This window comes from Mustelus asterias, chromosome 16 (genome assembly GCF_964213995.1).
Source record: "Mustelus asterias chromosome 16, sMusAst1.hap1.1, whole genome shotgun sequence".
NCBI classification, from domain to species: domain Eukaryota; kingdom Metazoa; phylum Chordata; class Chondrichthyes; order Carcharhiniformes; family Triakidae; genus Mustelus; species Mustelus asterias.
In genome coordinates, this window is record NC_135816.1 from 31,198,258 (window position 1) to 31,342,436 (window position 144,179).

Sequence of the window (144,179 nt, forward strand, 5' to 3'; positions counted from 1 at the left end):
TGGTTCATTGAGATTTTTGGGTACAAAATCTAAATGTTTACAAAAGATAAGGCCGCGATTTTCCCATAAAATGACCAAGTAAAACATTTAATAATTTTTGGGAGAGTGGCAAGTTGTGCACTGGTTCTGAGGGGGTGAAGCCTAAACATGGTGGTGAGCCTGGCTGCAAGGACACCCTGATCTCAGTGCACTGGGAGACTCCATCTCTCGCCCCACGGACATTGCGACACCTCCCTCATTGGCTGCATGTTTCCTCACCCTACCCCTGACACAGATCACCGGCACCAGGACATTGGAGCCCTCACAATGAGTCCCCTTCCTTGCCCCCTCCCCCCTCTCCGTCATAGCCCTTGCTCAGGTCCCACCCTCTTGGCACTGCACTGGCAGTCAATGCCCATCTGGGGCTATCAGGGTGCCAGGTGAGCACTGCCCAGGCATGTCCCCAACCACCCGGGAGCTTCAATGCACTTAAAACCCTAACACCCCCCCCTCCCCCAACTGGCATAGCTATCATGCTTGGTTTCTGCTAGTAGTGATTCTCCCTGGGCTCACTGCACGCCTGAGGGTGGGAAGATCCCAGGAGCTGGGAGAATCCAGCATTGAACAGGCTAAGCATATTTAAATGACTTAAATATCTGGTTTGAGTCAGTAGAAAGGGACCGGGACGATCACAAACCATGTGGGGCTGGACACGGAGCCTGTTTTAAGGCCCACACACTATTTGCCAGGATTGACGCGATCCGCTCCAGCCGCGGCGTGGCTGGAAAATTACCCCCTTAGTTTCAAGAAATGAAACCAGGCAAATGGAAGTGGTATCTGTGGAAGAGCATTCTGCTGGCAGAGATCATATCTCATTTACATTTAGCGTAGTTATGGAAAAGGGCAAAGACAAATCAAGTAGAAGTTCTCAGTTAGGAAAAAGCCAGACTTATTAAGCTGAGATGTGGTTTAGCAAGAGTGGACAGGAAGCATTACTTGAAGCTCCATCAATGTGAGAGCAGTGGGAGGCATTCAAGCAGGAGATGGTGAGAGTTCAGAACAAAGGGAAAAGATGGACCTTCCAAACTTAGAGCCCCCTGATTGTCAAAGACCATAGAGGGTGGGATAAGGTAAGGAAAAGGGTCAGATAAATTTCAATGCTGTGAAAAGCCTGGAGGAGCATTGAAAGTACAGAGGACATGAAAAAATATTGGCAAATAAAATGAACAAAAATACAAAGTTATTTTATGAATGCACAAAAAGAGCACGGAATGAAGGCAGCACAGTGGTTAGCACTGCTGCCTCACAGCTGAAGGCAGCACAGTGGTTAGCACTGCTGCCTCACAGCTACAGGGACCCAGGTTCAATTCTGGTCTCGGCTCACTGTTTGTGTGGAGTTTGCCCATTCTCCTTGTGTGTGGGTTTTCTCTGGGTGCTCTGGTTTCCTCCCACACTCCAAAGTTGTGCAGGTGAGGTGGATTTGATATGCTAAGTTGCCCCTTAGTGTCCCTAAGATGCATAAATTAGATGGGATTAACCATGGTAAATGTGTGGGGTTACAGGGATAAGGTGGGGGAGAGGACCTGGTTAAGATACTCTGTCAGAGAGTTGGTGCATACTTGATGGGTCGAATGGTCTCTTCTGCGCTGTAGGCATTCTATTCTAGTCTATTCTATGAAAGAATGGTACCTATTAAAGACCAATATGTAGTGGCGGAAGACATGGGCCTAGTTCTTATTGAATACTTTGCATCTGTCCTCACAAAAGACGGGGACAAGGCAGAAATTGTAGTAAAGGAGGAGGTCTGTAAAGTATTGGATGGAATAATAAGATAAATATTAAGGAGTTTAGCATCTTTGAAAGTAGATAAATTGCTAGGCACAGATGAAATGTATCCCAAGCTGTTAAGGGAAACAAGGGAGGAAGTAGTACCATGGTTAGTGAGTGTTCAGGATTGCAGATGGGAAGAGATAGGAAGTGCATGAGTCTTTGGGATGTTTACCAATACTCAGCATTGGAGACTGCTGGGAATGGCGACACAATGAAGTAATGCAAAGCAAGCTATTGACAAAGGGCTGCACATGAGGGAACTGCAAAAAGAGAAGCACAATTGTTACAGGAAATTCCATAGTTAATGAAAAGACAGGCTTTTTGCACCATCACCACAAGTTCTCCATGGCACGTTGCCTTCCTGGTGCAAGGGTAAAGGACATCACAGAGACGGTGCAGAATATTCTACAGGAGACATGAGCCAGATGTTGTGGTGCACATTGGTACCAACAACAGAGAAGGCTGATACTGATATTCCATGGTCAGATTTCCAGGCGCTAGGGAGGACAGCAACTATGGGCAGACTTGGATAACCTAGAGAGCTGGCATGGACTTGATGGGCCAAACGGCCTCTTTGTGATTATTAATAATAATGACTTTATGGTTCTACCCAACAAAGAAAGTATCTGATGGCAGTGTCTCGGCTTCCATTGCAGCTCAAGGAGAAGTCATCCAATATGAGTGCTGCAGTGAAAGCTCAGATATAGGTCAGGCAAATTCAGTTTGCTGCCATGTAGACATAGATAGTTGCCATCATGGCTGCATATACCACAGCTCTAATAGTTTTGCAGGCTCTCAGCAGTCCAGCCTCCTTAGAATTGCTGGGGCATCGCCTCAGGGAGTGACAGTTGCAGTTACTTGATGGAGCATGAACCTACTTGTCCTCTCGCATTCTACCAGCACTGCCACATCCTTTGCTGTAACCTGTCAGCCAGCCAGCCTAGACTTCTGACTCTCATATCAAGGTGGTGCAGTGCAAAGCCAAGCCTTCCAGGGCCAAAGCTGCTTGAGGACATCCTGTTAGGCCATCTATCAAATCCCAAATATTAGACAAGTAAAACTTCAGCAATTCTATTTGTTTATATCCATAATTTAAAACATGTATTTATTTTTATGTTTTGTGCCAAAGTCAGTTAGATCTTCCAGAGCATCTTTAAAGAACAAGATTACTGTGGATGAAGAAAGGCATACATTTACCATCATAAGTCTCCATCGAGAAATAACCTTCCATTGATTCACAATTCACTCTTTGTCTCAGGGTTTGCTTTACTGTTCAATTCAGGAGCCCATTCTAAGCATTACATAGAAAGATAGAAGCAGGAGGCCATTTGGCCCTTCGAGCCTACCCCGCCATTCATCACAATCATGGCTGATCGTCCAACTCAACAACCTAATCCTGATTTCTCCCCATAATCTTTGATCCCATTCGCCCCAAATGCTATATCTAGCCACGTTGATCAATCTGACCTCCGGGGGCAGTCATTCTATTTTCAATTTATTTGAAAGCGATTTTCCAGGTTGATCTTTTCCATACCATATACCATGTTGGGCTTTTTCAAAGTGAGGGGCCGCAACCCGCAGGTGGGTCACGGGGTGTTATAAATGGGTCACCAGGTAAATTCTCGCTGTCCTATAAACTGATCCTTTTCAAAAAACACAGGATGTTCTGTGATCCTGTTTTTAAAAAATCACAGGATTTCTGTGATCCTGTTCAAAAAAAGTGATTTAGAATAGATTCCCTACAGTGTAGACCATTCAGCCCATCGAGTCTGCACCAACCACAATCCCATCCAGGCCCTATTCCCGAAACCTCTCATATTTACCCTGCTAATCCCCCTGACACTAGGGTCAATTTAGCAAGGTGAATCAATCCAACTTGCACATCCTTTGGACTGTGGGAGGAAACCGGAGCACCCGGAGGAAACTCACACCGACACGGGGAGAATGTGCAAACTCCGCAGTGACCCAAAGCCGGAATTGGACCTGGCTCCCTGGCGCTGTGAGGCAGAAGTGCTAACCACTGTGCCGCCGTTCATTGTGCATATTTCATAGAAGGCGGTATGACTATGAGGACCTCTCAGACAATGACACTGCCAGCATGATGACTTCTGATGTGGAGGCAAAGCTTAGTTTTGCCTGATAACAATTCAAGTTACATCGACTTTATGAAAAGAAAAAGTAAAATTTAGGAGAGAGGTGTCCTTCTTTGATTTACCATTTAAATTGCAACTGCGGCAGCATTACTGCAGCTTGCCTGCTCAGTGGACTCCGAGTCTCAAATTTCCTGCCGTGAAGGCAGGCTATAACTTCAGAGTTTGACAAGTGTCATCGTTATCTCACAATCCAAATGATAAAAATATTTTGCAGTTGAATTTCTAAATGAGAAGAGTCACACAGAAAACCATTGAGATGTGTTTTTTCTCAAAATTACAACCATCTGTGAGAAAGAATAAATCGACACATTAAACACAGACTTCAATGGATGCTGCAAAATGTAGTTATTCATGTGACATATCTCACCTACCAGGGAAGTTTAATTGCTGGGATGGTAACAGAATGAGATAATCGGCGATTGCCTTATTCAGTTTCCACTGAAAAATAGCACTTTGATCTGGTGAGCTTTGCATTCCAAATCTGTCACAAATAAATGGCAGTCAATTATCTGCGAGAGCTGATGCACAGTAAATGTGTGTTGTCCGATTTTGGATATTTGGTTTGAATATATACGTTGAACGAGGGGAGTTTGCAAAATACTGACACCAATTTCATTGTGCCGGAATATGGCTCTAATAAATTGGAAAATGGATCTGAAACTGACCCCCCCAGATGTTTACTATATTATTTACTATATTATGCAAAGATTGTATCTCATTACACATCCCACGTGACGTGGGTCTCCAGATACGGCCATTTGGTAAAAGTGTACCGTTGGAAAAAGGTTTGAAAAGCACTGTACTGTCATGTATGCCAAAAAGATCACTCCTCATTACCTTCCCATCTCGGCTAAAAATCCCAAGTTGTTTTTGTTTCCTCAAAAATGTGGGAGAGAGAGAGAGGCAGGAAGAGAATGAATCCAAACCGCTAGCTTATAGAAGTTCTACATCAACTGTTTTATAGGATAAGAAGGGAAGTGTGAAAGTCAAATGGTACATCAGAGTAACCCAAAACCTTCAACGTCAGCAGTACAGGAAGTACCATTTGGTCAAATGTGGCTGTGCTGGATGTTTGGTAGTGCAATCCAAAACCATCGACGTGTTCAACAAATGGCTAGTAAGCAGTGTTGGACATCCCCATCCAAAGTCCCTGGCCCTGTCCCCAGATCTAGGACCTAATTTTTTGATGGGAGACTGAATTACTTCTTAAATAATTAAGTATTAAAGTACCAAAAGTCACAGCATTACTTCAGAAACTTTATTAAACCATACAGAAGTTAGGTACAAAAACGCCACCATATTTCAACAATTTATGATTCACTGTGCTTCTTGTCGCAATGCTTCTCACAAACGCCAAAGACCAAATGTGCATGTAAACACTGATCAAAGCAGACTAATCACTTCAGCAACCTTCAGCTCCCATTCACCCACTGAAATCACGTTAAACCAACCAAATTTGACTGCTTTGATGATTTTACATTAAGAATTTGACAATTTCTCGAACACACATTTAGTTAACTGAATCATTTATTTTTTTTTCCAAAATGAAAACCTGCAGGTAACTCAGGTAACAGTAGCCTGTTCCAAAAACCATTTTCAGTCAAAAGATTTTCTGAACCAAACAGATAATGTACTGACACTTAACCGTTTCATACTTCTTGGGTTGAAACACGTATCTACACAAGAAAAAAATCTTTGTAACCTAAAACAAAAGGACACAATTTAAGAGAACGTACTGAATATTGCAAAATAAAGTACCATGCTGCTAATAATATATTCTAAAAAGCTAATAAAATGTTTTTCACATTTCCGTAGATAGGTACTTTGGAATGATGGGGAGGGGCATTAATTTTTAAATTGAAGCATTTTGCTAAGGCTACAGGTATATATATATTACCCTGGTTTTGGCTGGTGTACCATTTAACACTCCAGGTAATATTTTAATAGCAAGAGGGTATTAAGACAAATAGTGATATGACACCCAAAGAATTCTTCATTTTTGTCATCGCTTTTCATAACTATGGACCAATTTTAGTTAGAACCCTTTAAGTTTACTAAACAATCAATAGCCCATTACTAGACATACGTAACTTTTGTCCAATGAACCATTTTTTGAGGAAACTGAACCAGATGTGAATATCAATCATGTGTAAAACTCTATTAAGCTAGCTGGTGACAGTCAGCTGTCCAGTTTTCAGACACTAGAATTTACAAAGTGTTAAGTCTTAAAAGGCAAAAAAACACAGCATTTGATTTAAAATATTGTTCAGATATGATTCATTTGTCAGCAATCTAAGGTAGACTGCTTTTCCTGACCATTCTGATTTCAGCAGCCAGCATCCAAAGCAATTTTTGATGTAGTGAAAATAGGGATAATGGTTCAGAGAACCATTTCAGAAACTATTCTCTCAGAAGATGCCTTTCCAAAGATTAGCAATGCAGTTATTTTTAGATTTGGCTTCTTTCTGAAGGTGTGAAGATTCTTTTAATGCTAAACAGAGGGGAGCAGACACAATCTACATTTTAGTTTAGATATGCATCGTTTCCATCAGCAAAATTATTATTATTTTTTTTAAATTGAAACAAATGCAACTGCATTGACATTTTTATACAAAATCGGAAGTAATGCATTCAGAAAATGTAGTCCTTTGTGATCTTAAGTGATGGCATAGCATCATGTATGTTTTGGTCCAATCGTTGGTATTCAATTGTCCTTGAGCACAGACTATCCTTCCATCGCCTGCTTTGAACTAAGAGAATGTAAATCTAAAAGGGAAAAGAATATTCAATTATCAAAAGGTTTTCAAACAAGTCCTCATCTTCATTACAGTAAGACAGCAAGTTATAGGGGATCTATAAATATTGATTCACAGCACCCCTTTCACTAGTGGGTTAAAGGATTGGTAAAAAATAGTTATAAACATAGGAACTCTTAAATACATATTTTCTGCATATTAGAGATAACAGAAAAAAGGCAGCTATAGCCTAAGCTATTACACACCAAAGAAAAAGCTCTTCACTGGGCTTCAGCAATCTCCCAGAGTGGTTTGGATTCAAGTAGGAATGCAATTGAGGGCAAGATTGAGTTCAGCTATAATATTCCCACAGTGGAATAGCCATCTTGCAGTCACTGAACTCAGATCAATAACATTTAGATAGAGATAGGTTAAACTAACCCATACATAGTGTACTTTACTCAAGGATAAGTCACCGCCTTCCAGAGGAAGGGAGAAAACTTGGAGATGTGGGGCAAAAGGAGGAGATTTGTAGGAATCAATACTCACAAATTCACAGGACAAAGTAATTTACTTCTAAAGATTCTATTTTTTCGTACAGAATATTCGCCAACAGTGCTCCAACTTAAGAGGCCATGGGACAAGAGTTTTAAAATGGGATTAGGCTGAATAACTATTTTTCGGCCAGGATAAGCACAATGGGCCAAAAGGCTTCCTCATGTGCTCTAAATTTGAGATAAGTCAAGCTGAAGTTTAACCTTGAACAACAAGCCTCCCCCAAAAACTTACCTGTGTCGCAAACCCCATTTTTTACTTTCAGCAATTTGTCAGTGAGTATTCCATTTAGTGATGTTAAAATATCTTGTCAACTGAATTAGAGTTCAGTTATGAATATTGTAAATAGAAAAGTTTTAATATCCAAATGCATACAATATTACCATCGACAGCAGCTCTTGCATAAGGGGTATGCCATTGTAAAGGAAATTACAGTCTGGCCATTAGAAGCAGTCAGTCCATTCATGCCGTCAAAGGCCTTCACTATTCCAAAGCAGCTTACCAAAGGCACTCATTATTTAAACTACCAGTGGGATGAGTGAATGAGCCACTTCATGACTACCCAATGCAGACCAGCAAGTGGTTTTGGAACTCATGTCTGCCAAGAAGGTCACCTCCTGTGACTGCAAAATTACCGCTCATGTAGTTTCTTTTAAATAGATCAGTCCATCACAGATTTTCCACAGCAGAAAAATCTTTTGGAACAGCAATAGGATTTGTCCTTCCAGTGACACACACAACATCATGCTGAATGTCTGTGCATGAAGTCTTTTCACCTCACGGAAAAAAGTAATCAGTTCTGGTTAAATTATTGCAGTCAGGGACTCCCATTAGAAATCAGCCTCAAATATATAATTTAGCAAGTAAAAGAGAAAATGCTGGAAAATCTCAGCAGGTCTGGCAGCATTTGTAAGGAGAGAAAAGAGCTGACGTTTCGAGTCCTGATGATCCTTTGGCAAGGCTTTGACAAAGGGTCATCTGGACTCGAAACTTCAGCTCTTTTCTCTCCTTACAGATGCTGCCAGACCTGCTGAGATTTTCCAGCATTTTCTCTTTTGGTTTCAGATTCCGGCATCCGCAGTAATTTGCTTTTATTTATGTAATTTAGCAGTTTGCCATGGGCTATGTTAAATTTCTAGATTATTCTCATTTTGGAAATGTAGGTAATACAGATCTGAAAAGAATACAAATGTTTTCAGGGTAAAAGGTAAAGTCACCATAGTCCCAGGTGACCATACGCTGCTCTCCCCTTTACTGGCTGATGGTGACTTAACTTGAGGATCACAACACCTCAGGCGAGGGACAAGGCTGAGAAGGCGGGGCCCTGATGAATAACCTCACCCGGTACGGGAATTGAACCCCCGCTGTTGCATTGTTCAAACCAGGGATTAAAAGGAGCTTTATTTTACATCAAACAATGTTTTAACTGTAACAAAAAATACGAGAAACGCCCAGAAGATAAAACAGCCTCTGTGGAAAGAACAGAAGAGTCTTCTAAATTAAAGCAATTCACAAACCAGCTGTCCAGCCAACTGAGCCAACTCCCCAGGTGTCAGCGTAGGTAGCAGTCAAAAGGCGAGACTACTAGGTAGTGCAGTGGGTTAGACACTGGCTGTTTAATCTGATACCTAGATTGAAATCTAATTCAAAATGACAAATGAAATCTTCACATGCTCCTGGCTATGAGTGTTAAGTTCACAGAAAAGTCTGGCTATGCTGCTCCAAATTGAGAGAGAGCAGGGCCCTGCAGCATTAAACTAGCCCTAATTCCCAAACAGAAAGCCAGGGGGTGGCTGGTATGGGAACGCGAGTGTTCTTGTGGCATTGGAACGAAAACACAATGGCTTTATTTTATCACAAGCTATGTTAGAACTGTAACAAAAAGATACAAGAAACACCCAGAAGATAAAACAGCCTTGGTGGAAAGAACAGAAGAGTCTTCGGAATTGAAGCTGATAGTTTTACCCTGTATAGTTTTAGCACTCACTCACCTTTCTTTTGTTGTGATATGTAATGTAAACAATGGCAATCAGGAAAGCAGCAGCAACCAGATAGAAAAAGAAGTGACTATCTTCTTCTTCAGGTACGGAGAAGTATAATGGTTGGTCAGGAAGCTCAGGAGGTTCATCCAGGTCATCACTTTCCAGATCATTCTCATCCGCTTGGTTCATATCAAAATACTCTTGAGCTCCTTTTTCTTCATCGGGTTCATAGTAGGATGGAGAATTACTGTGTTCAACAAGCAACAATTGGTTATCTGTCATTTCATCCATCTTTCCTGCATCTGTATTAGACATTATAACTTCACCTTCTTCAATATCTGTGTCAATTACCATTACATCTGTATCTTGTCCATCTTCAACGATGTTATCTTTCACCATAGATGCATCTTTTAAAGAGGGTGTCATTTGGTCAGGACTTTGGTCAGCAGTGCCAGGAAAAAGTGCAGTACTCTTGACTTGAATTCCCACTGCTTTTGTTGGAGCTGATTTTGAAATGATTGCAGATGTAGTGGCGGTGGTGGGAGTTGTAGTAGTCAGGTTTGAATTTGTCTCTTTATTTTCAGATCTGTCTGTATCACCTGCCTGAGTTCCCTGTGATGTCTTGATGCTGAGAATATTGACTGTTTGCTGATTTGCAGTAGTTTCTGTTAAATTTTCTGTAGTTATGTTACCATTGGTCACTGAAAAGAAAAATCGCAAAATGCATCATAAGTAAATTAGACAGATCTCCACAGTAATGATAACAAAGCAGTTCCGCATTACTTTAATAATACATATAATCTAGCTAAACCAATACGACGAGAGAAATGGGAGAGCACATTTAGCAGCTATAATATATAATAGGCATGCTAAATCTTTTTAGCAAATTGTTCAAATTACGGTACCATTTTCCAAACTTGCTATGCATCACTATCCATTTTAAAACTCAGGCTGCAAAAGGGGGTTCAGAGAACACACCTTTTCCCAAAGATTCATCTATACATATTTAGCTGGAATATATAAATAACACAAACTTCGGGTAAAGGTGGCTAGTAAACTACTTGAATTTGCATTTCAGGATGTTGCTGTAACCTCTTGCAAAACATTCTACTTTACAACATCTAATTTAACACACAGAAATCAATTTCATCATCAAACTGAGTCGCACAGAGACATCGGGAAAGAGCACAATGTTAACAGAGTGCTAAAGTTGGGAATTTGGTGCAAGTGGAAATGTTCTAGTAAGAATATGCAACCTGCAAAGGTAAGGATAAAGTCTGTCAGAAGGGCAGTCAGAGTGCACATCCATGGTGCTTTGGCGCAGGAGAAGGAGAAACCCAAGGTGGTAAAAGTAAGGGATTCAATAATTAGGGTGACAGCATCCTTTGTAAACAGGATCTGGCATCCCACATGGTTGTGCCCTACCTGACCCTGGGGGAGGGGCATTTTGAACAGGGTAAAAAAGAAAATTGGACAGGGAGGGACAGGATCCAGTTGTTGCAGCCCAACAACTTAGGCTACTATCTGATGGTACTAAAACATGGAATTCAATAGAAAGACAGGAGCTTGAAGGTTATAATCTCTGGACTATTACACAAGCCAGATGCAAGCTGGCACAGAGGTATGCAATAAACAAAGTGCCTGAAGGACAGTGTAAAGTAAAGTTTATTTATTAGTCACAAGTAAGGCTTACATTAACACTGCAATGAAGTTACTGTGAAATTCCCCGAGTCGCCACACTCCGGTGCCTATTCGGGTCAATCCACCACAGCACATTTTTCAGAATGTGGGAGGAAACCGGAGCACCCGGAGGAAGCACACACAGACGCGGGGAGAAAATGCAAACTCCACACAGACAGTGACCCAAGCTGGGAATCAAACCCAGGTCCCTGGCGCTGTGAAACAGCAGTGCTAACCACTGTGCTAACGTCCCGCCCTGGTGTGTTAAAGAGAGATTCCGTTTCATGGGATACTGACACAGTACTGGATCAAAAATGAACTGCACTGTTGTAACAAGCTCTACCTGAACTAGGCTGGGGCCAAATCTTATTGAAAATGATAAATAGGACTGTCATGTGGACTTTGAACTAATAAGTGCCAGGGAGAGTACAAATGGAAAAGTTAGCATAAATAATTGCTCCAAACCAAAGGAGACGAGCACAACAGTCAGGTTAAGGGAAAATGAAAAGATGAAAGGTATTTAAACCCAGAAAGAGAAAGAAGAAGTGTGTGAATAGAACAGCAGAGTAGGAGAAAGGGTTAGGGCATGTGACCCAAATCAGCATTGCTGCATTTCCAGCTTTTATTCGTGTGACAAACTCTTCCCCTATCCCAAGGGATCAGATCTGGAAGGAGGGAAACCCTTTCAATTAAACAACAACTACTTTCTTACAGCAACTTTTACTTAGCAACCTTCACAGGGGTGTTAACAAACAAAATCTGACACAGTGTCACGTGAGGTCTTGGTCAGAATATTGAATACAGGAGTTGGGACATATTGTTGAAGTTGTACAAGCCATTGGTACGGCCACACTTGGAATACTGTGTACAGTTCTGGTCACCCTATTGTAGAAAGGATATTATTAAACTAGAAAGAGTGCAGAAATGATTTATTAGGATGCTACCGGAATTTGATGGTTTGAGTTATAAGGAGAGATTGGAAAGACTGGGACTTTTTTCTCTGGAGCATAGAAGGCTGAGGGGTGATCTTATAGAGGTCTATAAAATAATGAGGGGCGTAGATCAGCTAGATAGTCAATATCTTTTCCCAAAGGTAGGGGAGTCTAAAACTAGAGGGCACAGGTTTGAGCTGAGAGGGGAGAGATACAAAAGTGTCCAGAGGGGCAATGTTTTCACACAGAGGATGGTGAGTGTCTGGAACAAGCTGCCAGAGGTAGTAGTAGAGGCGGGTACAATTTTGTCTTTTAAAAAGCATTTAGACAGTTACATGGCTAAGATGATTATAGAGGGATATGGGCCAAATGTGGGCAATTGGGACTAAGCTTAGGGATTTTAAAAAAAAGACGGCATGGACAAGTTGGGCCGAAGGGCCTGTTCCCATGCTGTAAACCACTATGACTATGTATTAGTATACAGTGAAAAGTATTGTTTCTTGCAAGCAATACTGACAAACGCATACCGTTCATAGAGAAGGAAAGGAGAGAGTGCAGAATGCAGTGTTGCAGTCATAGCTGGGGTGTAGAGAAAAATCAACTTAATGCAAGGTAGGTCCATTCAAAAGTCCAATGGCAACAGGGAAGAAGCTGTTCTTGAGTCGGTTGGTACATGACCTCAGACTTTTGTATCTTTTTCCCAATGGAAGAAGGTGGAAAAGAGTATGTCTGGAGTGTGTGGGATCCTTAATTATGTTGGCTGCTTTGCCAAGGCAGCGGGAAGTGTAGACAGAGTCAATGGATGGGAGGCTGGTTTGCGCGATGGATTGGGCTACATTTACGACCTTTTGTAGTTACGTGCAGTCTTGGGCAGAGCAGGAGCCATACCAAGCTGTGATACAACCAGAAAGAATGCTTTCTACGGTGCATCTGTAAAGGTTGATGAGAATCATAGCTGACATGCCAAATTTCCTTAGTCTTCTGAGAAAGTAGAGGCATCGGTGGACTTTCTTAACTATAGTGTCGGCATGGGGGGACCAGGACAGGTTAGAGAGATTATTATTATTACAGGTTGTTGGTGATCTGGACACTGAGAAACTTGAAGCTTTCAACCATTTTCACTTCATCCCCACTGATGTAGACAGGGGCATGTCCTCCACTACACTTCCTGAAGTCGATGACAAACCCCTTCATTTTGCTGATTATTGTCGCCACACCGGTTCACCAGATACCCTGGGGGCGATTTTACCATTTTTTTCCCTAAGTGCTGGGCGGAGTTGAAACTGGGAGTTTCAGATCCATCTTTTGGGTGTGTTTTCAGGCCCCCCCCCCCCCATATGCACTCTGGCTGCAAAATTCTGAGCAAGCCTGTTGCTCGGTGCAGAAGCCTGTGGGTGGGTCTTTATGCGCCCGAAACCCTGTCGAGGGAGGTAGTGTGCATATGCAGGCCTCTGATGCTGCACATATCAGTAGCAGGGGTCTGACAGAAAAGAGAGGTCCAGGCCCCTGCTGGTGCAGGCTACCAGAAGCAATTCTCCCCCTGCAATTGCAGAGGCCCGCGGCTGGAGATACAACCCTACCAGAAGGATGTGGAGGCTTTGGAGAGAGTACAGAAAAGATTTATCAGGATGTTGCCTGGTATGAAGGGCATTAACTATGAGGAGAGGTTGGAGAAACTTGGTTTGCTCTCACTGGAACGACGGAGGTTGAGGGGCGACCTGTTGGAAGTCTACAAGATTATATGGGGCAGGGACAGAGTGGACAGTCACAAGCTTTTTCCCAGGGTAGAAGAGTCAATTACTAGGGGGCACAGGTTTAAGGTGCGAGGGGCAAGGTTTAAAGGAGATGTACGAGGCAAGTTTCTTACGCAGAGGGTGGTGGGTGCCTGGAAGTCGCTGCCGGGGGAGGTAGTGGAAGCGGATACGGTAGTCACTTTTAAGGGGTGTCTTGACAAGCACATGAATAGGATGGGAATAGAGGGATACGGTCCCCGGAAAGGTAGGGGGTTTTAGTTAAGTTGGGCAGTATGGTCGGTGCAGGCTTGGAGGGCCGAAGGGCCTGTTCCAGTGCTGTAGTTTTCTTTGTTCTTTGAGGTGATATTAGGACAGAGGACCAAAAGCTTTGTCAGACGATCCTTGGCACGCTTTATTACTGTATCAATGCCTGCTTGTTAAATAACTTTCTCAGCTTACAAAAGTAGATCAACAAGGCACTACCTGAGACATTTCTGTTGCAAAGCATTCCTTTTTGCCCAGGTAGTCAGCAAATGAAAGAAATGACTGACTTGTAATGGAATCAGTCTAATCCATTGTGTGAGTTCAGCACATTCAGTTTTCTTTAAAATTGTTGTAAAGTGAGGAGTTTGAGTTCAATAAGCATACACTACTTGCGCAATTCATTTCCATAATGCTTGATTCAGGACTATGTATGTCAGGGTCAAAGTTTTTTCCTTGCATTACCTCAGCTTTTACAGTAGACCAAATGTTCAGACACTGACAAGTAAGGCTTGCTGGCGCCTTTTAGCACTACACAGGATTATTCCCCAGTGCAGTAGAAAATTGGCATTACACAGCTATTCACACATGGCACAGTATATTACTGCTGGAGCTGAATAAACTCATTCATGCATTGCCAATAGGTTTTAGGCCTCCGTATAGACCACAACTATTTACCTCATGCCTCTTATGAAAACATCCCTATTTATGTAACAGTATGGTCTGAGACACACTACAAGATATTCAAACCTATTTCAACAGCACTAATAGGTGAACTTATCGGGTGACAGACGACCATTTCAATACAGAAAGTAGAGTGTCAAGGCTACCAAAATCTAATGTCCTAACCTTTCCTCACAAAATTAGCAAAGATGTACTTGTTAAAAAACAAATATACAAATTAGCAAGAGTACGCCATTCAACCCCTGGAGCCTGCTCTGCTGTTCAATAAGATCATGGCTAATCTGATTGTGGCCCCCAACCCATACCCACCACCACCCCCACCCCCTCCACGCAACAACCCCCCACCCCCTCCCCGATAACCTTTGACTCCATGGTTAGTCAAGAATTTATCTACCTCTGCCTTTAAAATATTCAATGAACCTGTCTCCACCATTCTCCAGGGATAGAGTTCCAAAGATTCACACCTTTTGGAGAAATAATTTAATTTCATCTCCATCTTAAATGGCAGACCCGTTATTGTTAAAGCTTTGTCACCTAGTTGTACTCTTTCCCACAAGGGGAAACATCATTTCAGCTCCCTGTCAAGTACTCTCAGGATCTTGTTTCAACAAGATCACCTCTCAATCTTCTAAATTCTAATGAATATTGGCCCAGCCTTTAATCATAAGATAACCCCCCAATCCCAGGTATCAGACAAGTGAACCTTCTCTGAAAAGCTTCAAACACATTTTTATTCTTCCTTAAATAAGGAGACCAAACCTGTACACGGTCCAACATTCTTTTATTCCAGCATTTATAAAATCATCACAATCCATACAGCTGCATTACACACTTTCAAACTGTCATGTACATAAGACATGAAAAAGATTATCGACTGTATAAATCAAACCTTACTTTCTGCTCATTTCAAAATAAAACTTTTCTGGACCTAAAACGGGCTGCTACAGGTCACATGATTGGCTACAGTTCTGGAAACTTCCAACATTAATGACAGGACAAAGTTCAACCCTCATCCTTATGGAATCGCACACCTATCATTATGTGGACCCATTATAATCAACAAAACAAGGGAGCAGCAGTCTGTCTCCCCCGCCTAGACTTATAACAAAGAGACAGCCATTGAAACTCATTATACCTGCAGAGGTGTTAATAGCCACCATCTATCTCCAATGGCGAACACTGAATTTTGACCAGAGACATAGAAACTGATTGTTCACCTGAAATTAACTCATCAGTGAGCAACACACCACATGACCCAAGCTCTCCTGGCCTTTGGAAATTCTCACGTTACACTGCTGGACTCCCAGAGCAGTAAGCTGTTAACTACCAGCCTATCAGCTCCAAAGCAGAATACCAGGCTGACAACAAAGCCTGCCTCAAGTCTAAACCTCCCTGAAGTTTCGTCCTCTGGAAGGTTCCTGCTATCGCCAGCAGCATAGACTAAGTCTCTATGTACCAACCTCACTTTGCTATACCAACTTTAAAGGGAGCTGACAACTCCAGCTTTCAGCTAGCTAAACCCACTTGAACCTTAACTCTTATGTGAAGAACCCTCACTAAGCTCTGATATTCTAGACTCCTTGACATTCACGTGAATTAATATGCAAATTGTTATTCCTAGTTGTAAAACTCATTTCTTTCCTATTTCCTTCTCGTGTGTATATAAGTAGTTGCGACGGTCATCTTCCGGGTTTAAATGTATGAATAACCAGTACCTCAGATTTAACCCCAATAGAGTTTGTTGTGAATCACTTTAAAATTGACTTCACCAAGGATTTGGGGAAACATGACACAGCCTGTTTCAAAAATTAAAATACCTCTGCCTATGGACAGACAGCAAGAGAAATAAAGGAGCTCATTTTGTCTCTCTCCCCCCCGTCCATAACAAAACAAACACCATCAAAATTAGCAGGAAATATGCAACTCTATATTTTCACTCTGCATCACCTGTGCTTGTGTTAACTCAATCATCAGGTTTCTATCTTCTACAATAGTGGCCTTGTATTCCACAGTAAGAAGTCTTACAACACCTGGTTAAAGTCCAACAGATTTATTTGGAATCACGAGCTTTCGGAGCACTGCTCCTTCATCAGGTGAAGGAGCAGTGCTCCGAAAGCTCGTGATTCCAAGTAAATCTGTTGGTCTTTAACCAGGTGTTGAGACACTTCTTACTGTGCCCACCCCAGTCCAACGCCAGCATCTCCACACCTTGTATTCCAGAAGCATGCAGAGTGGCCCACAATCACATTAAACAACTCACTTCCAAAAAAGAAACACTTTTGTGGAATGATTGATTGCAAGAAGACGGATTACAAAACAACTGGCCTGCATTTTAATAAATTAAGGTGTTAACAAGGTTGAAAGAGCAATTCAGCTTACTTCATAGACTTAGTGTTACCGTGGAGTTACTTATTGTGAAATCTTGCCAACAGCCAATTGATATATCGCAAGAATATACAAGAAGATGGCAATATCTGATATGGATAGCTGACCTCAGCTGATAAAATATGAATAACTTTAATAACTACTCAGCCCCTCCTACTTTGTATGTTGATCAAAGAAACCTATATTTTGTTCTAGCTTTTTGTGTGAATGCAGCTCAACTGTTCAAGTGCTAATGAGCTCTACACTGCACAAAAAACATCCTCTGGATTCTTCATAATTCAAAACACAAACAGCTAGAAATGCTGGCAGGTCAGTCAGTAACCGAATTGAGCGATTGAAATAAAAAATGGCGGGTTGAGGCAGACTGACGCTTCGGAAAACAAGAACAACTTGTACTTGTATTGTGCTTTTAATGTAATAAAATGCCCCAACACATTTCACAGGAGTCTTATAAAGCAAAATTTGACAATGGTCCACATCAAGGGATATTACAGAAGAGGGCCAAAAGCTTAGTCACAGAGCTAGATTTTAAGAAGCGTCTTAAAGAAGAGATGTAGAGTGGCCCAGAGGTTTGGGGAGCGAATTTCAGACTTAGCCCGTGACAAAGATTGGGCATGCTGAAGAGGGCAAAATTAGGAGCACAGTATCCCTGAGGATTGTACAGCTGGAGGAAATTAAAAAGATGAGCAAAGACAAGGTTGAGAAGGGATTTGAAAACAAGGATGAGAATTTTAAAATTGAGGCATTGCAGAGGGTGGGTCATGAGAGGCTGGCCAGGAATGTATTGGAACAGTCCAATCGAGGAAGCAACAAATACAAAAGTTTCAGTAAATAAGTTGAGGCAGGGATGTATTGGAGAAAGGTGGTCTGCGTGATAATGTAAGCATATGGCTGGTAGCTCATTGTGGGGTCAAATATGCCATCAAGTTTGGGGGCAGCCTCAGACAGTTGCCAGGGAGAGAGATGGAGTTGGCGGCTTGAAGGGCGGCACGGTAGCACAGTGGTTAGCACTGCTGCTTCACAGCTCCAGGGTCCTGGGTTCGATTCCCGGCTTGGGTCACTGTCTGTGTGGAGTTTGCACATTCTCCTCGTGTCTGCGTGGGTTTCCTCCGGGTGCTCCGGTTTCCTCCCACAGTCCAAAGATGTGCGGGTTAGGTTGATTGGCCATGCTAAAATTGCCCCTTAGTGTCCGGAGATGCGTAGGTTAGAGGGATTAGCGGGTAATATGTGTAGGGATATGGAAGTAGTGCCTGGGTGGGATTGTGGTCGGTGCAGACTTGATGGGCCGAATGGCCTGTTTCTGCACTGTAGGGTTTCTATGATTTCTATGAAGATGGACTTTACAGGAGGGATTGATGACAATGGTTTCACACTTCCCAACATTTAATTGGAAGTAATTTATGAACATCCAGTACTGGATGTTGGACAAGCAGTCTGATAGTGTGTGGAAGAGTCAAGGAAGGTGGTGTCAAGGTAGAGTTGGCAGTCATCAGCAATGCTGTGTTTTCAGATGATAAGAAGTCTCACAACACCAGGTTAAAGTCCAACAGGTTTATTTGGTAGCAAATACCATAAGCTTTCGGAGCACAGCTCCTTCGTCAGATGGAGTGGTCTCTGTTCTCAAACAGTGCAAACAGACACAGAAATCAAATTACAGAATACTGATTAGAATGCAAATCTCTACAGCCAGCCAGGTCTTAAATGAACAGACAATGTGGGTGGAGGGAGCATTCAACACAGGTTAAAGAGATGTGTATTGTCTCCAGACAGAACAGCTAGTGAAATTCTGCAAGTCCAGGAGGCAAGCTGTGGGGGTTACTGATAATGTGACATAAATCCAACATCCCGGTTTAGGCCGTCCTCATGTGTGCGGAACTTGGCTATCAGTTTCTGCTCAGCGACTCTGCGCTGTCGTGTGTCGTGAAGGCCGCCTTGGAGAACGCTTACCTGAAGATCCAAGGCTGAATGCCCGTGACTGCTGAAGTGCTCCCCCACAGGAAGAGAACAGTCTTGCCTGGTGATTGTCGAGCGGTGTTCATTCATCCGTTGTCGTAGCGTCTGCATGGTTTCCCCAATGTACCATGCCTCGGGACATCCTTTCTTGCAGCGTATCAGGTAGACAACGTTGGCCGAGTTGCAAGAGTAGGTACCGTGTACCTGGTAGATGGTGTTCTCACGTGAGATGATGGCATCCGTGTCGATGATCCGGCACGTCTTGCAGAGGTTGCTGTGGCAGGGTTGTGTGGTGTCATGGTCACTGTTCTCCTGAAGGCTGGGTAGGTTGCTGCGAACAATGGTCTGTTTAAGGTTGCGTGGTTATTTGAAGGCAAGAAGTGGGGGTGTGGGGATGGCCTTGGCGAGATGTTCGTCTTCATCAATGACATGTTGAAGGCTCCGGAGGAGATGCCGTAGCTTCTCCGCTCCGGGGAAGTACTGGACGACGAAGGGTACTCTGTCCACCGTGTCCCGTGTTTGTCTTCTGAGGAGGTCGGTGCGGTTTTTCGCTGTGGCGCGTCGGAACTGTTGATCGATGAGTCGAGCACCATATCCTGTTCTTATGAGGGCATCTTTCAGCGCCTGGAGGTGTCTGTTGCGATCCTCCTCATCCAAGCAGATCCTGTGTATTCGGAGGGCTTGTCCGTAGGGGATGGCTTCTTTAACGTGTTTAGGGTGGAAGCTGGAGAAGTGGAGCATCATGAGGTTATCCGTGGGCTTGCGGTACAGTGAGGTGCTGAGGTGACCGTCCTTAATGGAGATGCGTGTCCAAGAATGCAACCGATTCCGGAGAGTAGTCCATGGTGAGTCTGATGGTGGGATGGAACTTGTTGATGTCATCATATAGTTGTTTCAGTGATTGCTCACCATGACTCCAAAGGAAGACAATGTCATCGATGTATCTAGTGTATAGCATCGGTTGAAGGTCCTGTGCGGTGAAGAAATCTTGTTCGAACCTGTGCATGAAGATGTTGGCATATTGAGGTGCGAATTTTGTCCCCATGGCTGTTCCGTGTGTCTGGATGAAGAACTGGTTGTTGAAGGTGAAGATATTGTGGTCCAGGATGAAGCGGATGAGTTGTAAAATTGCATCTGGAAACTGGCAGTTGACGGCATTGAGTACTGAGGCCGTTGCAGCAATGCCATCATCGTGGGGGATGCTGGTGTAGAGTGCCGAGACATCCATTGTGACGAGGAGTGCTCCTGGTTCAACTGCTCCATGTGTGTTGAGTTTCTGTAGGAAGTCCGTAGTGTCACGACAAAAGCTAGGGGTTCTTTGTACAATGGGTTTCAAGATGCCCTCGACATAGCCGGAGAGGTTCTCGCACAGGGTTCCGTTTCCTGAAACGATGGGACGGCCGGGTGTGTTTGCCTTGTGTATTTTTGGGAGGCAGAAGAGATCTCCAACGCGTGGAGTACGTGGGATGAGAGCACGGAGGGTGCTCTGAAGGTCCGGATCAAAGGTTTTGATCAGAGTGTTTTCAGATGATATCAAGCTAATCAATTTGAAAAAAAATATTTCATGGGATGTGTGTGTCGTGGCTGGGTCTGCACTTATTACCCAGCCCTAATTGCTCTTCAACTGAGTGGCTTGTTAGGTCATTTCAAGGGCAGTTAAGAGTCATTGCTGTGGGTCTGGAGTCACATGTAGGCCAGATAAGGACATCAGTGAATCAGATGGGTTTTTATAACAATTGACCATGGTTTCATGGTCATCATTAGACTTTATTTCCAGATTTTTACTGAATTCAAATTTCACCATCTATCATAATGGGATTTGAACCCAGGTCCCCAGAGCATTACCCTGGATCTCTGGATTACTAGTCCAGTAACCAGACCACAATGCCAGAAACAGAAGGGGGTTAAGGACAGATTCCTTTGTCAGAGCACAATGCTGGAACAGGATGTCTAATATTCCATGAATCACAAGCCCAGATAAAAACGTATAGGAATTAAAATATCTTACAATGTTCACTGTGCTTTGACAACTGCAGTAAAAACAACATTTAATGAAGCTTTAAAGCCTTCACTCTGATAAAAGTTGTTTCTGCGTCTAATTTTGTACTATGGCATGACTAGCCCAAGGATTGTCTTGAATTTTAAACAACTTTATTTAAAAAGACTGTCTAGAATATCTTTATCAAATCAAGCAGCACAAAAGAGACCAATCAGCCTGAGCCAACTCTTTGAAAGCATTAACATCTTACATCCACATGCTTCCCTCATAGCCTGTGAAAGTTTCCTTTTCAAATATATTAACACGCTAGTCATACTTAAGTCACTCCAGATCTCTGTGTTTGCTGATGTTCACCGACTCCTATCAATTTTAAAACTCTGATCCTTGCTTTTAAGTCCCTCAATAACCTTGTCCCTCCGTATGTGTAGCCTTCTCCAACACTACAAGCCTTCACAATAACTGTGCTCCTCCAATTCTGATATTTTGTGGATCTATGATTTTAATCACGCCACCATCATAACTTACTGAGTAAAGCAATTCTCATTCGCACTCACCCCTTTGGTTCTTTTGCCAAGTATCTTAAATCTGTGTCCTCGGGTTACTAACTTACCTATTGTGCAGTTCATCCTTATTTACTCTCATCAAAACCTCGGAATTTTGAACACCTTGATTAGATTTCACCTTCTTTGGGCTGCTAGAGATCACACAACCCACTGTGCCTTCAACTCGAGACACAAAATAATGTACAATGTCAAGTCATGGTTTCGATCAATGTTTCCTAAAGTACAACAGTGACTGCACAACAGAAGTACATCAGTGGCTGTAAAGCACTATGGGATGCTCTGAAGCCACGAAAGGCACTATATAAATAAAAGTCTTTCTTTTTTCTCTAACTTTAACAGCACACAAAATATTTGTGTTACAAGACTTTTAAGCACGGGAATAACTAACTCCAGTAATTAACTCAGTTGCAACAATAATTCTACATTCTGCACTGTCGTATTTCTTAATTAATAACAAACAAGGTACACAAAAGGTTTGATTATGAACCTGTCAGACGAAGAAGTCTTTTGAAAGAATTTTCAACTTGGCATCCAAAGAGGCGGCCTTGGGGGTTGAGGAAATGCTGATGAAGAACATGCCATGGAACTATTTCAAAGTACAGAGGAGTTTTCCTCTGTGCGTTAGATAATATTCATCCCAGTTTTTTAAAAAAAATTAAACTTGCTGAACTTACCAAATTGATAGACTCAAAACAAATGCCATCAGGGAAACAAAAGAGATAATATAGGCCAGCCAGTGACACCAATGCTTTAGCTGATGATGTCTCAACCTTGAATTGAGATAAAATGAAGCATGTATATGCCAGCAAACACAAACATCTTTAACTGGAAAATTGGCTGGAAAATAAGGTGTTGCACAACTGGGAAATAAGCTGTTGCACATAATGGAAAAGTACCCAAGGAAGTGAAAGAAACATGGACAACTTTCTGGACAGATTAAAATTATGTTTTAAACAAAGCTGTAAAAATAATTAGATGCCATGTTTCAGTCAGTAGTTTCATTGAGCAGTATGACTCGTCAATATAGTAAACTAACACCATCCCATGAAAAAGGATATAATAGGTTGAACACATTTGGTGCAGTCGAATTTTCCACTAATTGTCGGAAGGAGATCTCCAAAAGGGAGAGCTTGGATAATCACTGGAAGAGGAGTCTACATCCAGAGAAGCTGACCAATTTGGGGGATTGTAGTTAACAGCATATCGGATTAGATACTGACCTGCTACAAGTACAGTAACATTTGAACTTTCTATTGATGGATATCAGAATGCTCCAAGTAACAAAGCAGTTGCTGTGTTTGTTTTTATCTTTTCTCAAACTGTTAAACTTGTATCGATTTTTTAAAAGCATTTTAACTTTGTCATCATTTGAAATCTGTGCCCTTTTAAAATCAGTAATTGAGGGTACAAATAAACTAACCTAATTTCCATGCTGTAAGCCTCTATGACTCTATAGACAGTTACATGGGTAAGATGGGTATAGACGGATATGGGTCAAATCCAGGCGATTGGGACTAGCTTAGGGGTTTAAAAAAAGGGCGGCATGGACAAGTTGGGCCGAAGGGCCTGTTTTTCCATGCTGTAAGCCTCTATGACTCTAAGCATAACAACCTTTTGACCGAGTCATCAATCCTCTAAATTTGCAGGTCAAAAGAACTATAAGTAGGGTGCTTTAGGAAAGATAAGAACTCCTACAACCTCATCCCCAATGTGTACATTCTGTCATTTGGTATTTTCAAAACATCACAACGGTCTAGATTATGCTGGAGTGCAGCATCTTGCACTGTACTACTTTTTTCCCCTCTGTACAGCTTGAAAACCATTCAAATGACTGGAAATGAGAGCTGAGAACCCTGCTGGGACCATGGTGAATCATGGGACCAATAGTCTACCTCATAAACAAGGAGATTTAAGGATAGAGAAAGAAACAGAGAAGGAAATGGAGTGAATGAATCAAATTAGATGAAGAAACCGAACTCCTGTCCGATCTCATGGATAGATGTAAAAAGTTCCACGGCACCATTTCAAAGTACAGGAGTTCTCTTCTGTGCATTAGCTAATTAATATTCATCCTTCAAAAAAATATCATTTTTAAAAATTGCTCATTGTCACATTGCTGTTTACAGGATCTTGTTGCCCATAAATTGGCTGCCACATTTCTAACATTGCAACACTTCAAAATTTCACGATCATCCTCAACACCGGTGCCCCACAAGGCTGTGTCCACAGCCTCTTTATACATCTGTGACTGTGTAGCCAAATTCCCTTCAATTTTCAAGTTTGCTGATGACACCACCATAGTGGGTCAGATCTCAAACAATGACGAGACAGAGTACAGGAAAAAGATCGAGAATCTGGTGAACTGGTGTGACGACAATAATCTCTCCCTTAATGTCAACAAAACAAAGGGGATAATCATCGACTTCAGGAAGCGCAGTGGAGGTAGAAATGCTTGAGAGCTTCAAGTTTTTAGAAGTCCCGGTCACCAACAATCTGTCCTGGTTCCCCCCATGCCGACACTATAGTTAAGAAAGCCCGCCAACGCCTCTAGTTTCTCAGAAGACTAAGGAAATTTGATATGTCTGCTACGACTCTCACCAACTTTTACAGATGCTCCATAGAAAGCTTACTTTCTGATTGTATCACAGCTTGGTACGGCTCCTACTCTGTCCAAGACCGCAGGAAACTAAATAGGGTCGTGAACGAAGCTCAATCCATCACTCAAACAAGCCTCCCACCCATTGACTCTGTCTACACTTCCCATTGCCTCGGCAAAGCAGCCAGCATAATTAAGGACCCCAAGCACCCCAGACATTCTCTCTTCCACCTTCTTCTGTCAGGAAAAAGATACAAAAGTCTGAGGACATGCACCAACCGACTCAAGAACAGCTTCTTCCCTGCTGCCAGACTTTTGAATGGACCTTCCGCGCATTAAGTTGATCTTTCTCTACACCCTAGCTATGATTGTAATACTACATTCTGCACTCCTTTCCTTTTCTATGTATGGTATGCTTTGTCTGTATAGCACGCAAGAGACAATGCTTTTCACTCTATACTAATACATGTGACAATAATAAATCAAATCAACTTCATTGGTTGTAAAGCACTTTGGAATGGCATGAAAGGTGCTACAGAAATGAAAGTCTTTATTTTTTCTCTCCCTTACCATAAATTGCTGAACAATTTACGCATTACACTTCTGAGAAAGTAGAGGCATTGGTGGGCTTTCTTAACTATAGTGACGGCATGGAAGGACCAGGACACGTTGTTGGTGATCCGGACACCTAAAAACTTGAAGCTCTCAACTATTTCTGCTTCATCTCCATTGATGTAGACAGGGGCATGTCCTCCATACGCTCCCTGAAGTCGATGACTATCTCCTTTGTTTTGACATTGAGGGAGAGACTATTGTCGTGAATAACAGTTTGGGCTTTAAACCATCTGGTCCACACCATTGAGAAGGGAAGGGTGATTTCATGAACCATGTTAGAAGTCTTTTTTTGTTTACTGAGTATCCTTTATCAGTTTGATTTAACAAGAACACAGTGTAATAGGAGAGAGAGCCAATCACTCATTAAACCATCAATGAAACTCAGTGTATCTAGTGCTGCTCTGCACAGAAATCCTCAGCTGCATGTCCCTTTAAGAAAATCTAGATTTGAAAGTAGGTGTGGTGGAGGGGGATACTTTTGTTAGTGAAATGACGTTTTTAGTCTTTCTGCTCTAAAGACAATAATCTCCCAGTAGTTAAAATGTTAGAATGTTATTACTGGATCAACATTGGAGCAGACATTGGTTATTGTTGTGGCACTCCCACTACACTATGTACTTGTTAAATCAAACAAATACAGGATACTCAGGAAACAAAAAAAAATGCTAAGATGGTTTAAACAACTCTTCCCTTCTCAATGCTGTGGACCAGATACATTATTCTAATTGCTGTCCACCTAACTTTCCCTCTGGTCCACATAATATCTGATGTTGTAATGACTCCCTCACCTCAGATACCAAATCTCCTCCCCTAGAAATAATGACCATCTTGGCTCTGCAAACATTCCATTTCTAAGTTCCATCTCCACAAAGTCCTTGAACATGTTGTTCCCTTTCAAATGCATGCCCACCTTTCCATGTTTGAATATTCCCAATTATTTCCACAAGAAACTACAAAAAGTCGTGAATGTAACCCAATCCATCACGCAAACCAGTCTCCCATCCATTGATTCTGTCTACACTTCCCACTGCCACAGCAAAGCTCTATGAATGGTATGCTTTGTCTATATTGCGTGCAAGAAATAACTTTTCACTGCATACTAATACATGTGACAATAATAAACCTAATCAATTAGCTTTCTGCCCTCTGACACCATAGGATAGGCGCTTTAGCGCATGTACCAGTTGACAAAGTCTCAATGTGTAGAATTTGAGCCATTTTTCCCATCATTGTGGAGGTGAGTTTTCACCCCATTGTTTTTGTCGTTAAGTCTCATTTCTTTACCTAGTCAGTGAGTATGATCCACTCTGACAAGATTGATTGTGACACCGTCACAGTAGAGGTGCCCATAAACAACAACATGCTGTCAACTATTGCCAAAACAAACTGATTTTTCACCCTGTAATAAAAAAAAACAGAACATACTCAGCAGGGGGACAGGGCTAATGTTCCAGCTCGATGATCTTATCATTAGAACATGCCCAGGAAGATAAAACTCTCGTTTCTCTCTGCCCCTCAGATGCTGCGTGACCTGCTGAATATTTCCAGCGTCTGTTTTAGATTTGCAAGATCTGGCTCTCACCCTTCATTTCACCCAGAGATGAGTGCCACAAAACCGAATGGGTGCATCAAAAGCACCCTGAATACCAGACTTAACGTGTGGACAACCCCCCCCCCCCCCCCAAGACACAATAAAGGGAGAAAAGGCACAGCAGGTCCAGCAGCATTGGGGGGGGACGGGGGACAAACAGGGTCTCTTCATGTTTCCAACATCCGCAGTTTGTTTTCACCCCCCATGCCCACAGCAAACCGCTCTGGAAAAAAAAAGTTAAGAAAATGCTTCCTTTGAAGCTTCGACATCGGGGATTTCAGGCTGTGGAAGTGAGTGCCCCCACTTTCCCCATCAACTCAAGCCCTTCAAATCAACCGGGACCGACCCTCGCCCCCGCCCCGGGGGGGTGAAGCTGGCAGCAGCGCCGCCACCGCCATCCCTCCCCTCCCCCACTCTGACCGTTATCACTCTCACCGTTCACGGGCATGACAACAACAACCTCGGCGGTGACGATGAAGAGCAGCGCGAGGGCGCGCGCCGTCGCCCCGAGCCCAAAGCCAGCTCGCGCCTCCATCTTCCACAATGCGTGTAGTCAGGTCCCTTACGTCACCGACCAGCCCTCTCTCTGCTCGCGCCGCACCCACTCGCAGTCTTACCGTACCCCTCCCCCCTCTCTCTCTCTCTCTTCCACGACTCCTCCCCCCTTCTGCCCCACCCATTCGCTGCTCCACCCCCCCTATTCCCTCTGCTCCGCCCAGTCGCCGCCTTGCTCCGCCCATTTCCCCATCGCCCAGCGCTATCTCTACCTAGCACCGCCCACTCCCCGCCCCTTCCATTCTCTGCCCCGCGGACCAGCCACCAGGCCCCGCCCACTTCATCTCCACCCGCCCTCCCTCCGCAACTTGGCCCCCCTCCAACCTCTCTCCACCCCGCCCACTCTCCACCTTGCTCCGCCCTCTCCACCGTCTCCGCCCCGCCCCTTCTCTCTCCGCCCCGCGCGCTCCAATCTTGCTTCGCCCTCCCTTCACTCCGCCCCGCCCACTCGCTGTTTTGCCCCACCCGCGCCTCCTCCCTTGCCCCGCCCCCTCCCCCAATCCGCCCGCCACTCCCTCTACTTGGCCCCTCCCCCTGTTTCTCCGCCCCTTCGCTACATCGCCTCGCCCCGCCCATTCCTCCATCTCCGCCCCGCCCACCCTTACCTTTCCCCTCCCCCTCTCTCTCTCCGCCCCGCCCCCTCGCTGCCTCGCCCCGCCCCTCTGTGCCCTGTGGGGTGAATCTGTATTGGGATCCGGGAGTTCCAGCTCTGCTCCCCCGGCTGCTTCTCTTTCTTTGAGTGGGTCTGATTGAAGGCTGTTTACTGTTTAAATATTTGAGCAATAAATCGCCCTGTGTCAGTATTTACAAACCATTCTGCACTCAGCTTACATTCCCACCAGCTTTGTATCATCTGAAAGCTTAGATACATCACTCCGAATCACTTCACCCAAGTCATTAATACAAATTGTAAGTAGCTAACACCCCAGCACCAATCCTTGTAGCACTCCAGCAGTCACAGCCTGACAACTTGAAGATGTCCCATTTACCCAGAGTCTTTGGAGGGGAGGTTAGCGATAGGCCTGTGGGCTACTGGTGGTCACGTGCCACCGGGGCAATGCAGTGGCACAGTGGTTAGCGCTGCTGCCTCACAGCATTAAAGACCCAGGTTCAATTCCTGGCTTGGGTCACTGGAGTCTGCACGTTCTCCCCGTGTCGACGTGGGTTTCCTCCGGGTGCTCCCGTTTCCTCTCACAGTCTGAAAGACATGCCGGTCAGGTACATTGGCTGTTCTAAGTTCTCCCTCAGTGTACCCGAACAGGCGCCGGAGTGTGGCGACTTGGAGATTTTCACAGTAACTTCATTGCAGTGTGAATGTAAGCCTACTTGTGACACTAATAAATATAAATAAACTTAAATAAATGAAACCTCCAGTATTGCTTTCAAGGAGAAATTGAATTTACAACTAAAGATAGATTGTGCTAAATTTGAAAAGCAGTCAGTTCAGCATGGTAATGAGTATTTACAGACATTCTAGCAAATTCTGTCAAGGAATAACAAAAACAATAGGAAAACAATGGTGTGTAATTGCTAAGATATACTGGAGAGCCATCTAGTGTTCAGTAAACAATATGGAAGTGTCAAACAAATCAAATTGTTGAAACAGAGAATTGTATTTAGCAAGTAGATTTCTTTTGTCATAATTTATAATGAAAAATAAATAAATAGTTGATATAGATTCATAGAAACCAGAAGCAGGAGTAGGCCATTCGGCCCTTCAATGTCCAATGTCAGTATTCACTCAACATTGACAAATGAACATTCGAACAGAGTAGTGATATATAAATGGCCTGATCTCAAATTGAAATTTTGCATGGCAAAGAACAAAGAACAACACAGCACAGGAACAGGCCCTTCGGCCCTCCAAGCCTGCGCCGTGCATGTGCCCAACTAGACCATTCGTTTGTATCCCTCTATTCCCAGTCTGTTCATGTGGCTATCTAGATAAGTCTTAAATGATCCCAGCGTGTCCGCCTCAATCACCTTGCTTGGCAGTGCATTCCAAGCCCCCACCACCCTCTGTGTAAAATACGTCCCCCTGACATCTGTGTTGAACCTTGCCCCCCTCACCTTGAACCTGTGACCCCTTGAGTTCGTCACCTCTGACCTGGGAAAAAGCTTCCCACTGTTCACCCTATCTATACCCTTCATAATTTTATACACCTCTATTAAGTCGCCCCTCATCCTCTGTCTTTCCAGGGAGAACATCCCCAGTTTACCCAATCTCTCCTCATAGCTAAGACAATACCAGGCAATACCAGGCAACATCCTGGTAAACCTTTTCTGTACTCTCTCCAAAGCCTCCACGTCCTTCTGGTAGTGTGGCGACCAGAACTGGACGCAGTATTCCAAATGTGGCCTAACCAACGTTCTATACAGCTGCAACATCATATGCCAACTTTTATATTCTATGCCCCGTCCAATAAAGGCAAGCATGCCATATGCCTTCTTGACCACCCTCTCCACCTGTGCTGCCACCTTTAAGGATCTGTGGACTTGTACACCCAGGTCCCTCTGTGTGTCTATATTCCTGATGGTTCTGCCATTTATTGTATCGCTCCCCCTTACATTAGATCTACCAAAATGCATCACTTCGCATTTATTTGCAAGTAAGCAATGAAAAGGATTCACATTTTGCTAAAACTAAATTAGGTCAATTAACCTTTTAAATTGTAACAATTCTATATTTTGCAAAATTAATTTGATTTGATTTATTATTGTCCTATGTATTAGTATACAGTGAAAAGTATTGTTTCTTGCATGCTATACAGACAAAGCATATATAGGGAAGGAAAGGAGAAATTTCAAAATGTAGTGTTACAGCCATGGCTAGGGTGTAGAGAAAGACCAACTTAATACAAGGTAGATCCATTCAAAAGTCTGATGGCACCAGAGAAGAAGCTGTTCTTGAGTTGGTTGGTATGTGTCATCAGACTTTTGTATCTTTTTCCTGATGGAAGAAGGTGAAAGAGAGAATGTCCGGGGTCTGTGGGGTCCTTGATTATGCTGGCTGATTTTCCGAGACAGCGGGAAGTGTGGACAGTGTCAATGGATGGGCAGCTGGTTCGTGTGATGGACTGGGCTTCATTCACAACCAGTTGTAGTTTTTGGCAGTCTTGGATATAGCAGGAGCCATACCAAGCTGTGATACAACCAGAAAGAACGCTTTCTATGGTGCATCTGTAAAATTTAGTGAGAGTCATAGTGGACATGCCAAATTTCCTTAGCCTTCTGAGAAAGTAGAGGCATTGGCAGCGGGCTTTCTTAGCTATAGTGTCAGCATGGAGGGACCAGGACACGTTGTGGGTGATCTGGACACCTAGAAACCTGAAGCTCTCCATCATTTCCACTTTATCTCCAATGATGTAGACAGGGGCGTGTCCTCCATTATGCTTCCTGAAGTTGAAGACCATCTCCTTCATTTTGCTAACATTGAGGGAAAAATTATTGTTGTCGCACCAGTTCACCAGATTCTCGATCTCTTTCCTATACTCTGTCTCGTCATTGTTTGAGATCCAACCCACTACAGTGATGTCATCAGCAAACTTGAAAATCGAGTTGGAGGGGAATTTGGCCACACAGTCATAAGGTGTATAAGGAATATAGTAAGGGGCTGAGGACACAGCCTTGGGAGGCACTCATGTTGAGGATGATTGTGGAGGAGGTGTTGTTGCCTATCCTTACTGATTGCAGCCTGTGGGTTAGGAATTCTGGGATCTAGTGGCAGAGGGAGGAGCCGAGGCCCAGGCCACGGTGATTGAAGATGAGTTTTGTAGGAATAATAGTGTTGAAGGCTGAGATGTAGTCAATAAATAGGAGTCTGACATAAATGTCTTTGTTATCCCAGTGTTGCAGGGTTGAGTGTAGGGCCAGGGAGACAGCATCTGCTGTGGACCTGTTGCGGCGATAGACGAACTGTAGTGGATCCAGGCAATCTGAGAGGCTGGAATTGATGTGTGCCATGACTAACCTTTCAAAGTACTTCATAATGATGGATGTCAAAGCCACCAGACGATAGTCATTAAGGCACGCTGCCTGGCTTTTCTTTGGTACCGTCATGATGGTCGTCCTCTTGAAGAAGATAGGGACTTCAGATTATTATAAAGAGAGGTTAAAGATGTCAGCGAATACCCCTGCCAGCTGGTCCGTGTAGGATCTGAGTGCTCATCCGGGTACTTCATCCGGGTCAGTCGCTTTCCATGGGTTTAATTTCAAGAGGGCTGCTCTGACGTCTGTGATGGTGACCTCAGATATGGGTTCAGCCGAGGCTTCCTGGGTGGAGGGCATGCTCTCGTTGACCTCTTGCTCAAAACAGGCATAGAATGCATTATGCTCATTGGGGAGGGGTGCATTGATGCTATTTTACATGCCTTCATCTTCTAGCCTGTTATGTCTTGCAGACTTTGCCATAGTCAGGAGCAGTCCATGTCATAGAGTCATAGAGGTTTACAGCATGGAAACAGGCCCTTCGGCCCAACTTGTCCATGCCGTTCTTTTATTTTAAACCCGAAGCTAGTCCCAATTGCTCGCATTTGGCCCAAATCCCTCTAAACCATCTTATCCATGTAACTGTCTGAATGCTTTTTAAAAGTCAAAATTGTACCCGCCTCTACGACTACCTCTGGCAGCTTGTTCCAGACACTCACCGCCCTCTGTGTGAAAAAATTGCCCCTCTGGACAATATTTGTGGCTAACCTGGGACTCTAGCTTGGTCCGGTACTGTCTTTTGGCATCTTTGATGGATCTCCGTAGATCATGGCTGGCTTTTTTGTATAGGCCAGTGTCACCTGATTTGAACGCCTCAGACCTGGGCTTCAGCGAGCAGTGGATATTATTGTTCATCCATGCTTCTGGTTGGAAAGCTCACGGATTTGCTTCTTTGGCACACAGTCTTCTACACACTCACTAATGAAGTCAGTTACTATAGTGGCATACTCATTCATGTTGGTCACTGAGTTTTTAAATATGGACCAGTCCACTGACTCCAAGCAGTTCCGTAAGAAATCATCCGATTCCTCACACCAACATTGCACGACTTTCTTTGATGGATTCTCCCGTTTCAGTTTGTGCTTGTAAACCGGGAGCAGGAGCACAGCCTTGTGGTCCAAAGTGTGGGCAGGCGATGGAGCGGTAGGCGTGTTTGATATTTGTGTAGCAGTGGTCTAGAATGTTTGGGCCTCTGATGGAACAGGAGACGTGTTGGGGGTATCTTGGTAGGACACGCTTGATTGAAGTCCCCGGCCACAATGAACAAGGATGTTTTGTCTCAAGGCTATTTGTGGTAGGGTATATTTCATCCAGCGTGGTCTTCACCTCCACATGGGGTGGGATGTAAACTGCTGTCAGGATAACAGAGCTGAACTCCCACGGAAGGTAGTAGAGGTGGCACTTTAGTGTCAGGTATTCTAGATTCGGGGAGCAGAAACTCGCCAGTATTGCTACGTCTAGGCACCAAGAGGTGTTGATTAGAAGGCAGACCCCACCTCACCTAGCCTTGCCTGAGGCCGCTGTATGGTCCATTCGGTAGATTACGATGCCCTCTGGTTGTAGGGCACAGCCCGATGAAGCAGGAGTGAGCCACGTCTCCGCGAAACAGAGCACACAGCAGTCCCTCAGCTCCCTTTGAAAAGTGGCTTTAAGTTCATCTAGCTTGTTTTCCAGAGATTGGACATTTGCTAGGAGAAAACAGGGGAGGGGGGGCCTGCAGGCCTGCAGGTTTTCCACACTTCCTGGAGCGACTGCTTCTTTTCGTGCCTGGGAGATGGTGAAAGCAGTATGCGGTATTAATGGTGTAGGTGTGTCCAGTAAGGTTCTTCGCTATGGTTGGTATGTGTATCAGGGATTTATTGCCTTGTTTGCAGTAGCTGCGTGAGTACTTGGATCTGCGCAGTCGGGCATCGCAGCTTGTTTTGATGCAACAGATAGGTGTGATCCTTATTGGCAGCTAATGATAACCAGTTCTACCTCACCACCACCTCCGAACTCCTCCACTGTCTCCAAATTATCAGACTGCTTCTCTGACACCTATTATTGGATAAACAGTAATTGTGTCCAATTAAGTATTGGGAACACCAAAGCTATTTGGCGGAATTTTCTGACCCAGCCGTGCGGGCACCCCAGGGCAGATTCGTTGAGCCATTCAAATCTCTGCTGATTTTGATTTGATTTATTATTGTTACATGCATTGGAATGCAGTGAAAAGTATTGTTTCTTGCGCACTATGCGGACAAAACATACCATTCATAGAATACATAGGGGAGAAGGAAAGGAGAGGGTGCAGGACATAATGTTATAGTTACAGTAGGCTATAGACAAAGATCAACTTAATATATAATATTTTGGCGGAACTGAAGATTGCAGCAGCAGAAGGAGCCAGAAAATCCTGCCCGTTATCTTCAGTCCCCTTGGTAACCTCTGTTCCCTACCGACTGACTTCATCTCAGTACCTCAAGACTCTCTGAAGTTGAACTGTTCTGTTTGCAATCCTGATATCACACTGAACCCAAGCTGAAATTTCCAGATCATCCCGAAGTCTGCCCATCTCCACCTCAATAACAGCAGCTAATTCCACCCCAGCCCCTGCACCTGAGCTGCTGAAACCCTCATCCATGCGTTGGTTACATCAAAACATGACAATTTCAAAGCTCTTCAAGCTGATCTCTCGCATTCTACTTGTTGATTTTAGACCATTCAAAACTCTATTGCCTGTGCCGTTATGCTCAACAAGTCCCATCTCACCATCATTCCTATGCTTTCTGACCTATACTGACTCCCAGGTAAGCAATGCCATGATTTTAATATCTATAGCCTTTTTATATGGCTCCATGAACTTGCCCATCCCTGTCGCTAATCTCCTCCAGCCCAACAACCCTCGGAGATATCTGTGCTTCTCCAATTCTGACCTATTAAGCATCCTCAATTTTAATCGCTGCAACAGCTGCCAAGGACCCGAGCTGTAGAATTCTCTCCCTAAACTTCCCTGTTTCTTCCCTCCTTTAAGATGCTCTTTAAAACCTACCTGTCCCATCTGCCCTGTTATCTCCTTATGTAACATTGTCAGATTTTGCTGCATGATGTAGCTATGAAATGCCTTGTGACATTTTATTATGTTAACACCACTATATATAATCTTTGTTGTTCAAGTTCCCCTCCAAACACTTAGCATATAATCTAATATTTCAATACAGTATTGAGGGAGTGTTAAATTATCACAGATGCTGTGTTTCCAATTCCCTGTCAGTCTTTTCGAATGGACCAACAAGATGACTTGGCACTATTTGATGCCCTGATGAATATTTATCCCTCAATCACTTAAACAGTGTTTTCGATCATTATCTCAATGCTGTTTGTGGGTCTTTCTGTAAACACTTTTCAGCTGCTGTGTTTCCTACATTCCGAAGTGCTTACATTTCAAAGGTACTTTATTGGATGTGATACACTGACAATTCTAAGGTTGTGAAAGGCACAATATAAATTCAAGTTCTTTCTAGAATATTATGTAACGATTAGAAGGGAACCACGGTTGATTTGATTTGACTTGATTTATTGTTGTCACATGTATCGGGTACAGTGAGAAGTATTGTTTCTTGCGCGTTGTACAGACAAAACATTCCTTCTCTGTGTACACAATGAAAGGTAACTGTTGCAGTTACAGATAGGGTGAAGAGAAAGATCAACCTAATATAGGATAGAACCATTCAAGTCAGATGGCAGCAGGGAAGAAGCTGTTCTTGAGTCGGTTGTACATGTTTTCAGACTTTTGCGTATTTTTCCCGATGGAAGAAGGTGGAAAAAGAGAATGTCCAGGGTGCGTGGGGTCCTTGATTATGCTGGCTGCTTTTCCGAGGCAGCGGGAAGTGTACACAGAATCTTTGGATGGGAGGCTGGTTTGCGTGTTGGATTGGGCTACGTTCACAACCCTTTGTTGTTTCTTGCAGTCTTGGGCAGAGCAGGAGCTATACCAAGCTGTGATACATCGAGAAAGGACGCTTTCTATGGTGCATCTGTAAAAATTGGTGAGAGTCGTAGTGCACATGCTGAATTTCCTTAGTCTTCTAAGAAAGTAAAGGCATTGGTGGGCTTTCATGGTTGCTCCATGAACTACACAAGCAAATGTAACATGCCACATTTTCAGTTCATTTGAAATATTTTTTAAGGCCTGGTTATTGTTTAGAGGTCAGTTTTTGTATTCAGAAAAAAAAAAATCAGGATCTTTTCCATTTTCCACACTCAGTGGCAGCACTGAGCACTCCCAAGTCATCTATGTATAGTGGACCAATCAAAACTTAGCATTTGACATGCACTCATCCTTTGTTTACTTTGCAATATATTCTAACTAAATGGGGCGGCTGTGTTTTATGCATCTGCAACTGTGATCGCTAAAATAAACACAAAATCAGAGAAATAAATTATCTTCAATGAGGAAAATCCTGGGAGAACTCATTATTTCAACCTGGGAGAGCAAGTTCTGAATATAAGTCCTGCATTTAAACATGAGTTTGCAGCTGACAGTGTTAAGAAGCACAATACATTATGGAAATTGGAGTAGCAAATTACCAAGCCACATTGTGAATGGGCAAAAGTCCATAAAAAATGTATATGATGAGATAATGTTGACAATATTAAGAATCGTTTCCCACCTGAGGATAACAGAACATGGTTATCAGGCAAAAAGTACTCTTAACTGAATTATAAACAGACAAATAGAATACTTCTTACAGTCACAACACTACTATAAAATCCAGCGAAATTCCCATGTGTTGAAGTGTCATGGCGTCAATCTGTGTATCACATTCATGCTCTACCTCATACTTCAATACTTTAACTCCTTTCTAAGCTGTATATATTTAAGGTCTTGCAATGATTTATAAAATATTTACAAGATACATATGCAAACATCCAAAATAGAAACAGTAGGAGGCCATTTGGCCCCTCGAGCCTGGTTTTCCATTCAATGGCTGATCTGCTTGAATTCTGAATTCTGCGTTCCCATTTATCCCCAATAAGCTTTGACTCCTGAGCCGAACAATAATCTATCTACCTGCACCTTTAAAATGTCCAAAGACCCTGCCTCCACCACCTTCTGAGGCAGGGAGTTCCAAAGTCACACAACACTTAAGAGAAAAAAATTCTCATCTCTGTCCTGAAAGGGCAACTCCTAATTTTAAAACTGTGCCTCCTCTTGAGTGAAGCCAGAATTAGGAAACATCTTTTCCAGGGTGGCATGGTGGCATAGTGGTTAGCACTGCTGCCTCACAGCACCAGGGACCCGGGTCCAATTTCCGGTCACTGTCTGTGTGGAGTTTGCACGTTCTCCCCGTGTCTGCATGGGTTTCCTCCAGGTGCTCCTGTTTCCTTCCACAGTCTGAAAGATGTGCTGGTTAGGTGCACTGACCCGAACAGGCGCCGTAGTGTAACGACTAAGGGAATTTCACAGTAACTTCATTGCAGTGTTAATGTAAGCCTTACTTGTGACTAATAAATAAACTTTAACATCCACCTTGTCAAAATCGATCTTATTAAACAATATACAATATTTTTAAAAAACTTACATCACACTGGTGAGAAAATAAAACTACAATCAAGTCTTTCTTAGAAAGACAATCCAGCCAACAAATTTAAAATGTCTGGTATTGTACAGGGACTAAACATTTAGGAGGGAATTTCAAACTGCTAAATTTCGATTTCAGCATTTTAAGATAAAATATGCAGTATTTAATTTATTTTTATTAAATGTTCTTTATAAAGAAATGTATTGCATTTAACTGATAAAACTTCCACACGCTTCAATGAGAAAGTATTTTTAAACAATGAGTTTGGAAACATACAAGGCGATGGCATAAACTGCATAGTCATATCACTAGAGTGTAATTAATCTGATGGACAGTGTTCACTGACCCCTTCAAGAGAGATTTGCCAAATATTCTGAAGACTCCCAATATTTTTCCTTCAAGATAAGGCTGTCAAGCACATCCAAAATAATAATTAGACAGTCTGTTTTTAAGTGGGAGATTGTCAACAATGCCAAATTGTGGTCATTTTGTGTTGCATATGGAATGTTTAATAGAATTGGCTAGCACAAATACAAATACAAAATACTGCAGCTGCTGGAAATCCTCAGGATGCCTGGGAGCACCTGTAGAAAGAATGGTAGAGATGGGAACCCTCGCAGCATTTCAGAAATATTTAGAAATGTCGTAGCATACAAGGCTATGGACCAAATGCTGGAAAATGGGATTAGAATAGATAGGTGCTTGATGGTCAGTGCGGACACATTGGGCCGAAGGTCCTCTTTCCATGTTGTAAAACTCAATGACTCTATTAGCATTGAATATATATCACCACTGCTTGTCTTACCAAAACATTATCACCACCATCTCACTTATCATGCTGCACACATTCTATCCTCAACCCTTTCTGGGGACAGTTCACCATACGTGGGGCATGCAGGTTTCCCAACCTCTGTTCCATCCCTTCTCATCACTTCCCTTTCTTTTGTCTTCAGGCAGTCGAGGCTGGCCCACAGCGGGAGGAAAATATCCCAGACTGGAAGAGGGACAATCAACAATGTACCCCTCATCAGATTTGAGGAGCTGCTGAAATGTCTGGGGAGGACAGAGTTCACTCCTGTGGAGAAGAGGGGACTGGCTTGTCCCAGCAAGCTAGTATGAATGACACCTCCACAATTTACTACATCTTGACATTCACAGTGAGTGACATGCAATCTTGTGTAATGCCTGTTTATGAACAAAAACTATCTTCTCTCTTTTATAGGCACCAGCAGATTAGACACAGGAAGAGGGCCAACGTAAGTCCCAGCCCCAGACCACCTCAAAGGAGGAACCTGTAGCCTGATGTGTATTCATAAATGCACCAATAAAGTGAAGACATCAGCAAAGCCTGATGGTTAAAAGGGCTAACTCTGTATCAGGCTAAGGACTGTGGGAACAGCAAAGGACAGCATGGTAGCATAGTTGTTAGCACTAGTGCCTCACAACGCCAGGGACCCAGGTTCAATTCCGGCCTTGATCAGTGTGTGTGTGGAATTTGCATGTTCTCCCCGTGTCTGCATGGGTTTCCTCCCACAGTCCAAAGATGTGCAGGTTAGGTGGATTGGCATGCTGTATTACCCCTAGTGTCAAGGGGATTAGCAGGGTAAGTATGTGGGGTTATGGCCGTAGGGCTTGTGTGGGATTGTGGGAGTTACAGATTTGATAGGCTGAATGGACTCCTTCTGCACTGTAAGGGTTCTATGATTGAAAAAAACAAGATGTGCAGCTATGGAATAAACATGGGAATTGATTGGACAGTGACTGTTGCTATGCCTTGAACAGATAGTGATTGAACACTGGCTAGGATTTTACTGGCTTGCCCCACCCATCGATAGGCAGAGTGAACCGGTAAAATCGCACGAGAGCTGAGAAATCAGGATCACAACTGATTGTGATCTTACGAGAATCGGATTTCCGGTGAGGTCAACCTCTCGCCGGAAATGGGTGAGAGGCTGAATAAATTATTTAAATTTATGTTGATTTACATAACATTCGTGAGCCCGGCACTCAATCATCCAGTCTTACTTGTGTTTATGGCCTTGCCAGGAGGGGTTCTCTCCGACAAGGAAAACACTTGCTCCCCATGAACAGGGAACAGTTGTGTTGGCCTTGCCAGTAGAACTGGAGGCCATTGAGGCCCCCCAGGAAGGCCGAGGGAAAGGGGGAGTGCCCCTCGGGCAGTGCCAGCCTGGCACCTTGGTAATGCCCACTGGGCAGTGCCAGGGGGCAAGCCTACAGGGATGGAGTTTATGGGGGCAAAGCCTGAAGGGGCAGCCTGATCGGACCGGATTGGAGAGGAAAGGGGCTGCTGCGCACTCTGCCTGCAATCAGATCGTTTGGGGGGGGGGGGGGGGGGGAGGGGAGACGAGCACAATCAATCTGTGAGACTGTGGCTGCATTTCGGGCTAAGAAGATTCGTATGTACATAAATCACACCTTCCATTGACCAAACCATTCACATAAATATCAAATGTATTAACGAAAGTGCAATATTTATCTTGTGTTGTACACCCTTGACCCAAAAGTGATTTCGATATTTCTTAATTTTCCTAACCCTATCAGATGGGTTTATACAACAATCGACAATGGTTTCACGGTCATCATTAGGCTTTTTAATTCCAGATTTTTATGGAATTCAAATGTCACCATCTGCCATGGTGGGATTCAATCCCAGATCTCCAGGGCTCTTGCTTCTTCGATTGCAAGCTAACCCTCATCACCTCTTCAGATTCCTGGCCTTCCTGCATCTCATCCTCTGCCACCTTTTCATCTGGTAAGCGATCTCCCCTTTGCAATGTCACATTGTGAAGGGTGCAACAAAGAGGCGGGAGACCCTATTTGGAGTTTACTGTGGTACCCCAAAGCAATCCAAATATCGGAAGCGGGTCTTCAGAATGCCAATGGTCTGCTTGTTTAAGCATTTAAAGGCCGATTCAAAGGTGTCATTTCAGTGGGTTCCCTTATCCGCAAGTAGCCATCCCAATTGATGCTCAGGCCCTTCAAATATCCAAGACACCTGGGAGTGACACCAGGATGTATGAGTATTGGGAATTCCCAAGGTATGTGCCACAAATATGCATTATGTCTTTCCAATGGTCGCACACCAGTTGATGGAATGAAACCTCTTACGGTTGATAAACATTAGGGGCTACTGCCACGAAGGCTGCAAAGTCACAAGATGCAGTTGATTGCACCCAGTACTTCTGCGAAGCTTGAGGATATTGAATCAAGTTAAAGTGCACAGGATTGGGGGGTAGTGCCTTGAGATGGATAAAAGCTGGTTAGCAGACAGGAGTTTGATGTCTGTGTCGATATGCGAGATCTTCTTGGAGATCCTCTCCACTTGGAGCCGGCACTGGGTTTACCCCAGTCCAATGCCAGCATCTCCACATCATAGCAGACAGGAAGCAAGGAGTTGGAATAGGCAGGCAGTGACTAGTGGGGACTGCAAGGATTTGTGCTAGGACTCCAACTGTTTACATTATATAAATGATTTGGATGAGAACTAAATGTATTATCTCCAAATTTATAGATGATAAAGTTGGATGCAGAGAAGCTTCACTGTGATTTAGACAGGCTGAGTGAGTGAAAATGCATGGCAGATGCAATATAATGTGGACAAATGTGAGATTATCCACTTCGGAGTCAAAAATAGGAAGGCAGATTATTATTTAAGAACATAAGAACTAGGAGCAGGATAGGCCATCTGGCCCCTCAAGCCTGCTCTGCCATTCAATAAGATCATAGAAATCATAGAAACCCTACAGTGCAGAAAGAGGCCGTTCGGCCCATCGAGTCTGCACCGACCACAATCCCACCCAGGCCCTACCCCCACATATTTTACCTGCTAATCCCTCTAACCTACGCATCCCAGGACTCTTAAGGGGCAATTTTTTTAACCTGGCCCATCAACCTAACCTGCACATCTTTGGACTGTGGGAGGAAACCGGAGCACCCGGAGGAAACCCACGCAGACACGAGGAGAATGTGCAAACTCCACACAGACAGTGACCCGAGCCGGGAATCGAACCCAGGACCCTGGAGCTGTGAAGCAGCAGTGCTAACCACTGTGCTACCGTGCCGCCGATCATGGCTGATCTTTTCGTGGACCCAGCTCCACTTACCCGCCCGCTCACCATAACCCTCAATTCCTTTACTGTTCAAAAATTTATCTTTCCTTGCCTTAAAAACATTCAATGAGGTAGCCTCAACTGCTTCACTGGGCAGGGAATTCCACAGATTCACAACCCTTTGTGTGAAGAAGTTCCTCCTCCACTCAGTCCTAAATCTGCTTCCCCTTATTTTGAAGCTATGCCCCCTAGTTCTAGTTTCACCTGCCAGTGGAAATAACTTCCCTGCTTCTATCTTATCTATTCCCTTCATAATCCTATATGTTTCTATAAGATCTTCCCTCATTCTTCTGAATTCCAATGAGTATAGAATATTTGTTTGGATTTAAATGGAGAGAGGTGGTTACTCAGCAAGATCTTGGTATCCTTGTTACTTAGTTGCTGAAAGTGCGCAGGTACAGCAGGCAGTAGATAAGGCAAATGGTATGTTGGTCTTTGACGCGAGAAGATTTGAGTATAGGCATAGGGATTTTTGCTGCAATTGCAGAGGCCTTGGTGAGACCACACCTGGAGTATTGTGTGCAGTTTTGGTATTCTTATCTGAGGAAGGATGTCCTTGCTATAGAGGGAATACAGCAAAGGTTTACTAGGCTGATTCCTGGGATGGCAGGACTGTCATATGAGGAGAGACTAAATCAGTTAGAATTATATTCACTGGAGTTAAGAGTGAGAAGCAATCTCAGAAACTTTAACAGAATTAGACTGGGAACATTCTTTCTGAATCTACCCTATGGTGGGGAGAATCCAGAACCAGGGGTCATAGTTTGAGTTTGAGACCTTTTAGGACTGAGGCGAGGAGACATTTCTTCACCCAGAGAGTGGTGAATCTGTGGAATTCACTACCACAGAAAGTAGTTGAGGCCAAAACATTGTGTGATTTTAAAAATCAATCAGATATAGCTCTTAGGGATCAAGGGGTGGCGGGCGGCTGGGGGGGGGATATGGAAACCCTCCAGTGCAGGAGGAGGCCATTCGGCCCATTGAGCCTGCACCGACTACAATTCCACCCAGGCCCTATCCCCATAGCCCCTCATATTTACCCTGCTAATCCCTTTGACACTAGGGTTAATTTAGCATGGCCAATCAACCTAACACACACATCTTTGGACTGTGGAGGAAAGCCACGCAGACAGGGGAGAACGTGCAGTCTCCACACAGACAGTGACCCGAGGCCGGAATTGAACCCGGGGTCCCTGGCGCTGTGAGGCAGCAGTGCTAACCACTGCGCCACCTTGCCGCCCCTTGATTTTGATGATCAGCCATGATCAAAATGAATGGCAGAGCGAGAGGGTTCAAAGGGCCGAATGGCCTATTCCTGCCTCTATTTTCTACGTTTCTATCTCTACAGCCAGGCAGATGAGGGTGGTTGTAGATGAAGACTGGTTGGGCCCCATTGAAGGACAAAGCAGGGGGGCTCTCAAACGGTCCCTAGCAGGGTAGTAATGATTTTTGTCTCCTGACCTCAAAAATGTTTTCTAAAAGAATGCTAAGACCTTTCCATTTTCACAATTCAGTTACCTGTGTACATTGTTGGAATGCTTGTTGAACTAGCTCCATTGTAATTCTAAGAACATAATACATTAAAGTCAAATAAGCAGGATGAAAAAAGGTGTAAGGGTAAAATTAGACACCTGTTCAACAATTACTTCAAAAATTTGAAATCCCAAATGGCAATTAAACCACAAAATTTCTCATTCCAGTTAGGGCAGAACAGGACAGAAACATTTACTTTGCCAAACAAATGACCTTTTACAACTCCAGCCAAAATGCTAGAACGAAGCAAAATAAAACTGCATTAAAGAGAGAATCTCTTCAAGGTTCATCCCCATAATAGAATGTAGTTACTGCATTAAAAACGTCACTCGCAGGAGAAACCTTGCATGCGCCGGCAAATGCAGTTGAAGCCGAGTGGGTATGCTCGCTGGCACCTTCCCATTGGTGACGGGAGTTCCAGTGAACTGATTATCCAGTGTTTCTCTGCGTGTTTGGGATGTCCTCTGCATTAAAATGGCCTGCTGACGTTGATTTTCGCAAAAATAATGGCACTTGGGCCAGGTACTTGAGAGCAATCTCCAATATGGAACTTTATCTTTACAAGTAATTAACATTAAAAGAGAAGAGAAAAATAAATTGCAAAACTGCTTTCTCTTTTAATCCTTCACTAAAAGCAGTGTCCCCTCCACAGAAATAAAAAAATACCCTTCAATTTTCTCAAAATCATTGCATTTCATAGCAGGTTGCTAGTTTCAAGACCATATTCCTTTGTGGTTTGAAGCTTGTGCTCAAATTTCTTTCACGATTAACAAAACATTAGATTAACAATCTAATGTTTCGATTACCATATCAATATTTCAGATTATGATTTGAACCTGCATCTTCTAAACCTTTGAAGAGACGTCATCTTCATGAAAAACTGACCAGTAAATCCTTTTTCTCCGTCAGCATCAAGAAGTGTATAACAATTGGTAGCATGGTATATTTGCAAGTGAGGGGGCAATGTTTCAGCACTATTTATAAAATAGCTCAAGTCTCTCTGTCACAAGTTGTGTCCAAATAACAACTTGCATTTATGTAACATGTTAAAAGTTGTAAAACTTCTGAAGGCAGTTCACAGGAACATTAACAAAACAGCACAGCACTACACTACATCATGGGACAAGTGGCCAAAATCTTGGTTGAACAGTTAGCTGTTAAGAAACATTTCAGAGAGGGGGAATTTGTGTGTTTAGGGCAGAGGCAATATACCTCATAGCAGTCATTCAGAAATGAAAAGTTAAGGACATACAAGATGTCAGATTTAGTGAATTACGGAGATCTAGGCAAGCTGCAAGAGATTACAAAGATGGGGAGGAACAAGGCCATCAAGGAATTTGAAAACAAGCAGTGAAATAATGATTTTTAAAACTAGCAAAAGGAATAACAATAACAGCATGGCTTTGTCAGGAGGTCATGCCAAACAAATTTGATAGAATTTTTCGAAAAAGTGAGTGTGCGGATGAGGGAAATGCAGTTAATGTAGTTTATAAGGATTTTTGCAAAGCCTTTAACAAGATCCCACATGGGAGACTGAGAAGGTAGACGCACATGAAACTCGGGGAAACATGGATAGATGGATCTGAAACTACCTTCGCAATAGGACAAAGGGTGGTGGTAGAAGGCTGGAGGCCAGTGTCCAGAAGGTGTACCACAAGGATCAGTGCTGGGTTCCTTATTGTATTCTCATCAATATCATTTAATATATAACATAAATGATATAGATGCGAATCTGGGAGGAATGTTAATTTTGCAGATGACACCAAAACTGCTAGGATGGATAATAGCGTAGAAGATGGTCGTAGGTTACAGAAAGAAGAATTAGTCAGATGGGCAGAACAGTGGCAGATGGTATTTAGCCCTGATAAGTGTGAGGTGAACTTTGGGAGTATTTAAATGAATAGCAGTACACTAGGAAGCTCAGAGGAACAGATGGATCTTAAGGTACTTATTCATAGATCCATGAAGGCAGCAGAGCAGGTGAATAGGTTAGTTAAGGCGGCATTTTGGACACTTGCCTTTATCAGTTGTAGTATTGAGTATATCAGAGCATGGAGGCTATGTTGGAGCTGTACAGAGTGTTGGTGAGGCCACACCTGGAGTACTATGTGCAGTTCTGGTCACCTCGCTATAGGAATGATGTGATTGCACCAAAGGAAGTAGAGAGGGGATTCACTAGGGTCTTACCTGGGATGGAGCATTTGGGCTACAAGGAGAGACTGGATAGGCTTGGATTGTTTTTTTTAAGAGCAGCAAAGGCCTAGGGGAGGCATGGTTGAGGTGTATAAGATTGAGGTGTTTGGACAGGATGAACAGGAAGCAGCTTTTCCCCTTGGTTGACAGGTCAATCACAAGGTGGCATTGTCTTAGAGTGCAGGGCAGGAGATTCAGAGGGGATTTGGGAAAAAGAAAATTCACTTAGGTGATGAGAATCTGGAATGCACTGCCTGGGAAGGTAGTGGAGGCCTTACAACCGTAAAAAGGTATTTGGATGAGTACTTGAAATATCATAACAGTGGTTAGCGCTGTAGCTGCACAGCTCCAGGGACCTGGGTTCGATTCCCAGCTTGGGTCACTGTCTGTGTGGAGTTTGCACATTCTCCTCGTGTCTGCGTGGGTTTCCTCCGGGTGCTCCGGTTTCCTCCCACAGTCCAAAGATGTGTGGGTTAGGTTGATTGGCCATGCTAAAAATTGCCCCTTAGTGTCCTCGGTAGGTTAGAGGGATTAGCGGGTAAATATGTTGGGATATGGAGGCAGGGCCTGGGTGGGATTGTGGTCGGTGCAGACTCGATGGGCCGAATGGCCTCTTTCTGCACTGTAGGGATTCTATGATTAATAACATTCAAGGATGTGTGTCAAGAGCTGGAAAATGGGATTTGTGCGATTTTACTGGTAGTTATTGTTGGTGCAGACTTGATGGGTCGAAGAGCCCTTTCTGCACTGTATGACTATGACTTTTCATTTAAAAATAATTATTGGCTTTGATAGAGAGACAATGCAGCTCCTGAATGTGATACTAAGTCATACAGACAGCTGATCTTGACCCTGTTGAAGTAGGGGCAGAACCATTTGTCCAAGGACCAAAAACTGAATTTCTTGCTCCAAATCACTACCTAGATTCCTTGTGAAAAAAATAACTTGTTGAAGCCCATTCTCTAGGTTAACACATACACACAGGCAAATCAATGAGTTCATTGGAGGTAAAGGAAAAAGATTTTTGGGGAGAAGGAATCAGTTCAATTGCACACAAAAGAAAATTTATTGTATTTTCAATATGTTAGCAGTTGTGCATCAGGAATTGTAACAAAGATAACACTCCCATTACAACTTTTGAGTTGTATTTTTGCATTAGAATTAAAACTTTTCCTCAAATCCTGCAATTGCCAACTGTGATGAAATACATACAATACAGAAGCTGACAATTCAGCCAAATCTTGTAATGTATGGCTCATGGCTTTTACACAATTGATTGTGTGACAAGGGCAGATATCCGAGTGGTCTGCAACTGGTATTGACCGAGGAGCCAATATTTATGCAGAGGTTTCCAGAGGTACCATAGTCAAACACTGCATAACTCCCACAGAAAGTAAACACATAGCAGTGTTGGGTATAACACTGTACTGTAATATACAATTCACCATAAAAATAGGTTTTGTTGCAAGATTGAAGTGAAATCAACTAAACAAATCAGAACAAGGTAAATAGAGAACCTCACCTACTTGCGGATCAAATCAGGTTTGGACCTGTCACAGTGAAGTGCAACTACACTCTGACTCATTAGATAGACTTTAAGGAACAAGAATTAAGATGCACAGGTAAAGTACCGAAACAACAACAAAAGGTGTGCCAAGTACAATGCTGTACGACTTCACTTGGAGATCTGGGAAGGCAGGGACAGAAGACCAATAAAATATGAGAGGTTCTCTTACATTACACTGTAGATTGACTTTTTTTAAACTGAATTTCAGGTATAAAATTGCTGAAATGAGCTATGAGCAACCGTGTTTTTCAGGAACAAAAATAAATAATATATTTTGAGAGAAAATGTTGGATTTAGTTAGGAAGTTACAAGGGAAAAAAAATATCTGCCCAATACAACTATGGGCAATGAACTGGAACTGTAATCTTGCAAAAGGGAGGCGCATGTACCACATGCCATGAATCATGGCAAGCAAGAGACGGGAAGAAAACAATTTAGGTTTAGGAATTTGTATTTAAGGATTTGTGAGAAAAAGCATAAAAAGTCACCTTTTGGGGCAATTACTGAATTTCTTTAGGTCAAGCCATAAAATCGAACAGCCTAATTGTGGAAAAGAATAAACGTGGACATTATGATCTCCTGAACGCTAACCAAAAATATTCAAAACTGACATTATCTTTCCAATTTATAAAATTCTACATTTACACCCATGTTATCTTAAATAGGATTATGATAACATTGTTATTTTGAATTAAAGAAAATGCTGAAAACACTTAACAGGGCAGGCAGCATCTGAACAGGCTTTGTCAAACGATCATATATCTCAAGCATGAACGCGATCGTCCTCCTTTCCCAGACTATTTAAACTGGTGAGTGTTTGCAGCATTTTCTATTTTATTTCAGATTTATTGTAACGGCATCACTTTACTTTTTTTTAAAAAACATTATTTGGAATTCTTAACAACAGTACAGTGGGAAAGCATCACTAAGAGCCTGTACACAGACGATTCTGAAAGTAAAGTATGGTTAAAGGTCATTAATTTACTCATGGAAAAATAAAGTATGCAATAAGCTAAATATGCAAATCAATTGAAATATTTAATCTATCATCAGGTACCTTATGGAGAATTGCCTTTACTTACTGGGGAGAAAGGATGTTCAGTATCACATCATTTGCACTTCAAGGTGCCAAGCTAAACAAAACATTTTGGTTTTACACCACGGCAGAACTGCAAAGCAAATTATCACAATCATACCAATAGAAAATGAAAAGATAAGACTTTAGGCAAAGAATCAGAGTTATTCAAGTTCTCAACATTATACATTATAATGGGAATGGTGCAGTAACTGAAAATATTTTTCCATACAAAGACTGCATGTTTTTTTAAATGGTTTCACTTTGTGAATTCTAAGAGCTTTTTTTCAAAAACAAAATGCTGAATGAAAGAAATTAAGTTGATGTACATCAAAGCAAACTTAAAATTTAACCTGCCCATTCCAAAGAAAATTACTTTTGAACTATCCATGACACCTTAATTTGAAAAACATTTGAAATGTTTCTCAATAGTTTCGGTCAGCCATGTGCAAAAACTATTTTGGCATATCTAATAGCTTCTTGCAGACCCCAAATAATGAATTCAAAGATATCAACACTTAAGCGCATGAAGATGTCACAGAAGAAAATGTAGTAAATTGTAAAAGTGTACACCTTTGTGAGGAGTGGGGAGAGATGTAGCATATTGGAGTGACCAGCGCAAATGTTGCATTAATGACATAGGCAACAAAAGTAAGACTTTGTTTTAAAAAGTACCCCTTTTTAAAAGAATTGCTTCTGCTAAAATGCAACGCAGATGCACATGAATGTGAATTCAATTGTTCCACATTTTCATGTCTGTTAAAAAATTATTTGCATATCGTAAATATTTTAACTACAAATAAAGCATCAGATAATTTCTAATGATAACACCAGATTACAATGACCTGTGTTTCTTTGGAGCAAGAAAGTCTATTTAACCAAAAGATATACAGGGACCAAAATCACTATTCTGTGATGCACATTATATAGAGCTGAAACTGCTTACAGGGACTCCTCGTGCATCAAACTGAGTATGTCACCCCAAACATGACATCGGAAATCAGATGGGGCAAGGCCAGGAGTCTCCATATTGGGAATTTCCACAGTCTTTGCCTTTAAATACTTGACACAAGTCCTTTGAACGGTCAGAAATATTCCCCTCAATACAGAGATAATCAATATTGGCCCTTGTAAAAGAGGTTGATTAGCACAGTAATAAGTTGATGTGCCAGTGTCTCTGGCTTATCACTGACTGGCTTATCTGTGTTGTTATTCCTGCTCCACCTTCTGCCCTACCCTGGTAAGTGCCCAAGATGGCACCTACATTGGCTTTGCTCTGACACTGTTTTCTTAGAGTAGATTGGGGAGTGAAGGTCAGTGCTGCCCACTCTACTTTACAGGAGTGAGGAAATTTTAGACCGCTTAAAAGAGCCAGGAAATTAAAAGGCATATTCAAGCTAAATTAATATGGCTGATACCTGTAGATGGACCTCCCACCATTTCCTTGCATACTGAACGTCAACTGTCGTAGTGCTTTTTTTTTGGCGACTTCAGCAAGATAACCACAAAGTAATGTTAAATATGTCTCGATTCAAGGGCTGATAAAACCGGTCAAATTAGGCTACATAATTTCCTTTAACTTCAGGCCCAGAACATGGAAGACAATATTTATTTCAAGCTAAGAACTGCACAACAGGCAAATTTTCAAAAAGACTGTACACTAAATTTCTTTTGTGTGTGTGTGTCTGTTTTTTTAAAACTTTCTATTTAGCCTAACCATCACAAATACCAGCTGGAAACATACAAATCTCTCCGTATGGCTGTGTCGCATCAACCTTTTCAGCTGTTGCATGGGTCAGGGAACCACTATTTCAACCAACAGTAATAAAGTGTGTCATTTGTTTTTACGCCACATACAACCAGTTTTCACCGGGGGGGGGGGGGGAGAAAAGACATGTACAGGTGAATTTTAAGTGTCTAAGGGATACAATAAATAGTCATAGTGACATGTTTTGATAATGCATTCTGTTCTTCAAAGGATCATATCTGGAGAACACAATTTGATTTTACAACATTGTTTGGACACATGGCTCAACAAAAAATTGAACAGCAGATTCTTCGGGTCGCTACACTGGAAAATATTTGGGATATACTGATTGTAGGTTTTTCCCTATTTCCGGGATTATGCTTCAAATTCGAATCCAAGACCGAGTTTATGTCCACCAGCATTAATATTCTTGCCATCCAGCAGTGCTGAAAGGGTTAACTTAATACCTAGGGAGAAAAACGGTAAGCCATGTAATATTGGTCACATATCACTCTCATCAAAGAAAGGACACTATGAATAGCAAGTTTTATCCAAATGGGCACATTCACAAAATGATCAATACAAAATATATAGAAAGATAATAATAGTGTCGATATCGATTGATTTTACTGCTGTAATTGAGAACAAGTGCACTCTCAATATCATTGCTGTACCTTTACAACTTATTACCAATAACATCTCAGCTACACTATTCATGACTATACTATATGAAGATTGTAACCGCCACCCACCTCCAAAGTAAAACATTTTTGCTGTTTGCATTGAATAATCGTGGATTGGACAAAACATGTTGGGTAAAAGTACTTTTGTGCAACGTTACATTTCTGCCCAGGACTACGTATTCTTGAAAAGAACAGGCAAATTTTTATGAGGGGTGGGTGTTATTTGTCCCTTGTCTTTATTATGTCCTTAGAGTTTAGCTCCTCCCCATTATTAAACTGAACTTGGCACTCTAAATAAAGTTATCACTGAGGAGCTGTTAAAAACGTCAAGGAGAATTCAGGTGAAATTGGTCTCAACTAACAGACAATCGCACTCAGGAGACATTCTGAGTCGATCAAAAGTAAAAAGTGACCAGTACCCCTTCTAAAAATTAAATTTAAATGTTCTTATCAGCAGAGTGAGAGGGATGAGCACTATCAATGAAAATTTACACAGTTAAACCTGTGACTATTCTAATCAAGGCTGAGTAAAAAGAGTCAAAGGGAGGACTTAAAAGTTTGAAGTACGGCTGTAGACAAGACCACTTGCAATAGAAAAAGGCTACCTAGCTCATCAACCCCACACTTTCAATCGGTCATGTACAATTTGCACCATCAAGGGAACCCAGAAGAGCAAACTCTGGAATTTCTCTCAAACACTGAAGCTGATGCAAATAAATAACTTCAGGATTCAAATAGACATTACAATCCATATCATTAGAACTCTCAATAGTTATATTTTATAGATGGTTCAATGGCCCGAGGATCAAAATGATGGTATTCCAGGGCACTTGATCATACTTACGTTCAATGATATCCGATACTATTCTGAACTGCACGTTCATCCAGCTTCTTTTAAAATTAATCTACATAATATTCTCACTTCAGTTCTCCCATTTGCCCTCTCTTCTGAAGGCACTGATTTCTGAATTTGACCACCAATACTTCATCAAAACAGGCAATTTTTTATCAGGAAGTATCAGTGCATTATTTGGCAGTCCACACATCATTGAACTCACCGGCTATCAATTAAACATGGGAGTGCTAACTGATATTTTCCCTTCCTTGGACCAGGGGCACTGAAGCCTATTACAGGATTCCAGCTGCTTCTCTATTTAACTCTATTAATAATCAAATCCAGGATCTTCTCGTTTTGATTACTTCATTCTGATCCAAGTGTTATCTTGTTCGGCCATGAAGATCATAACTTTTTAAAAATGCAATCAGCTTCCCCTAATGGCTAAGCGGATGTAACTGCATTGCTTGGTGGGATATGGAGCTAAATAGAGCAGTGAAAGCTCAGATCCACCCCAAGTTTGCAACACTGGCTCAGTTGAGTGGCAATAAGGACAAAGTGGCATCAGTGTCACTGGCCATAAATGTTTCATAGGCATGGCTATTAATACAAAGTGTTGATGAATGCCAACTAAACACAGGGTTGGGTAAGTTTTCCAAGATAACACGCAAGGTGCAAGCTCACACATGAAGGATCAGGAGCAGCAAAGGGATGCCAAGACTTGTGGAATGCCCTACGAGTGCAATATCCCCCATGACAAGAAGGGAGGAGGGAGAAGGACATTTAAAGAATAAACCTGGAATAGAAAGCACTTTCTGGTAAGAGGAAAATATATTGGAAAGTCCTATTTCTCACCCTCAAGATTGCTTTAGAATACATGCAAAATTATTCTTGAACAAGACTGCATTTGTTTAAGATCAAATGTTGCTCACCTGGTTTCAGCATTTGAGAGTATCCAAGACCAATCAGACTTGAATTGTTCACTTTAATCTGTTAACGATAAAAAGAACAAACTCCTTATAACATTCTCCAAACATTAATGTAAATGTCAACTTTGTATTATATCAGCATGAATACGCACTCTGGAATGTAAATACCTGTGTCCTGGAACACCTAGATAACAAAGACATTTATGCCAGACTCGTATTTATTGACTATAGTTCAGCCTTCAACACCATTAATCCTACGATTCTCTAAACTCCGTGGCCTGGGCCTCAGCCCCTCCCTCTGCAACTGGATCATGAACTTTCTAACCTACAAACCGCAGTCAATAAGGCAACAACACCTCCTCCATGATCATCCTCAACACTGGTGCTCCACAAGGCTGTGTCCTCAGCTCTCTACTATGCTCCATACATACCTATGACTGTGTGGCCAAATTCCTCCAACTCGATTTCTGAGTTTGCTGGTGACACCACCATAGTGGGTCAGATCTCAAACAATGACGAGACAGAGTATAGAAATGAGATAGAGAATCCGGTGAACAGGTGCGATGACGATAATCTCTCCCTCAATGTCAACAAAGTGAAGGAGATAGTTATCATTGCACCATAGAAAGCATTCTTTCTGGTTGTGTCACAACTTGGTATGGCTCCTGCTCTGCCCAAGACCGCAAGGAAGTACAAAGGCTGTGAATGAAGCCCAGCCTGTCAGGAAAACCAGCCTCCCACCCATTGACTCTGTCTACACTTCCCACTGCCTCGGAAAAGCAGCCAGCATAATTAAAGACCACACACACTCCAGACATTCTCTCTTCCACTTTCTTCTGTCGGGAAAAAGATACAAAAGTCTGAGGTCACATACCAACCAACTCAAGAACAGTTTCTTCCCTGCTGCCATCAGACTTTTGAATGAACCAACCTCGCACTAAGTTGATCTTTCTCTACACCCAAGCTATGACTGTAACACTATATTTCTGCACTCTCTCCTTTCCTTCCCTATGAACGGTATGCTTTGTCTGTATAGCGCGCAAGAAACAATACTTTTCACTGTATACTAACACACGTGACGATAACAAATCAAATCAAAGAGTTAGTTAACTATGTACACACCAGAAAAATAGTTATTCGGTAGATACTCACCGAGCATGTTGCGTCAGCATCAATCATGTATTTTGCTGCAATACCAAATCGGGTATTGCTATTCCCAGCTGTCCAAGCTAAATTGATGCCAGTTTCGAGATTTTCACTGACCTTTTGATAAATGGAGCCACCAAATTCTGTACCATCATTGCTGTAATGAGGAACATGCACGTCATTCAGGAGAAAGACACTAATATCACCGTTACGACAAAAATACGAAAGAATGAATGGATTAATAACCTAGGCAAATGTAAATTTTCTTCTCCAATATCCCACTTTAGGTCACTCAGAATCATACGCTATGACAACCACTGCAATTACTTACTGGCCTCTACTGCTGTCATTCTGTAACCCAGCCCCTAGAAAATATCGAAGAGCCTGGGGCCCTACTCGCCCTCTTTCTCCCCCTGAATACAGTCCTCACTAGAGAAAAACATAAATATAATACTCATAAGCCAAGATTAAATAAAATAACAGAAAAAATACTGCATTATCAGATACCCAGTTTCTTAGCAATTTTTGGGGGATGCTTCACGGAAGCTCAAAATATTTAATCTATTGATTAGTTTACAGGTACTGGACTCATGGGCTGAAAACTTCCTACAACAACCATCACTTATCAAACTCACTCACATTTGTAGAACAATTCAACTGTTGCTATCAGTTACTGATCATGACTGCGCCTCATGGCTTATTTTATTCAGTACCACCCACGTACATCCCCACCCCCAGTTCTTAGACCATCTTGTACACAGTTTTGACCTTTAATTAATCAAGCCGAGTTAATATATCTAATTGTATAGAACTACTTTCTAGCCTGAGGAAAATAGCATTCTTCAGAACGCTCAACAGTTGCAAGTTGGTTCAGCATACAGGTCTTTCCAGATATAGCAAAAGAACAGTAAAATGAACTACAATGAATTTTAAGTGTTTCAATTCAAAATGTTATGGATACCCATAGGTTTATAAAAGGGGTTGAAACTAGCAGGAGAGTGAGAGAAATAGTGTTACGTTGGGGTAAGGATTAGATGGGCAAAATATCCAGGAGTGAAAAGTAAAAGACAGCATGACTAGATGACAGAGAGGGGAGAATTCAGAAGGGAATGGTCAAGAGTGGAAATTTAAAAAAAGGTAGAAATAGTGGGCTCTGGTCTGAAGTGATAATCAAAATGTGCTTGCAAATTGATAGGTGTTTTGTTGTCATTATATTGATGTGAATTTTGTCTATAAACATACTGGACCAATGACTGTGAAGTGGACGAACCCTTCAATAGCACAGGTTGATGTGATAAAGATGATTTTGGAGGTGCTTTCTGCATTGCTCAGCGTGCAAAAGCTGAATCTACATTCACTGCTTAACAAAAAATTTAAAACATATGACCACAGATTACATGCAGCATCTTCTTGGTCAGTATGGTGAAGATCCCACATGAGATAGTGAGCTTACCAACCTGGCCATTAGGTGAGTGTGTGATTGTTTTACAGGAGAAACAACGCGACGTACTTCTTGGCAACTATTTGAAAAAAAAATGGCTCGAGCCAAGCACACATCCATAGTGAAGGAAAACAATCTGCCTTTCTCAACCGAGATAGCCGAGTGCTTTACAGCAATAAAGGAATGTAGTCACTGTTGTAAAATGGCACGACCATCAGTGGTACTTCTTCATGTTGACTGACCAAGTCAAATCTTGTGTTTATTAAATTGAATTCATTATTTCAGGGACAGATCTGGGATTCCGTTCTTTTTCCCATGAAAATCGCAAAGAAGCAATCTTAGTCATTATCCTTAGTAAATAGTTTTGAATGATTAAAGGTAAAATTCCCTCTGAGGATTATGTTTCACTATTTTTATATATAGTCTTTCAGTTTTTTTAATTAAAATTTCTCACACTATTTATCCTGTTACTTAAACTAAAGACAATAAAACAACATCGATGTATCGGTTATGGTTCCAGGGTATACTAGTAATTCAGAGGCCTGGATTAGTGATCCAGAGATATGCGCTCAAATCTCGTAACTGCAGCAGGAGGAATTTAAATTTAATTAATAATGTTCGTGAAACTACCAGAGTGTTGTAAAAACCCACCTGATTCACTAATGTCCTTAATCCAGACGAAATCTGCAATTTTTATTTGGTCTGAACTACATGTGACTCCATTCCCACACCAATGTGGGGTTGGCTCTCGATTGTCCACTGAAGTGGAGGTAAGCCACTCATTGCAGGTGAGAAAATAGGGATCAGCAATAAATTCTGACCTTGCCAGCAATATTCACATCCCAAGAACAAGTAAAAAAGGGAACTCGTGTTCCTGATCAAGGCTGACATTGAAGTGCAGTAACTATGAGCTGCTAAGCTTTGCAATGAGATCAAATCAAGGCCCTATTGGAACCGGGGAGTTTTGTCTGATGCACTGACGAAAATGTATTTTTCAATAAACATTAATTAGATTAACGTAGAAAATCCTCAGTAGGTCTGGCAGAACAGAGGTCACCGACCTGAAAAAATAATTCTGTATCCCTTTCCAGATGCTGCCTGAGCTGAGAGCATTTCCAGCATTCTTTGTTTTTAATTCATATTTCCAGCATCCATAGTATTTACCTTTTGCATCACTAATTTAATTATCTGGTCATTATCCCAAGGTTATTGAGAGAACCATGCTGTGTGCAAACTGGCTACTGCATTGCATACAACATATTCAGCACAGAAACAGACCATTCAGCCCAACCTATCCATGCTGGTATTTATACACTACTCAAGTTTCCTCCCATCTTTCCTTATCGAAATTGATCATTGTATTCCTGTATTCATTAGACTATTATGGGGCACCTGATCAGAAGCCTTATGAAAATCCAGATACATTACATCAATATTAACCAGTGACTACTCTTCAAAGCTACCTCATTGGATGTAAAGCACTTTGGAACACCCGAGATCGTAAAAGGTGACGTGTAAATGCAAGTTCTTTCTTCATCCACCCAATTATTTGCTACAAAAAAGCTGTAACTTGAAAGAGACATTTGTAATTTTGCTCCCCCTTTTCATGGCGATTGACATAAATCTGGAGATCGACATAAATCTGGAGGTGGGCAATTTAATAGAGATGGATACCAAAGCTGCTCCCCATTTACCAATTCAACATTGTATTGAAGCATTTTAACATATCAAAAGATGCATCAACCAGTAGAACTGATGTGACTTTGGAAACTTACCATAAGATGCATTTTCTCCAAATCAACTCATTATAACAGGGTTCTAACATATAGCTCCTATCTTTAAGAATGTACTAGGTGTATACCTACACATTTGTATGGAGCTGGAATTCCTCTGTCTTGTAACCAACAGCAAAGTTACTTTGGGACACCCTTGATTTTGCAGTTTCATAGGTCATTTGATATCCTGCTAACCATCCATCAAAACCAAACACAAAGGCACCACGCAGCGCAGCCCCTGCAATGTCAAAGTCGACATCAAGTCCCAAGTTGATGTGTTCCCTCTTGTAACCAGTCTTGATTTTTCCACTTTTCTTTCTGTGTTGGTAAAATAATAAAAAAAAGCAAAAACAATTAAAACTTAACCCATTATTACATTCCAAAGTACTACTTAATCAATTATTTTCGGCTTTCTAAAGTACACAATTTAAAAAGTTGCCACTAATTTTTTCCTCATTTTTTTTAAAGAAAGGTTAATTTTGTTTTTGTTTCTATTGAGCTAATAATTTTAAATGCATGGAATACTAAAGAGTATTTGAAACTCACGACACTGTATTACAAAGTTACAGGATGTAGAACTCATTCTAGTATGCTGTTGTGGAAAGGTGCACCACTCAGGCTAGGTGCTTCCTCACAAAAGAGGAAATCGAAGAATTATCTTGAATTGCTTATGTGCCTCTGATTTGCTAGTCATAAAGCATCATTGGCATAGTCATTGGCGGCATGGTAGCTAGCACTGCTGTCTCACAGCACCAGGGACCCAGGTTCGATTCCCAGCTTGGGTCACTATCTGTGTGGAGTTTGCACATTCTCCCCGTGTCTGCGCGGGTTTCCTCCGGGTGCCCCTGTTTCCTCCCACAGTCCAAAAGATGTGCAGGCTAGGTGAATTGGCCCTACTAAATTCCCCCTCAGTGTACCCGAACAGACGGCGGAATTTGGCGAATAGGGTATTTTCGCAGTATCTTCATTGCAGTGGGAATGTAAGCCTACTTGTGACGAATAAATAACCCTTAACTTTAGTCGGTTAAAATACTATCCAACCATCTTTTCTGCCAGAAACAATGGGTGGTTAGAAAAGTAGGAAGAGAATATTTATAAGAAGAGCTGAATGCACTAGATTCATGAATGTTATATTATGCTGAAAGAAGTAAAGCTATTACAAGTTTAAAAAAGGTACTTGTCAATTTTTTTGGCTTTTTCTTTTTTGACTCACCCAGTATTTGGTGAAAATGAAGAGTCAAATCCAATCTTCAAACCTTTCAGAAGCTAAACAGAAAAGAAGCCCAGTTTGTAATTTGGCTTGAAAAGGCAAAACAAAATTAATATTTACCATTTTTGCTCAGTTACCTGATCTTCAATGGTAATTTCAGTTCCCAAAGTATTATCGGTATTCCATTTTTCTGTGAATGTTAGTCCATAATCCACCCACTTGAACCTTGTTTCCAGACTGCCGGTGACTTTTCCTGTATCCATGTTGGCAGAACCAGCACTTGTGAATTCCTACAACAGGAAACAATTATTTAAAAGGCAGAAAGGAGCTCTATTTACAGAATTGACACGAGTGGTTCATTATCTTAACATAAGAATTGCCAATTGTGCCATGTGGGAGATCTTTGGGAGCTATGTAGGGGAAACTAATAGAGGATTATCTCGCATTGCCTCCACTGACTTTCACACACACTCTCTGCTTTAATCTAACTCACATACTGCTCTCACTTTAACTACAGATTTGTGCACTCTGCTGCAATTCTGACATTAGGGACCAGATTTTATGGTCCCAAAAGAGGCCCAAATAGAGGCAGGGTGGCCAAAACAAAAAGTGGCCGAGTGGGATAGCCAGAAAACCAGCCACCATTTCCACCCAGCACCATTTTGTAAAGCATGGGAAAGGGCGCGGCCAGAACCAGACCCACGCCTATTAATGATGCACTTCATTAACATCATTAAGAACTTTGCCCCAGGTAAGTTTGTTTAATTTTCAGGGAGGTGGCTGCACTTTAACAGCTGTCGGGTTTTATACCAGCTGCTCAGAGGCTTGATTCATCGATTGGAGGCGGGAAGAATTTAAGATAAAATGGTTTTGTTTCCTTTACAATTCACCATCAAATGCTGCACCATGAGCTGTACCTGTTTTTATCAGGGTGGGTCACAAAGGTATTGTGTTTGGAAGATGTAATTAGCCATTAAATAACATGCTTACCAGATTGTTACTTTTACCAATTACAATCTGTCAAGTAAAAGATCAACATTGTAAATATGGAAAGGTTTTCAGATTAATTTAAAATGTTAATGAAATGGATAAACTGGTAGAGTATATTTTACAGTATAAAAAAGTGTAGCCTATATAACGTCTACTTGTTTAAGCTTTTCCTGGTGTTTTTATGTATTCAGTTAAGACTGCAAAAGCAGGGAAGTCATGTTGGAGTTGTATAGAACTTGGTAAGGCCACAGCTAGAGTACTGTGTGCAGATCTGCTCACCACATTATCAAAAAGATGTAATTGCACTGGAGGGGGTGCAGAGGAGATTCACCAGGATGCTGCCTGGGATGGAACATTTAAGTTATGAAGAGAGGTTGGATAGGCTTCTGTTGTTTTTGTTGGAGCAGAGAAGACCAAGGGCAACCTGATCGATGTGTACAAGATTAAGAGGGGAATGTACAGAGTGGATAAGGAGCAGCTGTTTCCCTTAGTTGAAGGGTCAGTCATGAGGGGTCACAAGTTCAAGGCGAGGGGCTGGAGGTTTAGGGGGGGAACGTGAGGAAAAACCTTTTTAGCCAGAGGGTGGTGGTGATCTGGAATGCTTTGCCTGGGAGGGTGGTATAGGCGAGTTGCCTCACATCCTTTAAAAAATACTTGGATGAGCACCTGGCATGTCATAACATTCAAGGCTATGAGCCAAGTGCTGGTAAATGGGATTAGGTGGGAGGTCAGGTGTTTTTCATGTGTCGGTGCAGACCCGAGATGGGCCAAAGGGCCTCTTTTGCATTGTATGATTCTATGATCTGTTGAGATACCAGTTCTGAATTCTGTTTGTTCACTCAAGAGTTTTATCAGTCTTCAGCTGCAATCCAACTGCCTAATCATTGTTGACATGGCTGGTTTGAAGAGTCAATTTGCTTACTTGGGAAGACTTGTAGGCTGTTCAACAGCTTCCATGTCATATTAGGGCTCATGAGTTCTGTTCATCAAGTGGATTATAGGATAAGGAAGCTGACAAGTTGGGGGGGGCTTAAAGTTGATCATAAGGTTTAAATTTCTATAGATTGTAAGATCTTCCAAATGAATCTCAATCTTTGCCACTGATTCCAATGAAAGAACTAGGTCAATGTTTTTGGAAACAAAAGCGGGCCTTTTAACCTGTCCATTCAGGCCTGCTACTTTCTGCAAGCCAATTAAGGATTTGTTTTATAATACGCTCATGAAAGGCCTTGGGACACTGCAATGTGTTAAAGGTACTATGTACAAGTTGTTGTTAAATCAAGTGCCTGTGGTAATTTTGAAACAATTTACTGCTCAAAATATCATGCTAAGCATCATAAGCATAGGTTGAAACAACCTCATTCATCATATTAATGCCATGTACAACTATTATGACATTTTGTACAAAATATACAAATTATATTACAGAAACAATGTTTGTATAGTTAAAGGGATTAAAATATTCCAACAGCATTCTGGTCTGCAGACAACTGTTCGATCTCGAAAGGATAAATAAAGTTTGGGAACTTCTGCTCAAGGGAATATAAACTGAGTGTGTGCAACCTGAACTCATAATTTAACCCTCAGAGCCCCAGTATTATTCGGCTGAGTCTGCACTGCTCCTCCTCCAAGTATAATGTTCCCCCCCTGAGCTGTAGTGTCCAGAACTAAAAATTGTAGTCCAGATTCAATCTAATCAGTTTCACACAAACTCAGCATAAGTTCCACCTCTTTGCAATTGGCTTTTAATCACAATTGAATAAATAAGTATTAATGCATAGGTGGCTCTGCCACGGTGGAAAATGTTCTTCTTATTCACCTCAATCAGCCAGTAAGTCCAGCAACCAGATGCATTGTATTACATAAATCAAAACAACAATGCACAATAGAAGGATACAATATTCTACTGACAGACTTTGCACAGATCTGAAAGATTAATGGCTCCCAGAATGAAGCTATGAAACAAGAAGATTTGATAGAATTGGATGAAATGAAATAAGGTTACTGGTTACTTTTCTTGCTGTGGTACTTACCAGTCCATTTTCTGACTTAGTTTTCAGGTCAAGCTTTATTAAACCAAATCCTACCAAAGAGATCAAAGATAGATTTAAGATGCTGAGTTTTCACGAACGAAACATTTTTAATTGTGTATTATTTTACATTACCTACAGTACATTTACCAAGTAAGCAAAACCAATTTCAATATGTAATTAAGCATAATGTGATAACATGATAATTAAGCATGACATGGTCATTAAACAATGGCTCATTACAGAAAAATTTCACCATCCGTTTTCAGTGCAGTCATATCAAACTTTACACATGTGTATTTGACTCAATTAAGGAAACTAGATTTCAGTGCACAAAGCTGTTTCATACAATGAAAGTGATCCTCTCTAACCATTCCCTTCTCCCCTTTCAGGGATGATGCCAAAAATCAATTACAGTACCCAGTGTCTCATTATGCAACTGAATTTAGCGATGGCACATTGCAAAGCGCACTGGACAACACCACACTTTTCATAGTGTAATGATCCCCACACAAACTTTGGAAACAAACAGTTGCTGCTGCCAGCTTCTGCCAAAAACCGCACCACACTTATACATATTGAATTCCTTACCGTAGCCTTTGGTAAAAACATCCCTGGCTGCTTTTCCAAGATCTACATAAGTTGGTGGAATCGCCATTTTATCTGGAAAAGGAATGTAGTGACACTCAGTTTGGTGACTAATGCGCTTAACAATCAGTTTATGTCAGTTACAAAAAAACAACTTGGATACATATTTTATAACCACAATCCAAATTTTCTGTTCAGGATCTAATGATAATTAACCTGCCATTGATTATGATAAGAACATAAGAAATAGGAGCAGGAGTAGGCCATCTAGCCCCTCAAGCCTGCTCCGCCATTCAATAAGATCATGGCTGATCTGAAAGTGGGTTCAGTTCCACTTACCCGCCCGCTCCCCATAACCCTTAATTCCCTTAATGGTTAAAAATCTATCTGTAACTTAAACATATTTAACGAGGTAGCCTCTACTGCTTCATTGGGCAGAGAATTCCAAAGATTCACTACCCTCTGGGGTAGTGAATCAAGCTGCATCTTTAAGCCACAGCTCCTCCAATTGAATCCTTGTAGCAAAAATATGACATTAATCACCAAAAACAAAAGGTAGCCCCTAGATTCTGATCAACATTCCCAAAAGCATAACAGGTTTTGATTTGCAACACCGAGTGCAATTTAGTGCATTACTATGGTTAATCAGCTAACATATATAAATCTACATTGTTACTTTTTATAGACTGCAAATATTTTTCCTAAATATTTGTGACAGTACCACTTGATTTTCGTTATTCTTTCATAGGATAAGGGTGTCACTGGCAAAGCCAGCATTTATTTCCCATCCCCAACTGCCCTTTAACTGAGGCAGTTTCAGAAGGCAGTTAACAGTCAACCACATTGCTGCGGGTCTGGAGTCACATGTAGACTAGACTAGGAAAGCATGGCAGGTTTTTTTTCCCTGAAAGGCTATTAGTAAGCCCCCAGATGGGTTTTACAACAATCATAGTTGCTATGGCCACCATTATCTAGACTAGCTTTATACTGCAGGTTTATTATTTGAATTTAAGTTTCACCAGCTGCAGTGGAGAGATCGGAACCGGTCTGCAGAGCACCGGCCTCACTAGTCCAGTGACATTGCCACCATGTCACGGTTTCTGTTTACCTTGTACAGTATTGATCTCCTTATTTAAGTAAGGATGTAATTGCATTATAAGCAGTTCAGAGAAGGCTTACTAAACTAATACCAGGAATGGGCAGATTATCTTTTGAGGAAAGACTGAGTAAGAGGTGATCTTAATGAAATATACAAGATCCTGAGGGGTTTGACAGAGGCAATGTGAATAGAATGTTTCCTCTTGTGGAAATTCGAGAACTCGGGGTCACTGTTTAAAAAATAAGGGGTCACTGTTATGAGATGAGGTGGGGGGGGGGATGTTTTTCTGTGAGGGTAGTGATTCTTTGGAATTCCCTTCCTGAAAAGGCAGTGTAAGCAGAGTATTTGAAAGTTTTCAAGGCAAAGGTGGATAGATATACTATGAACATAGGGGTTAGTTGGGGTAGTCCGGAGGTTATAGTGAGATCCTCCATGATCCTGTTGAATGGTGGAGCAAGCTTGAAAGACTGAGTGGCCTACACCTGCTCTTAGTTTGTATGAAAGAGTTTTGGGGGAACAGCAATGGGAGGTGCACTCCAGGGGTGGGTGTGGGCAGCAGAGAGGGGCAATCCATGTTGGGGGAGCGGGGGCAGTGGGGCGACTGAATGAATGAGCACATGGGAATGGAATGATGGCCTTGGCGTTAACCTACTTTGAAATACTGGGTTGTATGCTGCTCAAAAATTTAGACTTGATTCTGGGGAATCCTTTTGTCTAGCCTCTGTGTCTCACTCTAATAAAAAAGGGCAGTAACTGCCTAGCTGAAATCATCTAGTTTTGTCTGTGCGTGTGATGAAAACACATCAGATGAAATCTCACCAGTCTGCAGAAGCGTTTTGTTTCTGAACATGTGTCAGTTATTTTAAAAACCTTTGTTCCCAATTTAAACGCAATGGTGTCTGGGAAATTAAAGCTATAGTTTTAAAGTTTATTTATTAGTGTCACAAATAGGCTTACATTAACATCGCAATTAAGTTACTATGAAAATCCTCTAGTCGCCGCACTCCGCCTGCCGCTTGTTCGGGTACACTGAGGGGGAATTTAGCATGGCCAGTGCACCTAACCAGCACATCTTTCGGACTGTGGGAGGAAACCGGAGCACCCGGAGGAAACCCACGCAGACACGGGGAGAACGTGCAGACTCTGCACAGACAGTGACCCAAGCCGGGAATCAAACCCAGGTCCCTGGCGCTGTGAAGCAGCAGTGCTAACCAGAAGGGAATGGAATGATGGCCACCATGCTGCCCCGTGCTTTACTTATGTTGTGGCTTTAAGTTTGATGAAGGTGCATTGATTATTGAGGATACTGATGAATTCTTCCAATTGTGCTTCTGTGCGAGTCAACATACCCCCTATGTCATCCAAATATCTGCGGTAACCCAAAGGGAGCCTGGACACTTTTTAAATGCACTCTCGTCCTACTCTGTCATGTATATATTTGCATTGGCTGGGGCTATTTTCTTGATGTGGAGATGCCGGCGTTGGACTGGGGTAAACACAGTAAGGAGTCTAACAACACCAGGTTAAAGTCCAACACATGGAACATGTTTTTAATAGATATTTCAGACATCTAAACCTCTGGCTGTTTCCACATTTGTGTACAGACTTTCAGTGTCCATGTAAAAAATATAGCACTGGGGGATTACAGTTAGTGGGTTAACTATCTCTATGAAGTGGGATGTGTCTCTGATGTAACTAGAATGCTTCTGCGTGAAGGGGTTCTAATCTATGTCTCATCAAAGCACAGGTGATCATATATGGTGGTGCATTAGCTTGGTACAAGAAAATCACTGAAATGTGAATTAAACAATTCATTATATTATGGTTAGTCTGGTGCTGCAGAATTAATGTGTGTGCATTCCCAGTGTTGCACAGTTAATCTGTTGGAAGTCAGTAATCTGATATGTTTGTCAGCATTCAGTTAGAATTTTCATTTTGGAAAAGGAGTCTGGCACATCAGCTGTGCCAGCTGCAGAAGGGAATGCCACTCACAATTCGGCCTCTATAGCCAAAATAAATGGTGTTCAATACAGAAATGACATGCAACTTGGGTGCAGTCCATTATCTCCCAAGGCAGACAGATACCATCATGTTATTTATGCTACCACATCTACTTGAAGGGGGAAACTTTAAATAAAATCAACACACATATAGAAGGTAATTTTGCTTCATTACTGCATCACCTAATAAAGGAATTAGTGCAAATGAAAAAGGAGCACCTAAAAATCAAAAAGTAGCCCTCGGGAAAATCTCCAAGAGGATCCCTCAAAAAAAATTGGTTTGAGTGGCATTCCCTTCTGCAGCTGGCACAGCGTTTGTTGGTACAAAACTAGGAGCAAAGGTACCCCTCAACCATAGCAAACCCAATCTTTATATCGTATTTGCAATAACATTGGCATATATCACTAATTCTATTTAAGAGGGAATGGGAGTGTAGTTTCTAAAATGATGAGGGGAAAAATAGGCTTGAAAATGGATGCAATAGGACCAGAGCTGACACCTATAAAATGATATGGAAACTTTAGGTTCACTCGCAAAGGTTAATAACTTTCTATAAATTGCTGAGAGATACACTGAATTGAGAGTCACTACAGCCTCCAACTTCCTGAAAGAGGAATTCCCATTACTGTGAGAAATTTGCAGCTCAGTTGTACCTGTGACAAAATGTGACGGCCACAATCTCTGAGCTTTTGTGACTGCCTCAGAATGTTGGAAAAGAAATATCAGAATTTTTTTCAGTATTGATGTTGCAAGTTTTTATAAAAATTGTTCTTTTTGCCTTTCAGGAGATAGCACTACTTGAAGATAGTGGGTGTGTGAACAGTATGTAAAGTGTGTGGGCGCGAGCGCGTGTGTGGGTGGGCGTGCCTAGGCGCGTGTGTGTAAAATTACATACACACACGATAAAAATATTTTACACCTGTACTTTTGCAGTTGGGTCGAGTTTTGGTCAACTTAAAATGGGGTCTAGAAAATTATTCCCTGTTAAGGCAGATATTATAGACTTTATCCACATTGTATCCAGTATAGAATTAACAAAATTAAGTCGCCCAAATTCCAAAATTAAAAGGAATTTCAAACAGATCTGAATTATCTGCTTTCTTTACCCTTTTCATGAAAGCAGCGAAAACTTACATGGGCACATGGACCCACTGGTGCAGCCTTCGAGTTCATCACCCAGGTTGCCTGCACACACATGCACACACACATATCAAGTTGCAAATTTTGTTTCTGCTCCTTAAGGCATTTCTTTACAGCGGAAAATAGTTAGCAGCTGTTCTTTGGCATGGCACTTGGCTCAAAACTCCCGGAAGTGCCCACTCAAGCAGGAACTGCAAGGATGTTTGAGCAATTACTCTGCACCTCGAACCATCCGATGTGACAATGCTAGAAATGCAGGTGCCGTTTTGAGTGGACAAAGTCTTGGCTTCAGAGTGAGTTGAGAGCAGGTAATGCTCACCGAAACCTGTACTCAAGAACTGGGGTTTCCCCAGTTGGGAGGCTTCTGGACAGGGAGACGATCCAGAAGGGAAGAGCAGAAACTAGTGTTTGTACTGAACTATAGTATCACAATGAAACAGTTGTGAATCAGAATGTCTTATAGAGTCAGAGTCATAGAGGTTTACAGCATGGAAACAGGCCCTTCGGCCCAACTTGTCCATGCTGCACAGTTTTTGCCATTAAGATATTCCCATTTGCCTGCATTTGGCTCCTATCCCTCTGTACCTATTTTACCCATGTAACTGTCTAAATGCTTTTTAAAAGACAAAACTGTACCCGCCTCTACTACTGCCTCTGGCAGCTCATTCCAAACACTCACCACCCTCTGAAAAAATTGCCCCTCTAGACCCTTTTGTATCTCTCCCCTCTCACCTTAAACCTATGCCCTCTAGTTGTAGACTCCCCTTACTGTTGGGAAAAGATGTTGACTATCTACCTTATTTATGCTCCCTCATTATTTTATAGACCTCTATAAAATCACCCCTCAGCCTTCTACGCTCCAGAGAAAAAAGTCCCAGTCTATCCAGCCTCTCCTTATAACTCAAACCATCAAGTCCCGATAGCATCCTAGTAAATCTTTTCTACACTCTTTCTAGTTTAGTAATATCCTTTCTATAATAGGGTGACCAGAACAGTACACAGTATTCCAAATGTGGCCTTACCAATGTCTTGTACAACTTAAATTACAGCCTTTCTGCTGCTTAGTTCAGTAAATGGATATTCATTTATAAAACATGATACTCCTTTTTAAAATCAGAGCCTTCGGATGGTTCCGACTCTATTAGCAGAGTGTTACCAAGGAAAGGTTAGAGGGGTTAAAATCATCTCTGACATCTGGAGAACTATGAAACTGAGCACCACACTTCCCTACCTCTACCTCAAGCACTCCCCCCAACCAACTTCCTGATTTACCTCCTGACTACCCACCCCCCCGACTCACCACAACCCCAAACCACACCCCCAACCCCTCACCCACTTACTTTCTCTCTGGCTTCTCAAAGGCCTGAGACCTTTAAACTTATCATCTTACGATTACTGGTACCTTAAAAAAGGGAGAGTGGCTTCATTTACCGGGTCGCTGTTGCCCTGCACTGACAGGACTCCGGAGCTGCTGTGCTTCAAATTTCTACCAAGTCTGAGACAGAAGATAGTGGAGAAATATGGAGCTCCCTACCTGGGAAAGTAAAGTGCGGAGCAGCAATCCAATGGTGATTGCCACTCCATTGAAGTTCTGAGCCCTTCTTAGGTCCTGGTATACTGACCTCAGTGCATACTGAGCACTGCATTTATCCAAACCCAAGGAGGCTCTAAACCTCTGACTTGTATCACAGCAATGGACAAACAGCTCTTGCCAAATATACACTCTGGTTTTTGGAGTCTAATCATGACCACTCAATGAAAGCATGCAGCATTGTGGAATAAGTAAAAATCCTCCACCACTGTTGGAATGCACTGGCACTTTTAATTTTACTGTGGCTTTAAAACCTACATTACAACATCAGAAGCACACTGCACAAGTGTGAATCACCGTGTAATTAAATCATCCAAATCAGCAAATCTACCAGAGCTCATTAATATCACGTTGGCCATAGATCTTTCTTCGTAGCATTCTGCCTCATAAATATTTCCACAGATAGTGTTGCCAGTAATTTGTTAGTTGAAGTGGCAGATCGACTGCTTCAGCAAAGCTGTAAGACAGCCCCACCCAGCAAAAATAGGAGAACTTCACATCTCGGAACATTGTGTTAATATCAGTTCAGCCTGGAATGCAGACAAACGCTACGTTCTCTGTGAACACTGCAGAAATCAAGCAATCTGCCGCACTTTTAGCAATTGAAGCATTTATAGGGATAATCAGAAAATACAGTGCATACCATCAATTTCCCAGATGGAAATAAAACTTCTTTTAAAAAAACAAAAAATTTGCTCTTTATTGCACAGCTCCAGATAAAGTCCACTTCTGATACTTAGTGATGAGCCAAAGGCTAAAAAATGACATTAATGAGCTTCGGGACTGTATGTTATACAGCAAAACAAAGAAATAACATATTGTAACACCACATTTACAGTTGACATTCTGGCAGATGGAGTACAATGTTGGTAAATGTGAGGTCATCCATTTTGGTAGGAATAACAGCAAAATGGATTATTATTTAAATGGTAAAAAATTGCAGCATGCTGCTGTGCAGAGGGACCTGGGTGTCCTTGTGCATGAATCATAAAAAATTGGTTTGCAGGTGCAGCAGATAATTAAGAAGGCAAATGGAATTTTGTCCTTCATTGCTAGAGGGATGGAGTTTAAAAACAAGGAGGTTATGTTGCAGCTGTATAAGATGCTGGTGAGGCCACACCTAGAGTACTGTTTTGGTCTCCTTACTTGAGGCACTGGAGGGGGTACAGAGGAGATTCACTAGGTTGATTCCAGAATTGAGAGGGTTGGCTTATGAAGAGAGACTGAGTAGACTGGGGCTATACTCATTGGAATTCAGAAGAATGAGGGGAGATCTTATAGGAACATATAAGATTATAAAGGGAATAGATAAGATAGAAGCAGGGAAATGGTTTCCACTGGCAGGTGAAAGCAGATCTAGGGGGCATGGTCTCAAAATAAGGGGAAGCAGATTTAGGACCGAGTTGAGGAGGAACTTCTTCACACAAAGAGTTGTGAATCTGTGGAATTCCCTGCCCAGTGAAGCAGTTAAGGCTGCCTCATTGAATGTTTTTAAGGCAAAGATAGATAAATTTTTGAACAGTAAAGGAACTGAGGGTTATAGTGAGCGGGCGGGTAAGTGGAGCTGAGTTCACAAAAAGATCAACCATGATCTTATTGAATGGTGGAGCAGGCTCAAGAGGCCAGATGGCCTACTCCTGCTCCTAGTTCTTATTCACATGACCTTTACACTATCATTTCAATTTGTATTTCCAGAGCCCGGTCACTGCATTAATGCTGACAGCCAACAGCAACCACATGGATCGAGTTAAAACTAGTTTTTCGTCATTCATTCACAGGAAGTGGGCATCATTTATTGCCCATCCTTAATTACCTAGAGAAGGCAGTGGTGAGCCATCTTCTTCAACCACCACGGCCCAAGTGTTGAAATGACTATTAAATTCTGTTAGGAAGAGAGTCCCAGGATTTTGACCCAGTGGAAAAAGCAGCAACATCTTTCCAATTGAGAATGGTATGCCACTTGGAGGAGCAATTGGAGGTTGTCACATGCACCTGCTGTTTCTCAGTCAGTGCTTCCTAAAAGATTCCTGCTGTGACCCCATTTTAATGCCTCAGATGACCCGGGGTAGAAATCTGGGGGGGGGTACAGCGGGCTGAAGGGAAAGTCTTCAGTTGATGAGCAGTGGATGGAAAGAAGTTGAACATGCCCCAACTCAACCTCCTCCTACCCTATCTTCCCCTGATTCACCTCCAGCTCCTCCTTCCTCACCACTTTGCCCCAACATCAATCCCTCCTTCACCCCCTTCCATTTCTCCCTACTTTGCCCCCCATTTCCTCCTCTTTTGCCCCCATCACCACTTCTTCATCTCCTCTATCACCCCCTCCTAAGCCCCATAGAGTCTCTACCTTCCTTCTCCCCCACCCCTATCTTCCCCCTCTATCTGCCTCACCACCTTGAGCATGGGGCAAGTACAGAAGGGCAGTCTGTGATGGGGTGAAAATCAGGAGGGATTGAATGACCGAAGAGTGAATCTTCCAGGGTCAAAGGGAATGATGATGGGGCAAGAAAGAAACAAAAGATGTGCCGAGAGCAGTTTAACATCAGTGATAGGTAAAGTTTTGGAGACAATAATCATGAAAAAAATTAACGGCATTTGGAGAGGCTTGAATTAATTAAGGTGAGGCAGCAGAGATTTGTAAAAGACAGGTAGTGCTGGACTAATCTAATTTTTTGGAGAGAAGATTAATGAAGGCAGTGTATGTTGTAAGAACCACATGAAAGGCTGTTTAACAAAACTGAGGTGTGTCAGCTTGGATAAAACAACGCTCAAGGACAGAAAATAGTACGATGGTAAATGGCTGTTTTTCACACAGGAGGGTGGTAGACAACAGTATTCTCTAAAGGTCAATGTTAGAACAACAGCTTTTTTGATATATAAATTACTTGGACATAAGAATTCAGAGTAAAATTTCAAATTTTATTAGCAAGCTTGGAAGTGTGACAGTGAAGATTATACTACTCAGTTGCAACAGGACATTGATAGGGTTGCAAAATGGACAGACAAGTGGCAGCTTGAATTTAATAGTGAATAGGTGATGCAGTTTGCAGAAAAGGGATAGAGAGAAAGAGAGACTATATAGACTTAAAGACCCAATTGGGAAGTCCACAAAGGTCCTCCACCATAATATAATGGAGGGCTGGAAGCAGTGTAAAACCACTGAGGCTGTATCCACCAGAGAATACTTGACTTGTAATGAAAATGTACATTTTAAATATAAACTATAAATTGCAATGAGGCTCCTCATGTATTGTAAGGGGGAAAATTGCAGCTTATGTAATGAAATATTACATGCCCACACTAGAGTTAAGAAAGGCTACCAACCCTCTACTTTCTCAGAAGACTAAGGAAATTTGGCACATCAGCTACGACTCTCACCAACGTTTACAGATGCGCCATAGAAAGAATTCTTTCTGGTTGTACCACAGCTTGGTATGGCTCCTGCTCTGCCCAAGACCTCAAGAAACTACAAAAGGTCATGAATGTAGCCCAATCCATCATGCTAACCAGTCTCCCAACTGTTGACTGTCTACACTTCCCGGTGCCTCGGTATGCTAATACATGTGACAATAATAAATCAAATTTTTAAAATGTAACGTATTTCTACAATTTGTTTTGAATGAAGTATATTTTTGCAGGGGGAATGGTACAGTTCAAAAGAATATGCAGGAACAGAGGAACCTAGTCCATGTACATAGGTCTTTGAAATTGGCAGGACATAAAATGTAGTATGTATGGAGTACAAGAGTAGGGAAATTATGCTGCACCTCTGTAATTCTGGCCAGGCCACAACTAAAGTACTATGCCTCGATCTCATTCCACACTTTAGGGAGGATGTGACATTCCTGGAGAGAGTGCAGTGAGTTACCAGAATGGTCCCAGAGATAAGGAAATTTTGGAGAAGCTGGTGGATATTTCCCTTGAGGCAGGAGTTGTTGAGGGAAACTCTGATAGAGGTGTACAAGATTATGACAGGTTTAGACAAAGTAGACAAAGAAAAACTGTTCCCATTAGTGATGGTACAAGGACAGGTGGACACAGATTTTAGCCAAGAGATAAAACAGGGAGATATGATAAATAACTTTTTTACACAATGCGTGAAAATGAACTGGATCTCATTGCCTAAAAGGGTGGTGGAAGTGAATATGACCAATGATTTCAAAAAGAAACTGGATGGACGCTTGAAGGAAATAACTTGCTGGGCAATGACCCCCTTGCTGGGGACTTCAACATGCACATTGACTGGCAGACTCAAGTCGGTAAGGGTGGAATGGAGGAAGAGTTCTTAGAATGCTGTCGGGATAGTTTCCTTGAACAGCATGTTACGGAACCGACGAGGGAACGAGCTATTTTGGATCTGGTATTGTGTAACGAGGTAGGTAGAATTAAGGATCTTATTGTGAAGGACCCTCTTGGGTCTAGTGACCACAATATGGTCGAATTTCTGATTCAGATGGAAGAGGAGAAAGTTTGGTCCCAAACCAGTGTCCTCTGTTTGAACAGAGGGAAATATGATAGGATGAGGGATGAATTGGCTAAGGTAGACTGGGAGAGCCGGCTGGCAGGTAGGATAGCTGAGGAACAGTGGAGGATTTTTAAGGAGATCCTTTTCAGTTCTCAGCAAAAATATATTCCAGCAAAAAACAAGGATTGTAAGAAAAGGGAGAACCAGCCGTGGATAACGAAGGAAATAAAGGAGAGTATTAAAATAAAAACAGCTGCGTACAGAGTGGCCAAAAATAATGGAGAAACAAGTGATTGGGAAAAATTTAAGAAACAACAAAGAGAGACTAAGAAAGCGATAAAGAAAGGAAGGATAGACTATGAAGCTAGGCTAGCAATTAATATAAAAAATGATAGTAAAAGTTTTTATAAATATATAAAAAGGAATAGAGTGGCTAGAGTGAATGTTGGACCCTTGGAGGACGAGAGGGGGGAGTTAATAGTGGGAAATGAGGATATGGCTGAGTCTTTAAATAAGTTTTTTGTGTCGGTCTTCACGGTGGAGGACACAAATAGTTTGCCAAATATTAACGATAGAGGGTTGGCAGCAGGAGAAATACTTAATACAATTAATGTTACCAGAGAGGCAGTGCTGGGTAGACTAATGGGACTGAAGGTGGACAAGTCCCCGGGTCCGGATGGAATGCATCCCAGGGTATTGAAAGAAATGTCAGAGGTAATAGTGGATGCGTTAGTGATTATTTATCAAAACTCGTTGCATTCTGGGGTAGTGCCGGTTGATTGGAAAACGGCTAATGTTACGCCGCTGTTTAAAAAAGGAAGGAGACAAAAGACGGGTAACTATAGGCCGGTCAGCTTAACGTCTGTAGTAGGGAAAATGCTGGAATCCATTATTAAAGAGGAGATAGCAGGGCATCTGGATAGAAATGGTGCGATCAATCAGACGCAGCATGGATTCATGAGGGGAAAGTCGTGCTTGACGAACATGTTGGATTTTTATGAAGATGTGACTAGGGCGGTTGATGGAGGAGAACCGGTGGGGATTTCCAAAAGGCGTTTGATAAGGTGCCCCATAAAAGGCTGCTGAAGAAGATTAGGGCACACGGAGTTGGGGGTAGTGTGTTAAAGTGGATTGGGGACTGGCTATCCGACAGGAAGCAAAGAGTCGGAATAAATGGGTGTTTTTCCGGTTGGAGGAAGGTAACTAGTGGCGTGCCGCAGGGATCGGTACTCGGGCCGCAACTATTTGCCATTTATATAGATGATCTGGAGGAGGGGACGGAGTGTAGGGTAACGAAGTTTGCAGACGACACAAAGATAAGTGGAAAAGTGAATCGTGTGGAGGACGGAGAAGATCTGCAGAGAGATTTGGACAGGCTGAGTGAGTGGGCGAGGATATGGCAAATGGAGTTGAGAAATGCGAGGTTATACACTTTGGAGGAAATAATAACAAATGGGATTACTATCTCAATGGAAACAAATTAAAACATGCTACCGTGCAAAGGGACTGGGGGTCCTTGTGCATGAGACGCAAAAGCCCAGTCTGCAGGTACAACAGGTGATCAAGAAGGCAAATGGGATGTTGGCCTATATCGCGAGGGGGATAGAATATAAAAGCAGGGATGTCTTGATGCACCTGTACAGGGCATTGGTGAGGCCGCAGCTGGAATACTGTGTGCAGTATTGGTCCCCTTATATGAGGAAGGATATATTGGCATTGGAGGGAGTGCAGAGAAGGTTCACCAGGTTGATACCGGAGATGAGGGGTTTGGATTATGAGGAGAGGCTGAGGAGATTGGGTTTGTACTCGTTGGAGTTTAGAAGGATGAGGGGGGATCTTATGGAGACTTATAAGATAATGCGGGGGCTGGATAGGGTGGAGGCGGAGAGATTCTTTCCACTTAGTAAGGAAGTTAAAACTAGAGGACACAGCCTCAAAATAAAGGGGGGGTCGGTTTAAGACAGAGTTGAGGAGGAACTTCTTCTCCCAGAGGGTGGTGAATCTCTGGAATTCTCTGCCCACTGAGGTGGTGGAGGCTACCTCGCTGAATATGTTTAAAGCGCGGATGGATGGATTCTGGATCGGTAAGGGAATTAAGGGTTATGGGGATCAGGCGGGTAAGTGGTACTGATCCACGTCAGATCAGCCATGATCTTATTGAATGGCAGGGCAGGCTCGAGGGGCTAGATGGCCTACTCCTGCTCCTATTTCTTATGTTCTTATGAAGATAGAGCATGGGAGAACGGGAGTGATTGGATTGCTTTGTAGAAAGCCAGCATTGACTCCGTGAGCCAAACTGCCACTCTTTGAGCAGTTATGACTCTATGAATCTCTTCATTACAATATTTTAATCATCTTCTGCTATGCATTATACTCTGTATGTGTCTATAACTAAATGAAAAACTTTTTATAGCACCTTTCATAATCCCTGGATATGCCAAAGTCTCTCTGTCCAAAATACTGAACGTTGCTATACTGTTTAATTCTGAACTAATCTTCCTTCTCCACATTTCATAGAATCATAGAAACCCTACAGTACAGAAAGAGGCCATTCGGCCCATCGAGTCTGCACCGACCACAATCCCATCCAGGCCCCACCCCCATAACCCATTAATCCCTCTATCCTACACATCTCAGGACACTAAGGGGCAATTTTAGCATGGCCAATCAACCTAACCGCACATCTTTGGACTGTGGGAGGAAACCAGAGCACCCGGAGGAAACCCACGCAGACATGAGGAGAATGTGCAAACTCCACACAGACAGTGACCCAAGCCCGGAATCGAACCCAGGTCCCTGGAGCTGTGAAGCAGCAGTGCTAACCACTGTGCTACCGTGCCACCCCATTTGATACATCAAAGATTCTGATTCACTTGAATCTGTCCCCACCTCTCCTCCTGGTAATTTTCTTTGTTCTTTAGAGGGATATGGTCCCTGGCAGAGTAGGGGGGATTTTAGTTCAGTCGGGCAGCATGGTAGGTGCAGGCTTGGAGGGCCAAAGGGCCTGTTCCTGTGCTGTCATTTTCTTTGTTCTTTGAGCTTAAAGCATAATTGCTCTGACAACATTTTTCCTGTCCCACTTGGCTTCAAAAACTATGATGCATCCAAAATGACAGTTCCCGTTCTCATCCACACCAAAATCTACATCACCATCTCCAGCAAGCTTCACTAGACCTCTGTGCCCCATCTAATTGACCAAGAATTTCATTTGTGTCTTCAATTCCATCCGTGGCTTTGCTCCAACCAACATCCGATATTTTTCTCTAACAGTACATTTCAAAGACTCAGCACTTACCTGACAACAAATGACTCCTTGTTCCCTACCCACTAGGTTTTTTTTATCATTAGTGACTATCTCTTTCATCACTGTGCCACCATCATTTGGATCTCTCTCTTGCAGCATTTCCATAAACCACACTGGGGTTTAGCAATTTATTCATGTGCCCTAATCTTTCTGCCCTCCAGTTTTCTATCTACACTGTCAAGCACCTTGAGACAGCTCTGAAAGAAGTTTATGGAAATGCAAACTGTTATTGTTAATATCTGGTTGGAATTGAACAACAGAACTGTGTGGCAGCACCATTAACAAAAGCTGTGAGCTTCCCAAGCTAGACTAATGAATCTTATTATATGAGATTGCCTCCACTTAAGAGCAGCATTTCTTTTTAAATGTTGAAATATTAGATAAGACTGATATAAGCATTCTGTAAAATAAACTATCCTAGTAACCAACCTCTGAAACTCACTGCTACAGGCTCAGATTAGCAAACTAGCAACAACTAGATTTATCTAATTATGACAATGTAAACTCCATTATCTAGCCTAATAACAAATATCCCAATAATAGAAACAGAAAGTGGACATTGATGCAATGGCAAGAGTTCCCTAATTTTGTTTTCACATAGATCTGTAATCAATACCCCTTAGAAACATGGATATCATAGCAAATGAATTAGAATTAATCAACCAGCTTTAATTTTTTTTACGATGTGAAATTGACTTCAGTCAGTCACAAGATTTGCATCAGTGGGTTGTGTAACAAGCCATCTACCACTTGATCCTATTGCTAAATTCTACTTTTACTATTTCTGTCCAATATGACTAATTGGTCATCTTTAACTTTGTACTCTACCACTCAAACTAGCCACTAGGTCCACCCTTGGGTGATGTCCCTTCATGGAATCCTTTTTACAATCTCATGTCTCAGATCTGCTGTGTTGCCTTGAAAGACTAAGAGAAATGTCCTGATCAATGTAACAGTTTTTCTCATCTGATCTAGCGCTGGATCCTCCTTTACCTAATCCCTCTAAATTTGCTACCTGTAATAAGACACTTTGTGTGAAGATTCACAAAGTCTGAAGAGACCAGCTGTCATAGAGGGAGTGGGTTCTTCGGATTTATTTTCCTTACATCAGTTTGATTAGTTCCTTGATCATGTCCAACATTACACTGCATCTATCAACATGTGTCAGTCACTTTTTTTGGTGATGCCGCCCACAAATTGTCAAATGACTATCTATTATCTGTTTAGCTAGAACTTGAGTGGAGTGTGAATTTCACATTTAATTTATTAGCTCGTTATCCGATCCATTCTCTTGAATTTGCATAGCAATTGAAAAAAGTACAAGTACTATATTTCCTAGCAACACCAGATTTCATAGTCAGCCAATCTCAACTCCACACAAATTAGTCAGATAATATGATGGTCTGAAGCCTTACCACATAAAACTACAGAATAATTCCACAGCTAATATTACTGGTCTTGGCATGGAGTAGCCCTTTTGCCTGAGTCAGCAGACAGAATGGTGTCCAGGGACTTGAACAAATCTGTATTGTAACCAAATTTATTGACAATAGTTAGGTAGAAAGCAAATTGTGGGGAAGAAACAGAGTCTGCAAAGGGATATAGATAGGTTAAGTGAATGGACAAAAAATTGGCAGACGGAGTATAATGTGGGACAATGTGAAGCTGACAACTTTGGCAGGAAGAGTAGAAAAGCAGAATATTATTTAAATGGAGAGGCGCTACAGAATACTCAAGCATATGGGTGTCCTTGTACATGAATCACAAAATGTCAGCATGCAGTTACAGCAAGAAGTTAGTAAGGAATATTGGCCTTTATTGCAATGGGATATAGTATAAAAGTAGGGAAGGTTTGCCACAACCTTGCAGGACGTTGGTGAGACCACACCAAGAGTACTGTGTACAGTTTTCTCACCTTAAAGGAGGGACCTACTTACATTGGAAGCAGTTGCAAAAGATTGCAAGACACATTTATGCATCACCATACAGCAGGTTATAGAATTGGTTTCAGTAAAAATGACCTTGTTACTGTTGTTTTGTGAGAAAAAACCTAACTGCCTCAGTCCTTTAAGGAAGGAAATTTTCTGTTCCTATCTGAAATCACTTATATATGTGGTTCCAATCCCACCCACACCAATATGTTTGACTCTGAACTATCTTCAACGTGGCCTTTCAGACCACTCAGCTGAATCAAATCACATGCAGTATTTCAAAGAAGCAGCCCATCACCTTCCCAGGAAAGTAGATAAAGGAAATGAATGCTGACCTAGCCAGTGACACCCTTACCAGGGAATGAAAAACAAATTAATGTTGCAACTTGGTTAGTTGAAACATGATGTACACCCAATCACCAAAGTATTATCTACCGATTTAGATCTGGCTCATAAAGTCAGCTCACAATATTACTCCCCCCTTTGTATGGAAATCAGACTTAAGGGAAGCTTGTGGAGTACCTCATACAACATTCTAATTATTTCAAGTCGCAATTCAAAGTCTTAATGAAGTTTTACATCAAGGAAGCAGACTCAATGGAGGACACAAGTACAGAAACCTCTTTGATATTCAAATTTTTAAAATTCGTTCATGGGACTTGGGTGTCACTGACTCGGCCAGCATTCATTGCCCATCCCTAGGGCAGTTAAGAATTAAACCATATTGCTGTGGATCCGGAGTCAGACCAGATAAGGACAGCAGATTTCTTTCCCCAAAGGATATCAGTGAAGCAGATGGGTTTCTACAACAAGTCAACAGTGGTTTCATAGTCATAATTAGACTTTTAATTCCAGATTTTTATTGAATTAAAAATTCACCATCTGCAGTGGCAAAATTTGAACCTGGGACCCCAGAACATTACTTCAGGTCTCTGTGATACCAGTTCAGTGACAATGCCATTATGCCACCGCTTCCCCCAACAATCGTTAAACTGAAAGGCAGACTTTATGAATGCATTCATGAATAAAGATTTTACAGTGGTTTGCTAATTCAAAGCTAAATATCACCTTCCCATCTTAAGCAATGCTTATCTCAACTTTTAGCAAAAAAATCCCAACATTGCAAATAACCAATGTAGACTACATTTCCAAATTAAAATAAATTATACTGATATGTTAAACAATCCTAAAGCATTAAATGGATATGCATATTGATACTGATGCTTGATATTTTTCTCACGTATATTCTCTATTTCAACACTGCAAACTAAGGCCGACATTTGGGGGACAGCACTCTCCATGAAGGTCATGTCCAATGATATTATGAATGCTGCACTGAGCAGCATTCCTCACATTTATACTCCCAGGAATGAAGTCCAGCTAAAATGTCTAGATGAAAGCCATTGGAAACCTTGATCACAAATTGACTTAAAAATACCAGAGGAAAAAAATATTATCTGTACTGATCAGCCTTGGGACCCATCACCCATAATAGGGCTAATGCGGGTGTGAAAATATTTGCTTTCCAAAGCGTGTTCTCGATGAGCAGCATTTTTAGTTTTTGTACAATCACCTCAAAAGAAATTCAGACATGCACAATTGCTAATGCCATTCTAACCCAACCCACACATCTGGGGAGCTACTTACAAGCTGGCAGGACTTTTCGTCTGCATGTTTCAAAAGCACATACACTAGGTATAGACGAACTGCATAATTACAAGTAGAGTTCGAAATAAAAGTAAAATAAATTGTAAATCGTTAAACTCAAAGGCAGGTTTTATAAATACAGCAGCAATGAGGTGTACTGGCAAACGCGGCACTAGTCAAAAGCAACGCTACAAAGCCTCTGGCCAAGAGATGTGCAATAGCTGTCAGCGTCCCAACCTTGCGTGCTCTTAAAGGTCACACTCCAGCCGCCATACAATAAAGCCCAGCCAGCTGAACACATTGATCCCTACTGCGGAAATATCTAATACCCTTAACCCGCTCTGCTCCTCCATGGATTCAACCTCGAGGCTGAGGGAAGGGACCCTGAGAAAGACCTGCCTGAACACGATGCCATCTACTTACTCATGGCCCCGGCCTTTCAAATAAAAATTTTGTTCTGCAACATTCCAGAGCAAGGCACTAATTTCCCTTCTCTCCCCTCCCCCGCAACATGTTATAGCCAAGGTTTCCACCTTTCGCCAGTGTTACAGGCCCACACGTACCGCTCAAGAGCACACACCGACTGGAGGGGGGAAGGGATCCAGTAGACAGCAATCTCCAACCGAACGACACAGCAGCAGAGGCACTGGCCCAGAGAGCAAACTGCACATGCGCGGGGCCCAGGCGGCGAGCGAAGAGCGCCTGCGCGGAGTGGGAGGGATGCGGCTGCGCGTGAGAGAGAGAGAGAGAATGAGGGGGCGGCCCCTGCGCGCAGAGTTGGTGGGGGGGAAGATCAGGGCGGCGCCTGCGCGTTAGAGAGAGAGCGCGAAGCGCGAGGGGGCGGTGCCTGCGCGCAGAGAGAGAGAGAGTGTGAGAGAGAGCGCGAGGGGGCGGCGCCTGCGCGCAGAGAGAGAGAGAGAGCGCGAGGGGGCGGCGCCTGCACGCAGAGAGAGCGAGGGGACGGCGCCTGCGTGCAGAGAGAGAGAGAGAGAGAGCGCGAGGGGGCGGCGCCTGCGCGTGAGAGAGAGAGAGCGCGAAGCGCGAGGGGGCGGCGTCTGCACGCAGAGTGAGAGAGCGCGAGGGGGCGGCACCTCCGCGCAGAGAGAGAGAGCGCGCGAGGGCGCGGCGCCTGTGCGCAGAGAGAGAGAGAGAGAGCGCGCGGGCGAGGGCGCGGCGCCTGCGCACAGAGAGAGAGAGAGAGAGCGCGCGGGCGAGGGCGCGGCGCCTGCGCACAGAGAGAGCGAGAGCGATGGGGCGGCGCCTGTGAAGTTTTAAAGACGCGAAGCGTCAAATGTTGGAGAGGCTTATTCGGGTAAACGGCCCAGAACTTTCTCAACCAGCTTATGTCGGCGTTTATATTCTACTGAACCTCCTCCTGTCTTGCCTCATCTAAATCTACCACTGTAATCATCCATTCCTTTGTCCCTCACGTCTGTTTAGTTTCTCCTCAAGTCCAACCACTCCCCATGGCACCGAGTTCCACATTCTCACCACTCCTTGGGTAAAAATCTTTCTGCTGAATTCCCTGTTGGATATATTGATGACTATCCTATATTGTTGGCCGCTAGTTATGAGGAAACACTCTGAATCTTTCTTTGGTGGTGGTGGTGACAGCCTTGCACCTGGTAAGATGATGGTTCGAGCCATGGTGGTCAACTCTGTGTGAAGCATCACCTGTTGTGGCACAGGAGCCCCACTCTGGCCTGGCAGTCTCTCCTACATTTACTGCACAAAGGAAGGCAGCGAATCCAGAAAGTGTAATATTCGCTGGCTTCTCTCTCAGTTCCTTCCTCTCATCCAGCTGAGTTTTTTATTTCTACTCACCTCTTCCAGTGCTCTTCCAAACAGTTAGGTCATGGCTGTCAGCAATTGTTTCCCGATTGACAGCATCCATTTCCACCATCTTCACATCTCGCTTGAAGATGTCCTTGTAGTGGAGGAATGGATGCAATTTACGGACGGTCTTTAGGTATACGGCCATCGTCCATCCAGAACATGGCAGAGTCAGCGCAGATGTCATTGGTTTAGCAATTAATGTATGCTGGTGGAATTTGCACATTGCAAGACCTTATTTGTCCTCCAAAGAGACAAGAGATGCTGAGGATATGTTTGAGACAGTTCAGTCTTTTGACTTGTTTAATATACTTTGCCCAGGTCTTACCAATGCAGAAGAGTATGCTGACATCACACGCTTGGCAGACTTACAGTTTACAGTTCTCAGTATCTCCTCTATCAAAACCTTTCATAATTTTAAGATCTCTGTTAGATAGCTTTTCCGCTTTCTTTCAAGAGAAGAGCCCCAGCTTGTCAATTTGTTCCTGATATGCATATCCATAACATTTCTGGTATCATACTTGTAAATCCTCTCTGCATCATCTCCAGAGCATCTTTATCCTTTTTAAAATATGGTGACCAGAATTCCACGCAGAACTCCTAACCAAGGTTTGATACAAGTTTAGCATAAGTTTCAATATTATCCTCTAGTAATAAAGCCTATTGCTTGGTTTGTGTCTTTATGGCCTTGCTGACCTGTGACACAACTTTTAGTGATTGGCTTATTTGAGACGTCTTTGTTCTTCTTCCCCACCTGTAGTCTCATTGTCCAAGTAATTATGGACTTCATTTTCCTATCAAAATGTACAACCTCACATTTATCTCTGTTGAACTTCAATTGCCAATTATTTGTCCAATCAGTAAGTTTATTAATATCCTCCTGTAATATTTTGCCGTCCTCATCAGTGTTAACTGTCTCCCCCAACGTTCCCCAATTTGATATATGTAAATTTACAAACCGTTGTCTGGGTTCCGAAGTCCAAGTGCGTGAACTTACCTGCCGTCCATGCCATGCTCCTGCTGCAATGTAAATCCCACTGGCATGAACGGTGGTAAGATTCTGGCCCAAATCTTTGCTGTCTGGGCTGATGAAATGTTCTCCTGGCAGAATACAGAGCAACTTTGAATGACAGATCTTTAGGGGTGAGGAAGGCCTGTCCCAATTAACTAATTCGCTGTGTCCCTTTAAGGGATTGTTGGTTTATTGATTTGTCCATCAGTTCATTTGATTTTTCCTGAAAACAATATGTAATCTTTGCATTGCTGTTAAATTATTCCATGTGCTTTTTCCATCTGCCTTCCAGGTGGATGTAAAAGATTCCATGCCATTATTTGCAAGAAGAGAGTTATCCTAAGTGCCCTGGCCAGTATTTATTTTTTAAGTCCTTCTGGAACTGTCTGAGCCTTTGACACATTTGAGTACACCATCCTCCTCCAAAGCCGCTTCACTGTCATCCAGCTGAGTGGAACTGTTCTCACCTAGTTCCATTCTTAACTCTCTAATCACTTCCAATGACTTCTCTTCCTGCTCCCACATCTTTGCAGCTGGTGGCCTCAAGGATTTATCCTCCGCTACTATTTCTCATCCACATGCTGTGTCTCAGCAACATTATCCAAAAGCACAATGTTAGTTTTTACATGTAAATTGACAACACCTAGCTCTACCTCACCACCACCTCTCTCAACTCCACAACTGTTGATAAATTATTAGTCTGCTTATACAACATCCTGTACTGGAAGAGCAGAAATTTCCTCCAGTTAAATATCTGGAATACTGAATCAAGTGTTTTTGGTCGAAACTCCATTTCCTATCTAATGATTTATCATTAAATGCTTACCATTCCTCTCCCTCATCTGAGTTTATTTGCAAGTTTGGTGTCACATTTGACGTCAAGATGCACTTCCAACCTCGTATTTGTGCCAGCACTAAGGCTATCTTTTTCCACCTCTGTAACATTACCTGACTTTGCCCATCTGCTACTGAATCCTTCAACCATGCCTTCATTGACTCTAAACCCAATTATTCCAATGCACTTCTGGCTGTTTTCCCATATTTTACCTTTCGTAAACTTGAGATCATCCAAATCCCTGCAGCCTGTGTCTTCACTCACACCCATTCCTCTATCACCTCGTTGCTCATTGGCCTACATTTGTTCCAGTCAAGCAAAGTCTTGATTTTCCAATTCTCATCCTTGTTGTCATGTCAAATTTTTCCTTGCTCTCACTAAGTTTATAATCTCCTCCAGCTGTACAATCTGTAAGATAGCTGTGCTCCTCTAATTCCAGCCTCTTATGCATCCCTAGTTTTAATCACACCATCATTGGTTGACACACTTTCAGTTGCCAAGTCCCAGGCTCTGGAAAATTGCCTCACTTTTTTCCTTTAAGATGCTCCCTAAAACATACCTTTGTGCCAAGCTTTTGGCCATCTTTCCTTGGGCTGGTATTTACAGCCTCCCAGCTGCAGGTTGGAAGATAGGGGGTGTAATAAGTCTTCGGAGGCAGAAGTGCCTTCACCAAAATCCCTTTATTTACAAACTCTAACAGCAGTACGCAGTGTGCTAACAGTCAGCAGTCCAGCTCAGGGTGTGCCAGAGGAACTGACACTCCTGGTTAAGTACAAGACAAAGACTCCCCTGATTGACCCCCCAATTGGATCCTTAATCGGGGAAATATTTTGGTCGATTCTTAATCAGGGAGTTCATTCTCCAATAGGCCAACCTCAATGGCCTGATTGAAGTCAATAAAATGCCATGGATGCCATGCCTAACACTTAGTCGGCCACCCCCGTGCAATAAGCGGGTTTAACTAGCAATGCATAATTTGTTTAAACATGATGGTGTCATTCTAAGAACAAACTACTTTTAGCAGTAGTCCATCTTGACAGCTTTAACTATGTGAGTCAATTATAGGCAAGGTGTGGTTGCCTCCTTAATGAACACCATGGGCCCATCTGTAAGGTTTTATTAATTCTACTAATATTTAAAGTTTGTTGTTGGTCTGTAACATCTGTGGATGTTATTTTGTAGATGTTACAGACCAAATCTGTTATTTTATGGCTAAAATTCATTTGTTCTTAGAATGACACCTTATGTTTAAACAAACCATGCGTTGCTTCAATTGATCTGTACCAGAATATCTGGTACAGATATTCATGATATACATCTCAAAATGCTGCACAGCCAATTTTAAAGTGTAGTCACTGTTGTAATGTAAGAAACATGGCAACCAATATGTCACAACAAGCACCCTCAGTGCAGAACTGACCAGATAATGTGTTTTTAATTATAATGCTGATTGAGGAGTAAATATTGGCCAGAACACAGGGGATACCTCCCCTGCTTTTCTTTAAAATAGTGCCATTCTGCTTCCACACCCAGCTAAGAGGACAGACAGGGCTTTGGTTTAATGTCTTATATAGTGTCCTAGGTCTAACCATCTTCAGTTTCTTCATCAGTGATCTTCCCTCCATCATAAGGTCTGAATGGGGATGTTTGTTAATTATTATTAATGATGTGTGCAGTACTCACCAAGGTTCTGCAATGGTTAAATGGAGCTCTTTGAACCCTCTGCTGAATTTTGTCAAGGGGCAGTCTTCAATTATGTGAATCATTGATTAGGATGCACCAGAGCTGCGGTCCAGGTTCCCTGCAAGGCCCCACTCGTACCAATTTGCCGCACAAAGGTCTTTTCCAGTGCAGAAACAGTGCCCAGTGTTGGAATGGCAGGTTGGAGCCGGGTGGGCGGGCTGTGGGTTCTGTGATAAGGAAGTAGCTTTTAGTGGTGGTATGTTGGTTACGTTCCTGCTGCCATAGGGCCTCTGATGTTATTCCTTGGCAAGGTGGTCTTAGCCATACAGGCTGGCTGACGATTGCATAGTGTTTAGTACCATTTGCAACTCCTCAGGTAATGAAGCAGCCAGTGTTGACATGGCAAAAGACCTGGACAACATTCAGACTTGGGCTGGGAAGTGGCAAGTAACGTTCACACCACGCAATGATCGGCAATTACACCTCCAACGGGAAAGGATCTAGCCATCTCCTTTTGACATTCAGCAGCATAACCATTATTGAATCCCCATTATCAACACCCTGGAGGTTACCATTGACCAGAAACTTATCTGAACAAGCTGCAACATTTGTTCCAAATCACACACAGTCCTGACTTGGTATCACTCCTCCTTCGCTGGTGCTGGATCAAAATCTTGAAACTCTCTTCCTAACAACACTATGGGTGTAGCTATGCTACATGGACTGCAGTGGTTCAAGGTTGTGCCTCACTACTACCTTCTCAAGGGCAATTAAGGATTTGCAACAAATTCTACCTTATCAGGGGCAATTAAGGATGTGCAGAATCTGGATGGGAAGATTCCAGAATGAAACCCTGGCTCAAAATACTGTAACTTTTATGTTTTTTTATAAAACATGGAGGAATAGAGTCACATGACCGCTAATTAATTTTAACAACAAGAAAAAACATTTATTAAACGTTAAAAGTTAGATTATTATAAAATACTCCTTTACTCCCCCATAGCTCAACAATTACACGCAAGTTTCAAGATTAACACGGGTTACAAAGTATATCTTAAGCTACAATTGTCTCATTAACCCACAAAGTCCCTTTTAAGCACATAAGATGACGGTGGTCAAATACACACAGTCCACTCTGGCTGTGGTTTTCTCTTCAGAATCCCCCCAGATAATTGTCACATGAGAGTTTCCAAACTCCACTCCCAAAAACACGCTTTAAAATCTTCTCTCATTATAATGCTTTCTCTTAGTAGTTTGCATTCCAAAATCCAGTCCAGATTTTCTAAAAACTTTTAACAACAAGTCTAGTCCAGGATTTAACACCAACGCCTTTGGAATTTTTTTTTGTCTTGACTGCTGTACAAACTGTTCACAATTGCTTTCACTATCGACTCCCTTGGCTAGTAAAATGGCATCAAACATTTCATCTATGTCTAAAGTCTAATGTCCCACTTTAAATCTGGTTACTGCAATTGTCCCTTTAACTCAGAACACTTTGTTTATCCTTCCCTGAATTCTTCTGCACCATATCATGGTCTTTGATCTCTTAACTTCAGCTGTCTTGAGACATTCTTTGCTGTCCCAATTCCCTGGTTATCTGGACTGTAATTGGTTCCGTAGAAAACCTGCCTCTTTGCAGCTCCCATCCTGTCCAGTCTTTCTTCTGACAGAGCTAGGAGATGTTCACTGTCCAGTGTCCTGTTTCCAACATCAATATATCCAGCTAAAACTAAGAACAAAGGAAATCCCTTCCCACTGAAAAATGGCCCCTACTGCGAAAGAACAACTTACTTCTGTTTATGTTTGCACTGTAATCTTCTGTAAGCATAATAGAGACACAATTGGAACCAATCCCCACATATACAAATATCTTTGTCCAGCGTGAATCTAACTATTGATTTTACCCCTCTCGGCACAGAAACATTAAATTAAACACACTTAAAACTATACCTTATTTCTAATGTTTACCAATATAAATATAAAGCCCTTAAAATTACCTTTGTTTTCCGAACACTCTTTAAAACTCAACCACGAGGGTGTCCACAGTAATGTAACTAAAATTAATAGTAGTATCTGTACTTTAACCCTTCACACCAGGATTGTTACCCATATCCATTTTTTAATTGGACTTTATCTGATTTTGGTAGTTGATTCGTGTATTTTACTGCATTGTACAAAACTAGAATTCCAACCTTGGTGGATGTTGCACTAAGGCTTTGGGGCTTTACCTGATTTCTTAAAACGTAATTTTGATTCGCTTCTGAAACATACATTGCTGCCTGCCTTCTTCCCCGTTTTTTTAGATTAACCGGAGACTGTCAAATGAAATTTGTTTTTTACTAATTAGACATTGGACTATTTATCTGAAACAGTTAAAGAAAGTGTAGGACCGCAATGGGGCTGAATGGCATTATTCTATGCTGTAAATTTCTGTGATTCTATGAAACTGCTTATAGTTAATCTATTTAGTTTAGTATACCCAGATGTGTACCTCCAGGCTTAACAGGAAATATAATAAAGGGGAAAAGGGAAATAAAGTACTGTAATTCAGTTCTGTTATTAATAAAACACTGTTATTAATAAAGGGACCATGAATTGTATTATTTTTATGAGTGAATCTTCTGTAAGATAGATTCTTACTGTGCTTTCCCCTCTCCTCTTCTAAACGTGATAACCAATGCCAGGATGTGTTTCAATGAACAATGTAACTTTCCAATCCATTGCTTAAATTGTTATCCTTCAAGTGTGACCCTGATGAGTACTGATCAGGTTGTTTGCAAGAGCAACAGATCTAAAACTAGTCATGTTCTTTGCTGCCATTTGCACACGTTCACTTTTCAGTGGAGTGTGGGGCAATTACTGGGTTAAGGAAAGGGAATGCGCACAGATTGTTCCTCCCAGGTAGTTGAGTCGATTTGTATCAGTCACAGTGCTAATCTGTCAATTCTATACAGAGAAGTGGTTGAATTAGGTGCCGTTCTGCTCTGTATGAATCACTGATGTACAAGATTATGTTTTTAGCATTTTCACCACTGGGGAGAATTGTACTCGCTGGGTTTAGAAATTGGACCTCATTGCAGTTGCTTTTCAGGTGTAACTGTGGCACAACAAAGATTAATTTTGGATAGGCCTTGGGACTCTCAGTTGGGTTGCGCCCTCCATATTAGGGACCTACTTCAGGCCCAAAAATGCAGCTTAAAAAATTTCCAAACACACATATTCACAAGATGTAGCACATTAACTGAAATGATATTGTTAACCATGGTCACCAGCTTGAATAAAGATGGCAATGGAAAGACAATTTCTTCAGAAATTAAATGTAAGTTTGTGTTGGTAAGAGAAAAGATGGACAACTTTGTTCGATGAAGTTAAATTTATTGTTTCTCAGTCGAGTAAATGAAATATTTAATCTCTGAATTGATACTGCAATTCGATAAACTAATAAATCTAATGCCTATTCCATTCAGCAGAGACACAGAGACCACGCCTGTAAGCTTTGTATAAACAATGCCATTAAGAGAGCAAGCCTTCCCTGCAAGGCTGACCTGGATCTCAGTGCAATGACCTTGAACAATTGGTGATGTGCCGTCAGCATATTTTACTCATGCAAATTCGAGATGACACTGCACAAGGACAATAGCCTTATATCAGCCATTCCCTTGGTTTATTAAGGGCTTTTTAGAAGCATTAACAATACATTTTCATTTCATTCTCACAGGAAAATAATGTTTGTAATTCAGCCGATGTTCAGTTTTTTTTGTTAATTGTCTCAAGATATTTTCTTATCTGAATGGTGCTATATAAGTATAAATTTTTGTTGTCATCTTTTCTTCATGGGCCTAGGGAGTAATTTTGACTTGATGCAATGGCAGGTGAAAGCAAATTAGCAATCTGTTTTCCTTCTCTCACAATTGTTATTTACATTGACCTCGATGGTTGCCGTGAATTTGGTGTAAAGTAATTATTTAAATTACATAATGTAAAGACGTCACAATCCCAGATGGTCATAGGCTCCTCTCCCTTCTGAGGGAGAGAGGTGACTGGTGGTGATTTAATCTGAGGATCTCCACATCTCAGGCGAGGGGCAAGGTTGAGAAGGTGGCCCTTCATAAATTACTTCACATGGTACAGGAATTGAACCGATGCTATTGCATCACTCCGCATCACAAACCAACTGAGCTAAATCAACTCCCCTTAGTTACTTATTTACTTTACTGTGTAGGGTGGCACGGTAGCACAATGGTTAGCACTGCTGCCTCACAGCGCCAGAGACCCGGGTTTGATTCCCAACTTGGATCACTGTCTGTGTGGAGTTTGCACATTCTCCTCGTGTCTGCGTGGGTTTCCTCCAGGTGCTCTGGTTTTCTCCCACAGTTTAAAAGACGTGCTGGTTAGGTGCATTGACCCGAACAGGCACCAGAGTGTGGCGAATAGGGAATTTTACAGTAACTTCATTGCAGTGTTAATGTAAGCCTTATTTGTGACTAATAAATAAACTTTAACTTTTATCATTAGGCAATTTGCACTGTGTCATTGTATAGTTTCAAATGTTGTATATCACTGCGTCACTGTAAAAACTCCAATGCTCTATGCTACTGTGTGTCAATAGTCTCACATTGTGTATGCCATAGTACGGACAGTGCTCATAGTGCTGGATGTTACCAAACCAAAAGAGAAGCCAGTTTAAAATGATAGCCATGAACATTTAATGTGGTTATTGGTGCAGATCTTATTCTTTTTCATTAGTTCTGCAAGCTCTTAAACTCTCACAAATGAAAGGCACACTGACTTCAGACACATCATGCTTTACTTCACTGGTGTTGCATATACTACAAAAGAAGCACTTATTCTCAACTTCCACCCCCAGCGGCGGGGAAAAGTTTAATGTACATGACAGGTGAAAGGTATATTGATGACAGCTTAACTGATACTTATAGTGACAGCTATCACAGAAAAGAATGGCCAAAGGACTTGCATTTAGATCATGTTTATATTTTCATCTCTGTGTGGCACACAAGGGGCAAGATGGATTGTAACTCAAGTAGATTTTTCAAGCTGCGGGTCAAGACAACCATTTAACCATCCTTTAACCTGTAACTGCTCATCAATTAGATCAGATACAAGGTTATTGCGATTCTAAGAGCAGCTGTCAATACATTAGGTCTTCGGCTGTGGAAATTTCTCAAGGTACAAATTTTCAATTCTTTAAATGTTGGATAACGTATCTTTTCCTTTTATGAAATTTACAAAGAACCTAGAATTTTAAGTACCTAGAACATTTTCCCTCATCAGTGTGGAGGTGAATAACAGCAGATTTGTGACCTTGAAGGCAACCGAGTGAAGTTATGATGGCAATTTTAATTCTGTCTGTTCGGAAGAGATTGGGTGCAATCCTGTGTTTTCCATCCTGCCTCACTTTACCCCTTATTCAGGCCAATGGAGAGTAGTCTAGGTAGCACCAGTACTCCAATCAATCCAGATGCTTTTTTGTCTGGCAAGTTAAGTTAAATTTAACTATTTTATCCCTTATAGCCCTCCCAAACTTCCTGGTGATACTTTAGACTAAGAGTGCCTTTCTTCCCTCCTCTTAGCTTCTATATCAAACAACTCCTCATTCACAGAGATTGCCACCAAAACGTCATTCCCATCATCCCTTCCTCCAGATTGTCAGCTCTCATGTTCTCACTCAAACTCACATTAACTCCCTCATCTTCACCTACAATGATCTGCAGCTCCAGAGGGTGGGACTACCATCCAATGAGGAGCAGACATCCCACTCAACCCTCATTAATGAGCCCTGCAGTACTTTATTGCTGCAGTGGTTGGTTGGCATGGAGCCAGTCAGCTTCACACCAACATGGTTTCAGGTTGGTGGGGGTGCAGTGCTGTCCACCGCTTGTATTATTCCACCCCAATAGTCTAGAACCCAATGTTCCTTATATGCTTCTTAAACAATGAGATGTTCAAACATTACAGGTAGCTGCAAAGTACCCATATTCAGGCCTATGTTCAACTAAATATTGGCCCACAAACTTACCACAGTTTAAATCCCCATTATCACATGTTGGTTGGTTTTGAGGCCACTTTCACAAATTATGATCTGGGTCCATAATATCCAATATCCTCATGCTTGTACTGTGCATGACATAATAACAATCTAGTCATCAACAATGAACACACATACTGTGGGGAATTCTTTGGCTGAACAAAGTCTCTTGACTTTCTTGAGAAAGAAATACCCAAATGTTGACTGTGGGAAGGCTCACTATCACCATGTCAAGGAAATTAGGGGTTTGCAATTATTCCTGATCTTGCCAGCAATATCCACATTCCATGAACAAATGAAAAACAATTATGTGGTCTGCCAAGATTTCCAAATGGTTTTTGGTAAAGGCACACAGTTAAATTCAAGGTTGTAAGAGTTCAGGGTGAATCCTGCAAATGGATAAGAATTGGCTGAAGAAAAGGAAACAGTTATTGTTGAAGGAGTTATGTCAGATTTGTTTTAAACATTAAGTGGAGTACCTTGGTCTCCATAATAGGACCACTACAGTTTCTAACTTATATAAATGACCTGGATTCAGAAAACGTTCAAATTTGAAGATGATAAGAAATCATAGGAGGAATCAGAAGAAGCAGCTCAAAATTTACACAATCAGTTGGACACAATGTATGTGTGCAGAACAACGGCAGATAAAATTTAATGTGGACACGTCTGAAATGTTACACATCGGAAGGAAAATAGATGACAGGTGTACAATACTCCATGGATGGTGATGAAATAGCTCAGGATGAAATTGAATGAAGCCTAAAAGTCTTAGTGGACTTAACATGAAACATGGCCAACCAATGCAGAGCAGCACGCAGCAAAGGCAATGCAATATTGAATTACATAGCTAACATAATAGAGAAAAAAGTCATAGTGATCAAACTTGATAGTAATCTAGTTGAAGTGCGTCCTGAATAACGGAGCAATTCTGATAACAAAGAAACGAGAGATATATTCGAGCACCGGAGAAGTGCCACAAGGATGATCTCTAATATCATAGAATCCCTACAGTGCAGAAGGAGGTCATTCGGCCCATCGAGTCTGCACCGACCACAATCCCACCCAGGCACCTATTCCCATAACCCCTCATATTTGCCCTGCTAATCCCTCTGAATCTTGGGTTAATTTAGCATAGCCAATCAACCTAACCCGCACATTTTTGGATTGTGGGAGGAAATCGGAGCACCCAGAGAAAACCCACGCAGACACGAGAAGAACTTGCAAACTCCACACAGTGACCGAGGCCGGAATTGAACCCGGTGCTGTGAGGCAGCGGTGCGAACCACTGTGTGCCACCCTCAGAAATGTAGACAATTCCGGTGTAAAAGGGAAAAATGAACCTTGAAACTGAAAATAAACCAGGTAGAAATAAATTAAAACAATAAAATGTCCGTTTAGGACTGATGTCAGGACATTCTTCACACAAATAATGATGAATATGCAAAATAGTTTTCCATATATAGCCATGAAGGCAAAAACCTGAGAATCAATTTAGCATTAATTGGATGTTAAAATGAACAGATGTCAGGATTAGTCTGAATTAATTAATTGATTAAAAGGATTTGAATGTGCTTCTTCATTTGCAATCATCTCTCGATCTTACGGCTGTGCTCCTTTTGTCATAGAGCATCGTCAGTCATGAAAGGATGTGATCATATATTAATTCTGATTTTTAGTAGTTGTAAAGAATGTTTAATAATATAAATTGAAGTAAAATATCCACGTAGTGAATGCCGAAGATAGCTCTGAGGGCCAAAAAAAAAGTTAAAACAAATTTAGGGCAACATTTTATTTGAGCCGTCTAATGGTCAGTCAAAAGTGATGCTTTTTTCTGTTCCATGAATGTTAATAGATAACATTGAGGTAGTTACTTGATTATTTGTGCACTATGCAAGGGGAAAGAAAGGCTGAAAACCACTCTGATTTTAAAGGGATTATTGTTTCTAAGATTGATTGCTGTATTCATAAGTACAGAAGGATTTAAGAACAAGGTTGTTTGTTTATCCTATCCAATTAATTTGTCAAGCTGTTCTGATTCCTGAACAGACCTGGCTGTTATGTTCAGTTCAACCTAATTGAAATTATTAATTAACTCTCCATCTTCACAGCATTTCTGTTAATGGCGCTTTTTAAAAAATGCACAAATAATTTATCGAAAATGACCTCAAAAACATGCTTCTCTAATTGTTTGCCCACGAAACTGATCGTGAAGAGTTGTGGCCTCAGCCCCATTCATACAATACAATTCATGTTTACCGCTGGCTATCCCACACACCCTCGTGTAGTATACCAATACCTTTGTCAAGGGATTTGTAAATGAAAAGTATTATCTCAAAAGGGAGCTGACAAGTATATTGGCAGCTCAGGAAATTGAGATAGTAAAATAAGACAAAGCGAAGCCCAAAGGGATGACGCCGCTTTGGACATTGGCGGAACTTTGATGTTTTAAAGGCAGAAGGACAGGCTGCCTGTGTTAAAATATGTTCCCCTTTGCCGATCAAAAGAAGTACAACACATGATCCATTTTTTTCCATTACCTTTGAACAAGTTGTTTTAGACCAGTGATCTAAGTCAATCAGAAAGGTTCTATGTTGTCCCAGAGCTAATTAGATGCCAGCAATGAATTTCACCACCAAGGGACTGTCGATGTTCAGGAAGGATAATATTTATTCAGTAAGCTAGCTCTGAAACATATTTATTTATCAAAATTGAGATAGTAATGTATGCTTCCATAACTTTTGATGTAGTTTATATTTGATGGAACATGGAATGGTGCTTAAATTCAAACAGAAATGTTATATTAAAGTTCAATCAGGAGTCCAGCATGTTGAGAATTTCGGGTCTGCACCAAATGTTCTTTCCAATTCAACGCTATCAGTCCCTTCGGCAGTAAATCCCACATCCACTCATCCCCACTAGGGACTCCTCTTTGCCTCTCATCGTCCCATTTCCTTGATTTCTCCTCCCTGGTCCACTGGGTTAACGGTTTTCTCTTCTTTCCCCTCTACCCCTCTGCTTTTCTTCCACCCACCCAGCCATAACCTGGCTATTTGCAAACCACCCACCTCCCTTCACCACCACCCCATTCGCACGCCTTATTCAGCGAACGCGTTTCCTACAGCATTACAAAAAGCGCACCTTGGATTTGATAACAATAACTCGGTCAGTTGTCTGTAAGTACAGTTATTGTGATCAAACACAATCAGAATCCTGGGAAGGAACAGTACAATTAACAGAGACTATTCCACTTCCTGACAGGTACTGAGTCGAGTTTTCTTGGTTGCTCCTGCTCTCAGAGGCCGACATGTGAGCCCCTTTACACAGTCGCATCTCTCGTAAATCTCAGCACCACGAGCACCCTTTCTCCTCTGCTTCGTGCACACTTGGTCCTTGAGGAGCAACGGTTTACATATCTTGCTCCAGAGGTGACGACTGCAGCAGAATCCTTCAGCACAGTCAGATGAGCGGAGACAGAAATCTCCTTCGAGACCTGCTTTAAATAAAAGTGAAAGTGAAGCTCTGAGTCTCAGTGTTCCCTGCCTCTCAGCAGCCTTAGCAAAAAGACCACGACCCCACCAATGTCGCAGTGCCACTTCTCTCGCACTGTGTAATATTAATACACATTCTGCAAGCAAGTTAGCAGTAAGAGGTAGTTCGCGTCTGGCAATTATTTAATCTTACCCCATGCAATTGTGTCTTCAACTTCACCGGATCAAGAGCAAAGGCTTGAACCTATTGCAAACTATTTACAGGTGACTCCAGACAGCAGAGGAGCCCAGGAAAGTAACTTTCCCCGTGGTTCTGGAACCAAAAGAGAAAATGCTGGAAAATCTCAGCGGATCAAAGCTTTGACAAAAGGTCATCTGGACTCGAAACGTCAGTTCTTTTTTTCTCCTTCCAGATGCTGCCAGACCTGCTGAGATTTTCCAGCGTTTCCTCTTTTGGCCTCAGATTTCACCATCCCCAGTAATTTGCTTTTTTCCCTGTGGTTCTCCCCGTCTGTGGAAAAACATTTGGCGCACTTCACACTGAGATAGAAAACTCGGCTTGTGAGAAGTTGTGGACATAAATCTACTTACTGCCTGCCATTTTGCAGCCACCTCACGGGAAAGGACATTAATATGATTCTGCCTGTGTGGAATAATCAACTTTAATAAACCCATTGTATTAAGTGGTACTGAGATATTTCTTTTCCACTTATTCGATCTGTTTACTCCGCCTGGATTTCTTTTCTTCACCAGACATTGTCAGCACCATCTTCACCCAGCTTTGGGTGATCCAGGGGCTATATTTTCAGATATAGTGATCACATCAAATATTACACAAAGAATAGTTGATACCCAGGAATTGCATGGATTTTGAAATGTCAGCGTGATATTAATTACATCATCAACCTGCCGTGGTGGGATTCAACCCCAGACCATTACTCTGGGTCTCTGGATTACTAATCCAGTGACAATGCCATTACACCTCCACCTCCTCATATAGTGTGCAAAATAGTGGCAAGTGAACATGTTAAGCACTTGAGCATTAATATCTGCATCAGGGCATGGGGAATAATTGACATGAGACAGTGAATATAGCGAGAAGAAGAATTCTGGCTTTGACAAAGGGTCATCTGAACTCGAAACGTCAGCTCTTTCCTCTCCTTAAATATGCTGCCAAACCTGCTGAGATTTTCCAGCATTTTCTCTTTTGGTTTCAGATTCCAGTATCAGCAGTAATTTGCTTTTAACAATTCTGGACTGTGCATAGGGAAAAGTGACTGCTATGAGAACTTGGGTTTATACAGCAGTATTTATGTATGTATTAGACTGGATACCGAGATGTGACAGCATGCAGAGATACCTAAGCAATAACGTGAGAGTAATACATTCCACAGGATGTTACAAGGCAGCAATCTTAACAAGGACATTTTTAGGATTTCAACCACCATAGAAACAAATTTGGAGTAATTTTTAAATGTCAGTTGAACTTCAGGATAACATATAAGGATAAATTTTCTAATGTAAATTTAGTCTTTTTCCCCTAAATGGTACAGAATATATCCAAAGCTTACCCAAAAACGTACCTGTTTGTATGCAATTCTTTTGTTGTTCTCACTTTATCATAATTATGCTGCTGACATGCTTGTGTGTAGGCATCAAACTAATGCTAGGAATGGATGTCAGGTTGTATGCCAAATCCCTCCAGATATTTCAAGCTATTTGTATCCTTTGTTAAAGTTTGAAGTGGGGGAGGGCTAACAAACCCAAAGAAAGTGAAAGGAAACACATTGATTGCACAGGAATAAATCTGCAGGTAAGTGATCAATAATCCTGATGCCTTTCAGATATCTGCTGAAATGGAGGTGTATGAATGAAGTTGTTGTGAGGAGGGCTGCCATGTTGTTTTGTAGCCATAATTGTCTGGTATAGCCATGTTGATGGCACCGATGGCACAGCTCTGCATTCTATACTCCAAACATCCCTGTCTATTTCCACATAAATACAGTAAAGCCTGGAAGCCTATTTAGAAACATAGAAAACTACAGCACAAAACAGGCCCTTCGGCCTCACAAGTTGTGCCGAACATATCCCTACCTTTTAGGCCTACCTATAACCCTCCATCCTATTAAGTCCCATGTGCTCATCCAGGAGTCTCTTAAAAGACCCTATTGAGTTTGCCTCCACCACCACTGACGGCAGCCGATTCCACTCGCCCACCACCCTCTGTGTGAAAAACTTACCCCTAACATTTCCCCTGTACCTACCCCCCAGCACCTTAAACCTGTGTCCTCTCGTAGCAGCCATTTCCACCCTGGGAAAAAGCCTCTGACAGTCCACCCGATCTATGCCTCTCAACATCTTATATACCTCTATTAGGTCTCCTCTCATCCTACGTCTCTCCAAGGAGAAAAGACCGAGCTCCCTCAGCCTATCCTCATAAGGCATGCCACTCAATCCAGGCAACATCCTTGTAAATCTCCTCTGCACCCTTTCAATCTTTTCCACATCCTTCCTGTAATGAGGCAACCAGAACTGAGCACAGTACTCCAAGTGGGGTCTGACGAGGGTCTTATATAGCTGCATCATTATCCCCGGACTCCTAAACTCAATCCCTCGATTGATAAAGGCCAGCACACCATACGCCTTCTTAACCACCTCCTCCACCTGCGGGGCCGATTTTAGAGTCCTATGGACCCGGAGCCCAAGGTCCTTCTGATCCTCTACCGTACTAAGAGTCTTTCCCTTTATATTGTACTCCTTCATCTCATTCGACCTGGCAAAATGGACCACTACGCATTTATCTGGGTTGAAGTCCATCTGCCACTTCTCCGCCCAGTCTTGCATCCTATCTATGTCCCTCTGTAACTTCTGACATCCCTCCAGACTATCCACAACCCCACCAACCTTCGTGTCGTCGGCAAACTTACCAACCCATCCCTCCACTTCCTCATCCAGGTCATTTATGAAAATGACAAACAGCAAGGGTCCCAGAACAGATCCCTGGGCACACCACTGGTGACCGACCTCCAATTAGAAAAAGACCCATCTATACCCACTCTCCGCCTCCTTTGGGCAAGCCAATTCTGGATCCACAGGGCAGCAGCCCCTTGGATCCCATGCCCTCTCACTTTTTTGAGAAGCCTTGCATGGGGGACCTTATCGAACGCCTTGCTAAAATCCATATAAACCACATCTACCGCTTTCCCTTCGTCAATGTGTTCAGTCACATTTTCGAAGAACTCCACCAGGCTCGTAAGGCATGATCTGCCTTTGACAAAGCCATGCTGAGTATTCTTGAGCATACTAAACCTCTTTAAATGCTCATAAATCTTGTCCCTCAGGATCTTCTCCATCAGCTTACCAACCACTGAGGTTAGACTCACCGGTCGGTAATTTCCTGGGCTATCCCTATTCCCCTTCTTGAAAATAGGAACCACATCCGCAATCCTCCAATCCTCCGGCACCGCTCCCGTCTCCATCGGTGGAACATTGGTGGGTGCATTTGATCAGGCCATGATCACTCTTTCATCACTGAATATTGTGATTGGGCTATTTGGAAGTAATTGTCAAGCTGGACTTTTAGGCCTTTATTTATTATTTTGTGTCCCTTGGGCCTGCTTTGCCAGCTGGTGCCTCTCCACACACTAACCCTGTGATAAGGTGATTTACTGTTACCTCCATCTACCTGTAGTTGCATATTTGAAGGTACTTCCGGTGCAGTGTAACCTGCATACAATCTCTATGCTACACTTTCAGTTCTTTCGCTAGAAAGCTGGAAATCAATGGTGTCCATTTGAGAAATCCATTGTTGTCAATAGTAGAGCAGCAGGGGCAAAAAGCAACAGATGATTGACTCCTGCATGTGTATCACATCATTTGACCAGGGATAATACTCAAATTTGCTTCTCCAGCTGTTACAATGGCAGCAGCACTTCAAAATCATGTATGATAACAATAATTTTTATGCAGTTAGCTGGTTACCTCTCTTGGCTGAGATTGCTATGTGCGGACTGGAGTCATTCTTACTCAGTGTGGGCAGGGCTGCATGGCTGTCAGCTTCAGATATTCCTGGTTGTCGTATGGTCCTGATCGATTTGCTTATTGGAAGCTCCACTGTGCAAATACCTGCAACAACAAGCATGCTTTCAATCATACAGGGAGTTGGATCTGTGAACAAATTCCACTAGATTCTGTTGAGTTTGAGATGGACTGACAAAAGGTGAAGTGCTATTCCAGTTGTTGACTTGCATTGTTACCAGTTATTAACATATACATGACCATGTTAGGAGCATTGTCTGAAAGGAGGTTAAGAACCTATTACCTGAAACTTATGTAGTGGGTCTTCTAGCATCAAAACTAAATTATTTCAGCCAGTGAAGTGTTTGAAGTGTTAAACTTGATGTGACTGTTTTGTATGTTTAGAATGGTGGATTTTTTAAAGTAACTGCCAATTAGTAGAATTTTTTGTTGAATTATTTTTTGTACTATTTACAGATGCTTTTTTGGAATCTTAACTCTGTAAAAAAATTTCCTACAAAAATTTGGTGCCGTTCTGAAAGCAATTCTTAATGATCTTATTGAAACATATAGGATTTTGAAAGAGCTTGAGAGGGAAGATGCTGAGCGGATATTTCCTGATATCGGAGAATCAAGAACTAGGGGTCACAATTTAAGATGGATATGAGGAGGAATTTCTGCTCTCAGAGGCATATAAGACTTTGGAATTCTCTTCCACAGACAGCAGTGAAGATTGGGTCAAGGCTGAGTTGGACCGATATTTGATTGACAACGGAGTCAAGGGTTATAGGGAGGCAATCGAGAAAGTGGATTTAAGACTACAGTCAGATCAGCCATGATCTTATTGAATAAAACCATAAAACCATAAGACGTAGAGCAGAATTAGGCCACTCGGCCCATCACGTCCACTCCGCTATTCAATCATGGCTGATGTTTTTCTCATCCCCATTCTCCTGCCTTTTCCTCATAACCCCCGATCCCCTTATTAATCAAGAACCTATCTATTTCTGTCTTCAAGACACTCAATGTCCTGGCCTCCACAGCCTTCTGCTGCAAAGAGTTCCACAGATTCACCACTCTCTAGCTGAAGAAATTCCTCCTCATCTCTGTTTTAAAGGATCGTCCCTTTAGCCTGAGGTTGTGCCCTCTGGTTCTAGTTTTTCCTACTAGTGGAAACATCCTCTCCACATCTACTCTATCCAGGCCTTGCAGTACCCTGTAAGTTTCAATAAGATCCTCCCTCATCCTTCTAAACTCCAAAGTACAGACCCAAGGTCCTCAACCGTTCCTCATATGACAAGGTCTTCATTCCAGAGATCATTATTGTGAACCTCCTCTGGACCCTTTCCAAGGCCAGCACATCCTTCCTTGGGTACAAGGCCCAGAACTGCTCACAATACTCCAAATGGGGTTTGACCAAAGCCTTGTACTGCCTCAGAAGTATATCCCTGCTCTTGTATTCTAGCCCTCTCGACATGAATGCTAACATTGCATTTGCCTTCCTAACTGCTGAATGAACCTGCACGTTAACCTTAAGAGATTTCCTAACCATTTTCCCATTTAGAAGATAGTCTATGCCTCCATTCCTCCTTCCAAAGTGCATAACCTCACCATTTTCCACATTGTATTTCATCTGCCACTTCTTTGCCCACTCTCCTAGCCTTTCCAAGTCCTTCTGCAGCCCCCTGCTTCCTCAATACTACCTGCCCTTCTACATATCCTTGTATCATCTGCAAACTTAGCAACAGTGCCTTCAGTTCCTTCTTCCAAATCGTTAATGTAGATTGTGAAAAGTTGTGGCCCCAGCACTGACACCTGAGGCACACCACTAGTCACTGGCTGCCATCCTGAAAAGGATCCCTAAATCTCCACTCTCTGCCTTCTGCCAGTCAGCCAATCCTCTATCCATATTAGGATCTTACTCTTAACATCATGTGCTCTTAACTTATTTAACAGTTTCCTATGCGGCACCTTGTCAAAGGCCTTCTGGAAATCTAAAGAAATCACGTCCACTGGTTCTCCTTTATCTAACTTCCTTATTACCTCCTCAAAGAACTCTAACAGATTTGTCAGACATGACCTCCCCCTGACGAAGCCGTGCTGACTCAGTCCTATTTTATCATGCACTTCCAAGTACTCCACGGTCTCATCTTTAATAATGGACTCTAAAATCTTGCCAATGATAGAAGTCAGGCTAACTGGCCTATAATTTCCTGTCTGCTGCCTCCCTCCCTTCTTAAACAGCGGTGTTACATTAGCTACTTTCCAGTCCTCTGGGACCCTCCCTGCCTCCAGTGATTCCTGAAAGATCACCACCAATGCCTCCACAATTTCCTCAGCTATCTCTTTTAGAATCCTGGGGTGTAGTCCATCTGGTCCAGGTGATTTATCCACCTTCAGACCTTTCAGTTTCCCCAGAACCTTCTCCTTAGTGATGGCCACTACACTCACCTGTGTCCCCTGATTCTCTTGGAGCTCTTCTGAATGGTGGATCAGGCTCAATGGGTCGAATGACCTACTCCTGCTTCTATTTCTTACGATCTTATAATCTTATGTTTCAATCTCTTAAAGGGTCAGTGTAGAACTCAATATCTAGATGTGGCATGTAAATTAATGATTAACTGATTACGTCTTTAACACGAAGCATCATGCTTTTCAATAAAAAAATAGGGAAGATGGATTAATGTGTATCATTCAGTATCAATTTGTAGTGAGAGCTATGAGTTAAATTGCCACTGAGAAAATAAATTAAATGAGAGCTAAAATAAATATCTAGATTTTTAATTGTTTTTTCCAAGTTATATCAATGCTAAAAAAACATTTTCTTCTGGGAAATATTACTGGCATTTGTTTAAATGATTTTGGTAAACACACAGACATTAGTTGCATCTGATGTCTATATTAAACTGCAGATTTTCAAAGTGTGATCATTGGCACCTGGAGCTCTGCAATGAGTCAGTGAAGTACAGAGATTGCCGACTACCTGTCACTAGTTCCCTATATGTCTCTATGGTGATTTACCGGCTTATTATTTCCATTCCTGTATCATTGTTTAAAAATAACTGCATTGCGAACGTTGTTTCCCTTTGGGCAATTGACAATACCTTGCAGCAAGAATGAACAACTATTGTCATTATTTCCAGGATGTACTTGAGAATGTTCTACATTTGCAAATATTTCTCCATACAGGGAGGTATGAAAATCATTGTTATAACTGCTCTGTAATCCAGAAGAAAATTATAATTTTTGTTAAAATTGTGTTAGGTAGCACTCCTCCTCCCCACCTTTTTCCTTTCAATAGTTCATCTGGATCAGTGAACTAAAAATCTAGAAGCGATATGTAAATTAATGATTAATTCATTGTGACTAGCATGAAGCATCATGCTTTTCCTTAATTTTTTTGCCGAGTGAAAAATAGGGATTATGGATCAATGTACATCATTCAGTGCCAATTTGTAGTGAGAACTATGAGTTAAATGGAAATAATGAGCTGGTAGATCCAAGGTCTGGCCCACAGGCTAAATGCAGCTTGCAGGTCACAAAGAAGTTCTATTGTTACTCCCCTGGGACTTAGGGTATGCTACTGTGTATGTTGATATAGGACAGTGTATGTCAACTCACATTAAAGTCAATTCTTGAGTATTATTGCAACTGCAAAGACCAGGCAAGCAAAAAGTATTCCATCACACACTATAGCACTCATCTCTTGCATCTTGTAGGTGGTAGAAAGTCAGCAGGTGAGTCATTTACCACAGAATACCCCACCAATAATGTTTCACAATGAAAGAAGCACTTCTGGAGAGTAATCGTTGTTGTAAAGTAGGCAAATGTGGCAGCCAATATGCACACAGCAAAGTCGCACAAACATTACAGAGATAAGTGTTAGCAAACACGTGCAAAATCCCTCGTCTTTTCAATTAGTGCAAGGGGATCTTTTACATCAGTTTGGTTTGGCAGACTTGATTTTAAGTATTTCAGAAGTTTGTACTTCTGATTAATCAGTATGACACTGAAGTGCCAACCTAGATGATGTATTCAAGTTATCTGGGGATCTCATACTTTCCTGGCCCAGAGGCAAGGGTGCCTCCACTGGGCAAAGGCTGGCACAACATATAAAAGAAAATGGTGGCCCTTCAGTTACATTTTTTTTATCTTGGGGAGAAATCAAGAACTTACAAGCTACTTGACAGACCACTGAAAAACAATGGCCTGGCAGGTACCCGCACCCTGCCAGCTTCCTATAAATGAAACTCCAGGCCCAATAGTGAGTGTGCCTTAGGCTTACCAGTTCCTGAAGAGAGATGGTTCTCTGCCCATGTTGCAGCAGCAAGCTGGCGTGCAACAATGGGGGAAGGGGCTTGGAGCTCCGAAAGCTTGTGTGGCTTTTGCTATCAAATAAACCTGTTGGACTTTAACCTGGTGTTGTTAAACGTCTTACTGTGTTTACCCCAGTCCAATGCTGGCATCTCCACATCATGCAACAATTTCTCAGCCAATTGCTCTTTGATGGCTTAAGGCATAACTATGTCAAGAAGTTAGACTTTGAAGATTTTTAGGGAATTTATTCACAGCTCCACCTTAGCCACAAACGAATGCTTTGTATTTTACATAGTATAAAACTCCTATCCTAAAACAGCAGATCCCCAAATTGCCACGGGTAATTCCACTTGAGACCTGTCAACTGTACAATTTCAAGTGAAGTATGACTCACCCCCCCCCCCCCCCCCCCACCCCCCACAAGACATTCTTGGGAATCTCCTAGAAATTGTTTCAAAGCAATGTTTATGGAGAACTGTGTGCAAAATTGGGGAAAGTAAAAATGTGTAAGTGTGAGAATCTCATCTCAAAAAAATCTATTTGTTTTATTGCCTCCCTGAAAGGTGATACAATTAAAATCAGAATGGATATTGGGAGCACTAATCAAATGAAATTTAAGAGATGGAGAAACTCAGGTTGACAGAGTTTTTTGTTATATAAAATAAAATACGAAAACCGCTTCCCCTGATATCAGTCATTTATTTACCCTAAGAAGCACATAAAATATTTTTTATAGCTTCTCAGCTTTGGAGAGAAACATCCCTCCAGAATTTGATTCACCAAAAAGAAGTACTATGCTGGACTAATTTATTATTTTGTCGACCTAACTTCAACATCACTGTATTTGCAGTGCAGAATTCAGATACTGAAACATGCTCAGAAGTGTCCTTTTTCAAACATATATTGTATTGCAGAAACATATCCATGGTTTTGTGCATAATGATGAATGGTTGTCTGACTCTTCTACTTTCTCAGATGGAAACATGATGTATGTGAAAAATATGTGCATCTTATTACAGATTGTCTTAATGTTTTTCTTTGCTGACGTAAGACCAGATATAGCTGCCAGCCATTTAACCTAACACTTGTAGGAAAGTGCAAATGAGCAGTAATGGTCTATAACGTGTAGCACACCAGATAACTGCACAAAAAATTGGTTTGAAAGAATTAAGTTAGGTTATCCAAAATCATTTGTTTGCATAAAACCCTTTTCTTTAAAAAATAAAAACTGAATAAATAACTAAATCAAAAAATTACACATACATGTGATGTGACAACACAATGTATAGGAGTCCTAACACACAATGCTATGGAATGTTATGTTGTAAAATCTGATGAGATGCCAAGGAGCATCTCCCTCACATATAGAGCAAAAAATGGGAGATGTGTCAATATATATTGCAACTGCACACCTCATAGTGGTCATGATTAGGTCTAACCTCTCAGTTATAGGAAAGTGGGAAGAATGGTTTTAACAGCAGTGAGAGGAATGGTTGCAATGACAATGGACAAACTATTTCACAAGAATTGTTTTCCTCTCAGCTGGATTATTCTATCTTTAGCAATGATATGAACGGTACAACTGGCCGTGACAAAAAGAGTTTCGCTAACAGTGGAAGGGAGACAGGCAGCAGAAATGATATAAACCCAAGTATTGATTAGGAATTTTTATAATACTGCAAGAACCCTGCTACATTTTGTCACTGATGTAATAGGCACATTGGGTAAAATTTAGATTATTATGTTGTTACAAACTTTGTTTTCCAAAAGGATGATAAATAGAAGATGGAGTCAAATGAGAATTATGGGTAAATGAAAATGCTTCTACAAAAGTAACTTCATTTAGAGATTTAGCTAATAAAACACATGATATTCATCTTCTCGGTTTATGACACTGTCTAAATCCTCAATCAGAACATTTCCACCATAATCACTGACACCCAATCCCTATTATGATATATGGAGCAGTTTTGGCTTGCGTTGTAAAATTAAGTCTGATCTATTGTTGCTCTTTTGATTTCTACCACACATGCGCACACATACACACAGTGGTTATCAAAACAAACAACAAGGGAGAAATATTTTATTTCATTTGGTTCATGTATATTGATGACTTATGACATATGTTCAATTGTGTTTCCACTTTTAAATTGAGAGCCATATTTGTGCAGATTATTAGACTATGGATTAGGAGCTGAATCCAGTTGCACTAATCTTGGTGCAGTGAACTGAAGTGCTGAAGACACCATTTGTGATATAGTCACTGCAATATCATCTGCAGTGGATTTGTGAAAAGTAATCAGTATATATAGTATGTCATAGTAATGTTACTCCAAAGATGCTACTACTCCAAAGATGTGCAGGTTAGGTGGATTGGCCATGATAAATTTCTCCTTAGTGTCCAAAGATGTGGAGGTTAGGGGGATTAGCGGGATAAATACTTGGGGTCACGAGGTCTGAGTGGGATTGCTCCTTAGTGTCGGGGGATTATGTGGGGTTACAAGGATGAGGCCTGTGTAGGATTGTTGTCGGTGCAGACTCGATGGGCCAAATGGCCTTCTTCTGCACTGGAGGGATTCTGTGATACTCTCTTAAAACTGTAATGGAAATATAATATTACTCTTTTTGAATAAATAGTGATTGATTCTAGCCTTTACTCGGAAATGTCTCCACATTTTTCAATAGGATATGCTGTGCAAAGATTTTGAAGATTTTCTCTGTGCATTACGCGTAGTGAAGCCCTGAATACATTTATAAATAACATCCTCAGCACATGGAGATGTCCTCCTCCATTTGGGTTTAATTCCTACCATTAATGCAGTGATTTCCAGGACAGCACATCCCATCTCTGTGGCAACGTTTCTTTTGCTTTTTGCATGTAAGACATACTTGTCTTCTTTGATGGGCTATGGAGCAATATCTCTTGGTCCCACAATCTTCATCTGCAGTGCACACCTAAATAGGAATAAAATGAGGTCACCTCTCTGTCACAGTGGCTCATACTCAAAGTGTACTATAACACTTCTACATGCAATGCCCTGAAGAACAAGATTATCATTTTTTTTTCATCCTTCCCGGGTTTCAGGATCATTCCTTCCCTCTGAAGCACTTATTTTCAAAGCCTATATTGTCTAAATTCAGTTTCACACAGGTATCCCCTTCTTCCTTTACAGCAAATGTCATTGTACAAATTGCCCGTACTTGTATTACAAACAACATAAGGAACTGCAGTTATCTTTTCTTTTAATTGCTGCAGGGGGTAAAACAAAGAAATCCAGATAACTTAGATTATTTCAAAATGTCTTTGTAACATTAATCCTTTGAATCCTAAACTTAGAAACCAAAGTTTTAAATGGCCAACTTTTTGTGAGATTATTTCTCCATTCATCCCCTGAATGACTCTTCATTACTCAAAGTAAAACACTGTACAGAAAAGAAAGAGAAATTATTTGAATTGGATGTTAATATGAACAATGGAACCAGGGAACACAGAATCCTGGCTGCTCCAGCTTCTGTAGCAATGTCAGGAATAACTGGATTGTCAAATTCATGAATTATGTTGCAACATTCAGCTAACCCTGTAACTAAGATGGAATTCGGTCTCAGACTGAAGAAGTAAACTACTTCTTGACTTTTATTTTAAGGAGTGAATTATCAGTCTTTAGTTTTAAAAAATGGATTTTAGCTAATGAGGAATGTGAAAACTATATTTCTTTAAAGTTGAAAGCTTCAGCACATACCTTCAATTGAACTTCCACACTGACATTTGTAGCCATATTTTTGCAGACGATTAGATTATGGATTAGGAGCTGAATAAGGAAATTCAGCATGTCAGCTACGACTCTCACCAACTTTTACAGATGCACCATAGAAAGCATTCTTTCTGGTTGTATCACAGCTTGGTACGGCTCCTGCTCTGCCCAAGACCGCAAGAAACTACAAAGGTCATGAATATAGCCCAATTTATCATGCACACCAGCCTCCCATCCATTGACTCTGTCTACACTTCCCGCTGCCTTGGCAAAGCAGCCAGCATAATTAAGAATCCCACGCACCCTGGACATTCTCTTTTTCACCTTCTTCCATTGGAAAAAAGATACAAAAGTCTGAGGTCACATACCAACCGACACAAGAACAGCTTCTTCCCTGCTGCCATCAGACTTTTGAATGGACCTACCTTGCATTAAGTTAATCTTTCTCTACATCCTAGCTATAACTGTAAGATTACTTCTGCACTCTCTTGTTTCCTTCTCTATGAATGTTATGCTTTGAATAGCATGCAAGAAGCAATACTTTTCATTGTATGTTCATAGAAATCATAGAAATCATAGAAACCCTACAGTGCAGAAGGAGGCCATTCGGCCCATCGAGTCTGCACCGACCACAATCCCACCCAGGCCCTACCCCCACATATTTACCCGCTAATCCTTCTAACCTACGCATCCCAGGACACTAAGGGGCAATTTAACATGGCCAATCAACCTAACCCGCACATCTTTGGACTGTGGAAGGAAACCGGAGCACCTGGAGGAAACCCACACAGACACGAGGAGAATGTGCAAACTCCACACAGACAGTGACCCGAGCCGGGAATCGAACCCGGGACCCTGGAGCTGTGAAGCAGCAGTGCTAACCACTGTGCTACCGTGCCGCCCCATGTTAATATATGTGACAATCATAAATCAAATCAAAAAATAATCCAGCTGCATTAATCTTGGTGCAGTGAAGCAAAGTGCTAAAGACATCATTCAGTGTAGCAATTTTTTTTATAAAGGAGAAGGTAATATCATAGAATCACTACAGAGCAGAAGGAGGCCATTTGACCCATTGAGCCTGCACTAACAACAATCCTGCCCAATCCTATCCCCTTAACCCCACGTATTTACTTTGCTAACCCCCTGATAATAAGGGGCAATTTAGCATGGCCAATCAACCTAACTTGCACATCTTTCAAGTGTGGGAGGAAACCGGAGCACCCAGAGGAAACCCACACAGACACAGAGAGAACATACAAACTCCAAACAGACAGTCACCCAAGGCCAGAATTGAACCCAGGTCCCTGGTTCTGTGAAGTAGCAATGCTAACCACTGTGCCATCACATCACCCTTAAATAAATTTGGGCCCATTAAATACAGTTGCAGCAAAGACTATAATTAACAATAAGGAAATTGCAGACTTGTACATGAGAATGCTACATCCATTTTCACTGTTCAGGAAAAAAAGAAAATAACTTTTGGTGCAAGAAACCCAAGAATAGACCAAGTGGAGGAACATAGTGGATTTAATATATATTTTTAAAACATGGTAGTAGAGCAAATAATTGAATTTAAGGTCGGCATAAACCAAGGCATGGAAATGGCAGCTGTAATGGTCATAATTTTCCAAAATTCTCTGGATTCAGCAATTGTACCTCTAGATTATTTTAATTGTACCTCCAATTATTTTAAGAAAAGCAGCAAAGAGAAACCAAATAACTATAAGCCATAATAGAAAAAAATACTGTAGATTCTGGAAATCTGAAATTAAAACAGAAAATGCTGGTAATATTCAGCAGTAAGAAGTCTGTGTCGATATGCGCGATCTTCTTGGAGATCCTCTCCACTTGGAGCTGGCAGTTTGCGGTATCGATGGTAGCCATGATGTGGAGATGCCGGCATTGGACTGGGATAAGCACGGTAAGCACTGTGCTTATCCCAGATCAGCATCGTCCGTACAAAGAGCAAAGATCGATGACCTTTCATCTTAACTCTGAATTCTGATGAAAGGTCACCAACTTAAAACATTATTCCCCTCTCTGTGGATACTGCCGGATCGGCAGTGTATTTCGAGCAATTCCAGATTTATTAACTATAGACTCATTCGTTTAACCGCAGCTTTGGGAAAACTACTGGAAGATTTGGACAAAAATGGGCTGATTGAGAAGATGCAGCATCAATTTGTGAAAGGTAGGTCATTAAATGCATTTAATTTTTCAAAGAACTCACATAGTAGACGGTGAAGTGTCTATGATAGAATGGACTGCCCATGGCACTAGGTAAGTTTTGTAAAACAGATAGTTACCAATGGAAAATAAATGGAGTTGAGGTCCAGATCAGCTGTGTTTAATTAAATTGAGGTACAGAGACTGAGTGGCTTAAACTTGTTTTTAATTGTACACATTTTAAAAATCCATTGGTACTTCAAGGATTTGGGTTGGTAGGATGATTCAGTTCCTTGGCACTAGGTCTAACCAGTGCCTTGTATAGTTTAAGCAAGACTTCGTTATTACTCCATTCCCTTTGAAATAAAGGGCAACATTCCAGATGCCTTCCCTATTACCTGCTGAAACTTGTATGCTAGCTTTATGTGATTTATGAACGAGGACCCTCCAAATCCCTCTGTGCTGCAATTTTCTGCAGTCTCTCTCCATTTAAATAATATTCAGTTCCTTTATTGTCCCTTCCAAAGTGCATAATTTCACATTTTCCTCCATTATATATTCCATCTGCCAAGTTTTTGCCCACTACTTCTCAGTAATCTCAGTATGATTCAGTTCCTTACAACAGGGCATTAATCTGTGAGCAAGGGATGTGATTTGAAAGTAAATGTTCCCCTTTGTCAGAGAGAAAATATTCCAGTTTTCTCATCTGATGGGAAAGTTCTTGGCTTTCAATTCCCTTTCTGGGCACCTCCTGTACGTGCACACAAGCTGACTTCTGTCCCATCTCTGAATCAATAGAAGGGATTGGCGCCTTTTTCAGACCTTGGTGCTGATCCGCAGTTGTTCAGGAACGAGGCCGCTAAGTCTGTCAACTTCCTCGGTCCTGAGTGAAGGTCCCAGGCTGACAGAATTCTTTAACGATTGCTATATGGGGTGAAAACTCACCTTTAAAGTATCTGCCAGGATAATCGTCACCTTTAGAGAGAGAGGGGGTCGGTTGTATTATGAGAGCGGGAGGGCAAGAGTTATTGGGGACTCGTTAGTTAGAGGGATAGATAGGAGGTTCTGTGGCAGCAAAAGAGACTCGAGGATGGTTTGTTGCCTACCGGATGCCAGGGTCCGTGACGTCTCGGACCGTGTTTTCCGGATTCTTAAGGGGGAGGGGAAACAGTCACAAGTCGTGGTACACATTGGTACCAACGACATAGGTAAGAGAAGGGACGGGGATTTAAAACAGGAATTTCGGGAGCTGGGCTGGAAGCTGAGAGCAAAGACAAAACATGTGGTCATCTCTGGTACGCTACCGGTGCCACGTGATAGCGAGTTGAGGAACAGGGAGAGAGTGCACTTAAACATGTGGTTGCAGGGATGGTGCAGGAGGGAGGGTTTCAGATACGTGGATAATTGGAACACGTTCTGGGGAAGGTGGGACCTCTACAAACAGGACGGGGTGCACCTGAACCAGAGGGGCACCAATATCCTGGGAGGGAAATTTGCTACGGCTCTTCAGGGGGATTTAAACTAATTTGTCAGGGGAGTGGGAAAAGGAGTTGTAGTCCGGAAGTCAGTGTTGAGGGTGGTGAGATATTGGGGAAGGTATCAAGGTCAAGGGTGGGTACCGGTAGACAGGAAGATGGGTTGAAGTGTGTCTACTTCAATGCAAGGAGCATCCGGAACAAGGTGGATGAACTTGGGGCGTGGATTGCTACTTGGGACTACGATGTTGTGGCCATTACGGAGACGTGGGTAGAACAAGGACAGGAATGGTTGTTGGACGTTCCGGGGTATAGATGTTTCAGTAAGTGTAGGGAAGCTGGTAAAAGAGGCGGAGGAGTAGCATTGTTAATCAAGGATAGTTTAACGGCTGCGGAAAAGCACTTTGAGGGGGATATGCACACTGAGGTAATATGGGCTGCAGTTAGAAACAGGAAAGGAGCGGTCACGTTGCTAGGAGTTTACTATAGGCCCCCAAATAGTAATAGAGATGTGGAGGAAGAAATTGCTAAGCAGATTATGGATACGTGTGGGGGTCACAGGGTAGTTGTCATGGGGGACTTTAACTTTCCAAATATTGATTGGAACCTTTGTAGGTCAAATAGTTTGGATGGGGCACTTTTTGTGCAGTGTGTGCAGGAGGGTTTCCTGACACAATATGTGGATAGGCTGACAAGGGGTGAGGCCACATTGGATTTGGTACTGGGAAATGAACCGGGCCAAGTGTTAGATTTGGTTGTGGGAGAGCACTTTGGAGATAGTGACCACAATTCGGTGTCTTTTGTTATTGCAATGGAGAGGGATAGGGCCGGACGGCAGGGCAAGGCTTACAATTGGGGGAGAGGTAATTATGATGCGATTAGGCAAGAATTAGTGGGCATAAGATGGGAACAGAAACTGTCAGGGAAAGGCACTGATGAAAAGTGGAACTTTTTCAAGGAACAAATACTGGGTGTCCTTGATAGGTATGTCCCTGTCAGGCAGGGAGGAAATGGCCGAGTGAGGGAACCGTGGTTCACAAAAGAGGTGGAATGTCTTGTGAAAAGGAAGAGGGAAGCTTATGTAGGGATGAGGAAACAAGGTTCAGATGGCTCGATTGAGGGTTACAAGTTAGCAAGGAATGAGCTGAAAAAGGGGCTGAGGAGAGCTAGGAGGGGACATGAGAAGTCCTTGGCGGGTCGGATCAAGGAAAACCCCAAGGCTTTTTACTCTTATGTGAGGAATAAAAGAATGACCAGGGTGAGGTTAGGGCCGGTCAAGGACAGTGGTGGGAACTTGTGTATGGAATCAGTAGAGATAGGCGAGGTGATGAATGAATACTTTTCTTCAGTGTTCACCAAGGAGAGGGGCCATGTTTTTCAGGAAGAGAAGGTGTTACAGGCTAATGGGCTGGAGGAAATAGATGTTCGGAGGGAGGATGTATTGGCAGTTTTGAATAAACTGAAGGTCGATAAGTCCCCTGGGCCTGATGAAATGTATCCTAGGATTCTTTGGGAGGCGAGGGATGAGATTGCAGAGCCTTTGGCTTTGATCTTTGGGTCCTCGCTGTCCACGGGGATGGTGCCGGAGGACTGGAGAGTGGCAAATGTTGTTCCTCTGTTTAAGAAAGGGAATAGAAATGACCCTGGTAATTATAGACCGGTTAGTCTGACTTCGGTGGTTGGTAAATTGATGGAAAAGGTCCTTAGGGATGGGATTTACGACCATTTAGAAAGATGCAGATTAATCCGGGATAGTCAGCATGGATTTGTGAAGGGTAAATCGTGCCTCACAAATTTGATAGAATTTTTTGAGGAGGTAACTAGGTGTGTTGATGAAGGTAGGGCGGTTGATGTCATATACATGGATTTTAGTAAGGCGTTTGATAAGGTCCCCCATGGTCGGCTTATGATGAAAGTAAGGAGGTGTGGGATAGAGGGAAAGTTGGCGGATTGGATAGGTAACTGGCTATCTGATCGAAGACAGAGGGTGGTGGTGGATGGAAAATTTTCGGACTGGAGGCAGGTTGCTAGCGGAGTGCCGCAGGGATCAGTGCTTGGTCCTCTGCTCTTTGTGATTTTTATTAATGACTTAGAGGAGGGGGCTGAAGGGTGGATCAGTAAATTTGCTGATGACACCAAGATTGGTGGAGTAGTGGATGAGGTGGAGGGGTGTTGTAGGCTGCAAAGAGACATAGATAGGATGCAAAGCTGGGCTGAAAAATGGCAAATGGAGTTTAACCCTGATAAATGTGAGGTGATTCATTTTGGTAGGACAAATTTAAATGTGGATTACAGGGTCAAAGGTATGGTTCTGAAGACTGTGGAGGAACAGAGAGATCTTGGGGTCCATATCCACAGATCTCTAAAGGTTGCCACTCAAGTGGATAGAGCTGTGAAGAAGGCATATAGTGTGTTAGCTTTTATTAACAGGGGTTGGAGTTTAAGAGCCGTGGGGTTATGCTGCAACTGTACAGGACCTTGGTGAGACCGCATTTGGAATATTGCGTGCAGTTCTGGTCACCTCACTATAAGAAGGATGTGGAAGCGCTGGAAAGAGTGCAGAGGAGATTTACCAGGATGCTGCCTGGTTTGGAGTGTCAGTCTTATGAGGAAAGGTTGAGGGAGCTGGGGCTGTTCTCTCTGGAGCGGAGGAGATTGAGGGGAGACTTAATAGAGGTTTATAAAATGATGAAGGGGATAGATCGAGTGAACGTTCAAAGACTATTTCCTCGGGTGGATGGAGCTATTACAAGGGGGCATAACTATAGGGTTCATGGTGGGAGATATAGGAAGGATATCAGAGGTAGGTTCTTCACGCAGAGAGTGGTTGGGGTGTGGAATGGACTGCCTGCAGTGATAGTGGAGTCAGACACTTTAGGAACATTTAAGCGGTTATTGGATAGGCACATGGAGCACACCAGGATGGTAGGGAGTGGGATAGCTTGATCTTGGTTTCAGATGAAGGTCGGCACAACATCGTGGGCCGAAGGGCCTGTTCTGTGCTGTACTGTTCTATGTTCTATGTTCTATGATTTCAGTAATGTATTTCCTGTTGTGGTCCTCTAACTTCTTGAAAATGTTCTTTAAGTAAGAATTGCCGATGAATTATGGTAAAAGCAAAATACCGCGGATGCTGGAAACTGAAACGGAAACGGAAAGTGCTGGAAAATCTCAGCAGGTCTGACAGCATCTGTGGGGAGAGAATAGAGCCAATGTTTCCAGTCTGGATGACCCTTCCTCAGAGCTGTGCCAGCCCACAGATGCTGTCAGACCTGCTGAGACTTTCCAGTATTTTCTGCCGATGGATTATGCGGCAGGCTACAGAGGCGAAGCCAGTTGCAGCCAGCATTGTCACAAAGGCAAAGTCCGCTTAGCTGCCAGTTAATAGTGAATAGTCTCTGCTATAATGCGGGGCGAGGTGATGCAGCCCAAAACCGTGAGTGAGGACAAAATTCAGGCAACACAAAAAAATCTTGGTAATTTTTGTAACCGCTTTTCGATCACTCTGGTGTAACTTCTGAATACAATAATTCAATGTGTCAGATAATAAAATAGTTTAAAAGAAAAGCTAAAAAATATATGAATTTTCTACTCTTAAAAAGTTTAAACTGGGATATAAATGAATTTATGTGCAGGGCACCCAAGAGAGTCGCATCGGTTAGAAGAGCAGAACATGTTGGAAAGAGAAGAATTATTGGATCCACATCAATTTCATTGATATTTGAAGACTCAAGAGATGACGGTAGACCCCCTTCCGATAATCATCCCGATCAATCGAATGCTCCTCAAAATATAAATAGTTGCAAGGATAAGTAACCTGGAATTCTTTGCAGCCGATAAAAGAAGAGTTAGCGATAGTTATACTCAAACTTCGTAAGGTGATATTAACGCAAAGCGACTTCATAGATCTCAAATTGGATTTAGAATCTCTCCCATCAGGGAGAAATGATAGGTTGGCGATGTCACTGTAACGAGAGAAAAATAAACCGGGACTCATCTCGATTTATGCATTTTCATTTTTCAATGCTGTTATTTGATATAATTTAATTCAAATATTTGACAGCATTTAATGCGGTGTTTTTGGCGCGCTACCTAATTGAGATTAGCATTTAAATAAACAAAATATAACTGAATTTATATTATGCTTTTCGTGACCATCGGGCGTCTCCAAGCGCTTTACAGTTAATGAAATATAATTTGAGGTTCAGTAGTAACATAGTAGTAGCAACTCGTCAATAAAATGTCGAGAATAAGGTATCCAAATCTTTGAAGACAAATCTCCAAAGTGAAGTACCTGCATGTCCGCAGCTTTGTTGCTGTTGTCCTCCTGCTGAACATCTCTCGAGGTTTGTATCGATGCAATCCCTTCACTTTCTGGCTTTTTGATGGAGTTTCTCGCTAAGGTATTCGCCCCCGACACCCAGCCGGAGCTCAGCAGCAGACAACACAGCAAATATTCGCAACAATCCTTCACCTGAACCATCTTCTAACTATTTACTTTCTGCCTACTCTGGATCTAAGGGATTTAACATAAAATAGTGAAAAAATGCAGATGTCAGTTGATCAGCCGGACCTGGTAGCAGCACCGTTTAAGATCAGTCTGATACTGTTCCAAAAAATGATTTGCCATGTCATGATATATTCATATTACTTTATGAGTAGGATTGGGGGATTAATTGTCCTCTAATACCCCGCCCCTCTGGTGTGTGGTACCTGACCACGACGGCAAATCCAGGTTCATTCAGACAACAGCAACATCCGCTTGTCTGTCTCTCTCTCTAACGCCACGGTATCAGTTTCTGGGTCTTCCAATTTTATTGTCATGGAGTCATAGGACAATACAGCACGGAAACAGCCCAACCAGTCCATGCCTACCATGGTGCTCTCCCAGCTAGTCCCAATTGCCCCTGTTTGGCCCATATCCCTCTATCCATGTACTTATCCAAATGCTTTTTAAATGTTGCTATTGTACCTGACCCAACCACTTTCTCTGGCAACTCATTCTGAAGCAAAGAATTGGCATAACAATGGGTCTTTTTCTGATTGGCAATCAGTGACTAATGGGATTCCGCAGGGATCAGTGCTAGGACCCTAACTGTTCATATTATATGTTAATGATTTGGAAGAGAGAACTGAGTGTATTATCTCTGAATTTGCAGGTGATACAAAATTGGGTGGGAGGATGAGCTGTGAGGAGGATGCAGAGATGCTTCAGCATGATTTAGACAGGCTGAGTGTGTGGGCATCTGCATGGCAGTTGCAGTATAATGTGGATATATGTGAGGTTATCAACTTTGGTGGCAATAATAGGAAGACAGATTATTACTTGAATGGGCATAAATTGAGAGAGGTGGATATTCAGTGAGACCTTGGAGTCCTCGTACATCAATCACTGAAAATAAGCACGCAGGAACAGCAGGCTGTAAAGAAGGAAAATGGTATGTTGGCCTTCATTGTGAGAGGATTTGAGTATAGGGATAGGCATGTTTTGCTGCAATTATATAGGCCACATCTGGAGTATTGTGTGCAGCTTTGGTGTCCTTATCTGGGGAAGGGTGTCCTTGCTATAGAAAGAATACAGCGAAGGTTTACAAGGCTGATTCCTGGGATGGCAGGTCTGTCATATGAGGAGGGATTAAGTTGGTTAGGATTATATTCACAGGAGTTGGAGGAGTCCAGAACTAGGGGTCATAGTTTGAGGATAAGGGGTAAACCTTTTCGAAATGAGGTGAGGAGAAACTTCTTCACCCAGAGAATGGTGAATCTTTAGAATGCACGACCACAGATGTAGTTGAGGCCAAAACGTTGTCTGATTTCAAAAAGAAATTAGATATAGCTCGTGGATATAACTAATGGGATCAAGGGATATGGGGGAAGGGGGGAATCAGGATATTGAATTTGATGATCAGCCATGATCAAAATGAATGGCGGAGCAAGCTCAAAAGGCCGAATTACCTATTCCTGCTTCTACTTTCTATTTTTCCATATAAGCACGAGTGGACTTTCCTATCATATGGGAATCTGGTTAATCCCATTATAAAATTCAAATCAAGGTAAACCAGAACAACAAACTTCCCTCAAAGTTTTGGAGAGAGTGGGAATGGACTTACAATTTCTACATTTTAAAGTTGGCTTATCCATTTTTTCCCCCATTGTCCAAGTTCCTCCTTGCCTTCTCTAGATTGGTTGGGTTGAGTTAGCAATAGTCCTCCAGGATTTCATCCGGGTTGTCCAATCCTTCCTCCAAGAAGCTGAACATTCGGCTCCCCAAACTCCGATACTTCGAAGAAAAAGGTGGTGTAGTTCTGAGTCGGAATTTGGGGAGCCACTTGATATGCTCGAGTTAACACGTGCTTTAAAACACAAGCTAAATTTCAGTCGTGGCTGCTGCTAAGGCATGCCTCTCACCATGTTTACAAGCAACAGGAGACTGAGGGCAAAAGCATTGTGTCATGCACTTATTCCATTGACATCAGAATTACACCTGACTAAAGTAAATCTTGAACACAAGAAGTTCTGATTCCTGCTTGGGTGTCATAGTAATTGAATTCACAGACTTTGGGGAGAATTTCAATCAAAATAAGTCAGATGGGTTTTGCAATGGTCAAATGAAGTGGTTCAAGTCTTAAAAGTCAGATTCCTGAGCCAAACCTGCTTTCACCTGGCCACTTCAGGCTTGAACTGAGCGGTGAGTGGGTGGCTATCCCATTCCAAGGATGGGGGCTGTTACTTTCAATGAGGTTTTGAGTCTCATTGTCATTCAGCTTTACAAATTTAATCCATAATTACATCCAGAGGAAGGCTTGCCAGATCCAGGAGCAGAAAGTAGTCTCACAACACCAGGTTAAAATCCAACAGGTTTATTTGGCAGCATGAGCTTTCGGAGCGCTGCTCCTTCAATAGGTGAGTGCAAATGCTTTTATGTATGTTTCAATCCTGCCATTTCTCTATGACTCTAAAAGACCTTATGGAAACGATAGAAGAACCATAGAAACCCTACAGTGCAGAAAGAGGCCATTCAGCCCATCGAGTCTGCACCAACAACAATCCCACCCAGGCCCTATCCCCGTTTCCCTACATATTTACCCGCTAATCCCTCTAACCTACACATCCCAGGACATTAAGGGGCAATTAAGCTTGGCCAATCAACCTAACCCGCACATCTTTGGACTGTGGGAGGAAACCGGAGCACCCGGAGGAAACCCACGCAGACACGAGGAGAATGTGCAAACTCCACACAGACAGTGACCCAAGCCAGGAATTGAACCCAGGCCCCTGGAGCTGTGAAGCAGCAGTGCTAACCACTATGCTACCGTGCCGCCCCAATTGACAAATGGAGGGGATCAGATCTATGGATGTTTTTGTTGAGAAGTACTCTCTTTTCCCGCACCTCTCAGCTTCCACTAGTTTATGGAGTTTGGCATAACAGTTCACAAAATTGAAATCAAATCTTCAGATTTGGTATTCAAGAAATACAAGCAGTATAAGCAGACTTTTGAAGCATTTCACTTCAGCTTTTCACAGGGCTCTGCAGCAGATTTGGCCAACTCTAGGAATAACTAGGAACTGATTATCCTCTGGCATCCTCAACAAAGCTCAAAGCAGCTAGTGGAATTACTAACTTAGATATAGTCACTTGATGGTCCAGAACCTGAATATTTCTGAAAAAAAGGAGCCATGCTGTCAAAGCTTTTCCTCATGCACTCAGCAGGACAGAGACAAGAATACCAAATTTCAAAAGAGCAACAATTTATACTGCATGATAAAAGGATGCTGATCGGTTGCAAGTCAACTTTGATTGGTCAAAGCATTGCCAAGGAGAATGACCCAGGGGACTATTGTTAAACACCTTTGTTTAATTTTAAGAAACATTCTGAAGATTTGAGTCAAAATGTTAACTCCATTTCTTTCTCCACAGATGCTGCCAGACTTGTTGAGTTTTAACAGCAGTTCCTGTTCTTAAATCCTTTCTGTATAAACCAGCTTGACATTTTGCTTCTGCAAGATCAATAGTCCAAAATTTTTGAGATTCCAGGCTATCAAATGGTTGATCCTCAGATATAAGTCCAGAAGACTTTGAATGTTTTATTGCCCTGAATTGTGCTGCAGGCTTCAGGACCCCTACATCAGAACAAAAAGTGGGATCAAGATTGTACTTGCCGGCAATCAATCTTTTTACCGTGGGTGGCCTCCTAATTGGTCACCTGTGGGCCAGCCATCCAATTTAGGACAACGGGCACTCTCGCACTTCTGCCTGCCGAATAGACAAGCCGGCGGCTTATAAATCATAGAAACCCTACAGTACAGAAAGAGGCCATTCGGCCCATCGAGTCTGCACCGACCACAATCCCACCCAGGCCCTACTCCCATATCCCTACATATTTTACCCACTAATCCCTCTAACCTACGCATCCCAGGACACTAAGGGCAATTTTTAGCATGGCCAATCAACCTAACCCGCACATCTTTGGACTGTGGGAGGAAACCGGAGCACCCGGAGGAAACCCACGCAGACACGAGGAGAATGTGCAAACTTCACACAGGCTTAGAAACCCCAAAAGCTCCACAAGGAGAGGTTGGTTACTTGTAGTAGGCAAAAGCCTCGGGGCTGCCTCCATCAACCTGGCAGCCTCCCCATACTGGGGCGTTACCACGTCTCAGTCAACAAAATGTTAGCGGCCCTGCAGAATGATCCTTAACGGGGCCTTTAAATATGCAAATCAGATGTCCACCTCCTTGGAACAGGTAGCTGATCTGCCACAGCCCACATCCTGCAGGGCATAGGGAAAATGCCCCAGCAACAAATCTGTGTCTGGGAGCTGTCCTAATGTGCTTCCCCCACTATTATACTGGCCACCTTCGCAATGCCCAACCACCGGAACTCAGCCCGCCACCTAGAGGCTAGTAAAATTCTGCAGATCACATTTAAACTCTTTTCAATGCATGAATTGAGGAGGTATGATTGACACGATCACGCCTAGTGTCATGTAGTGGGAGCGCACAGATTTCTACAGGACCTCGGGCAGAGCACATGTTTTCTTACAGCTACAGAACTACTTAAATAAACTTTCTGTTACAACAGCCCTTGTTGCAGTCAGTGATACAGGGAACCACAGAAAACTACATGGTGTCAGGGCTGGCAGAATGGCACAAGGACTTTGAACTATTGACTTATTAATCTTCCATGAAAACGTGACAGACAACCGGGAGAGGTTTAAACAGGATTGGCTCATATTCTGCGGTGCAGGACTTCATGAAAGCCAAAAAAGGTACAGACGTACACTTTGCTGAATTTAGCAAGTCCCAAAGCAGAGCAAAATTTTGATTATTTACCTTCCAATCGGATGAGGAGGAGGAGATAGAACGATTTTAAATTAGTGATGGGTTGACGGGTTATGGAGAACAGGCAAGAAAGTGGAGCTGAGACTGAGACAAGATCAGCCATGACTGTATTAAATGGCGGAGCGGGCTTGAGGGGCTGAATTGCCTACTCCTACTCTTAATTCATATGTTCGTATAGATTGAACACAGATACATGTTACAATCCTAGCTGACATTACAGTCAGATCCCAGAACAGAACTCTGGCTCGATAGATCATAACTTTTAATTTTTGTTTTGAGGCATGGATGAACAGAGTCGCAGTTGATTAACTTTTAATAAAATAATAAAGCATTATTAAACAAGAAGAAATGAACTATAATACATTACTCCTTCACCCCAACTATGTCTTTACAGATACACACAGATTTGGAAGGAAAACACAAATTGAAAAATCCAACTTATATGGCTGGTCTCGTTCAGTTTCTATAAATGGTAATCTCCAGGATGTTACTATTAGGGGCTTTAACATTGGTAATGCCATGGAATGTCAGGGAGAGATGGTTAGTCTGTCATTGGAGGTCATCAATGCTTGGCACTTGTGTGACACAAATGTTATTTGCCACTTAGTCAAGCCTGGATATGGTCCAGGTCTTGCTGCACTTGGACATGAGCTGATTCAGTATCTGAGGAATCACAAATGATACTGAACATTGTGCAGTCAGCAACAAACATCCCCACTTCTGACCTTATGATGGAGGCAACGTCATTGATGAAGCAGCTGAAGATGGTTGGGCCTAGGACACTACCCTGAGGAACTCTTGCATTGATGTCCTGTAATTGAGATGATTGACCTCCAACAACCACAACCATCTTCCTCAGTGCTGTGGGTATGACTCAACCAGTGGAGAGTTTTCTCCCTGATTCCCGTTGACTTCAATTTTGCTGGGGCTGCTTGATACCACACTTGGTCCAGTGCTGCTTTGATGTCAGTCTCACCTCTTGCGTTCAGCTGTTTTGTCCATGTTTGGATCAAGGTTGGAATGAGGTCAGGAGCTGAATGGTCCCGGAGGAACCCAAACTAAACATCAGAGAGTAGGTGCAACAAAAACAGGAAATGCTGGAAAGTCTCAGGCAGGTCTGGCAGCATCTGTGGGGGAGAGAATAGAAGATCTATTCTCTCCCCCACAGATGCTGTCAGACCTGCTGAGATTTTCCAGCATTTTCTGCTTTCGTTTCAGATTCCAGCATCCACAGTATTTTGCTTTTATATCAGTGAGTAGGTGATTGCTGAGTAAGTGCTGTTTGATAGCACTTTTAATGATTCCATCCATCAATTCATTGCTGATAGAGAATAGACTGATGGGGCGGTGATTGGCTGGGTTGGATTTGTCCTGCTTTTTGTGGACTGGGCATTTAAATCGTAGTTTAATCTGCCTGCTGTGCTGCTCCTATTGTAAACTAGGACAATAGGCTGGTGAAAATTACTCTCCATATCTTTGGAATGAATGAATAAAGAAAAGTTCCTTTGTTGATTTCTGACTTTCGCCTTTACTCATTCACAAACCGCAATTTATGGCTTTCTTTGATCTGAAAATCTCTTGTGCGTCAAAGTTGATTTTATCATTTCGCAATGGGAGTACTTGAGTCCAATAAAATGCTAAGGGAAATATTTACAATTATTCCACCAGATCCAAACAAAGTAAAATCAGCCCCACAAAACATACTGAAATGATGTTGTGTGATAATATACAAAATGTTTAGCATGCTCGTCCGAAATTCTTCTCTCTGCTATTTAAAGCAGATATTAATCCATTTAAAATGAATGGAAAACACCTCGACCAAAATAGCAGAGAAATCTCACACTGCAATTTGCGGGCTATATATACACATGTGCTATAAAAAGGAACAGATCAGATTGATTTCAAGGCTGTTATTTTATTTAAGGGTTCTGGTGATGTTTAAAAACTGCTTAAACTTTACTGACATAGTTTATAATACCAAATGAACCATCATCTTCCTATTTGTACTGAATGGATGTTAGGAACTTGACCAGAGTTATGGAGGGAAAGTCAGAAGGTTTGTTGATTCAAGCTTTACTCTGAAATTAGAGGCTTAGGGTTTCTTATCCTCAGTAAAAGAACAGAGTGTTTGGAAACCACTTGCTGGTTAAAAATGCATTGGTGTATAGTATGGAAATTAAATTCCCCTAATATACTGTTGAACAGACGAGGGGACAGCACTGGTACAAATTTTAAAATGAATTTCTTTTATTGAACAGAAATTAAAATTAATGTGACAAAAGCAAAGAAAAAGCAGAGCGAACTTGAAGAGACTGGCGTTTACTGTCAACCCCTGTATTGATCATGCTGAACGTACAGATCTCGGAAGCAAACTGCACAAACACGCACCAAAATCCATAACGTATCTCAACCCTTATCTCATTATTGGAAATGCTTTCGCAAGCTGTCTCTGTCCAGAGAAACAAGTCCTTGCAGCTGTGTTAGTTTGCCTGCTGTGTTCCTTTCAAGAATGCAGTCAATTTTTAGCTAACACAGCATGCCTTCTGAGTTTTAAAATGTGGTCAAGTTAGCTTTAAAATGTAGTCAAGTTAACCCCGACGGTCCAGCATTTAAATGTAATTGCATAGGCAGAAACATCTTAAAATGAAGTCTTTGCATAGATGAAGTATTTACATAGACTGAAGCAAACAGGGCTAAGCAGACATAGGATCTCTCATACACCCTGTCCCAAAACTATCTAAAGTCATTATTGCTTCACCTTTCAAGGGAGGTAATGTTCTTGGACTCTCATCCTCCACATGCCTCTGAAATCGGACACAGATGAGAATGGCGTGCATGGTATGGTTTCACCTTTTGGGGATAAAGCTCTACTCATAAGATATAGCAAGGGCTCCATTATGTGGCCGATGTGCACTGGGCAATTCAATCCTTAAATGGTCGACAGTTACTGAGAAGGTTCATATTGTTACCACCCAGCAGGGGCTACTTTGCTTTAAGCTTTAAGCATTTGACTGGTACGACAGCCATTTCCTGTCTCAGCTTTTAGGAATGGGCGATTTTAGACAAGTGCAAATCTGCCACCCGCAGTAACCTTCACAACTTCTCCTAACATTTATCTGCATTTATCAGACCAAGAGGAATTAGGGAAGTGGATATGGGCAGAACCATCTTTGTTGCAGGTTTAATATCCAAGTTAAATATTATTCTCCCCATGTACTCTATGAACGGTATGTTTTGGCTGCATAGCTCGCAAGAAACAATACTTTTCTCTGTATCCCAATACATCTCATAATAAATCAATCAAATCAAATCAAATATGAATTAGGCGCAGGAGTAGACCACTCAGCCCCTTGAGCATGCTCTGCCATACAATAAGATTGTGGCTGATCTGATTGTAACCTTAACCTCACATTCCTACCTAACCCAGATGACCTTACACCCCCTTGATTATCAAGAATCTCTGCGCCTTTGCCTTAGAAATATTTGAAGACTGTTTCCACTACATTTTGACGTGGTGGAAAAGATTTACAACCCTCTGAGAGAAAACATTTTCCTCAAGTAACATCAATCTGTTGGTTCCTTGAAAAATGTTATTCTTCTCATTTTAACTTTAAGATTTAGATTAACTCTTGTTACACAGTATGCACCAGCTTGAGTGTAGTAACTACTTAATTCACCATTAAATATAATTTGACATCTTGATTCTGTGCTAAGTCTTATCTCGACACTGCAAAAACCATGTATCAAAGCAACTATTTATTGAAACTATCATAAATTTGCTATCCTGCTAAATATTTTAAAGTCACACATCGCTGTACTGTGAATTGCAGTGCTGTAACCCATTGGTAATGAATAAAGAATAATCAGATTCACTCAGTAGAAAATTACCTTATTGGATTACAGTTTTGTAATTCAAGAACTCCTTACCAGTGCACACCACAAAGTAAGAAAAATGAAAAATAAAATGCATTACCAACAGGAAATACTTGCAGACGTTTTTAAAACTGTAATTACTGATTTGGAGTTTGTTGAAATAGGGGCTGGTTCTTGCGACACAAACAGCATTGAAATCAGAAGGTGAGTCAAACCTGGCATTCTTTCATGTGGTCAAATGAAAAGTGACACAGATAAACATTGGAAAGGTATTGCTGAAAGAATCACTGAGGAATTGTGGGTTGCAAAACGAGGCCTTGTAGAGCAATGAAAATATTTATGGGAAGAAATATTTAATTGTGTTGTCAGAATTTCATGTGGACTTATGAATGTTCATGTTTGTTAATGCCAAAGCTTCTGATGACAGTGCAGCTCATCATTCTAACAGCTTTGCATCTCAGTATATACTTGGTTTACAGAAAATATTAACCTTTCGTTTCTCCCTGAATCCAGGTCAATTATTGGTCATAGGTATTTGGCTATTGTGGTAATATTTGAGTTTCACTTAACAACTAACTAGGTTATCTATTTCATCTGCTGCTGTATTCTGGGCAAGTTTTTTTTGCTTCCTAATTTGAGGCCAGGAGGAATAGAAGTGCTCCTCTCAACAAACCTAGACCTCCTATTGTTTTCAATCTGAACTGACCAAATAACTTTGGCACTCTTCATTCATGGGACTTGACAGTCAGGTGTTGGCATCTCATTCAATTGAAAGGGTTGAGTTTTATTCCATCCTCCGTTGATGTTCATGTACATCAATTTCTTGCCTGGGTTCACTTAACACTGGCCTGGAGCAGGAATCCTGACTGATATTCCCTAACTCAAAGTGCACTGAGAGCAATTATAAAGTCTCCTCTGTCATTCTGATTCAGGTCAGAAAACTCAGGACAGACAAGGGATGTAAAGCTGGGAGAGACCAGCAAGCCTAATTGGGTAAACTCATTTACCATCCAGTGTTCAGACGTTTCTCCTTAGAACATAGAACATAGAAAGCCACAGCACAAACAGGCCCTTCGGCCCACAAGTTGTGCTGATCATATCCCTACCTCTAGGCCTATCTATAGCCCTCAATCCCATTAAATCCCATGTACTCATCCAGAAGTCTCTTAAAAGACCCCAACGAGTTTGCCTCCACCACCACCGACGTCAGCCGATTCCACTCACCCACCACCCTCTGAGTGAAAAACTTACCCCTGACATCTCCTCTGTACCTACCCCCCAGCACCTTAAACCTGTGTCCTCTCGTAGCAACCATTTCAGCCCTTGGAAATAGTCTCTGAGAGTCTACCCTATCCAGACCTCTCAACATCTTGTAAACCTCTATCAGGTCACCTCTCATCCTTCGTCTCTCCAGGGAGAAGAGACCAAGCTCCCTCAACCTATCCTCATAAGGCATGCCCCCCAATCCAGGCAACATCCTTGTAAATCTCCTCTGCACCCTTTCAATGGCTTCAACATCTTTCCTGTAATGAGGTGACCAGAACTGCGCGCAGTACTCCAAGTGGGGTCTAACCAGGGTCCTATAAAGCTGCAGCATTATCTCCCGACTCCTAAACTCAATCCCTCGATTAATGAAGGCTAGTATGCCGTACGCCTTCTTGACCGCATCCTCCACCTGCGAGGCCGATTTAAGAGTCCTATGGACCCGGACCCCAAGGTCCTTCTGATCCTCTACACTGCTAAGAATGGTACCCTTCATATTATACTGCTGCTTCATCCCATTGGATCTGCCAAAATGGATCACTACACACTTATCCGGGTTGAAGTCCATCTGCCACTTCTCCGCCCAGTCTTGCATTCTATCCTTGAATAAAATCATGTGAAAGCTGGTTTCTGTAATTCTTTTCTGAACAAAAAATGTTTGAATTCTGATGTTCATTGGAGGTTTAGTGTCTGAGAGTCCAATAAGAAACTATCAAGGATGGAAGAACAGGAAGAAGGTGCAGGAGATGTGGGATCCAGGGTGAGGTATCTAAATGGATACAAAATTGGCTTCTTGACAGAATGTGGAGATGCCGGCGTTGGACTGGGGTAAACACAGTAAGAAGTTCTTGACAGAAGCCAGAGGGTGGTTGTAGAGAGTTGTTTTTCAAACTGGAGGCCTGTGAACAGCGGTGTGCCTCAGGGATCAGTGCTGGATCCACTGTTATTTGTCATTGAATGATTTGGATGAGAATATAGGGGGCATGGTTAGTAAGTTTGCAGATGACACTAAGATTGGTGGCATGGTGGACAGTGAAGAAAGTTATCTCCAATTGCAATGGGATCTTGATCAACTGGGCCAGTGGGCTGACGAATGGCAGATGGAGATTAATTTAGACAAATGCGAGGTGATGCATTTTGGTAGATTGAACCAGGGCAGGACTTACTCAGTTAGTGGTAGGGCGTTGGGGAGAGTTACAGAACAAAGAGATCTAGGGGTACATGTTCATAACGCCTTGAAAGTGGACAGAGTGGTGAAGAAGGCATTCGGCATGCTTGGTTTCATTGGTCAGAACGGTGAATACAGGAGTTGGGACATCTTGTTGAAGTTGTACAAAACATTGGTAAGGCCACACTTGGAATACTGTGTGCAATTCTGGTCACCCTATTATAGAAATGATATTATTAAACTCGAAAGAGTGCAGAAAAGATTTACTAGGATGCTACCGGGACTTGATGGATTGAGTTATCGGGAGAGGCTGGAAAGACTGGGACTTTTTTCTCTGGAACGTAGGAGGCTGAGGGGCGATCTTATCGAGGTCTATAAAATAATGAGGGGCACAGATCAGCTAGAGAGTCAATATCTTTTCCCAAAGATAGGGGAGTCTAAAACTAGAGGGCACAGGTTTAAGGTGAGAGGGGAGAGATACAAAAGTGTCCAGAGGGGCAATTTTTCACACAGAGGGTGGTGAGTGTCTGTAACAAGCTGTCAGAGGTAGTAGTAGAGGCGGGTACAATTTTGTCTTTTAAAAAGCATTTAGATAGTTACATGGGTATGATGGGTATAGAGGGATATGGGCCAAATGCAGGCAATTGGGATTAGCCCAATTAAAAAAAAAGGGTGGCATGGACAAGTTGGGCCAAAGGGCCTGTTTCCATGCTGTAAACCTCTATGACTCTATGAGAGGTTTACTAGGGTGAGAGACCCTGAAGGGACACTAGAAATAAATTGGGGCCCTTCTTAAATCCAAAGAAGGTTAAAAGAAATCTGGTAGCATTCAAAATTAGGAGAGATTTTGATGGGGTAAATTGAGAAACATTGGGGGCGATTCTCCCATCGCGACCTGCAAATTTTCTGGCGGGTCAGGTCGGGGGATCCGCGTGTCGGCCATTTCGCGGGTTCCCCGTGAGTGTTTACGACCCGCGCCGCATCTCCCAACCAGAAAAAGATGGCACCGCTGGGACCACACAGAAAACCGGCGTGCCGCTGATTTGCATTACTTTCCATATCTTAGCCTGCCATTACCGGGATCGACACGGCAATCTCCGCCCATGTTTGCACCTCCCGCCTCTTTGGTGTGATGTCACTTTGGTGCGCATCGGGTATATAAAAGTCTCAACCTGGCATGGCAGCCTTGAACTGGCGTGAGGAGGTAATGCTGGTATTGGAGCGTGGGGGATGTTGCAGGCAGGCCCTGGAGATGCCTGGTGGGCTTCTTCCTGCTGTCTTCAGGTGCTGGCCCATGAACCAGAGATATCTGGGTTGGGGGGGGAGGGGGGGCTTCTATTTTCTCAGAGTTCTCTGGGTGAGATTCCATGAAGGGGTCCTGCTCAGCCTTCCCCTCCAGGCACTTTGCAGTGGCGTTGTCTTGCCGCGGGGTATAGTCAGGGACTCGACTGAGTGCTGGTGTTCCGGGGTGGGGGAGGAGTGCACCATGTGCTGACTGAGGCCTAACCAGATGAAGCAGCTGCTGCTCCAGGCCGGGGTGCAGAGGTCCAGACATGGACTGCATGGAATCTGCTGTCACTGGGCTCACATCTGGTGCTGATTTTCAGTCTATCCCTGCCCTGTGACACGGACCAGTAACACATGCCTGGAACAGATACTGCAGTTACACACATAGCAATGGCTCAAGGGTGCGCATTGCCCATATCTGCATAATCTGTGCCAGCATTTGTAATGATGGCAATCTCACACAACCCAAATTGGGTCACACATGACTCCATGGATTGTGTGGTGTTGCCAGCTCCCACAAGTGGGGATGCTGTCCCATGTGAGGGATTGGGGTGGTGCTGGGTCTATGCAGCCAACGAGAATAATCCGTCATTCTAAGCTCTTTCCAAACCCCACTGTGTAGATGGATCGCGGTCTGCTCGATTTGGAGCTGGCCATTATGGTGGTAGCAGGGGCGGAGGAGGAGGAGGAGATGGCGGCTCAGGATGTGTCGGGCATGGAGAGACCACCGCAGGAGCAGGCACTACCAGTCCCTCGGGAAGGAGGGCAGGGGGCTGCCGCTGAGGGCCAGGAGGTGGGTGAGCACTCCCAAGAGGGTGCCCAGAAGGCAGAGGATGCCAAGGGCAAGGAGGTACAGGCCCCACAATTCCTTCAAGACCCTCTCAGAGGAGATGTGCTGTGGCCGGCTGCGGCTCTCCAAGACCATGGTGTGACACGTTTGTGAGGTGCTTGCACACCTGGCACCTTGGGAGGGACGATCACCCGCTCCCTGTTGACGTGAAGGTTACGGCTGCCCTGAATCTTTATGCCTCCGGCTAGGAGCGGCGAGGGAGCGAGGTGGACATCTTGCCGTATGAAGAGCTGGAGGAAAGAGAATGGGCGGCGATGGCAGGTGTGCAGCAGGGAAGGGCAGGGAGGGGCGCCATGATTGCAGCCAGCTTCCCCTAGCTGATGCTGTGCAGTGAGGGGTCTGCAACCACCACACATCCACCACACCCCAGGAGCAAGTGCAGCCGCTATTCCCCCTCCAAACCGATCTGAGCCCTCACACTACCACATCACCCTTCCCCAGCCTCTGTCATCCCACCACCCTATCCCCCAGAAACATCCAACCCTATGAATGTGCCTGGGCTGGCAATGGTTGTGAGTCTTGGTTGAAGGCTGGAGGATGATGACGACTCGCTGTTGTGCTCACTGGGATCCTGCCCCTGGTGCCACTCAAGTCTGACTCCTGCCTGTACTCCGAATGCACGCTGCCATCCTGGCCCACGGAGCTGTAAGGGTTGGGGACACATGTTTTTTGGCCAATAGGGGGTGGGGGAGGGGGGGCACTTGCCCCAAAGAGCTGGTGGATGTTGGGGAAGGTAGGGCAGGCACTCTGTAACATGTGGCTGAGTCTCCAAGGCTCAATAGACAGCACCTCAATGTTTGGGAGTCGGGACAAAGAACAACAAACAAAGAACAAAGAACAATACAGCACAGGAACAGGCCCTTCGGCCCTCCAAGCCCGCGCCGCTCCCCGGTCCAGGATTGAATCCTGAATCCAGGATCCCCGCCCAATTTTCCAGCCTATCTACATCCTAATATCCTATCCACCGAGCTGTCCCTCACAGCTACGATGCTTTGTTCATCACAACCTATTAACTCACCCCCACCCCCCCATTCCAGACCATGTGATCTCCAGGGAGAGGTGAAAACCCAGAGTGAAAACCCCAGGGCCAATACAGAGAAAAAAAATCTGGGAAATTCCTCTCCGACCCCCTGAGGCGATCGAAACGAGTCCAGGAGATCACACTGGCCCTGATCAGAAAATGCTTCCCAACCCTATTCATTTCCACTCAGCTCTGTTGGGGGGGTGGGGCAGGAGAATCAGAGACACATTAGTCACATTTGTGAGGTGCAATTAACAGTTTATTGTGTTCTTAACATTATTGATGAATAAACCCTGACTACTGGTGACCTTCATCCGTGCCCTCGAGTGAAATACAACTTTCTTACTTTGTGCGGTCTACTGCTTCTTCTCGGTGCTACCCCAGGATGCACATCGGAGGTGGAGGTGTCCAGCTGTGATGTACGCCCCGTTGCCTGTGACATCTCTGGTGGATGTCCCCTGGGTGACTGGGACCTGGAGGGCCCCAGATGGCACTGTTTTGGTGCCACCCTATTCATCTCGTTGCCCCAGTATGAGGAAGGGGGGAATTGGAAGGTCTCGGGACGTCCGGGATCTCCTGGGTGGAAGGCCCCGGCATGGGCTCAAGCCCTTCCTCCACTCTTGGGGTGCCCAGAGGCCCTGGGGGCACTCCATAGGACGCAGGGTAGCTGGACTGAGCTCCAGGAGCTCCGGCATTACCTGACTGTGCCAGTCCTGGAGGCTTAGATGCGTCTGACCTATGATATGTGATTCCTCAGCCCTGGTCCTCTGAGACTGGGCCAAGCTCCGGAGCCCCTCCAGGACAGCATTCTGTGAGCGAGCCAGTCTCTGGAGCCCCTCAGCAGTAGCCCTCTGAGCCTGGGCTAAGTTGTCGAGGCTCACAGCCACGGCCTGCTGTGTCTCCAGAATGCCAGCGAGAGGCCCAGCCATGGCCAGCAGTGTCTCCCACATGCCCCCGACACCCATGGTCATCGAACGCTGTGCCTCCTGGATGCCGGAAACACACTCGCCCATGGCCCTTTGTGTCTCCAGGATGGCCTGGACCCTGTCACCCATGAGGACAGACCCCTGAGCCAGACTTTCCACTGCGGTTGCCACGCTTGAGGTGCTGGCCTGGGTCTCACGCTGTGTCAGCACCACCTCCTGCAACAGCACTCTGTTGGGCTCCCCTAAACTGCCTTGCAGTCACAGCATGGTTGCTGACAACCCTTGCACAACTCCCCGGGTTTCCTGATGCATCTCCACCAGCCTTGGGAGGAACACACTCAGAGAACCAGCAGCTTGCTTAGGGACAGTTGAACCCTGGCCTCCGGTAGACCTCTGTGTGCCCGAGCCCTCGGATGTGCCCGCCTCCACCTGATGTGCATCAGTGTCTGTGATGTGCTCACCAGTTTGTGACCCAGAAGCCTCAACACTAAAAGTACCCACCATGGTGATAGTCTCTGTGTTGATGGGTTGTGTGGTACATGCCGGTGCTGCCTCAGTGGTGCTGCCCTCGGAGGATTCCTCAGTGCCTCCCTCCGAGGTGTCATACAGGAGGTCGTGGGCAGTTTGGTCCAGAGCGGCAGGGGTGGCGGCAACACCTGAAGGGCCGGATTCCTCTGGGTCCAGAGCTGCAATAAAGAACACACATTAGGGGAAGGGAGGCAAAACATTCTATGCAGCATCGCACTTACAAAGAACAAAGAACAAAGAACAAAGAACAAAAAACAATACAGCATAGGAACAGGCCCTTCGGCCCTCCAAGCCCGCGCCGCTCCCTGGTCCAAACTAGACCATTCTTTTATATCCCTCCATTCCCACTCTGTTCATGTGGCTATCTAGATAAGTTTTAAACGTTCCCAGTGTGTCCGCCTCAACCACCTTGCCCGGCAGCGCATTCCAGGCCCCCACCACCCTCTGTGTAAAATATGTCCTTCTGATATCCGTGTTAAACCTCCCCCACCTCACCTTGAACCTATGACCCCTCGTGAAGGTCACCACTGACCTGGGAAAAAGCTTCCCACCGTTCACCCTATCTATGCCTTTCATAATTTTATACACCTCTATTAGGTCACCCCTCATCCTCCGTCTTTTCAGTGAGAACAACCCCAGTTTACCCAATCTCTCCTCATAACTAAGCCCTTCAATACCAGGCAACATCCTGGTAAACCTCCTCTGCACTCTCTCTAAAGCCTCCACGTCCTTCTGGTAGTGTGGCCAACCAGAACTGGGCGCAGTATTCCAAATGCGGCCGAACCAACGTTCTGTACAACTGCAACATCAGACCCCAACTTTTATACTCTATGCCCCGTCCTATAAAGGCAAGCATGCCATATGCCTTATTCACTACCTTCTCCACCTGTGACGTCACTTTCAAGGATCTGTGGACTTGCACACCCAGGTCCCTCTGCGTATCTACACCCTTTATGGTTCTGCCATTTATCGTATAGCTCCCCCCCACGTTAGTTCTACCAAAATGCATTACTTCACATTCATCTGGATTGAACTCCATCTGCCATTTCTTTGCCCAAATTTCCAGCCTATCGATATCCTTCTGTAGCCTCTGACAATGTTCCTCACTATCTGCAAGACCAGCCATTTTCGTGTCATCCGCAAACTTACTGATCACCCCAGTTACACCTTCTTCCAGATCGTTTATGTAAATCACAAACAGCAGAGGTCCCAATACAGAGCCCTGCGGAACACCACTAGTCACATTCATCCAGCCGGAAAAAGACCCTTCCACTACCACCCTCTGTCCTCTGTGACCAAGCCAGTTCTCTACCCATCTAGCCACCTCCCCCTTTATCCCATGAGATCCAACCTTTTGCACCAACCTACCATGAGGGACTTTGTCTAACGCCTTACTAAAGTCCATATAGACGACATCCACGGCCCTTCCCTCATCAACCATTCTAGTCACTTCTTCAAAAGACTCCACCAGGTTAATGAGGCATGACCTCCCTCTCACAAAACCATTCTGACTATCGTTAATGAGTTTATTCCTTTCTAAATGCGCATACATCCTATCTCTAAGAATCCTCTCCAACAACTTCCCTACCACGGACGTCAAGCTCACCGGCCTATAATTTCCCGGGTTATCCTTCCTACCCTTCTTAAATAACGGGACCACATTAGCTATCCTCCAATCCTCTGGGACCTCACCTGTGTCCAGTGACAAGACAAAGATTTGCGTCAGAGGCCCAGCGATTTCATCTCTCGTCTCCCTGAGCAGCCTTGGATAGATTCCATCAGGCCCTGGGGATTTGTCAGTCTTTATATTCCCTAAAAAACCTAACACTTCCTCCCTTGTAAGGGAGATTTTCTCCAACGGGTCAACACTCCCCTCCGAGACACTCCCAGTCAACACATCCCTCTCCTTTGTGAATACCGACGCAAAGTATTCATTTAGGATCTCCCCTACTTCTTTGGGCTCTAAGCATAATTCCCCACTTTTGTCCCTGAGAGGTCCGATTTTTTCCCTGACAACCCTGTTGTTCCTAACGTATGAATAAAATGCCTTGGGATTCTCCTTAATCCTGTCTGCCAAGGACATTTCGTGACCCCTTTTGGCCCTTCTAATTCCTCGTTTGAGTTCTTTCCTACGTTTTTAGCTGCCTACTTTGAGGAGGACCTAGGTTGAGGGTATGCTTCTGCTCACTTGCATGCTGGATGCCAACCTGGCTGTCGGTGACCATTCGATATGGCCCATCACCCCCTGCCAGCTCCATGGCACGCTCTTTGATGCTGGTCAGCTGCCGCAGGTCAGTCTGTGTCATCTCATGTACGTTGTAAATGTTCTTTTCCTGTGGGAACATAAGGTGGATAGCAAGCATTAATATATTGCAGTGCATGGTGCGCAATGCGTGCCTGTGTCTCGGGCGTTATGCTGGCAGTTTTGGGGAAAGCGGTCACCACTGAAGGGTGCTCATTGAGGAGTGAGGGGAAGGGGTTAGATTATGTTCCTGGGGGAAGTGTAACTTATTGCATGCCCTTCAGTTGTCTAAGCAGGGTTTGAAATCCGTGCCAAGCATGTGCGGGGTTCCAAGTGGGATGCTCACTGGTCGTACATTTGTTTCCGACACTGGCCAGAGCGCAGTGTCAGGCCCCTGGCATTCACCACTTCTGCCATCTCCTCCCACAATGCCTTGATGGATACACCCCTTGGGTGAGGGCCCTGGCAGGAGAAGATCCGCTCACTCCTCTCCTCCGCGGCATCTAGCAGATGCTCTTGGTCGGCCTCTGTAAATCTGGGTGCAGGTTTGCGCACAGACACCTTTGTGGCGTGACTGACTGTGTGTCCATTCCTGCAGCTTATATACAGCTCTGGCTTATTAGGGGAGTAAGAAGTCTAACAACACCAGGTTAAAGTCCAACAGGTTTATTTGGTAGCAAATGCCACTAGCTTTCGGAGCGCTGCTCCTTCATCAGGTGGAGTGGGAGATCTGCTCACAAACAGGGCATACAGAGACACAAACTTAATTTACAGAATAATGATTGGAATGCGATTCTTTACAGCTAATCAAGTCTCAAAGGTACAGACGATGTGAGTGGAGAGAGCATTAAGTACAGGTTAAAGAGATGTGTATTGTCTCCAGACAGGACAGTTAGTGAGATTTTGCAAGTCCAGACAAGTTGTGGGGGTTACAGATAGTGTGACATGAACCCAAGATCCCGGTTGAGGCCGTCCTCATGTGTGCGGAACTTGGCTATCAGTTTCTGCTCAGCGACTCTGCGTTGTCGTGTGTTGTGAAGGCCGCCTTGGAGAACGCTTAACCGAAGATCAGAAGCGTTCTCCAAGGCGGCCTTCACAACACACGACAACGCAGAGTCGCTGAGCAGAAACTGATAGCCAAGTTCCGCACACATGAGGACGGCCTCAACCGGCATCTTGGGTTCATGTCACACTATCTGTGGCCCCCACGACTTGCCTGGACTTGCAAAATCTCACCAGCTGTCCTGTCTGGAGACAATACACATCTCTTTAACCTGTGCTTAATGCTCTCTCCACTCACATTGTCTGTACCTTTAAGACTTGATTAGCTGTAAAGAATCGTATTCCAACCATTATTCTGTAAATTGAGTTTGTGTCTCTGTATGCCCTGTTTGTGAGCAGATCTCCCACTCCACCTGACGAAGGAGCAGCACTCCGAAAACAAGTGGCATTTGCTACCAAATAAACCTTTTGGACTTTAACCTAGTGTTGTTAGACTTCTTACTGTGTTTACCCCAGTCCAACGCCGGCATCTCCACATCATTATTAGGGGAGTGCAGGTGCAGTGAGTGTGGCCAGTCAAGGGCCCGTTGGCAACAACTAATGGTGAGAAATTTTGAAAGCTGCTTTCAGTTGAGTGTCATGCATCCCTTGGGGTGCTGATTGGCTGTCATTCAATAGGCTGATGTGTCCAGGGGGTTGCAATACTCACGGCTCCCATTCAAGAGAGGGAATGATCGCAAGCTGGGATTGTGCGTGCCAGCACAATGCAAGTTCTCTGCACAGCAGCAGTGAGGACAGAATGTTCAAGGGATGGAGGGATTGGGTACCCACATTATCTAGATCCATGGGGGCATGAGGTGAGCTGGCAGCCATGTCTGTGTGTGGAGGGAGGGGGGGGTGGGTGGGGGGGGTGGGGCGGCAGCGATGTCTGTATGGGGGAGGGGGCCAGTGATGTCTATGGGGGTTTGTGGGGCCAGCGATGAGGCCAGCAATGGCTGTGGGGGGGTTGTGGGGGCCAGCGGTGAGGCCAGCGATGTCTGTTGGGGTTGGATGGCAGTGATCTGGATGCTTGGAGGTCTTTTCTGCGATCTCCCAGAGATGTGCGCATACACGGGTTCCTGCTCATCCTGCCGATTTCAGGCTCTTTGGCGTGAATAGGCCTCCCCCCCTTAGCTTTTAATGATATTCACAATTATGACCTCTGCATTGCACAGAGTGAGAGATTCGGGGTCTGAAGCTGCATTGAAAAAATAGTCGTGGTCTAGACCCGTTTTCCCGCCAATTCAGCACTTTTGGGAGAATCGCCCCCATTATTTCCCCTGGTTGTTTAATTCTTTAGGCCACAAGGTTGCTATCTTCCAAAAGAACAAACAGAATGGGAAGGAGAATTTTTATTGTTGAGGGTCAGATTTTGCTGAGAGGTTAGGAGTATGTGAATGAAACAGTTAATGCTCAAATTGGTGAGGAAAGATACCTGGCGAATTGAAAAGGCAGTGCGTTGCTGGTCGATTTGTACTCCTCCAGCATTAAATTGGTGAAAAATTAACACTTAACACTTAATTTTCAAGATACACTGCATTAACTTATTATTTTCCAATTTGATTGTTCACAGAAAGTTAATTCCAGTAATTAAAAGCATTAGTACCCTTTTATTGATGTGATAATGGGTAATTACTGCCAATCAATCTTGCGTGCTCAGAAAGTAATCAAATGCAAGATTCTCTGGCCTCTCAGCCGCGTGTTTCCTGCCAGCGGGAGGTGGCGCCTTGTTTGCGAGCAGCGCGATTCGCTGGCCCGCTGTTACCAATGGGAATTCCCATTGACGTTACACCACGCTGGCGGGAAACTGGCGGGCGGGGGTGCACTGCCAGTGGGACTGGAGAATCTCGCCGGTGTGAACGGCCGGAGAATTCCAGCCGTGGAGTCTCATTCCTTCAGGTGGTGGATTGTTGAGAAGATTTTAAAATTTAAAATTTTACAGTTTTTTTTCTTCTCCTTTTTTCTTTTTTCAATCTCTTAACCCATTCTTCCTTTCCTTCTTTTTATTTTTCTGTACCGAATTAGACTCTCATTCACCCATGGTCACCCACACTCCTTACACTGTTTATTTCTCAATCCTTTACTCACATGATACCCTGTTTGTCCCTTTTTTATTTGTTCCTGGGATGTTGAGCGTTGCCGGCAAGGTCAGCATTTATTCCCCATCCCTAATTGCCTTTGAGAATGTGATGGGGAGCCATCTTCTGGAACTGCTGCAGTCCATTCGGTGTAGGTACACACACTTTTTTTTCTGTGGCAGCTTTATACAACTGAGTGGGGCCATTTCAAAAGGCAGGTAAGAGTCAACCATTTTGCCATGACTTGGAGGGGCATGTAAGGTAGATCAGGTTAGGCTGGCAGATTTCTTCGGCTGAAGGGCTTTACTTAACCAGATGGGCTTTTTACAATAATTCGGTCATGTCATGATCATTACTAGTAAGGGTAGTATTTCATCCCAGCTTTGTTAATGATTTGAATTTAAATTTCTCCAGCTGCCCAGGTGGGATTTGAACTCATGTATCTGTAACATTAGTCTAGGGATGACTAGTCCAGTCACATCATCACGATGCTACCGTCCCTTTGGACACGGTTCATTACAAAGTCCCAGATGCCTTGGTTCCATCATTGCGCTTTTATTAGCTTAGACTTCCATCAACTTTTCAGGCAAAAGATTTTAAAACATAAACATGCACAAACAAATCTAACTAATGGAGCAAACTGCAAGGTGCCCAGCCCCAGCACAATCTGACTCATTATGTTATGGAATGTCCGAACAGAAACAGTGATATGAGGAAAGGGCAGGGGCTTAAGGCATAAGTGGACAGCTCTTTCAGAGAGTAGGCACAAGAATGATGGGCCGAATAGCTTCCTCGTATGCTACAATATTGTGATTCTGTGATTTGTTAAATAGATAATAATTTTGTGTTATTTTGTGGTGTAGAATTTCCTGCTTTATGCTTGTAATTTCTGCTTTAAGTCAACATTTGAGGCCAGAAGTATCAGTGAAAGATGGGCAGTGACGGCTTCCCAGCTATTTTGTGCCACTGACCACTTGCAGTTTGGTTGTTATGTTAACACTCACCAGTCTCACCTAAAATTGTTCTTAGTTTGGAGTTCCTCATAGGAACATAACTGACTTGGAAAGGCAGGGGAATGATAAAGTTCTTTTTCAGCAAGTGTATCAGCCAATTATAAAATGAGCTTTTAGCATAACATTGCCACTTGATGGCACTCTTAGTACAGCAGAGCCATTAAGGCAGAAATCGTCCCAGGGTTGCTTTGGTTCATTTTTCTTTTCAATTGAATCCAAATTTCTAGCTATGCTTTATTATTAATTATTTTTGCTGATAAGCTTTGCTTTGTGACCATTCATGATTCTACCTTTATACCCTCCAGCTACTTGGTGACTGCTCTGCCTGCATTCTGCACATGTTAAAGCTGATATCTGCTGGTGGGTATAGTGTCAATGGGTCAACCAAGGTGTATGGTGCATACATGTGCACTGATCAGAGCAATCATCACCTATTTGCCTATTAAAGAGTGTGACTATGAGAGCAAACTTTGCAATGGTTTGACCAGCAGAACATGTGACTAAATTTTCAATAAGTCAGTCATGTATCAGAGTACAGCCATTTCTCACCCATCAAATAACTCAGGTCAGAGAAATCGCCTGATTTTGTTTTTCCAATTTATTTATACTTCCTATTGGAAGTAAAGCTTTTTTTTCTGTTTTAAAGTATTTTCTTCTTCAGCGTTTTGTGGTCCTTTATTTATCACATCTGCTTCCAGGAACTTGAATCAGCCATGAACAACTCTCTTATGGTATTTTCTCATTTTGCTTATTGGGAAATGTGTAGCTTCTGGATATAAATCCACAATCTTCCCACAATAGCAGTAACTCAGGGTGTGTACAGTTATATACATTACTCATCATACCCGCATTGTATGTCATTTCACCTGAAGCAGTTTTATAAACAGATTTTGAATAGGCCATTTTAAGATGACATTCCATTGTAATAATATCCTTATTACCTACTTGGTGTCAAATATTCTTTCACTTCCCTTTTGTATAAAAATCCAAAGCGTTGACTTGACCATAACAATGCTCTTTCTAAAGTTCAATATGAAAGTGAGAAAAGTTAAACCTATTCCTTCATTAAACCATGTACAATCAAGCCCCTCTATTGCAAGACTGCTTTGAAAAGTTTCAGCAAATTTCTTGCACTGTGCATTGAGGTAAACTGCCTTTCATTACATATACTTCCAAGGATTCTATAGCTCAGGAATCGGTGTGCCATGCATTGCATTGATTAACCTTTGCGTACTTATTCTTGTAAACCCTAATCCCAGTTTTAGTCAGTATCGATCCAGAGTACCACTTGCCAAGGCTTCTCCACCTGCTCCACACCGTTGCACAGAAACATAGCAGGAGTAGGCCATTCAGAGTTTTGAGCCTGCTCTGTCATTCATTGATCTCAATGCTATATTCCCGCTTTCTCCCCATGTGCCTTGATCCCATTAAAATCTAAAAAAATATCTATCTCTTTCTTGAATAGATTCAGGGGCCGATCTTATTGGCTCGTCACACCGCTCGACTGGCATGGCGAGTCAGTAAGATCGCAAGAGAGGTGAAAAGCCGCCGGTTTCTCGCCTCTCCTGATCTCACCACCTCTGGATTGCCAGCGTGATCAGTGTCACACCATCGGGCACTGGGCAGTCTCAAGGGGCAAGGCCTAAAGGGTGGGGCTGGGATCATGGTGGGGCAGGGCTTCAGGGGAGGCAGGCAGAGTGGGGGGCTGGAGGGAGTTGTGCACTCTGCAATCGGGTATTGGCCAGGGAGATAATCAGCCAGGAAGGGGGTCTCGCAGTGGCAATTGTCCTGGGGGGGGGGGAAGGATATTGGAGTGACAAGTGCCTGCGGGGGTATTGGGGCAGTGATTGTCTGGGGTGGGGTATCAGGCCAGCAGTGGGCTGGGGAGATGAGCGTTCAGGGGGGAGTGGGAGGAGTGACAGATCTTCAGTGTCCAATGTACACTTGATGGTTTGAATCATAAGGAGAGGCTGGATAGACTGGGACTTTTTCCCCTGGAGCATAGGAAGTTTAGGAGTGATCTTATAGAGGTCTATAAAATAATGAGGGGCATAGATGAGGTAGATAGTCAACATCTTTTCCCAAAGATAGGGGAGTCTAAAACTAGGGGGCATAGGTTTAAGGTGAGGGGGGAGAGATACAAAAGGGTCCAGAGGGGCAATTTTTTCACACAGAGGGTGGTGAGTGTCTGGAACAAGCTGCCAGAGGTAGTAGTAGAAGCGGGTACAATTTTGTCTTTTAAAAAGCATTTAGATAGTTACATGGGTAAGATTGGTATCAAGGGGTATGGGCCAGTTGGCAATTGGGACTAGCTTAATGGTAAAAACTAGGTGGCATGGACAAATTGGGCTGAAGAGCCTGTTTCCATGCTGTAAAACTCTATGACTCTATGACAGAACACCGAGCAGCTGGCTTTCCGGCAGGAATAGACTCCATCCCCTACCCATACTGACGCGAATCACACTTGGCCTCTTTTTTGGCACTAAGATATCCTTACTACCTACTTGGTGTAAAATATTCTTTCACTTACCTTTTGTATAAAAATCCAGAGAGCTGACTAAGTTGACTTGATCATAACAGTGTTCTTCCTAAAGTTCAATATGAAAGTGAGAAAAGTTAAGCCTATTCGCTCATTTGGCCATTTACAATCAAGCCCCTCTATCGCAAGACTTTTGTAATCAATTTCCCTCACAAAAACTGACAATATTCTATTAGCTTTCCTAATTACTTGCTGTGCCAGTAAACTTTTGTGATTTATGCACTGGAAATCTCAGAGCTCTGCAATCTCTCACTACTTAGCTTCTTTCTTATTCTGCCTGCCAAAATGGACAATCTCACATTTATGTTATTTATGTTATACTCCATTTACCAGATCTTTGTTCATTCACTTAACCTATTTATGTCCCTTTGCAACCTCCTTATGTCCTCTTCACTACTACTTCTCTATTTATCTCCGTGCCGTCAGCAAATTTAGCAACCGTACCTTTGGTCCCTTCATCCACCATATTTATATAAATTGTAAAAGACTGAGGCCCCTGCACTGATCCCTGTGGCACACCACTCATCACATCCTGCCAACCAGAAAATGCCCATTTACGCCAACTGTTTCCTGTTAGCTAGCCAATCTTCTATCCATGTCAATATGTAACCCCCTACACCATGAGTTTTTATTTCCCACAATAACTTTTGATGTGGCACCTTTTCAAATGCTTTCTGGAAATCTAAGTATAGTACATCCATTGGTTCCCCTTTATCCACACTACATATTACTTCTTCAAAGAATTCCAATAAGTTGATTAAACATAATTTTCCTTCCACAAAACCATGCTGACTTTGCCTGATTACTGTAAACTTATCCAACTGCTCTGCTACAATTTCTTTAATAATAGCTTCTAACGTTTTCCCTATCTCAGATGCCAGGCTAACTGGCCTGTATTTTCCTGTCTCCCTCCCCTTTTTTGAATAAAGGAGTTTCAGAATGAGCAGGTGGTCAGATTTGCAACTGATGCTATCTTCCCAAAGTTTCTGGGCATCATCGATGCCTGCATGTGACAAGTAATGCAATCACATAACGTTCAGGGCTATTTTTCAAATGCAAGGGCTTCCATTCCATCAATGCACGAGCTAGTGTGCAACCACAAAAAAAGTGGGCACAAAATCCCTGGGCTGCTGCTGTGATGCTTCCATCCTGTGGCAGTCCACCCACCCTGATCTCTTAGCACCTCAAATCAAAATAGCTGGCTGGTCAAAATCAAGGGATACCCATTTAAAATGTGGTCAACAACACTTCATGGAAACCTAATGAACGAGACCCTGATGCAATACCATGAAATCAATTTCACAACTATATGCGTCAATGAACAAAACATCATTCTGCTGAAGATAAGGACATAAGAAACAGATGCAGGAGTCGGCCATATTTAGCCTCTTCAAGCTTCAAAACGATGGTTGATCTTCTGCGTCAAAACTACCATCTCACGCTATCCTCATATTCCTTTATTCCCTTAGTATCCAAAATTCAATTGCTCTCTTGAAGATATTGAATGGCTGAATATCCGCAACTCTCTGGGGTAGAGTTCCAAAGGTCCACAACCCTTTGAATGAAGAAATTTCTCCTCATCACAGTCCTAAATGATCCAACCTTATTCTCATACTGTGACCCTCGGTTCTAGATTTCCCCCCGTTCTCGGTTCTAGATTTCCCCCACCTGGGGAAACATCCTTCAGCATCCTCCCTAACAAGTCCCTTAAGAATTTTATATGTTTCAATGAGATCACCTCTCAAAGTTCTAAATTCAAGGGGACATAGACTCATCCACTTAATCTCCCTCAAAAGACAAGTGAAGAATCTCATTGGACGTCTCCCAGGCATGAAATAGAGTACTCACTCCAGGAAGCGTGGAAACTGTGCAGGCCTGCAGCTGAGAGTGAAACAACCCGGTCTCAAGGCCCACTCCCCAGTTTATTCCCGGCAAATGTCCAATCTCTGGAAAACAAGCCAGACGAACTTAAAGCCAGACTCACTTTTCAAAGAGAACTGAGGGACTGCTGTGTACTCTGTTCCATGGAGACATGGCTTACTCCTGCCTCACACTGGACTGTGCCCTACAACCAGAGGGCTTCTCAATCCACTGAATGGACTGCACAGCGGCCTCAGGCAAGCTTGGGGAGATGGGGTGTGCCTTCTAATCAACACCTCGTGGTGCCTAGATGTAGAGTTTCTGCTCCCCGGACCTAGAATACCTGACGCTAAAATGCCGCCCTTACTATCTTCCGTGGGAGTTCACCTCTGTTATCCTGACAGCAGTTTACATCCCACCCCACACAGATGTGAAGATCGCGCTGGATGAAATATACACTACCACAAATAGCCTTGAGATGAAACATCCCGAGGCCTTGTTCATCGTGGCCGTGGTCTTCAATCAGGCCAAGCTCAAGAGCATCCTACCAAGATACCACCAACACGTCACCTGCTCCACCAGAGGCCCAAACATCCTAGACCACCGCTACACAAATATCAAACATGCCTACCGCTCTATCGCCTGCCCACACTTTGGCAAGTCAGGCCACAAGGCCGTGCTCCTGCTCCCGGCTTACAAGCTAAAACTGAAATGGAAGAATCTGCTAAAGAAAATCGTGCAATGTTGGTCTGAGGAATTGGATGATCTTCTCCAGGACTGCTTACAATCAGAAGACTGGTCAGTATTTTAAAACTCTGTGGCCAGCCTGAATGTGTATGCCACTACAGTAACTGACTTCATTAGTAAGTGTGTGGAAGACTGTGTGACAAAGTAGCAAATCCGTGTGTTTCCCATCCGGAAACCATGGATGAACAGGGATATCCACTGCTTGTTGAAGTCCAGATCCGTGGCCTTCAAGTCAGGCAATCCTGACCTGTTCAAGAAAGCCAGATATGATCTAAGGAGATCCATCAAAGATGACAAAAGACAGTAGCGGACCAAGCTAGAGTCCCAGGCTAGCCACATGGACCCCCGCCGACTATGGCAAGGTCTGCAAGACTTAACAGGCTACAAGATGAAGGCATATAAAATCGCTGGCACCAATGCACCCCTCCCTGATAAGCTCAACACATTCCATGCCTGTTTTGAGCAATAGGTCAGCGAGAGCACACCCTCCACCCCAGACGAACCTGTATCCGAGCTCACCATTGCAGACGTCAGAGCAGCTTTCTCGAAGGTCAATCCACGGAAAGCGACTGGACCGGATGGGGTACCCAGACGAGCACTCAGATCCTGCGCGGAACAGCTGGCGGGGGTATTTGCAAACATCTTCAACCTCTCTTTACAACAATCTGAGGTCACCATCTGTTTTAAGAAGACGACCCTCATCCCAGTACCAAAGGAAAGCCAGGTAGTGTGCCTTAATGACTATCATCTGGTGGTTCTGACATTCATCATTATGAAGTGCTTCGAAAGATTAGCTTGAATCAATTCTGGCTTCACAGATTGCCTGGATTCACTACAGTTCACCTACCGCCACAACAGGTCCACAGCAGATGCCATCTCCCTGGCTCTACACTCAACTGTGGAACACCTAGACAGCAAAGTCACCTATGTCAGACACCTACAGCACAACTTTCGCCGCCATTATTCCGACAAAACCCATCTTCAAACTTCGTGGCCTGGGCCTCAGCTCCTCTCTGTGACTGGATCCTGAGCTCCCTAACCCACAGACCGCAATCAGTTAGCATAGGCAACAACACCTCCTCCACCTCCTCCATGATCATCCTCAACACCGGTGCCCCACAAGGCTGTGTCTTCAGCCCCCTACTATACTCCTTATACACCTATGATTGTGTGGCCAAATTCCCCTCCAACTTGATTTTCAAGTTTGTTGATGACACCAAAGTAGTGGGTCAGATTTCAAACAATGACGAGACAGAGTACAGGAAAGAGATCGAGAATCTGGTGAACTGGTGCGGCGACAATAATCTCTCCCTCAATGTCAACAAAATGATAAAGATAGTCATTGACTTCAGGAAGCATAGTGGAGGACATGCCCCTGTCTACGTTAATGGGGACAAAGTAGAAATGGTTGAGAGCTTTATGTTTCTCGGTGTCCAGATCACCAACAACCTGTCCTGGTCCCTCCTTGCCGACACTATAGTTAAGAAAGCCCACCAACGCCTCTACTTTCTCAGAAGACTCAGGAAATTTGGATGTCTGCTACGATTCTCACCAACTTCTACAGATACACCATAGAGAGCATTCTTTCTGGTTCTATCACAGCTTGGTATGGCGCCTGTTCTGTTCAAGACCACAATAAACTACAAAAGGTCGTGAACAAAGCCCTGTCCATCACTCAAACCAGCCTCCCATCCATTGACACTGTCTACACTTCCCACTATCTCGGAAAAGCAGCCAGCCACGCACCCCAGAGATACTCTCTTCCAACTTCCTCCGACGGGAAAAAGGAATAGAAGGATATCTGTTAGGATGTGGTAAAAAAGGGTGGATGCAGATTTGTGTGGAGCATCTGGAGATGTCAAGCTGTTCAAATTGAATAGAACAGCACAAAGCGGTAGATTGCAGACTAAGTGACCATGCTTCAATCGATCTGCCAGGTATAGTATCTGCGTCTAAGGAAATCAGCAACAGTAACCAAATTAATCTTGCACATTCTGTGATCAAATGAATAAAATCATCCGTGCTTCACCTTTGTCATTATCTTCGGGAAAAATCTTTGATAAAATTTTGTTTGATGCGGGTGAAGTGGATCCTTGTGTCAGTCAGACAAAAGGAAGGTAAAAGCTTGAACTTATGCAGTGTTTTACACAACATCAGGCTGTCCCAAAGCAGGGTACAGTGAATGAGCTACTCTTGAAGTGAGGCCACTATTGTAAAGTAGGAAATGCAGCAGCCAATTTGCACATGGCAAGTTTCCACAGAACAACAATGTGGTCATTACCAGGTAATCTGGGGGGCAATTCTCCCAGCCGAGAGACATTTGGGGGAGGTTGTTTTGCGGGCTTCCTGCCGGAAATCAGTGCAGAGCTGATTAAAATACTTCAACCTTCATTCACTGGAGAGTGAGGTCTTCCGGCCCGCTAGCTCCTCTCCCCTCCCGCCAGGAATGGTTCACTCCAGTGGGGTTTACAACAACTCCCCACTATCGGGGGGCTGGCAGCCCAACCCCGCTGGAATGAAGGGAGGCCATGGAGGCCCACCAGGAGGTCAGGGGTTAAGGGGGGGGTTGTCCCCTGGGCACTGTCAGCCTGGCAGTGCCAGCCTGGCCCCCTGGCACAGCCCAAGGGGCAAAGTGGCAATGCTCAGGGTGCACCTTGGCACTGCCCACCGGGATTTGGGCAGTCCCAAGGAGGCGGGGCCAGATGAGGCGGGGGGGGGGGGGTATCGGTAGGGGTGGGGGGGTCTCACTGCCACTCTGCACTTGGGATCAGTAACAGAGGGGGACAGGACAGCGATTGGAGCTGGCCATTGGGGTGGGGGAGTGGGAGGGGGGGTCGGTGGGGGTCGTGTTGGGGTTTACTGGTAGGGGTGCGGGGAGAAGATCAGGAGATTTGGACTGCCGGGACGGGAGATCGAGGCAGGCCAGGGTGTGTGTGGGGTGGGTGGGGGGGGGGGGGGGGGGGGGGGCGGTGGGGGAGAGTTGAGGCTGGCCCAGAGACATCTGGGAGGCCAGCGATCGGGGGTGGGAGATGTCGGAGGGACTGCAATGCAGGGTCACGGGGCAGGCCAGGGATCGAGCTGGCTAATGATCAGGAGGCCGGTAGTGCGGGGCTGCTGCACATGCAACAATCTTGGTGCTGACAGATCGGCGCATGCGCCATGGCCCGCTCAGTGTCATGCTGCCGGCCTCTCCAGCGGGAATAGGCCAGATCCCTGGATTTTTATCATGATTGACGCCAGGGCACTCTGCAGTGCTCAGAGTGTGGGGAATTCATTTTGAAAATCCCGCTGAAAGAAACAATGGGAGTTACTCCAGTATTAACGTGAATTCAGCACTTAGAATCCTTTTGGGAGAATCCCGGCCTCTGTTTTTAGTGATGCTGATTGGGAAATTAATACTGGCCAGGATACTGGTGAGAAGTCCTCAACTTGTCTTTGAAGTAATGCCGTAGAAGCTTTAACATTTAGGCCAAACGGATTGAAGTATCGTCCAACAGACAGCATGTCCAATGAACAAAGAACAAAGAACAAGGAAAATTACAGCATAGGAACAGATCCTTCACCATCCCCCACCCCCCTCCCAAGCTTGCACCGACCATGCTGCCCGACTGAACCGAAACCCCCTACCTTTCCGGGGACCATATCCCTCTATTCCCATCCTATTCATGTACTTTTCAAAACATCCCTTAAAAGTCACTATCGTATCAGCTTCCACTACGCACCACCTTCTGTGTAAAAGTCTTGCCTCGTACACCTCCTTTAAACCTTGTCGCTCGCACCTTAAACCTATGCCCCAAATGGTGAAGCTCTCCCTCAGGACTGTATTGGAATGTCAGCCTCAATTTTCATCTTTAAGTCTTTGGACTGGGCTTTGAACTCATAACTTTCTGACTCAAAATTAGAGTGCCACCAGCTGAGCCACAGCTGTCACAGGTCATAATCTTGGTACTGTTTTCATAATACAGTAAATTGCAAGGTCAAATGCTAAATGGCTTTTGCAATGTAACTCATTCCTAACCTTGTTCGTCTATTCATACTGTCTTTCTACTTTTATGCAAGCTTGACAGTCGATCACAGCATGAGCTGTCAAATGGTTGTTTCAAGATTAATTACACTCATAAAAAAGGCATGAAACCTCTACCAAACTCATCAAAGTTCAACTGTTTAAATTAGTTCAGATGTGTCCAGATCTCGAGTTGCACACATTGGGTCGAATTTTCTTGTGAGAATCTATGTCAGGACTATATGTGAATCCCAAGCCTGCACTTGTCACCAAGGCACATGCCAGTGCAATTTTACGTGCGCTAGGCCCCTAATTGGTTGCCTCCACTTTTGCTGTCCAATGAAACATATAAAATTCTGACAGGGCTCTACAGACTGGATGGCAGG

The 144,179-nt window shown here is 43.0% G+C and overlaps 3 protein-coding genes across 3 annotated transcripts; all 3 read right to left on the reverse strand.

Moving 5' to 3' along the window:
• Nucleotides 1-5,206: 5,206 nt before the first annotated feature.
• On the reverse strand, nt 5,207-26,898 carry c16h5orf15 (chromosome 16 C5orf15 homolog). Its single transcript, XM_078230834.1, has 3 exons — nt 26,662-26,898; nt 9,244-9,935; nt 5,207-6,728 (listed from the first exon to the last, which is right to left on the reverse strand). The coding sequence occupies exons 1-3, from the start codon at nt 26,759-26,761 to the stop codon at nt 6,594-6,596; spliced, it is 927 nt and encodes a 308-aa protein (XP_078086960.1). The 5' UTR covers nt 26,762-26,898; the 3' UTR covers nt 5,207-6,593.
• An 18,332-nt stretch (nt 26,899-45,230) lies between these two features.
• vdac1 (voltage-dependent anion channel 1) lies at nt 45,231-78,084 on the reverse strand. Its single transcript, XM_078230835.1, has 9 exons — nt 77,946-78,084; nt 60,208-60,279; nt 59,620-59,669; nt 56,734-56,886; nt 56,600-56,652; nt 55,477-55,704; nt 52,177-52,327; nt 51,028-51,085; nt 45,231-49,044 (listed from the first exon to the last, which is right to left on the reverse strand). The coding sequence occupies exons 2-9, from the start codon at nt 60,272-60,274 to the stop codon at nt 48,953-48,955; spliced, it is 852 nt and encodes a 283-aa protein (XP_078086961.1). The 5' UTR covers nt 60,275-60,279; nt 77,946-78,084; the 3' UTR covers nt 45,231-48,952.
• Nucleotides 78,085-92,033: 13,949 nt separating this feature from the next.
• On the reverse strand, nt 92,034-112,495 carry LOC144505332 (dickkopf-related protein 2-like). The gene is made up of 4 exons (XM_078231453.1): nt 112,307-112,495; nt 103,427-103,571; nt 96,264-96,407; nt 92,034-92,284 (listed from the first exon to the last, which is right to left on the reverse strand). The coding sequence occupies exons 1-4, from the start codon at nt 112,493-112,495 to the stop codon at nt 92,034-92,036; spliced, it is 729 nt and encodes a 242-aa protein (XP_078087579.1).
• Between the last annotated feature and the right edge of the window lie 31,684 nt (nt 112,496-144,179).

Coding starts and splice junctions, on each gene's coding strand:
- c16h5orf15 (XM_078230834.1), bottom strand. CDS start 26,761: ATGGAGGCGCGAGCTGGCTTTGGGCTCGGGGCGACGGCGCGCGCCCTC. Junction 9,936..26,661: donor TGTTGTCATGCCCGTGAACG/GTGAGAGTGATA, acceptor TTTTCTTTTCAG/TGACCAATGGTAACATAACT. Junction 6,729..9,243: donor CATATCACAACAAAAGAAAG/GTGAGTGAGTGC, acceptor TTTCCCTTTTAG/ATTTACATTCTCTTAGTTCA.
- vdac1 (XM_078230835.1), bottom strand. CDS start 60,274: ATGGCGATTCCACCAACTTATGTAGATCTTGGAAAAGCAGCCAGGGAT. Junction 56,887..59,619: donor CTAAGTCAGAAAATGGACTG/GTAAGTACCACA, acceptor TTCCTGTTGTAG/GAATTCACAAGTGCTGGTTC. Junction 51,086..52,176: donor ATGCTGACGCAACATGCTCG/GTGAGTATCTAC, acceptor TATCGTTAACAG/ATTAAAGTGAACAATTCAAG.
- LOC144505332 (XM_078231453.1), bottom strand. CDS start 112,495: ATGGTTCAGGTGAAGGATTGTTGCGAATATTTGCTGTGTTGTCTGCTG. Junction 96,408..103,426: donor TGGAAATCACTGCATTAATG/GTAGGAATTAAA, acceptor TTGTTGTTGCAG/GTATTTGCACAGTGGAGCTT. Junction 92,285..96,263: donor AGCAATCTCAGCCAAGAGAG/GTAACCAGCTAA, acceptor TATTTAAAGCAG/GTCTCGAAGGAGATTTCTGT.